General features: G+C 45.6%; 3 protein-coding genes across 8 annotated transcripts in view; 1 reads left to right on the top strand and 2 right to left on the bottom strand.

The window, feature by feature from the left end:
* The window catches only part of CUX2 (cut like homeobox 2), a 313858-nt gene extending 262235 nt beyond the window's left edge, over window positions 1-51623 (bottom strand). For both annotated transcript variants that reach the window (XM_034638633.1, XM_034638637.1), the window contains exon 1: window positions 51309-51623. The gene's annotated coding sequence lies outside the window, so the exon portion shown is untranslated. The remainder of the gene's footprint in view (window positions 1-51308) is intronic.
* A 17410-nt stretch (window positions 51624-69033) lies between these two features.
* CCDC63 (coiled-coil domain containing 63) lies at window positions 69034-130202 on the bottom strand. 5 transcript variants are annotated; one of them, XM_019800410.2, is made up of 12 exons: window positions 130154-130202; window positions 126763-126849; window positions 126191-126360; window positions 123280-123469; window positions 117150-117269; window positions 113584-113765; window positions 112579-112760; window positions 110701-110921; window positions 105354-105428; window positions 101945-102137; window positions 98845-99048; window positions 69034-69528 (listed from the first exon to the last, which is right to left on the bottom strand). In XM_019800410.2, the coding sequence occupies exons 2-12, from the start codon at window positions 126769-126771 to the stop codon at window positions 69218-69220; spliced, it is 1857 nt and encodes a 618-aa protein (XP_019655969.1). In that variant the 5' UTR covers window positions 126772-126849; window positions 130154-130202; the 3' UTR covers window positions 69034-69217. The 5 variants fall into 5 exon arrangements, with proteins under 5 accessions (XP_019655969.1, XP_019655982.1, XP_019655976.1 ...); XM_011225878.3 differs by lacking the exon at window positions 69034-69528 and adding an exon at window positions 96514-96686; XM_019800423.2 differs by lacking the exon at window positions 101945-102137 and having other exon boundaries at window positions 69482-69528.
* MYL2 (myosin light chain 2) lies at window positions 87970-95875 on the top strand. Its single transcript, XM_019800430.1, has 7 exons — window positions 87970-88076; window positions 89567-89656; window positions 91822-91897; window positions 93036-93140; window positions 93736-93814; window positions 93903-93951; window positions 95536-95875. The coding sequence occupies exons 1-7, from the start codon at window positions 88074-88076 to the stop codon at window positions 95632-95634; spliced, it is 501 nt and encodes a 166-aa protein (XP_019655989.1). The 5' UTR covers window positions 87970-88073; the 3' UTR covers window positions 95635-95875.
* Window positions 130203-144179: the final 13977 nt, after the last annotated feature.

Below are 144179 nucleotides of genomic sequence, written 5' to 3'. Positions count from 1 at the left end.
TGGCAGTGTCTGGCTGACACTGCAGGGGTGTACTCCTAGAGGTGGGCCCAGGGTTAAGTCCCAGATCCAGAGGTTGGAGTGACTGACTATAAGGACCAAACCACCAATTCCTTATGTGCAAAACTCCTGACACAATGCTGTCAACCTCTACTATTATTAAGCACCTACTGGTTGTTGGATGCTTATAAATAAATCTTTAGCATAATATATTGTTAGAAGCAAGACTCTGGAGTCAGACTGTCTAGATATGAATTCCAGCTCTGCCACTTAACAAGCTCTGTGATCTCGAGCAAGTGATTTTACCTCTTTGTGCCTCGTTTTGCTCAGGTGTACAATGGTGCTAATAATTGTACAAAATGATAAGGATTAAAGGAGTTAATTTATGTGAAGCACGATGTAAATGTGTCATTATCTAGTACCTATCATTGTTCTTGGTCTCACAATGGATGGGAGAGTGAGATCGGCATTCCCAAATTGCAGGTGAAAAGACTAAGGTCCTGAGAGAGAAATGGTCAAATGATTGTGAAGGAGCAGAAGCAGGCCTGATACCTAGGTTCACTCACATTAGGCCTGGGGCTCTTGAGCTTGCCCTGCATCTTATGGGGAGGAAAAATGGGTGGAAAAGTAGATGACCAGAAAGCAAGAGCTGCAGTCTTAACCATGTGCCAACTCTTATTGACCACACTGGAGAGGAACAACCCAAGAGGGACAGGCTCCCTCTGCCTGACTCCTCTCAGAGATTAGTTAAACAACATAATGTGCTGATTATTCTCCTTTTTGCTCCCCTTCCCCATTCGCTCTCCCCCTGCTCAGTGTCCCAGGAAGCTGGCCTGTGTGGACTCTACCTCCCAGGCTCCCCTTTTCTCTGGAATCCAGTTGGATTTGGCGAAAGGGGGCCTGCTTGGTGGTAAGAAGGTGGGAGGAGAGACAGGTTGGGGTATTTATTTCCCAGCTCCTTCCCTACTTCACTGCAGTTCTGACAGTGATTGGGTCCTTTTACAGACACAGGCCTGGTCAAGTTGTTCTGCTCTCCTCAGGCTTTCTCCCTCCCCACACTCCTTCAGATCTGGGGTGGAAATGGATTTCTCCTCTTGTAAGCATCTGGGTGCCTCAACATTTTCCTGCCCACAGTTCTGTAAATAGTCTCATCTACAAATCTTGGCTGAGTGTACCTTCTGGGACGCTGACCTACCACAGAACACTATTCAATTATTAAGAAATGTAAATGTTGGGGCGCCTGGGTGGCTCAGTCGTTAAGCATCTGCCTTCGGCTCAGGGCATGATCCCAAAGTCCTGGGATCGAGCCCCACATCAGACTCATCTGCTGGGAGCCTGCTTCTTCCTCTCCCCCCCCACCGCCCCCCCCACCTGTGTTCCTTCTCTTGCTGGCTCTTCTCTGTCAAATAAATAAATAAACTCTTAAAAAAAAAGAAATGTAAATGTTATTTATATGTGTTGAAGTGATATCTAGGATATAAGGCAAAGTGAACATAAACAGGCTATAGAATATTACGAAATATTCCCATCTATGCTTAAAATGTGGTACTTAGGAAAAAGTTAAAGAAAACTCAATATCATATAGTTAACAGAATTAGTTCTGGAAAATGTGTTTGGAGGCCACTTAGAATTTCCACATCATTATCTTAATTCTTTTATGATCACCAATTACTTGTCATCAGGAATCTTCATTCTTTCGGGGTGGGAGGGAATTTATTTTCTCCTGGGACCCTGACTGATACACATACCACAGAATGCCACACCCACCTGAGATGTCCATGAAAGAAGATTTGACTAAAGAGAGAGACAGCCCATGTTCTTGGGCTAGAAGATTTAATATGGTGAAGATGTCATTTCTGTCCAAATTAATCAGTAAATTTAAGACCATTCCAATCAAAATCCCAATAAAGTTTTTTGCAGAACAGGACAAGCCCATCTTAAAATTCTCATGGAGATGCAAGGGCCAAGAATAGTCAGGACTTTAAAGAATAATAAGGTGTGGGAACTTTTCCTATCAGATATTAAGGCTAATTATAAAGTTAAATAATAAAGACAGTGAGGCAGAAAGGACATATAGACTCAGGGGACAAAATTAAAAACCTAGAAATAGAGTCACACAAATATAGAATGGACTTACACAAATATGGGGCAGAGCTGGCATTATAAACTAGTGGGTAAAAGACAGACTTCATTTTCAATATGGTGCTGAGCCAACTGACTACCCATATGGGGAAAAAAAGTAGAATTAGATCCCTACCTCACACCATACACAAAAATCAAACCCCAGGTAGAAATGCCTGCATGCTATGGATTTAAAGAAAAAAAAATAATGTTCCTTTTTTACCAACAGCACAAAACATTTTAACTGAATACTATATCCTTATTAAGTTGATTTGACTATGCCATGTCTGGTTGTTTGTTTAAGCATCCTAATAGCTCTGCTCATGTAATAGCCCAGGGTCCCTTTCAGAGCTGTAGCTATAGCCAGAACCAAGACTGAATTTTCTTTGAGCATCCCCGGAATGAAACACCACTTGGCACTTGGCAGCTTCCAGGAGATTTAGAAACATTAGCTAATTAGAGTTTCTAGGACTCTGCTCTGCACTGGCACAGGCTCTCCTTCATGCACACAGTTTTCCTGAGCCCCTGAGAAGCTGGCCCCTGGGCAGGAACCCGCCTTCCAATTCTGCATCCCATTTTAGCAGTGGAGTGTGCAAACGAGACAGTGACCTAAGACCTCCAAAACAACCACCACGGAACTGAGGGAACCCATTTGGCTCTCCATCTCTCCCAGGTCCCGCATCTCTGGCACGAGTGTCCCCATTTGGCTTCATGCCCACTAGGGCACTGATGGAGGCATCAGCTCCCAAGACTGTGAGCTCCCAAGGAAGCCATAGGTCTTTCCTTCGCCCTGAGAAGAATCGAGCACTCCCGCCCCACCCACCCAAATAAAACTCCACAAACTGTACCCCCTAAAGCCTGATAAAGAGTGTAGATTGTTACTACAGGTTTTCTAAAGGGGAAGGGTATGAAGCACTTAACATCTTAACAATCCTTTTTGCTTCTTTCTTTCCCTGAAGTTCCCTTCATTAAAGCAGCCGCTCTAGTCTCTATTTTTAATTTCTCTCCCCTCAAACTGCTCGTCCATCTTCTCTCACTCATCGCTCACTCTTATTTGCTCTCTGTCTTCCCTGGTGCCTTCTCCCTCTTCCTCCATTTCCGCCCCCTCCCTTTCTCATTTCTCTGTCTTCAAATCTGAAGTTCTCAAGTTTCATCTAGTCAGCAAAATAGGTAGCCAAACAAAAAAAAAAAAAAAAGAGAGAGAGAGAGAGAGAGAAAGAGAAAAGAAAAGAAAGAAAGAATTATTTTGCTCCTTTGGTGAGATAGGGAGATGTGAATCGTTACAATTTTCATTTTGTCCCTGTCCTATTGCTGCACTGTCATCATCACTGTCATAGTGGTGCCTACTATGCACCAAGGACCTTTCTAACATTCTCCCTAAATCTCACATCTATCATTGCTGTATCCATTCTGCCAATGAAAACTGAAGGTCAGAAAGACAGAATAGCTTGTCCAAGTTCACTCAACAGGACAAGGGCTGAGCACAGTATAGAAGTGGAGTGAGAAACTGTACACACTTTGTAGTCCTGATACAGAAGCCCTGACCCCAGCTTTAGCTTTTTCTCCTGCCCCTGCTCAGGGCAGGAGGGAAAGGAAGGTAGGCACTTCTAGAAGATGCCATTCAGACAAAGCATAGCCATCAGGGGCTGTTCCTATCACCCCAGGAATCAGTCCCTAAATTACCACTCTCTCAGTCTCCTTAGACCTTCTGATTTCTCAGTTCTTGGGTTCCATGAAACAAAAGATGATCCACTTGTCCCCAAAGGACAGGAAAATAATGATAATGCTGCCATTTATGGCCTGCTTTCCCCAAGCTGGGCTCACTCTGCCCATTATCTAATTTCCTCCTGGTAACAGCACTTGGAGATAAGTATTGCCATTTCCTCCCCTTAATAGCTGAGGAAATAGGGGCTCAGAGATGGTTAAGTGACTTGCCCAAGGTCATCCAGCCTGGGGGTCAAATCCTGTTCTGTTTGATGTCAAGGTTGAAGTTCTTAACCCTGAATACCACCCCCCTTCCATTTCTCAGTTGCCTCTAAATCTCTGTGGGGCTTTGAATTCATTTTGAATTTTTGAATTCACTGCCCAGCTGGTGAGGGTTTCAGTCCAGGCTGAAATCCAGAGCCCTCTCTTCCTTGCGCTCACAGTCTCCAACCTCTCTCCAGAGCTCAGGCGGCCCAGGACGAAGACTCTGGAAGCTCTCGTTTGAAGGTTGGGTCCCCAACCCTTCAATCCCAGAAACCTCTGTGAACCCCTCAGTGCCTGGGGGAGCAAAGCCTCCCCCACACTTCAAATGCTCCATGACCCAGAGAACAAATCTAACCCTCCTGCATGAACCCTCCTGCTCCAAATCCTTGGGGTCCATCAGGGTCTTTGGCAAATGTGCCAGGCATTGGGGGGCCCTGTCCCAGCCTCTGCCTGTGAAAACAGAATAGGAAAGAGACTCTAAAATGATCCTCAGTATGTCAGGCCAAGGTCTAACCTGCCACCCATGTACCACACCCCCTTTTGTGAACATGCGTATATACATATTTACACATATGTGCACACATATATACATACCTGTTTTCACATTGTTTGCATACACCCCTGTGCACACTCTCTGTGTACACATTTACACACGCATGCACATACACCTGCATGCACACCACATTCATTTGTGCACATTTGAGCACAAGCCAGAAACAGAGTCTGGGACACACCTGTGTGCTCACACACAGACTTACACAGCCTTTGTGTGCATGGGAGTGAGCATACCACATAGATACATGCAATTGTGTGTGCCTGGTGGTACCTTCCAGGGTGGGGCAGCAAGGCCTCTGCTGGGGCCTCCTGGATACCGGCCTTTGGCAAAAGCCCCACCTGGTGGACATTTGGTGTATACGCCAGCCCCACCTCCAAGCCCGAGTGCCCCTGGGACCAGTAAGGCTCTGGTCAGTGCCCAGGCTGCCGACAGTAAGAGAGTGAACTCCAAGCTAGACTTCGGGGCACCCCTATCCCTTTAGATTTGCCTTCTCTCCTCCTATTCCCTTCCCTGGGCAACAATTTCCCTGGCCAAAGGCAGGGAAAAGAGCATTGGGTCCAGGGCAAGGAGCTTAAATCACTGCTCAGCCACCTGCTGGCTTCTCTCCCAAGCTTCAGTATGCTCAATTATAAAATGAAGGTCCTCAAACAGGTATTTGGGAGAAATAAATGACATCATGGACACAGAATCAACTACTGTGTATCTCAGGGTTGAACAGCCTAGAATGAGTCTGAAGTCAGACCTGGGTTGTTGTTGTTGTTGTTGTTGTTTTTAAGATTTTATTTGAGAGAAAGAGAGAGTGAGCAAGAGAGTGCGCATGCACAAGCAGAGAAAGGGGCAAAGGGAGAGGGAGAAGCCGATTCCCCACTGAGCAGGGAGTCCCCCCTGGGGCTCGATCCCAGCACCCCAGGATCATGACCCAAATGAAGGCAGACACTTGAGTGAGCCACCCAGGTGCCCCAGACCTGGGTTTATATGGAAATGCAACTCCTGGCTCTCCCCTTCCTGAGTGTGTGCCCTTGGGCAAGTCACTCCACCCCTTGAGTGGATTTCATTAACTGTAAAGTGGGGGAAAGCCCCCAACTAGGAGGTTGGAAGAAGGAAACGTGTAAGCGAAATCCGTTACTCTCTCCATTTATCTCAGATCAAAGATAGGAATAGTTCAGGCGTGATAGAAGCAGGGGTGGAATCAGAGCAATCCTGGTTCAAATTCTGATTCACATCCTGGTTCTGCCATTTTTGAGTGACCTTGAGCAAGTCACTCCCCTGTCCAACCCGTTTCCCCATCTGTACAGTGGGGACCTCTTAGTGTTGCCGTGAGAATTAATGAGATAATGCATGCAAAGAGCCTGACTTCAGTAAATGCTCCATAATTGCAGACTGCCACTGTCAGCAGTGGGGTTTGGGGGAAACAAGTGATACCTGGAGGAGTGGATGACAGATGACCCCCAGGAGCTCCATATAATAGGTATATAATTATAATTAACTATAATTTAATCACCATGCGCCAGGTGCTGTTCTAAGCCTTCTCTAGGAATTAAATGATTTAATGTCACAACAACCAAATGAAGTAGGCATTATTATTCTTCCCATTTTACAGATGAAGACAGTGAGGCACAGAGATGATGTGACTTGCCCAGGGTCACAGAGCCAGAGAGTGGATTATGATCCAGGCAGAGTCCTCTGGATTTCTCCCATTCCCTAATTCTACAGAGATGTCCTATCAGCTCTGACCTCCCAGGCTCTTCTAAGAGAGGGAAACTTCCCCAGGGGCTGAAATCTGACTTTAGAGGGCGAGTGCTCCCCAGAAAGTCCCCCACAGTCCCACTCTTCCTCCCAGTCCCCAGGGAGACAAATGGCCATGTGTATCCTGGAGGGCTATGGAATTAAGATAATCTTAGGGAGGCAATAAGTGCAATGGTAATAAAGGTAATTAAAGAGCATCTGCTAATCATGGGAGCCTGTGTCAGAAAACTTGCATCTGCTGGAGGTTGCTAAGTAGCATGAAGGTGGAGGGAACCTGGCTGGCAAGGCCTCACCCCACTGCTGAAGCATCACCACAGAGTGGAGGGACAGATGGTGGTTCAAACAAGAGACGAATGTAAAAGAGAGATTAGGCACAGGAAATTGTGTGCTCCACATTTTATTTAAAAGTCAGTCGCTGGGAAATGGCTGCCTGATGCCAGTTCAAGGGAGTCACTTTTTGATGTGGCACAGTGTTAGGCTGAAGCCTTGACTCAAGGCTCTTGTGTCTGAATCCTGAATCCGTGGCTCCCTGGCTGCATGGCTTAGATCCAGGAGCTTAACCTCTCTGGAGCTTGAGTTTGGCCAAGCTTTGGCTAACAGAATGAGGTAGAATTGTTGGTGTGCCAGTTTGAGCCTCCATCTCAAGATATGCTATATGTTCCCACTTGCCCTCTTGCATGGTTGCCTTTTATCATGAAAAGAACGTGCCTGGGCTGGCCCACTGGTCCCAGGAGGAAGATGCAAGACTCAACGGTAGGGAGGAGCCTGGCTTCCTGGATGACACACGGAGGATAGCACCCCTCACCCAGGAATACCTGCCAAGGATTATCCCGTACCTACAAAACACACCTCTCATGCTAGGCCTCTGGGGCCTAATTATTACTGCAGCAAGTGGACCTAGTGCTAGCCCACTAATAGGCCAGACCCTGCACCCCTTCCTGAGCCAGGTCTGTGATTTCACCCAACCTGGATGCCATGTGGCTTTGTGCTCTCAGCCTGACCTAAGACTGTGAGCTCCCTGAAATCTGATGAGTTCCCCCATTAGGCCAACCAACTGCCCTGACAGGATCCACCTCAGCCCACAAGTGAGGTTCCCTGGTGCTCTCCCCAAAGTTCTTGGTGGTCTCCACCACTGGTTCTGGGTTCTGGGATCCCTGCAGGTTTTGCACCTCAGCCAGTCAGTCCCAATGCCATGTGGCCTTGGGCAACCCACCTAGCACCTCCCAAACCTCATTTTTCACATATGAGAAAGGGGAGTGCTTCTCCCTTCCTGACTCAAGAGTGGTGGCAAGAAGATCCAAACTGAAAAGTGTGAGTCCCATAGAAATAGCTGGAATGAGGTACATCATTCAATGCTGACACTTAAGGGGCATCACTGAAAGAAACAGAGAAAAATCCCACTTCTTTTTCCTCAGCTTCCCCTTAGCCCTCACCCTATTTCTCTTCTTTGTTAAGGCTTTAAATGTCAACTGCTTTGGCAAGTTGGTGCTTCAAAAGAAACAAAGACTTAACTCCCAAGATGGCTTTGCCTAAAGAGATTTCTTTCTAGAGCCCCATGTGACGCCCCAGACAAGTATTTCACAGAAGAGGATGCTCAAATTGCCAATAAATACCCGGAAAGCTCAGACTCACTAGTTGTTAGGAAAAATTCAAATTAATACCAAAATGTGATACCATTTTGCACTCATCAGATAGACCAAAATTTTAAAGACAGATAATACTGTTAGCAAAAATGTAGAGCAACTGGAACCCTCATGTACTGCTGGTGGGGGTGTAATTGGTACAACTACCTTAGAAAATAATCAGACATAATCTAGCAAAGTAGAAGCCATGTGTGCCGCATGCCACATGCCCCAGCAATCTATTTCTAGGGATAAATTCACCAGGAACTCTTGTCCAAGTGCATCCAACAGGATATAAATGATTTGTATCTTTCCATAAGATTGTTTACAAAAGATTGCTCATAATAGTAAAAGAACAAAACAAATAAACAAAAACAAAGGAAAAAAGTAACAACCCAAATGCCCATCAATAGTAGACTGGATAAAATAAATTGTACTGTATTCACACAATGGAAATCTATAAATGGAGGGAATAATGATTTAGAACCACACTATTCAACGTGGTCAATTCTCACAAATAGTAATGCTTAGTGAAGAAAACAAGTTGCAAAATATAAACAGTACAATACTATTTATGTAAAATTTAAAAGCAGGCAACCCTATACTGAATATTGTTTTAAGGATGTATTGTTTGGCTTCATGACAAAAGCCAGGGCTAAACCTGCTATGTGCCACTTAGCATGTGGCCCTGGGAACATTTCATTTTTCTGAACTTCGGTTTCCTTGCGGGGCCACTGTGAGGGTCTGAAATCATGTAGTGAATACACCTGGTGCACAGTGAGTACCCAGTAATTGTTGAAGATGACGGTTTGATTATTTGGGTAAGTTCCAATTTCCAAGTGTTAGTTTTCTTAAAGCAAGGTGCTTTGGGGTCCCCAAAAATATGAGCGTTGAGAAGGGCAAAAAAGAAGTGGCTATTGTCCTGGTGAGTGCTCAATTTTGCAGTCAGCCCACCTGCAAATGGTAGGACCTGTGCTGAAAAGAGATGCAGTCCCTGCCCACAGCATGCTCTAGACTAAGGCCTTTGATACCCTCTACAATCTTCTCTTCTCCCTTCTTCTTCCACAATAGACTGGGATGGTCAAATCCCAGTTGTTCTTCCTTGAGGGCAGGAAGGGCTTAACTATTAAACCCTTCTAGTGTAGCAAAGAATGAAAGAAACATAAAACAGTTACATTTATTTATTAAAATGGCCTAAACACGCATATTCTTCCACATAAGTTCACCTTTGCTACTGTATCAGTCAGGACTCTCCAGAGACTGAATGAGTAGGAAATACACATAGTAAGAAATTTATTGCAAGGAATTGGTTTATGCAGTTGTGGGGCTGAATAGACAAGTCTGAAATCCTTAGGATTTCCATCAGGAAGAACAGACTGAAAGTCTAGGATGAAGCTGCTGTCCACAGGAAGAAGTTTCTTTCTTCAGGGGAGTCTCAGTTCTGCTCTTTAGGGCCTTTCAACTGATTGAATCGGACCTATCCAGATGATAGAGAATAATCTCCCTTAAAGTCAACTGATTATAAGCTTCAATCACATCTACAAAACACCCTTACAGCAACACCCAGGGTGTGAATAATTGGGCACTCTCACTTACGCAGGCTGACACGTCAAACTAACCGTCCAGCACCTTCCCTGTAAGCTTTTCATGGCACCCTCAAGTTTGGTGCAGCTTGTTGATCAGCACATGTTGTCAACGTGTCAAGGCTTTTTCAGTTAAGGTGCCTCCCGTCTGCTTTTGTCTAGATGTCAGCTTGATTTTGCTCTTTCTAGTCTGTCCACGAGTCTGACACCAAGGCCTCTAGCAGCTCTGGATGCACATCCTTACAGGGTCATGGCCAAAAATGAAAGGGAAGGGGCTGATCAGCCAAGCCTGGGTCATGGACGATAGGGTCTGTCATGCAAGGACTGCAGGTGGATAGCAAATGCATGGACACCATGGGGTGGTTGTGAGCTGGCAGCTGCTCAAGTGTGCATAGCTCTGTGTTTCCCAAAGTGTGGTCTATGACCTTCAGATATTTCTAGAGCATTCATAACCTCAAATCCCATGGGGAAGAAGATGGCTATCTCCCAAGTGTCTCTCAGCTTTTTTTTTTTTTTTTAAGATTTTATTTATTTATGTGACAGAGAGACAGCCAGCGAGAAAGGGAACACAGCAGGGGAGTGGGAGAGGAAGAAGCAGGCTCCCAGCGGAGGAGCCCGATGCGGGACTCAATCCCAGAACGCCGCTGGGATCACGCCCTGAGCCGAAGGCAGACGCTTAACGACTGCGCTACCCAGGCGCCCCTCTCTCAGCTTTTCTGATCACCACAAAACCCAAGGCTCAGCGAGGTGCTAGCACATCTATTACACCTCTGTCTCTGGGGAAAAAAAATCTCCCTTTTAAACAGAGAACAGGTCTCAGGCCCAGCTCTTTTGGCAGGCAAGAATTTAATTCATTACTTTACTCTCAATGTAGCTATCTATTTATGGCATGAGATACCAGATTTCCATTTAGAATGGTGATAGGAAGTTTCCTTTTACAAAGACATTTAAGTAAAAAGTGAGCTAGGTTAGAGAATAATAATAATATATGGCACATAGATACAGGAAAAATTGTGCATGTGGATGTGAAAGATTAAAGGGTTGTGTTGGGTGATGGCATGGGCTTTGACGTTAGACATCCCAAGTTTAAATCTAGACCACATTGACTACGTAAACTTAGGCAAGACACTGAGCTAAGGTGAGTTTCAGTTCCTCATCTGTAAAATGGGAATGATGACATTCATCGTCAAACTTCATAATCCACTTTATCCAAACCCCTTGGGACCAGATGTATTTTGGAATTCAGAATCCCTTAGATTTTCAGAATACTATATACTTTATATCACGTGCGGGGTCTGGGCAGCACTATGTGGCCCAGCACATTAATATTTCTGCAGCAAAATGTGTGACTGTTCACATTAAGTGGGTGGTTGGTTGGTTGTTTTTTTTTTTTTTTTTTAAGTCTACACATTGTACCAGTCCTGGGCAGATTTTTGTGGCCAAATGTTAGCCACAAACTTGAAAATAAAAACTTTCCATATTTCAGAGTTTTGGGGACTTAGGGATTGCACATAAGGACTATGAGCGTGAACCAGCTTCATATGAAGTGCGCAGGGAGTGGCAAGACTACAGAAACTTCAAGTGCCTTAGTCAAGCCCATGCAGTGAGCTGGCAGAAAGATTCAGGAGCAGCCAGGGGCCAGAAGGGAACATTTAGGAAGAGAGGCAATCAGCAAAATGCGCACCAATCTCAGGAGAGATTATAAAGAGAAGATTACACAAGCTCCCCAAGATTTCTTTGATTTCTCCTTCCCCATGACCCACCCCCCTCCATTCCTTCTCCACTTCCTCCTCCTTCTCTTCCTGGTGCTGCTCCACCCATTTCCCTTGCTGGTGTCTGGCCTCAGAGTGGGTGGGTATGTGACTAAGTCATAGTCAACGAGATGTGAGAGGAGATCAGTAGATCTCCTGGAAGTGCTTCCAGGAAAGGTTTCTGTGGACATTTCTGTCCCTAGATGTGATGTCTGGCACGGGGGTAGCCATACTGGGGCTGTGATGGGAAGAGGCTGAGGGTAAAGGCCACACAGAGGATGGCAGGGTAAAGAACTGATGTCATGTAGCCACTGATCACACCAAAATCAAACTCAGCTACCTCTGTACTTCTTGTATAAGATAAAGAATACCTATTATAATTTTAGCCACTTAGAGTTGGAATTATCTGTTACTTACAGTGGAAGGGTATTTTTTCAGTTATTAAGAGAAAATATAAATCTGGAAGATGAGAAAATGTGGGGAGTCTCAAGTTGTAAGATTGCATATAAGCAAGATCAGAATTTTAAAGACTTTAATACCAAATAGATAGCATGATAGGCAGGCAGGAAGGGGGCAGTGAGAAAGCTGGTGTGGGCTGGACTGGTAAGGAGATGGTTTCATTAAGGAGGTTAGAAAACTTCTTCAAACTTCACTAAAAACTTCCTGGTTTCATGTCTGTATTCTCAGTGGAGGGCAAATGATTCAGTTCAAGCCTACGAGCTCTTAAATTCCCTCCCAGGATCATAGATGTTCCTCTACCAGGAAAGAAAGCTGGGCTCTGCGGTTTGGGAAGATTCTGGGTAGACGCACAGCCTTAGCAGTGTTCTGGGCTTGTCTGGCCTTCAACGTGTGATTTTGAGAGTTGGAAACGAGAAGATTATAACTCAGAATGGCACGCGGGTGTGAAGCTGACTGCCTTGCCAGCTATTTGCCTGTATTTAAAACACATATGGGTGATATTTTTAAATATCTTTGCTGTGTGATTGAAAAACATTGCAGTTGCTACTTCGTGGACGTGGGTTTTTATGCAAACCCAGGGATGGAATGATGAGTGTATGTTGTACCTACGTGGGCTTTGCTGGAGAGAACGTAAGGACAGAATGGCACAGCCTGCATAAATGTCGGGCCGAGAATTGGGGCTGGGCCATTCAACATTTAACTTGGGTGTAGGGGCTGCTGGCAAAGCTCCTTGGTTTTCTTTGAGATCCATCCGTCCCCACTCTCTCTCCAAGAGGTCTCAGTGGGAGTATTCACCCCAGTTCTAGGAATAGACATATAATCCAGGGTTGGCCAATGGATCACTCCAGCCCCAGTGGTTGGTTGAGGGGCAAGCTCACATCCCAAGGCAAGCCAGTGAGACTCAACCATGAAACTTTTAGGAACTACTGGGAAACAAGCACTTCCCTCCTGTTCATGTTGTTAAGCTGAGAGGAAGTATACCGGGAACTTCCCAAGGCCATCTCTGTCACCACCTGAGGAGAGCCTACTGGGAATCAAATCAAGGTAGTGGAAAAGAGAGCCTGAGAGATAGAGAGAATCCTGGATCCAGCCATGCCTGAAATCTATCCCTGGGCCCTCTTTATTTTCACTTTTAAAAAAATCCTAGTGATTGTCAGGGGGAGGGAAGAGGGCATAGGAGAAAAAGGTGAAGAGGATTAAGAGAAAAAGGTGAAGAGGATTAAGAGAAACAAACTTTCAGTTATAAAATAAGTAAGTCATGGGGATGTAGAGTACAGCATAAGCAATATAGTCAATAACAACTCTGTGTGGTGAGAGATGGTAACTATACTCGCCATGGTGAGCATTTTGTAATGTATATAATTGTCAAATCACTTTTTGCACACCTGAACCTAATATAATTTTAAGTCAACTATACAGAAAAAAATTGTGGGGGCGCCTGGGTGGCTCAGTCGTTGAGCGTCTGCCTTCGGCTCAGGGCGTGATCCTGGTGTTATGGGATCGAGCCCCACGTCAGGCTCCTCTGCTGGAAGCCTGCTTCTTCCTCTCCCACTCCCCCTGCTTGTGTTCCCTCTCTCACTGGCTCTCTCTCTCTCTGTCAAATGAATAAATAAAATCTTAAAAAAAAAAAAAGAAAAAAATTGTGGTAAAATATATTTAACATAAAATGCCATTTTAGGGGCACCTGGGTGGCTCAGTCAGTTAAGCGTCTGCCTTCAGCTCAGGTCATGATCCCAGGGTCCTGGGATAGAGTCCCGCATAGGGCTCCCTGCTCAACAGGGGAGTCTGCTTTTCCTGCTCCCTTCCCCTGCTTGTGTGAGATCTCTCTCTCTCTCTCTCTTAAATAAATAAATAATCTTAAAAAAAAATCAGAATAACCACAAACCATAAAAAAATGCCATTTTAACCGTTTGTCAGCATACAATCCAGTGGCATTAATTACATTCACAATGTTAAGCAACCATCATCACTATCTATTCCCAAAAACTGTCACCATCCCAAATAGAAACTCTGTACCCATTAAGTAGTAACTCCCCATCCTACCCCAGGACTCTTAATTTAATGTTTTTAGGCTATAATATGCATACAGTAAAATTCTCCCTTTTCACTGTACTTCTGTGAGTACTGACAAACACATACATTTAACCAGCACCACGATCGAGATGTAGAACATTTCTTTCTTTTTTTTTTTTTTAAAGATTTTATTTATTTATTTGACAGAGATAGAGACAGCCAGCGATAGAGGGAACACAAGCAGGGGGAGTGGGAGAGGAAGAAGCAGGCTCACAGCAGAGGAGCCTGACGTGGGGCTCGATCCCATAACGCCGGGATCACGCCCTGAGCCGAAGGCAGACGCTTAACCGCTGTGCCACCCAGGCGCCCCGAGGTGTAGAACATTTCTAACCTCAACTCCCAAATCCTACTTTCTCCTGGTAGTCTGCTCCCTGCTCTCCTCCCACCTCAACCACCTGGCAACCACCGACCTGTTTTCTGGGCATAAAGATTTGTCTTTTTCAGAATGGCATATAAATGAAATCGCATAGAATGTGGCCTTGTGAGTCTGACTTCCTTCACTTAGCATAATGCATTTGAAGTTCATCCACGTCGTTGGTATATCAGTAATCTGTTCCTTTATATTGCTAAGTAATAATAAAACATTGCGTGACTGTACCTCAGTTTACCCTTTCTCCAGTTGCGGGACATTGGTCTACTCCTGTACTCTGAATTTACCTGAGTCTATACATTCCTCTCTCTTAAGCTGTTGGAGCTGGGTGTCTGTCACCTGCAACCAAAATGATCTTGACAATATAACGGGAGAAAGCCACTTCCCCTCTCAGAAATTATCTCTTATCTATAAAGTGGGAGTGCATTACTCACGATGGTTGTGAGTGTAACGGAAATCTTGACTCCAAGTTGGTTGGAAGAGATGACTATTATCTCACATCCTGGGGAATCTCGACATGGAGCCTATCACAAGGTGGCTGACTTGGCGGCTCAACTCTGGAGGCTGGAGCTTTCCACCTCTTTGCTCCGCTGCACCTCAGGGTTTCCTCCTCAGGGAGAAGCAAGGTAGCGGCGGTTCCACCACATTCCCCGGAGGTTTTTTTCGAGGGCTCTGGAGCCATCGCTCAGGAGCCCTGCCCAGCAGGTTTCTCCTCACATCTCATTGGTCAGAATTGGGTCACGTGCCCACCCCCGATTCAGTAGCTAAGGAGGGGTGCGGGACCACGGACTTGCAGGTGGGGTGGGGCACCCACAGCGCCACGACCCCCGGGAACAGCTGCTCCGCTACCTCACAGAGGCGTTGTTAGGGTCAAGGGATCCGTTCCTGACATCTGAGATTCTGGGCACGTTGCAATTCTCTTCGACATTGCAAGATGTGGCGCACATCTTCCCAAACCTGAGACAATCTGGTGACATGGGCACAGGTGAGAAACGCTGAAAATTTATTAGCTTATTTAACTGGAAAGTTTAACAGTGCAGTGGCCTCCTGGCACAGCCGGGAGCTCAATTTCAGACACTGTCATTCTCCTTCTCTGGGCTCTGATTTCTTCTCTGTTGGCTTCATCCTCAGACAGGCTTATTCCCTCAGGTGGCAAAGATAGCTGCCATTAGCCCAGGTTTCCATCCTCCCAGGTTCTTGTCCCCAGGGAAAAGAGAAAGCCTCTTCCCAAAAGTTCCATCACAAATCCTGGGGAAGACTCTCATTAGTCTAGGTCAGATCACACGCCTATGCCTGAGCCAATCACCCTGGCTCTGCTAGACTGAGCCCAGATAACACACCCAATTCCCAAGCTGGGGCAGGGTGGTGGTGGAGGGTAAACCCATAAGGGCATAAGCTGGCCAAAGAAAAACCAAGAGGCTGCTTTCACAAGTAAGGGGAATGGCATGTGGGCATAAGCAGCACTATTTTCTACAGTCCTAATTTTACCCATAGAGGAATTTACAGCCAGAGAGGGTAAGACACTAGGTGTCACAGCCGTGGATCCAGGCCATTAACTCCAGCTCCTGAAGGTCTAGCCATTACACCAACAGTCAGGGCATGCCAGGAGGGTGGGTGGGCCCGCGGTTTCCTAATAACGCCCACTTCAAACTCTCTTTCACTCCCCATCCTCCTTCTCCAATGAGTCTTGCCCACTTTTCTCACTTTGAGGTTTGGTCTACTTTGCAGCTGAACTACAAAATGTTAGGGAATTGCTACAGACTGAATTGTGCCCTCCCCCATTCAATGTTGAAGCCTTAACTCCTAGTATCATGGCATTTGAGATGGTGCCTTTGGGAGATAATTAGGTTTAAATGAAGTCATGAGGGTAGGGCCCCCATGATTAATGCCCTCATAAGAAGAGACACGAGAGTTCTCTTTCTTTCTCTCTTACCCTCTCTGCCATGTGAGGACACAGCAAGAAGGCACCTATCTTTAAGCCAGGAAGAGGGCTTTCACCAGATCCCAACCACGCTGGCACCCTGATCTTGGACATCCAGCCTATGGAACTGTGAGAAAATAAATGCCTGGTTTTAAAGATATGGTATTTTATTATGGCAGCCCAAGTTGATTAATACAGGGATGGATTTAGAGCAACAAGCATTGATTGGGTACCTGGAGTGCCAGGTCCTGTGCAGGATACTAAGGTCATTAGCTGGGTCTTCACCCACAAAGAGTTTGGAATCTAAAAACAATGTTAAAATATTAATAATGGATCCCTTCTATCTTTTCTGTAAACTTTAAGATCACTTTTATTTAAGAAAAGAAATTTCCAACTCAACCAATAACCTCCTTGCACTTTCTTCCTCTCCATCTGTCTGTAGAGACAGAATAGCACGTAGACCACAGAACTTTGCAACCATCTCTCCATACTTATTTCCGTGCATGCCAAGAGGGAAAAAAAAATGACAGCTATAAAGAGATGGCAGATGCTCTTAAGTGCCCTGTGTTCTGAGTTTTCCACGTATAACCTCATTTAATCTTCAAGCTAGTTCATGAGGCGCCATTATTTTCCAAATGAGAAAGCTGAGAGGCTCAGAGAGGCAGTGACCTGCCCAAGATCACATAGCTGGGAAGCAGAGGCAGGATTTGAACCTAGATCTCTCTGATTTTAATGTCCAAATTCTTAACTCCCATTGAATCTCCTTGGCTAATCAGTGCTATGGATGGATTCACAAAAGAGATACTCATCCAAATTTGAGAGATTATGATGACCTAGATTTCTCCATGATAAGGACAGCCACTACTGAGGGAGCTGGCTGTGATATGAATGAATGCATTAAGACTTTTTATTGACTCTCAGAGAGTTAGCAATGATATCACTTTTGCTATTCATATGAGCTTACAGTTATTATTTTTTTAATGTTTTTTTATTACATTATGTTAGTCACCATACAGTACATCCCTGGTTTCTGATGCAAACTGCGATGATTCATTAGTTGTGTATAACACCCAGTGCACCATGCAATATGTGCCCTCCTTACTACCCATCACCAGCCTATCCTATTCCCCCACCCCCCTCCCCTCTGAAGCCCTCAGTTTGTTTCTCATAGTCCATAGTCTCCCATGCTTCACTCCCCCTTCTGATTACCCCCCTTTCTTCCCCTACCAATCTTCCTAGTTCTTATGTTCCACAGATAAGAGAAATCATATAACTGTCTTTCTCTGCTTGACTTACTTCACTTAGCATTATCTCCTCCAGTGCCATCCATGTTGCAGCAAATGTTGAGAACTCGTTCTTTCTGATAGCTGAGTTATATTCCATTGTATATATGGACCACAGCTTCTTAATCCAGTCATCTGTTGAAGGGCATCTCGGTTCCTTCCACGATTTAGCTATTGTGGATAGTGCCGCTATGAACATTGGGGTGCATATGGCCCTTCTCTTCACTACGTCTGTATCTTTGGGGTAAATACCCAGTAGTGCAATGGCTGGATCGTACGGTATGAGCTTACAGTTATTGAGCTTCACTCTGTGCCAGTCATTCCACATGTTTTAACTTTCTTCCCCTCACAGTCCTGTGAGCTAAGTCCTAGCATCACCCCCTGCCTTTTCCAGATGAGAAAACTGAGTCTCTGTGGGGCTAAAGCAATGGGTGAGTGAATGAAATTAGGGACTCTCAATAACCATAAATCTTTGAGGAATTAGTAAATTTTCCAAAGCCAAAGTTTTTTTCCCCAAAAAACTTTTAGGTGCTAGAATATTCTGAGTCTGTATTCAAAGAGAAATGGGCAAGATGGAAATTTAGAACAAAATTCTCTCACAGAAGAAAAATGCTGATTGTCAACTGAGAGTTCTCAGGAAATGTCATGCTCCCGCATGACCCCACGGACTGTCCTGGATCTGAAAATCCTGGAAGTTTCCCTGAACTGAGACCTGATGGAGGTGGGAGAGAGCCAGCTTTTAAGGGACTCCCACAGAAAATGGAACAATAGTAGTGCTATGCCCTGTGAGAGCTACAAATGGGGTCCTCAGCAAGAGGGAATACAGAAATGCATATGCTTGAGCTGTTCTGCCATCTAAATGTGCATAATGAAAAAAAACTTGTATAAAATGTAATAAAATAGGTCTGTGAATTCAGCCTTAAAAAATCATGTGCATCTGGGTTTTGTCCTGAAGAAGACAAAAAAAAAAAAAAAATTCCATGACCAGTCTGGAGAAGCTGGATGAGGGGAGTAATTAAACAGTTATTATTTGGTTTTGTGTTTTTCACAAAGATAATACATATTCATTATTAAAAATTCAAGTAATGTATAAGTAATGGTGTATCCGTTAAGAATGCTTCTAGGACAAGTAACAGTAAATTCAGTAAACTTGGCTTAAAAGACAAGAGTGTATTGTTAATTAGCAGGAAGCCTGAAGGTTAGGTGGTTGTGGGCGTCGTTTAGGGACTCAACAATATTAACAAGAACCCAGATTCCTTTGTTCTTTTTGCCCTGCTGTATTCAGTGTGTTGGTGATGTCTCCCTTCATGGTCACAAGATGGCTGCCACAGACATCAGGTTCTCATGTCACAGTCTCAAGCAGTAAGGAGAGGGGTATGATGGGGCTAAAAAGAACCTTGTCGTCTTCTATTAAATTTTATTTTCTTTCCCAGAAACTGTTCCCTTCATCCACAAAGTTGGGTGGACTTCTGTTCAAACCCTAGCTCTCCCACTCAATCTCTCTGAGCTTCAATTTCTCCAACCCAGAAATGGGAATAATAATACTTTCCGCATAGAGTGTTGTGAGAATTAAATGAGAAAGCATGTCATGTATAATAAACGCTCAGTAGGTATATGGGTATCTTCTTTTTGTCTGTCCAGATTCACACTCCTTTATCTTTCTCCTTCTTATTCTTTGCTGCCACAGGACTGCAACAACAGTTTCCCTTATCCTCTGCCTTCTGGTTGATTTGGTCAGTGGAAAGTATCAACAGGAGATGAGGAGGGAGTAGAGAGAGGTCAGCTATTTATTTTTATAGCTTCCTCTCTGTGGAATTCCAAAGGAGTCTGAGTTTCTCTTCTGAAAACTACAGCTTCTCTCTTTCTGCCAGCTGCTCCCTCCAGGTCCCAGTAATGCCCAAATGGTAACAGCTCCCCAGGTTACTAGCCCCAGGGGGTTGCACCATTGTTTTTCCTAAACGTGCTCTCACCTTAATAGTCTCTTTATTAAACTCTTCTCAAAATACGTTTGAGTGTACCCTCTTTTCCTGCCAGGACCCAGACTGATTCAATACATTAGCTTTTCTTCCAAAGTAAATTGTTTGCAAACTTCAGAATTTTATTAGTAGTGACAAGTGACTTATGTCACACCTCATGATTAAGAATCACCAGGCCACTTGGTCAAAAAGTCGGTCAAGTGCGATGTTCAATTGAGTTGGCGGTTAAAATCCTGAATTAATTTTAAATCCATGGGCCTCTGGCCATGTCCTGAGGCACAATATCTTTTAAGTGATAATGATTTTGAAAAAAAAAAGAAAAGACAAGACGTAATTTCACATTCACATGCCCTGAACTCATGGCTGCGTATTCTTGACATCCTTCAGTTAAATGGAAAACACCGGATTTTGAAACTGTATTGATTTCAGTGGGCATATATTATTTTACTGTAAGTACCAATGTCTGTTGTACTTAATATACAATGGATTAATTTAAAATGCATTAGTTTAATAAAAATGCATAAAATAGAATAGAATTGCATTAGCTTCAATAAAAAATTCAATTTCATAAATATTATCTCGTGTTAAAATGCATTGATTTCCAGGAAAATATATTGGTCAAAGGTAATTTACATTGGTTTGAATGGAAATGCACCAGTCTCCATACATATGTATTAGTTTAGTCAAACGTATCCAATTGTGTAAAATATCGGTTAGGCTGAAATGGATTCTGACCCTGTTGTTGTCGTTGTTGTTGTTGTTTTATTCTCTTTCACTGAATAAATTTCTCCCACGCTGGCTCTACTGTGGCCTAGTTCACTGGAAGGAATGCAGGTGGCTGAACCTGAGGAACATTCTAGTAACTCATGGATTTGCGAATAGATGTGTTGACTTCAGCAGCAGTTAAAACTCCCTTGGTGGCAGGCACTTATCATCCCCACTGAGGCTGGGTGTGGCATATGAGTTGGATACCCAAAGGGTCCAGAAGTAATATGTCCTGTCTTCATAACGGCTGACTGGAGCCACCCTAGACCAGGAAAATGGTTGTTGGCCTTGACTAGAGCAGGACGAGCTACAAAGGAGCCTGTGATCTGGGAGCAAATGGAGCCCAGAACCAGAAGGTGAGCCAGCTCAGGGTCAGCAGGACACAGGATCATAGGGTTCTGGGGTCTACCAGGCCTGGTTTCAAACCCTGAGCCTGATACTTCTTTTGTGTCCTTGGCCAAGTGACTTAACCTCTCTGAGTCTCCATTGCTCTGAGGCATTGTGTCAGACACTGCTCTAAGTGCCGTCCAGGTACATCATGATTCATTTAATCATCACCACAACCCTGTGGTGCAGGTAAGTAACTCGTTCCAGATTACACAACTAGCAAGTAGCAGAGACTTGAATCCAGAGTCCCTGTTCTCAGCCACTAGATTGCGTCCAATGACTATTTTGTGCCTCCCAGAGCAGGAGTATCATGGCAGTTAAGGAAGGTATCCCAATCCCTGCTCTGTGGCTTCCTAGGAACCTTTGGATAAGTGACTTTGCCTCTTTGAGCCACGGTTCCTTCATCTGTAAATGGGCAGAACGAATGAACAGCGTGAATCTCCTAGGGCTGTCGGCATGCCAGGGACATGGTAATGGCTCCACAAACAGTAGCGGGTTACCCCAACAAAAAGCATTCCACACATTTTTGTGGCTGGACTCTTCAGAGCCTTTGATCTGCTAACATGGGCCCTAAATCCCCCAAGCGGAATAAAGGCAGAACCTACTCTAGAGGAAGCTGAGCTTCGAAGTGAAGAGGGACAACAGGGAAAAGAGAATTAGAGATGGAGAAACTGCACCAACTGATTAATGTCTGCCAGAGTGTGCCCCCCCTTGTGATGTGTGAGCTGCTTTTGCTCTCCTCAAGTAGATATTTTTCACAACTTTTTATTTGGAAAAAAAAAATGTAACAGAAGAGTTGCAAAAAGAGTGCAAAGAACTCTTTGAACTTTTCCAGATTTGCCAAAAACTGACATTTTGCCACACATTTATTTCTGTGTGTGTGTGTGTACACTTCCCCCCTGAACCATTTGTGAGTTAACGCAGTCACTATCCAGTCCTTTACACACACAGTCCAGTATGTATCTCCTAAGAACAAGGTCATCCTCTTAAGCAATTACTGTACAATTACCACATTCAGGGAACTTAACATTAATATGGTTCTAGAATCTGAATTTTAGGTTCCATGTTCAAATTTCATGAGTTGACCTAAAATTGAACTGTATTTTGTAGCAATTATTTTTCTAGTCTAGGATCTAATTCAGGATCACACACTGAAATGATTTGTCATGTTTCTTTAATCTCCTTTAATCTAGAACAGTATCTCAGCCTTCCTTTGTCTTTCTTGACCTTGACATTTTTGAAGAGTCCATTTTGGAAGGTGCCCCTCAGTTTGAGTTTGTCTGATGTCTCCTTGTGACTAGATTCAAGTTACGCACTTTTGGCAAGACAGGCATCAAAGTGATGCCATGTTCCTCTGGGCATTGTTTCAGGAGGTACCTGATGGCAATTTGTCCCACTTCTGGTCCTGCAAATCTAACCTCTTGGAATGGGGGGGCTGTCTGCCAGGTTTCCCCACTATAATTTTTTCCTTTTGTAATTAGTATGAAATCTGTGAGGGAGATACTACAGATAACACCGTGCCAAGTTGAACATTAAAACATTTTACAATTTAATATTTATATATTTTCATGTTACCTTCTGTTCCTGCAAAGGAAAATTACTTCATTTACAGTAGCAATATAGTTTCCTTCTCCAAAACATACGGAAAGTGGGGGGCAGGGGGAAGGAAAGCGAGTCAATTTGAAGAAAAGTATAAAATAAGTGACAATAGAGGTGGTTCATGGATATGGCAAAATATGGTGAAGTGTGGTACCCAAATGGCTGTTGTAGGGACACAAGACAAGCGTGGAGATTGCCATTGTAGGGAGCTGAAGCTGAGCTGCAGGGGTGGAGAGGGCTCTTTCCTGGGGTCTTCAGAGCCTCAGGGTGTTTTCTGTGGTGTGTAGTATTGCCCCAGGGCCACAAACCCTTTGCCTGGCCTCTGTTTGGCCCTGCAGGCCTGGGGAGGTAGCCTTGAGTACAGTTACTTCAGTCCCCCAGCTGACACTGCCAGGGAAGCCACCAGCAGGTCTGGAAGGTTCCAGAAACTCAGTCTGTATCCTGGCTCATGGAAACCCACCCAGCAGTCCATAGACTAGGGCCCTGCAGAAAGAGCCCCTGCCAACCCCTCTTAGAATCAGATGCGTGGGCAACACGAAAGCAGCCCAGGTGGGGTGTTGCTCTTCTGCACACAAACTGGATGGTGGAGTCTGGCAGAGAAGGATGAATGCCCGAAGAGGCAGGGCCACCAAGGAGGTGGCTGGTGGCTTGTGCGAGGGGCTGAGGAAGTGGCCTCTTGATCTCAACAAAGACTGTGCCTTCAGGGCCTGGCCCTGACGACGAGGGCTGGAGACTGGTGCCAAAAGTTGCCCACTGGATGCCCCTGTCATGCTGAAATCGACAGCTAGAATCCAGGTGGGTCTGTGCTAAGCCCAAACTTGAGTTAATCCCAAGATTTGGGAAAAAAATCAAGAGTAAACAGATCCACCCTTCGATTCCAGAGAGGGCAGGTGGTAAGTCACCAGCCTCACCTTCAAACCCCGGCTCCATGCTAGCCACGAGACTCAGGCACACTCACCCCCTCCAGAGGCTCAGTCTTCTCATCTGTAAAAGGGGATGCTAATATTGCCTACACCCGGGGTTGTTGTGAGGACCACATCAGGGGAATGAATAAAGAAACTGGCACAATGCTAGACATGTTATAAGCAGGCATTAGATTTGTAGTTGTTATTATTATCATCATTGTTGTTGTTTTTGTTCATCAAACCAGTTACTTGGAATAGCCCGAAGAGAAGTCATTTGGATGAACAGGAGCTCTTTGGAAGGAATAATTTTGTATTCATCTTGGTTCCCCCAGTGCCTACCAGGACCTGGCCTAGAGGAAGTGCATAGTAATGATTGTTCACAAGAATCATCATAATTGCTCCTATTTTTGGAGCACTTACTATGTTTCAAGTCCTGGCTAAGCCCTCCACGTGTATTACCGCATTGAAACCTCAGAGCCACCCTAGGCCTTCATACACAGCTGGAGGGAAATTTAAAATGATGCAGCCACTGTGGAAAACAGTTTGACAGTTCTCAAGGTTAAACATAAAGTTACCCATGTGACCAGCAACTCCATTCCTAAGCGTCTACCCCAGAGAACTGGAAAACAGATATTCAAACAAATACACGTATGTGAACGTTCACAGCAGCACTATTCACAGTAGCCAAAAGGTGGGAACAGCCCAAATGTCCATCAATTGATGAGTGGGTAAACAAAATGTGGTCCAGCCAAACAATGGACTAGTATTCAGCCATAAAAAAAAGTGAAGCTCTGATTCATGCTACAACATGGATCAACCTTGAAAACATGATGCTAAGTCAAAGAAGCCAGACACAAAAGATCACATGTTGTGATTCTATCTATATGAAAATTCCAGAGCAGGCAAATCCATAGACAGAAAGTACATTAGTGGTTGTTAGGGCTGGAGTGAGGGGGAAGGGAGAGTGACTGCTTAATGGGTATAGAATTTCTTTTTGGGGTGATGGAAATGATGAAAATGTGTTAAAGTGGTAAATTTTATATATATTTTACCACAGTAAAAACAAAATTTTCCTAAGTTGAGAGTTTTGCACACACGCACACACACACACAATTAACCATTTAAAAATGAACATCAGTCTCATTTAGCAGATTCACAATGTTATGTGACCACTTCTGTCCAGTTCCAGAACATTTTTACCACCTCAGATGGAAACCCCACACCCATTAGTCACTCCCCATTTCCTCCTCTCTCCAAGTCTCTTACACCCCCCAATCTGATTTCTGTCTCTGTGAATTTATCTATTCCGGGTATCTCATATACAGGGAATCATATATGTGGCCTTCTGTGTCTGGCTTCTGTCACTCAACATAATGTCCAGGTTCATCCACGGTGTAGCCTCTCTTGTTCCTTCTTATGGCTGAATCATATTCTATTGTGTGGACAGACTACAACTGGTTTCTCCAGTCCTATATTGATGGGCATTTGGGTTGTTTCCACCTTTTGGCTAGTGTTCACAATGTGCAAATGCTTGTTTGAGTCCCTGTTTTTCAGTTCTCTTGGGTCTATGTGGCACCACTGGGTTTTAAGCAGAACTCAGGGGTGGCTGCCAGGGGAGAAGGGATTCTGTGTAGAGGGGGTAGGGGAAGAAGGCATTACAGCAGGATGCCTGAGAGGTGCCATCCAGGACTGTGACAGTGTCAGCAAAATGAAAAGCAGAGGATGGACAGCGACGTTGTCTTGGAAGAGGAGGGTGGATAAGGTCAAAGAGCTTTCTTCTCCCAGGTCTGCCAGCTGTGACCACCACATGTGGAGCCCTGAAACTCACTGGAGCCCCAGAGGCTTTGCTGACAGCCGCAGCCACTCCTTGCCTGCATGGAAATGTATTCAGTGCGGGCCATGCACCAGGGAATCAGCTTCAAATGAACAGACAATGGGCTTGAGACCAAAGGGGTGGGCACCAGCAAACAGATGATTTGCAGTGGCTGTAGGGATGGAAGTGCATTCGGAGTTGGAGAACACAGACAGCCCATGGCTGGTGAGGCCAGGGGGAGGCGAGAGGAGAGGAGGGACAGAGAGGCTCTGGACCTAGCTGAGTCCAGTGAAGCTGAGACCTGGGGGCTGGGGTCCATGGTTTGCCGAGGTCTGGAGGCTGCCGGCCTGACAAACTGCAACTGAGGCTTGCTGGAATGAGGGCACTGCAGCCAACCAGCTGTGTGGCCTTAGGCAAACTAATTAGCCTCTCAGCCTCAGTTTCCTTGTCTTTAAAATGAGACTGACAACCCACCAGCTATTTCATAGGCTGTGGTGAGAACAGAACGAGAGTGTGTGCGAGCCAGCTGTGCATTCCAGCACATTTATCAACTTCACGGCTTGTGTGTGCCCGGATCATGAATTGGCCACACAGAGCTGGAGTCAAATCCCAGCGTGGCCACTTGCTAGTTATGCAGCTCAGGCAACTCTCATAGTCACTCTGACCCTCAGTTTCTTCATCTGTAAAATGAAGAAAGTATTCTGATCTGCCCCATGGGGTTGCATGAGGGCTAAGGAAAGGGATGATGCATGGAAACCACTCAGCCCAGTTCCCAGCATGAGGTAATCGCTCCATCAGTCCACTTGAGCCTCAAGGGTTATGAATTTCCTTGCTGTTTGATTTTACTAAACCCTGAGTTGGCAGTAAAGAAGAGAGGCTCAGAATCCAGAGTCAGACCTGGATTCAAATTCTGACCTTGGTTTTAATTTCTCTGTGGCCTTAGAAAGTTATACTTGGGGCACCTGGGTGGCTCAGTTGGTTAAGTGTGGACTCTTGGTTTCAGTTCGGGTCATGATCTCAGGGTCGTGGGACTGAGTCCCGTGTTGGTATTGGGCTCTGTCCTCAGTGGGGAGTCTGCTTGTCCCTCTCCCCACTTGCCCCCACCTCAAATAAATAAAATCTTTTTAAAAAATTAAGTTGTTATACTTCTGAGTCCTAATTTCATTTCTTCATGTCTCCATTTATTCAACACCTACTGAACAATGACTAGATGTTGCCCAGTGTTTTAAGCCCTTTGCTTGTAACAACTGATATGACTTCCACAACAACCGTAAATGGGGTAGGTGCTGTTATTATCTCTCCATTGTGTATATGGGGAACCCCAGGCCCAGGGAGAAGTTGCTGCCCCAAGTGATGCAGCTGGTAAGTGTCAATGTCAGGATTCAGATCTGGGCCACCTGGCTCCAGAGTCCATGCCCTTAACTCTTTAGGACCAGGTTTCCTCTCTGTAAGTTGGAGATCATAACAGCTCTTTTCTCTTACGGTTGCGTGAAGGATTAAATGAGGTCTGGCCTTTATATACCTACCACAGTGTCTGGCCCTTGGGGAGGGCACAAGAAAAGGGAGCTGTTATTTTAATTTGTTATTTCTTTTAGCTTTTTTCTTTTCTTTTTTTAAAGTAAGCTCTATGCCCAATGTGGGGCTTGAACTCATGACTCTGAGATTAAGAGTCGCACACTCTATCAACTGAGTCAGACAGGTGCCCCTAATTTGTTATTTCTTAGTTTATTTTTCTTTTTGATACACCTTTATGCCTTTGCACTTGACTCCATTCTCTGCCTGGCTCACTTCAGATTGTTTTTCAAGCTTCTAATTCAAGCGTCACCTCCCCCAGGAAGCCTTCCCTGACCTTGCAAATGGGCTAAGTGGCCCTCGGCGGAGTTCCCACAGCCCTTGGGGCTACCAAACTGCAATAGTCTTGACCACACCACTCTATAGTTTCTCACTTCCAACTCTAAAAGGACAGAGGCTGTGTTGTCTCCTTTGTATTCCTGGCTTCTAGCATGGTCCTGGACCAGCATGCATGCTCCTTTAGGGAATGGGTGCTCATTCATTCAGCATAATGCTTTGAGCACTGATGCTATGTCAGGCTCCAGGGCAATAGCACATGAGTTTGCTGAATGACTAAAGGGCCCCTCCCCGTGTTTTGTGCTCACTTGGCCATTTCATTGTTACTCCCTGTGTATACCTTTCAAGGTGGCACTTTCTGGAAGACTTTCATACCCTCCTGGGAGTGCACCAGGGAAAGTTCCAGGCCCAGACCCTTTGATTGTGTCCCTTCTCCCCAGTTCCAGATGCCCCCCAGCCTGGCTTCTCTCCTTGTGTCTCCCTGAAGCCGCCAGGCTTCCCCTGAAATAGAGTTTTTTGTGGCTTCACATTTTATCTCCCCAGAGCACAGTCTTGTTTCTCCAATCTGCCACTGGACTTACCAACTCTCCAGGCTAAAAATACCCCTGACATTTTTGAAGGCCTGTTAGGGCTGGAGCTCCTCTCCTGAAGGGAATGAGTTTCGCTAAAAATCAAAGCAGGTGTTGCAGCAGTCACAAGCTGGGGGCAGCCACCAGAGTCACACTTGATCACATCCAGTGGGCCAGGCTGCTGGCTTTCCTGATGCCCCTCCTGGACCCTGAGCTCCTGGAGACTAGGGATCAGGGCTGAATCATCTCTATGCCCTATACAGCCTGGCACATAGTAGGTGTGCAATACGTGTTTGTGGAGTGTTGCATAGTAGTTATGAACACAGACTTGGAGCCAGATTACCTGGGTTCAAATTCTGGTTCTACCACTTACTGAGTGACCTCACCTGTGAAATGGAAGTAACAGAAGTGCCTATCTCCTAGAGTTGTTAGGAGGACCAAATGAGTCACTATAGGTGCAGTTTCCAGAGAAGAGTTCCACAATGGTAAGTACAGTACTAGAGTTAGCCATTATTTGTATTAGGATTATTGTCATCATCTTTATCATCACTAGGAATCTTACTTCCCACCATTCCATTCTGTTTTCCTCTCTGGTCTTTATTCTCAGGCAGGTTCTCCCACATGGTAGCAAAATGGCTGTCAGGCACTCAAGGTTATATCCAACCCCTCAAAAATCCCAGCCTAGGGAGAGTTTGTCTTTTTCTTCCCTAAAGCTCCAGGAGAAATTCTGGAGTGGCTTTGTTCAACCTGGCTTTAAGCTCTGCCCTTTCCTGTACCAATCTCTGGGGCCAGGTATCTGAGCTGTTCTTACTAGCCAGTCCTGGGTCATGTATCTCTCCTGGAGGCAACTGCTATAGCCAGAAGGATAGCAAGTTCTGACGGCCTGGTCTAAGTCATGTGCCCATCCTCGGCACCAGGGGTTGAGGTGGACTTCAACCAAGTGCTGGGATTGTGATGAGGGAGGGGTGAGGGGTGCTGTTCTCAGATGCAGGAATGTATGGAGGACAGGCAGAAACAGCTGCAGCAGACTACAACAACCCCAAAGTGGAACAAAGCCCTTTCCCCCAAAATATCACCCACTGGAGATTGTCCTGGATGGTGTTTTTACTAGACATGACAGCTGCAATGAGGTGTGTGTACATCATGCTGCATAGACAATTAAAAATTAAATATTAGATATCTAATCTTATAAATGCTTGAGTCTTTCCTAGCATTAGAAAATGGCCCCTGTTCCTCTCTTTCTCTGGTTTGTCCAAAGTAATAGTATCCTTAGGGGCAGGTGGTTTGCATTTTCTCTGTCTGGATCCATACCCACACTTGCCTGCATGTGATGCACACAAGATGGATTTACTGGACAAACTTGCTACCATTTTATCCCACTTCGGGTCTCCTCTCCCTCTCTCGTCTCTCCTTCTGTGCATTCATCAACTATTCACTGGCAGGATTTATAAGTCAAGACTCTTTCTCTATGAGGGTCTCTCCAGCACGAAAAAGTCACATCACATCTTGGCAGGGGGTGGGGGGGGGCAGTGAGATTTGGAATAAGAAAGTTCCAAGAGAAATACTCTCATAGACCCCGGGCATGGCCTCTCAGCTTCTCAAATCAGGCAAGCGGTTGTCTTATTTGATTAGGATTAACAGATTTTCCAAAGATAACCTATTTTGGTTTTATGATTTTATCTCTCCAGGCAGTGTTTACAATATGTATTTGCAGAAACAGAGAATGTATGCCAGGAACGAGGCAAGGGCCCTTGCCGGAGCTCACACAGTCTGTCATAAATATAATATTAGGATGACGCCTGAAATTAATGTGAATCATTTCCCAATAAATATAGTCAGTTAGTGAGGTGTTCCAGGACCGCTGATGGGAGATATATTTTGGTAAAATATGGTTTTTTTATCGGTTGGGAACTGGGGGTGGGGGTGCGTGGAGGGCATAAATCTCCATGGAAGAAGTATCTTTTATGATTATTCAATTCCACAGTAGCTCTAAAAGCCTAAAGCAGATTCATATTTACAGTTCCTGGAAGCACCTGGTTTTATATATTGGGGGAAGAATTAGCATCAGGGCCTCCTCATGGAAATCACTGACTTATGTCCCTGGACGCAGAAAGGGGAGAGCACCTCCAGCTGGGCTACTCCGTGGGACTGAATTAATTTCATTTGCATTCGTGTGTAGAGCAAAGGAAACTTCCAGCAGCAGTCACACAAAAGAAGGGGCTGCTGGAAAGGTGGTCCCCGCTGGGCTGGGCACAGGAGGCAGACATGAGGGATATGGGATGCATGGTGTGCTTAGGGCCCCTGGGCTAGAAAAGGTAAAAGTGTGCAAGGGAGAAGACAGAAGTTAGCTCGGTAAAGTTGCCAGTGACAGGGACGTAGGTGCTCCTGTCCCTAAGAGCTCAGGCTAAGTGTAAACATCCGCGTCTCGTCCCACCTGCCCAGATCCTCTCAAAGCCTGCAGATGGAAGAAGAAATCCTGATTGTGTCCCTTGCCATTAATGTCCTTGCATGAGCCTTTATTTATTTAATTTAAAAATAATCTCTACTATTTTTTTCCTGCAAAAAAAAAAGTGATAGAAACAGGTCCACAATCTGTTAGCCAAAATTCTAAAGTCCAAAAAATTCTGAAAACTGTGAGTTTTTATTGCTAACACATTTGGCGGCAAAACCTGAATTGAAAGGATGTGAGGCTATTTATATTCCTTTTTCATCCCACTTTGTGGGAATGTTTATACTTTTCACTGCAGAAATATTAATGTGTTTGAGTATAAGGGGGCTGCCCCAGACTTCCTGGGAGTGTTAGATAAGCCACATGGACCCCGATGCCTTTCCAAGAGCCAAACAGATTCTGAATTCTGAAATACATCTTCCCAAGGGTTTTAGATAAGGGAGTGTAGACTTAAACTTGCTAGTTGTAATAAAAAATCAAATGACAACACATAGAAAGGGAAAGCCTTAAGGAAAGAGAAAAGCCTCCCCCTTAAACAAAAAGTAGGCAAAACATAGAAATATTCACAGGAGAAAAACAACTGGCCAATAAACTTAAAAAGAATTCAATTGCACTCACGATTGAAGATGGCAGATTGAAACCATAATAAGCTTCATCTTTATTAAGTTAAAAAGTGGGAGATTATCTGGTGTTGGTTGGGAATGAGTGGAAAGCTATTTCCCATGCACACTGATGATGGGGGTAAATCAGAACAAACTCTTTTGGAAGACAATTGGGCAATACCTATCCACATTTTGAAAGTGTATGCCCTTTGGAGCAACAATTCTGCTTTTGGGCACTTGTCTTGCAAAAGTTGTACTCCCCTGTGCAAAGATAACTGTTCAAGGATATTCATGACAACATAGTTTATAACAGCATAGAACTGGAAACAACCTAAATGCTAAGTTTACACAATAAAGGACTGATTAAATATACTTGGAGCATATAAGTAATGGAATATTAAGAAGCAGTTGAACAGAATAAAGTAAATCTACGTGAACTGACTTGGAAAGATGCCCACGATACGATGTCCACGGACAGAGGAAGCTGAGTAATTCTACAGTTTGTTTTTCACTTTCTGAAAGTATCTATATGCATATTACATGTTCACATATGCAAAGAAAACCATGTGAAAGAATATACCCCAAACTGTGACTATACTTCTGTAAGATGTATCTGTGGGTCAGGGCTTCCTCTAGATTTTAGATATTTTTGTGCATTTGGTAATCAAATTATTTGCAGTGACGAAAGGGAAGTAAAATCTCCCCATAATTCTATCCTCCTACCTAAAGATTAGTTTCGTTAAAAATGTGGTTTTCTGGGGCGCCTGGGTAGCGCAGTCGTTGAGCGTCTGCCTTCGGCTCAGGGAGTGATCCCGGCGTTCCAGGATCGAGTCCCACATCAGGCTTCTCCGCTGGGAGCCTGCTTCTTCCTCTCCAACTCCCCTCCTATGTTCCCTCTCTCGCTGGCTGTCTCTCTGTCACATAAATAATAAATAAAATCTTTTTTTAAAATGTGGTTTTCTTCTGTTTCTAGCAGCATTAATCACAATAGCTAAAATGCTGAAGCAATGTGGATGCCATTAGTGGCTGGAGGGATAAGAAAAATGTAGCATGTCCATATAATGGAACATTATTCAGCCTTAAAAAAGGAAGAAAGAAAACAAGCTATAACATGGATGAGCCTTGCTGACATTATACTGAATTAAATAAGCTAGATACAAAAAGATATACTGTATGATTCTACTTAGATGAGGTACTCAAGAGTAGTTACAATCATAGAGACAGAAAGTAGAACGGTAGGTGGTAGGGGAGGAAATGAGCAGTTAGTGTGTAATGGGGACAGAGTTTCAGTTTTACAGATGAAAATAGTTTTGAGGATGGATGGTAGAGATGGTTGCACAACGTCGTGAATATATTTAATACCACCGAGCTGCACACTTAAAAATGATCAAGGTGGCAAATTTTATGTGTATTTTACCACAATTAAAAAATGGTGTTCTTGGGGAACCTAGGTGGCTCAGTTCGTTGAGCACCCTACTCTTGGTTTCGGCTCAGATTGTGATCTTGAGGTCATGAGACTGAGCCCCACATCAGGCTTTGTGCTTGGCGGGGAGTCTGCTTGAGATTCTCTCCCCCCTGCTGCCCCTCCTCCCACTCTCACACACGTGCTCTCTGTCTCAAATAAATGAATAAATCTTTTTTAAAAATGTTCTCCTGTAATTGTTTCCATGAATACACCTATATCTACATTCTTACACATGTGTATTTCTCTTCTATGAGAATGAGTCTGTACTGTCCAGATTCTTCTGCAATTTTCTTTTCCCTTCTAACACCACAAACTGGCCATGCTTCCACGTCCCTGCCCATAGCTCTCCCTCCTGGCATGCCACCATGCCATCACCTACCTCACCAGCCACCCGCTGACGGACATCTGGGCAGGCTCCAACTTGGAGGCCTTATGTTTTGAAAGATTTTTGTCAACCAAACTGAATTTATTAAGTAATAATTAATTTGTGTCTCCATTTTTTATTCATCAAAGACACACCAACTGCAGACCAGGGCTTCCGATTAGCAGGAGGCTCCTGAAGCTGAGAGAATCTCAGCCAAAAGCAGAGGAGCTGGGGGTCCGAAGGAGCCTGGGTGGCTTTATGGAAGACGAATGCATGAATTTCCTTTGTGTGTTGGGTTTCTCCTTTTTTAACAAAGGAGCAAACCCAGACCCCAAACAAGCAGGGGAGAGGTGGCAAGAGCATTAGGGGCAGAAAATTCTGGTAGAAGGGTTTTCAAGGCAAGGGGAACAACAGTTGCAAGGACACAGAAGAAAGATAAAAAAATAGTTTTAACTTTGAGCTTCTATTTCCTCATCTGTATGATAGCGGTAATCTTTCCTATGTCCTCATAGAGGTATTCTGAGGATTCACTCAGTGGCACATAGTAGGGCCTCGATAAATTCAATAGATGGCAAAGAACAACCGGAAACTAGCTGAGACTCCCAGCTTGTGTTACCTCAACAAGCATTGTGCTCTGGGCTGATCACTCAGGACACAGAAGTAAGCAAGACCCAGTCACTGTCCTGCAGGAACCCAAGTCCTGGCTGTTTTGTGTGTGAGGAAAGAATGATTTCCCCACAGGAAAAGAAGGCATTGTTCCAGAAAGGGGTACTGGATGCTCGACAGGACAGGCAAAATAACTAGGAGAGTGCAGGTGGGTGGGTGCCAGGGGCGGGGGGGGGAGTAACCACTTAATGGGTACAGGGGTTCCTTTTGGGGTGCTGAGAATGTCCTGGAACTAGACAGAGGTGGAGGTTGCACGACATTGTGAATGTGTTCAATGCCACCAAATCATGCACTTCATAATGGTTGATTTTATATTGTGTGCATTTCACCTCAATAAAAACAAAAATCAACTGGGAATGTTTAGGGGCAAATGCAGGGAATCTGGACCCTGACTTCTTGGGTTCAAATCCCAGTTCCACTCCTGCCTAGCTGTGTGAAGAGGGACATGTTATGTAGCCTCTTGATGCCTCAGTATCCCCAGCTTCCAATTGGGGATCCTAAACTTCCATTAAATCAGGTCATAGCTGTAAAGTTCTTAGCAGAGCCTGGCCCATAGTAGGTGATAAACGTATGGTGGTAGTTGTTATTACTGGTGAGGGGAAAGGTGTTCAAGGCAAGGGGAACAGTGATGGCAAAAGCAGAGAATTAGGTGGAGATAAAGCACAGGCTGTGAACTGAAAAGTGACTGGTTGGGCTAGAGATGCCTGTGGGTGTGGGGAGGGGGAGGAGGGAGAGATAAGCCTCTCTATCCAACTTAACATGCTGGGGGACCTCTGGGAGTCCTCAGATCTCGTTTGACCATAACATTTTTTTTTCTAAAATTTTATTTATTTATTTGAGAGAGAGAGAGAGAGAGAGAACCAGCAGGGGGAAGGGCAGAGGGAGAGGGAGAAGTAGGCTCCCCGCTGAGCAGGGAGTCCGATTCAAGGCTTGATCCCAGTGCCCTGGGATCAGGACCTGAGTTGAAGGCAGACGCTTAACCGACTGAGCCACCCAGGCACTCCTTGACCATAACATATATTGCAAAGAATAAATATGTAGTTTCCATGTCGTATTTCTTACCAGACAAGGAAAACAGCCATTCTGCCAGGAACTCAAACATGTGTGATGTTTTGAAAGGGACTGTGACAAGAGCAAGGTTTCAGGTCACTTGCAAATGTCCCATTGTTCCAAGCAACCTCTGGTAAGTCCCCATGAACTATCTCCATTCTGTCTTTATAGAAAACCAATTATGCCTTGTGGTCTGTACAATAGGTGGAGGATTTTTTTTTAAAATACATATTGATGACTACTCTGTTGTTAAAATAGAAGTCACAGTGCCTTTGGTTTTTCCATTGGTTCCTGGTCTCATGAGAGATGTTGGCAGAGCTTTCTGTAGCAGTGCCCCATGGAGGATATAACAAATGTGCACTTAGCCCCTATCAAATATTCCTAAAGGCAATCAGATTGGTGGTATATTCCTCCAGGGTGGTAGCTACAGGATGGGACTCAGGAATGGTGTGCATCAGGGGCTCAGTTGATAACAGATGTTTCATGAGAAAAGAGTTTCTGGGTTAATTAAGTTTGGGCAACAGGAGGAACGACAAAGTTCCACAGGTTTCTTTCCTGCAGGAATTGTCAGAGCCTTTAAAATCCTAAGGTTCATTTGACTTTTCCTGAAAGAGACAGAGGGGTCAGTGTTTCCCAAATTGATTTGTACAAGGAACTGTTTTCCCCCAGAGCAATCCACAGAACTGGGGCTTCAGGGATCTCACTTTGGGAACTGCTAGGTTACAACTTCCTTTTCAAGTTTATTTTCTTACAATTGAGAGTGCAGTCTGATCACCTTGATTGGCCTTAAATATGTCAATTAAAACCCTGAGTGAACTATTTATCAATGACTTACTTTATTGGCGCTGAGGAGCCAGCCTGGAAAAGACGAAGTCCCTGCCCTCCAGGAGAATACAGCCTAACAGGCAGAACACATGCGATAATAACAATACCAATAATAGCAGGTAACATTTACTGAGCCCTTACTGTATGCCAGATACTGTGCTAAATGGCTTAAACAAGCTCATTTAAACATCTCGGTAGGGACACTAGTGTTATTATTTGCATTTTACAAGTGAAGATGGGAGGTTCAGAGACAGTAAACAACCTGGCTAAGGGCACACAGCAAAGAAGTGGCAAAGCAGTACTTTGAGTCAGATTCTCTGGATCAAAAGCCACAGACTTCACTCTGTGCTTTCTAAGGACTCTCTGGTCAAAGCAGAAAAGCAAAGAAGTTAAGCCACCAAATTGAGAGGGAATAGCAGAGATTTATGGACACCTTCTCTAATTTGTAGAACAGGATGTTTATAGCCTAGCCTGGAAGGTGCTCTAGGGTGAGAAAGACCAGGGACTGGGTGAGAGCTGGGGAGAGCATAGAGCTCCACATCTAAATATCTGTGAGGAAGAAAGAAATGGCTATGGGTTATCCTGGCAGTGGGAAAACTGGGGGGAAAAAAGTTGGGAAAAGAGAAGCCTGGGAGGCACAGTGGCAGGAATGTGGACTGGAGAACCAGGACAACCAGGCTCTTCTCTGGATCTTGCTCTGATTTACTGTGCAGCCTTGCATAGGTCACCAAACCTCTCTGGTTTATACAGGTCTCAGCATCACACACCACTCTGGGACTAACATTGTAATTATGAATCTGCTTCCTCCAAAAGACAGTCCCTTTCAAGAGCAAGGCGAAGCTTCAATTCACCTTCTAGTCCCAGGACATGGCATAGTACCCCATACATTTTAGGCGCTCTATGAACATTTGTTGATTGAATGAGTGAATGAGTGAAAAAGTAAGTTAAACTGTAAAAGGAAGAGGTTGGGTATCGTTGATTTAAGCTGGCACCACAGTAGCAGCCCCTGAGACATATTTTCCCAGCTTTCTACTAAAATACCTAAGAAGACAGCAAGAATTGAAAGCTCACAGTGCTGACACCCAAGACTGACAGGCGCCTGTTGCCAGAATCTGGGAGGAATTTCCATAAATATAAGGCAGATGGAGCTGGGTCGAGATAAACAATCGGGAACCTATTCAAGTTTTATCGTCTGAAACAGGGCACCCCTCCAGGACACAAGGAGGGAGGAAAATACTCAACTCCTTCCCCACTTGCAACCCCAGACTCTGAGAGCCAGAGTCTGTGCCAACCAGAAAATCAGGGTAGTGAGGCGGGGAGGGAGTTTTCTCCACTGTATGGGGGACGATTCTGTAGGCAAAGTACTCTTCTTTCTTGCTGGCCCATGCTGCCACCATTTAGAGACTGAAGTTTCCAGAAGGCAAAAATTCAGGGGGTGTGGGCAGGAATGGAGGGAAGAATGTCAAAAGCATTTTGTATCCTGAGAGGAATAGCTTTCAGGAGCGCTACAGGTGAAGGAGGCATGGAGACAGAGTGCGTCTGGGGGATGCCGTTTTAATGTTCCCCTGTAGTTCATTATGGCAAAGAACGGATTCGATCCATTACTAGACTTCTCACATGGTGGCTAGCTTTTTCCAGAGGGAACATTCTAAAAGGTTCCGAACTAAGCTTCGAGACTTCTTATGACCTAACTTTAGATGTCAAAAGTCTTTTCCACTTTGCTCTATTGGCCATATCAAGGGAGTGGGAAGGAAGATTCCACTTCTCAATCCGGGAAAGACGTGTGTACAAGGAAGGAAGGAAGGAAGGAAGGAAGGAAGGAAGGAAGGAATTGATAGTGCCCATCTTAAAAACAAGCTCCGTACACACTGACATACCCTTGACAATAACTGAAGGAAAAACCTACAAGGATCCAGGATGCAAAATACAGGTTACCTGAGAAAAATAAAAATCAGATTCCTCATATGCAACCCTAACGCTAAAACAACATTCTCAGAATTATGGAGGAAATAATATGTGCATGACCCAGTAATTTTATACTCAAATTATCACTTGTGTGAAAAGGCAACAAAAAGACATTCTAAGAGAATTAAAGGCCCAAAGAATGTAACGCTCATGTGATCTTTTTGAGAAAGCTACTTGAAGATATACTCCAGTCAACCACGAAGTGAATCCCAATCAAAGGACGCCTGAATTGGAATTGTTCTCTGTTTTGGGGCAGTATTTCCAAATAACAAGTAACAAAGCTGCTTGACATTTGCTGATGATCTAATATAAGAATAAATGGGGGCTAAGAAATTTCTGTAGAATCTGTAGGACTACTCCTACTATTTGCATGTGTGTTAAGATATCGTCTGGATTGTCAGCAATCAGATGCATATCTCTATGGGACTCAGAAATAACACCTGGACACTCAGGGGAGAACAAAAACATGACAAAGTCTCTGGATCAGTGGTCCCAGGCCAGAATGCCTTTAGGGGCCAGCAGAATTGTTAGTGGATAAAGTGGGTCAAGTGTAAGACAGGGAGCTGAGGAGAACTGGGGGACTGGGCCCCTCAATGTCCATTTTACAGAAGAGGAAACGAAGGCTCAGAGAGGGGACTAACCTGTCCCAGGTCTCAAAGTAGTTTGGATCAGGGCAGCTTCTTCTTCATTCTAGAAGCTTCCTCAAAGGAAACTGACAGAGCTGTCAGCCCTATGAGGAAGCAGGTCTGTGCTTCTGAGGAGTGGAGGTGGGAGCAGCCATTGGCCTGGGGCTCACAGCACTGTCCCTGGGCTCACTGGTCTGCCGTCACTCACCCCAGGCAAAGAGACCCCCATCCCTCTGTGGGGCCCAGCAGCCTTCTCTGCCTCACTCCTTCCTCGTGTCTGCTGTTCCATATCCTCTCCCTCTTTCATTTCATGTCTCTCTCTCTCCCATCCATGCTCTCTCCTCCAATCAAGAAGCTTGCAGTGAGCGCCTACTGTGTGCACATCACCAGGCTTGGCCCTGAGTGTGACAATTCACTAATCTGGGTGCTGGATCATCCATCTCCCATTGCAGCTTCCAGATCTGCAGAGGATTTTACAGTAAAGAAACACAGTGAGTTTCTGCAAGCCTAATGATAATTACCCTCCAGACACAATCCCACAAAATTAGCTGGAAAACAAACCGAGTCTTTGAACTTTGTCCCTCCTCAGTAATTTTGACTCTGAAATACTGTCATTTACACTTGAGAAAGAGCTGGTGAGCAAGAGACATGGCCTTCCAATGAGCCTGCAAGTCGGTGAGCTCAGGGGAGGTAGGGCTGGCTGTCACTTTGCAAGTCCTGCTCATCTTGGCCCCGGTGCTCATCCCACATCATAGCTCCAAAGGCAGCTTCTCTCCTCCACCAAGGCTCATGAGTTGGGGGCTCAAGTAAAGGAAGTACTCCATTCCAGGACCTTGAGTCAGGCTCGAATTAATGCCTTACATAAGACTACGAACTTCTCTGTGATGGTTAATTTTATGTGTCAACCTGACTGGGCTGAGGGCCACTCCAAGAGCTGGGGAAGCATGATTTCGGGGTAAATCTGTAAGGATGTTTCTTGATGAGATTATCACCTGACTCGGTGAGCTCAGTAAAAGCAGATGGTCCTCCCCCATGTGGGTGAGCACCATCCCATCCTCTGAGGGCCTGAACAGAGTAAAAGGCAGAGGGAGGAGGAATTCGCCCTTTTTTGTTTCCTGCCTGCCTCTAAGAGTTGGGACATCTCGTCCATCTTCTCAGGCGTTCCAACTGGGATTTAAATCATCAGCTCCCTGGGTTCTCAGGCCTTGGGACTTGGGCCAAACGATACCACCAGTTTTCCTGGGGTTTGCAGATGGCAGATAGTGGGACTTCCCAGCCTCCATTATTTTGTGAGCCAATGTGTCATGACGAACCTCCTGTTATGTATCTACTGGTTCTGTTGCTCAGCAGAACCCTGACTAATCCACCTCTCTTCCTCCATCTCCTTTCTTCCCTCTACCCTGTTCCTACCCTTAGCCTCCTTTGGGAAAGTCTTGATGTTTTATTTGCTCTGGGGTTAAATTAGGCCCACGCTTCTGGTTCCTTCCATTACTGCATCTGAATCATGCACTATGGAGAAGGCACTAAGTGCCCCAGCTTGTTTCAGTCATTACTCGGGGATTACAGGCTTTCCTTTCGAGTCCATGCCTCCTGTCCACCTTCTTCACTGGGCCCGGCTGGGGCTGCCACTCCTTCAAATCACCAGTTCAATGTATGCAGCAAAGAGTAGCCACTGTCTGTTACTGAGCGTTAACTGCATGCCAGGACCTTGGCTAAATGCTTTATAAGCAGGTTTTCATGTGACCCTCAAGGCAACCACGTGAGGCAGGTGCTGGTGTGTTCCCATTTTCCTGACGGAGCCGACACTGTCAGGTCTCCACCTGTATACCTTCATAGCCCTTCTCCATTTTTATGCATAAAGTCTCACCATGTGCTTTCTCTCCTGTCAGCCTGCATCAGTTCTCTTGGTCCAAGGACTGCCCTCAGGCTTCCAGAAATCTCTCAGCTTGAGTATATGAAGAGCCTAAAGTGCTTGGGAATTTATTATACGGCCTCTCCTCTCTCCTCCAAGCCCCATCCTGAATCCAACTCTTAACCAAGAACTGATGACATGGGAGTATAAATACTCTGGCTCCACCCTCTGGGGCCATGTGCTAGGGAGGGTGCCGCAAAGGTGGGGGAGAATTTCCACATCTCCAGGAAGCTTGTCAGCATCTTCTCCTGCTCACCTCCCCAGGCTGTCCAGAATGATGGCAGTGGTCAGGAGGCCAATCCTAGATCCCACAAACACCTGGGCAACTTGGTGATTTATACAAGTACTGACCCACCTGGAGCCAGGGAGAAAACCCAGGTCTGTAGTGTTTAAAAGACCCCAAACATGCATGCCTTACACAAAACTACAAACCCCTCCTTCTTCTGTCCCCTTTCTTTCCTCCACCCAGTTCCCACCCTTAATCTCTGGGAGAAAGATTTAATGTAGGAATATGCTCTTTGCCCCAGGATTAAATTAGGGCCAAACTTCTGGTTCCTTCCATCATTGCATCATCTTACTACAGGGGTGGGATTCATTGTCCTAAATCTGTTTAGGTTTTCCATGTCCTTTCTTGGTGAAAACCCTCATTTCAATGTTAACTTTTTCTCTTAAGTTTGTGCAAATCATTTTATGCTTTATGCAGTAATCAAAACTATGAGAGACAGAAATTATGTTGAGTGAAAGAAGCCAGACACTGTATGAATTCATTTATGCAAAGAACAGGCAAAATGAATCAAGGTTAAAATAATGATTCCCTCTGGTGAGGGAGGGATGGGTATTAATGGGCAAGTGAAGTGAGGGAACCTTCTGGGATGCTGGGCACGTTCTGTACATTGAGCTGAGCGGCGGTTATAGAGGGTATACATTTGCCAACATTCATTAAACTGGACACTCAAGATATGTGCTCTACATGAGTATACCTTAACTCAAAAAAATACGTGATGGCTAGTCTCTTTCTAATGCGAGTTAGTGTAAAACTTCTCTATTTTCTGCTGTTTTTTGTCCTGTTGGCTTTGCTTTATTGGTAGAGAAGTGTTTTTCTTTACTTCTGTCCGTTTATTTTTTATGGAACACTATTAAGTTATAGCTTGCCCTCCCCCATCATGATATGATTCCCCATTAGAGTTCAAGATCCAGAAGGGAAGCTGAGATTCATAGTAATGGAATATTTCAGTGGGAATTAGGGAGTGATGGTGGTGAGAGTCTCTAAGAATGACTGTAAGAATGCAAATAATGTTCTCAGCACAATTAATCCAATCTAGTTGGAACAGAAGAAGAACAAACTGGGATTCCACAGGCTGAAGTCAGACATGGAGGGCTTGGATGCCCAGCTATAGCTTGTTTTAGCAGACAGTGGGGAGCCACTAGGGTCTTTGAGCAGAAGAGGAGCATGATCAAACCCATGCTTCCCTAAGAGAAACATGGCAGTGTGACCAAGATGAAACAAAGCCTTCAGACTGAGAAAGCAGGCAAGAGGATACTGCACCAGTCCAGGCAACAAGTACTAGGGCTTGCGACAATAGAGAAATCAGGTGGTAGGGGCTGTAAATAATATGACCAATGGGAATAGACGTCAAGGAGGAGAGAGGAGTTGATGAAAAGGAGGAAGCAAAGGCATGGCAGCTGGAAAGGGGGCTCTGGAGTGAGACTGCCTGGGCTTGAACCCAAACTCTCCCCACATACTAGCTGTTGATTTTATTTTGTTTTTTATTTTTTTATTTGAGAGGGAGAGAGCATGAGCGGGGGGAGGGGCAGAGGGAGAGGGAGAAGCAGACTCCCTGCGGAGCGCAGAGCCCACCAGTGGGGCTCAATCCCAGGACCCTGAAATCATGACCTGAACCAAAATCAAGAGTCAGCTGCTTAACCAATTGAGGCTTCATGTGCTCCACTAGCTGCTAATTTCAGGCAAGTCTCTTAACTTCACAAAGCTTTCCGTCTTCTTTTAATTGCTGATAATAAAAGCACCTGTTGCACAGGATTAAATGAGATGAGGCCCAGAAGGCACTATCATAATGTCTGGGACTCATTAGGTCTTCAGTAAATGAGACTTAATCTAATTATTTTCATTATCATTATAATTATTCAGGATAATATTAACAATGGCTTAAAGACAGCCTATGGAAGGAAAGTGAAAGGATGGGGAGAAGATGAGTTCCCATTTCTTTTCAGCAGAAGCTTTAAGAGTAAACTTGGTTCACCATATTTTTTTCCTCTTCTGCCCCAAACCTGGTGATGTTCTAGATTGAGGCCACTCCATCAGCCTGGATCCCAACAAGGAGATAGGGAACAGAGACACAACTTGCCCATGATCAATACATAACACAAGCTAGAAATAACCTGTGTTGTTGTGTAAGCTGTGAAGACAGGAGATGTTTGTTACCACAGCATATCCAGTCTCCTGTTACAGGGGGCCAATGAATGGCCAATGACCCCGTGCTGTGATAGCAACAAAGTTACACCAGGAAACTCCCACAAGTTCCTCCAGAAAGGCTTACAAATAAGACAGGGCTCCAATCTTTTCCATCATAACAACTATCATAGCATCAGACTGTTAGCACATGCCAAGGGGGATAATTTGGGTGGAGTGGGAAGATGCTCTGTACCCAGTATTTTACTGTTAAGGGCAAATTTGCAGAGATTTGGAAAATTGGGTGGTGTGTGGAGTAAACATACTGAACAAGTTTTCAGCTACAACACAGCTGAGCTCAAGGGAATGGGGTTTGATAGTTAGTGTCAGCATAATGAATTAAAAAAAAAAAACACTCCAGAATGTCTATGAAACACTGTCAAGTTAAAAATTGTGCCTGCAGGGTTTTTTTTTTTTTAAGCAATTTCTCTAACCATTATGGCTAATAATATCTCATTTTGTTAACTTTGAAAGAAGATTTTTTAAAAAGCACTGTGCCATGTCATTTCCCAGCTTAAACTCAGTGACTTCCCATGGCCTTGAAAATCAAGTTGAAACTTTTCAAATGACCTGCAAGGAACCTTCATGCCTGGGCCCTATTTTCCTGTCCAGTTCCACACTGGCTGCTCTCCCTTCCCATGCTATGATCCATCCCACCACTCAAGGACTGAAAATTCCCAGGAAAAGCCCTGCCCACTCTGCCTCTGAGCCTTTGCACTTACTCTCCTCTCCGTCTGGAATATTTTTCTTTCTTTTTTTTTTTTTAAGAGTTTATTTATTTATTTGACAGAGATAGAGACAGCCAGCGAGAGAGGGAACACAAGCAGGGGGAGTGGGAGAGGAAGAAGCAGGCTCACAGCAGAGGAGCCTGATGTGGGGCTCGATCCCGTAACGCCGGGATCACGCCCTGAGCCGAAGGCAGACGCTTAACCGCTGTGCCACCCAGGCGCCCCTGGAATATTTTTCTGATCGTTGTGAAAAGATTCAGTTCATGCATAGGGCACCAGCAAAGCAGATGCTCCAGTGTTTGAAATAATTTAAATGTTTATCTTTCTCTGAAAAAGCATTGAACACAGAGGAAATAACATTTTTTAGAATTCCCTTGTACCTATTTTGCTGTTTAGTATTATTTTTCTTTTGAGCCCTACATAGGGGCCCCCTCATAATCTCTTCCATGTTTAGGTCTGAGGTAAAGGTCTTAACCTGACCTGGTTTCTGGCTCTGTCTATGGTTAGTTTTCTTTATTCTTCAGGTTTTAGAGTAAAAGCAACTTCCCCCAGGAAAACTCCTGGGACTACGCCCTGCATCCATCAAGGTTAGTAACTTTCTTCTAGGTTACCAGAGCTCTTGATACTTCCTCTAAGGCCGAAGTGATTATACAGTGGGTTGGTTTTGTTTGTTTGTTTGTTTGTTTTTTTAAGATTTTATTTATTTGAGAGAGAGAGAACACAAGCAGGGGGAGGGGCAGAGAGAGAGGGAGAAGCAGGCTCTCCAGTGAATAGGGAGCCTGATGCGGGGTTCGATCCCAGACTCCAGGATCATGACCTGAGCTGAAGGCAGACACTTAACTGACTGAGCCACCCAGGCACCCCTATGCAGTAGTTTTTACCTAGTACATAAATTCTAGGAGGACAGAAAGGGTGTGAGTCACCACATTTCCACCAATTGGCTCAGTGGTTGGCACACAGTAGATGTTGAACAAACATTTCATTGAACAGACTGAAACATGCATTTCTATCCCATTCCAGTCCTGGGCAGGGCCCTAGGGCCTGATCTGGGGATAAATTAATGTGGCTGATTGCATTTGGGAACCTATGTTGATTTGGTCACCAAATGGGATGTTGAATTCAAAGAGAAGATGTGAGTTGTCTGAAGCAGGCATCTAGCAATTAGAACTCACCCTCACCCCACGTATTTTGATAAATATTTTATTTTGAGGGTGCCTGCATGTCTCAGTAGGTTGGGTGTCAGACTCTTGATTTCAGTCCAGGTAGTGATCTCAGGGTTGTGAGATCGAGCCCCACATGGAGCTCCCTGCTCACTGGGAGTCTGCTGGAGATTCTTTCCTGCTCCTTCTGCATGCCCCCCACTCACACTCCCTTTTTATTAAAATAAATAAATAAATAAATCTTAAAAAAATAAAAAGAAAGGAATATATTTCATTGTGGTAAAATATATATAACATGAAATTTGCCATTTTAGTCATTTTTAAGGATACAAACTTCAGTGACAGTAAGTATATTTACAATGTGATACAACTATCACCACCTTCAATTTCCAAAATTTTTCATCACCCTAAATAAAAACTCTGTACCTATGAAGCCATAATTCCTCCCTCACCCCAACCCCTGATCACCTCTAACCTACTTTCTGTCTCTATAGGTTTGCCTATTTTGGACATTGCATACAAGTGGAATCATACAGTATGTGGCCTTTTGTGTCTGGCTTATTTTATGGAGCATGATGTTTTCAGGGTTTAGCCAGTTTGTAGCAGGTGTTAGTGCTTTCAGTCCTTTTTACGACTCAAGATTATTCCGTTGTATGGCTATGCCACGTGTTGTTTATCTGCTCATCAGTTTATGGACATCTGACTTGTTTCAGCCCCTTGGCTACAGTGAATAATGCTGCAACGAACATACTTGTTGGCATTCAAGTATCTATTTGAGTGTCCGTTTTCAATTCTTTCAGGTATGTTTCTAGGAATTGCAGATCATCCAGAAATTCTAGTTTCCCATCTCCCGATTTTCAAGTGACAGGAGTATTGCTGTGGAGCCCTGGCTCTGGGCTGGGACCTTTATCTGCATCACCTCATCAGAGCCTTTGGCAACTTTCCGCTATGTATATGTATATGCATTTTCCAGGTGGGGAAACTGGGGTCTAGGTAGGTTTTGCAACTTGCCCCAAATTACATACCCACTAAATAGTGGAGCAAGGGTTTGAACTCCAGAGTCTCTGCTCTTGACCACCACAGGCAGCCTTCCTCCCAAATCACACAGTGTGGTGGTGGGAAGGGGAGATGGGAGGCAGCTGGGTGAGACCCCCTTTCTGAGAGTGCTGTTCACCCACTGATTATCAAGATTAAGTACAAATCTGTGTTTGGTAGTCTCAGGACTTAAATTCATTTGAAGGTTTAATACTGTTTTGAGAGAAACATCACCATTTGACTACTTTATATAAGAGAGAAAGCTGGTATCGTGCAATAAGCGCAATACTCATCAAAAATCAAAATGAAAATGAAGCAAACAAGCAAGAATACATTAGAAAGAACGACGACAACAAAAACTACAGTTGCACCTACTCAGAAGCTATTACTATTCACACCTTGGTGCTAATGATTCTTCCAAACCCTCTTCTATGCATATGCAAACATATGGTGATTTTCTTTTTTAATGAGATCATACAGAGTATATGTATCACTTCTTAACATTTTTTCATTTACTATATCACAACTATATTCCATGTTAAGTGGTCCCTCTCTCCAACAGAAATTTATGGTTACCTAGTATTTCATTCATTCCATCAGCAAGTATTTATTGAGTTCCTAAAATAGTGTCTCAGAAAGTATTTAGCTGAGCCTCTCTTATTGTAAATAGGTTGTTCCCAGCTTCTTGCTAGGATAAAGAGGATAAATATCCTCACAGCTAAATCTTTGGACATACACTTTGGCTCCTTCTGGAAATAAATTCCTAGAAGTGGAATCGCTTGGTCCAAATACAACACCTTTCAAGTTTTTCATATGCTCTTAACCAGGCATATTTGGTTGTTGGGAAACCTGCTTTAACTAGCTCAAATTTAAGGTGGATTATGAAAAGGACACATCCCTCAGGCACAGGGGAGAACAGTTCCCAAAGGCTTCCAGCAGCCAAAGGGTGAAGTATGTGGCCATCCAGTCTAGTACTCCCATTGACATGGCCCCACCACCAACTCAGTCAGTCTTCATTTCAACTTTATCCAAATTCTTTTTTTTTTTAAGATTTTTATTTATTTATTTGACAGAGAGACAGCCAGTGAGAGAGGGAACACAAGCAGGGGGAGGGGAGGAAGAAGCAGGCTCCCAGTGGAGGAGCCTGATGCGGGGCTCGATCCCAGAACCCTGGGATCACGCCCTGAGCCGAAGGCAGACGCTTAACAACTGAGCCACCCACGCGCCCCTCAACTTTATCCAAATTCTTAACAAAGAGGGAATCTGGTTGGTGTCGCCTCAGCCTGAGGAACTGGCTCGCCTGGGTCAGGGAGCTTCATGATCGAGCTAGGGCCCACCTGAAACCAGGTAGGTGCAAGGAGACTCATCTGGAACAAATACACTCCTCTCACATGATCTTAATAATAACTTGAGACTAGAAATGTGTCAGTAGAGAAAAAAAATAGCCTCCTTTTCCTTTGTAAGTGAATCGCATTCTCTGATCATAGATTAGCCAGAATTCTTTTGGTTGTGAGTGACAGAAATCCAGTTAAAACAGCCCGAAGCACAAGGATGTGGAAGAGGGTTTGGAAGAATCAGTAGCACCAAGGTATTAATAGTGATAGCTTCATGTGACTGGGGAGTTCATGGCTAGATCTGTTACCAAATACAGCTGGATCCAAAAGGTCTACAGGTGTCACCAAGACACTCTCTTTCCCTGTCTTTCTCTGCTGTCTTCTTCTGCAGGGGAGTCACTTGTGGGCTGACTCTCCAGGATAAGGTTTGAGGGCCCCCTCAATCCCTGGCTTATATCCCACCACCTTGGCAACCCCAACAGGAAGAGAGCACCCCTTCCCACTGATTCCAGCCAAAGTCTCAGAGTTTACTTACTCTTAACAGGCCAATATGATTAAACGGATCACCAAGGACAAGGGAAAGGAATATTCCAATTGTTCAGGCTTATGTCCTGGGCCTTCCTGAAGCTAGGCAGGGAGGTCAGCCCCTCCTGAACCACACAAGAGCAGGTGAGTAGCAGGTAGGAGAGGGGTGTCTCTCAGAAGAAAAATCAGGGTGCTTTTGCCAAGAGAAGAGGAATAGTGCTGGGCAGGAAGAACCAACAACTGTCACTACAGAAATATAGAAGGGTCTTGTCTTTTTCCAGGAGAGGAGACGGCTCATATTGAGCCATCCTGACATTCTTTTCTTATTGCTCCCAAATGATGAATAGGAGGTTTTGTGAGCTCATTGAAAGAAGTGGTGCTGTCCGATGAGCTTTCTGTAATGATGGGGATATTCTCTATCTGTCCAGTATAGGCACCACTAGCCACAACGTTGCTATTGAGCACTTGAAATGAGAGATTTTAAATTTTAATTAATTTTAAATAGCCACATGAGGCTAGTGGTTACCATAAAAGCCTGCTACATTTTTCTGTGAGCACTGTATAGAAATGTGAGGTCTTCAATGCTTCCTGACTTCAGGAAAAGAAACTCTTGTCCTTGTCTGCTGTCAGGGAAACTTTCTGAGTCTCAAGGAGTGTTTCCAGGAGAGCCATGGAGGCCTGCACTGTGTCCATGGGGCTGGCAGTGAATGAAACGTCTTGTAATGAAATAACTAAAACGTCATTGTGACTGTAGAATCAAGGGTCTTCCCTCCTTATCTCCAAAGTGCCCGTGTTTTACATGAAAAAGCGTTTCTAATTAATAGGCCAGCCCCTCTTGAGTTTGATAAAAACAGAGGAGAAAAGGATTTGATTAACCCACAATCTTTTCAATTTGGCGTGTTCTGCATGAGTGAAGTGTGTTTTCTGCAACGGAGCCAAGCCGGGCCTGTCCTGGTTTACCGTGATAACATTCTTCCCTTTGTGCAGCCCTGATTTACCCCCAGCCTGCCAGGAGAGGTTGGCATGAAGAGATTCTCAGAGGTAATCGCCAGCGCAGCCTGCAAGGGTAATCTGGATTCTCATACAGATGGTGGGCCACCCGAGGAAGGGAAGGATGACGAAGGCTTCCATTGTTCCCAAGTAAGAGAGTTAGTGCAGACTGGAGACTGAGGGTGAGAGGTTTGCATGGAGCAGGGAGGGGAGGAAACGCATGGAAGGGTGGGTAGTGCCCTCAAAGTCAAAAGGTCGGGGACTGAGATGGGGTAGAAGGGGGAAAAATCAGTAGTCACAAATGTCCAGCGCTGCGACCTGGTGTCTGCTGGCTTTCTCAGCTGCGGTTTGCCCAAAGGAAGCCCTCACTGCCTGAGTAAAAGCAAGTCACAGAGCAATGTGTTTACTGAGTAACGGCCCAATTTCATTTTTTCTTTGCAGAGACGGGAAACTTCTTTCTCCTCTCTCCTCCTGAGAGAAACAGGCTAGGTGGCAGATAATGTCTCTCTAGATGGGTGGTGGTTTTAATTCGTAACCTCGAATTTTTAGATGGTTCTCCCAGTGAGATGTGGTGTCTCTCTGACCCTTCCCCTGAAATCTGGATGGGCTTGTGACTGCTTTGCCCAATGGAGTCTGGAGGAAGTGACACACTCTGTGACTTCTGAGGCTGGGTCATAAAAGGTCATCACCTTATTCCCTGGAATCCTCACGCTTGGAAGCCTGAGCTACCTCATAAGAACGCCCCCAGTCTGGGGTACCTTGTTAGGGCAGCCCTAACAAACTAATACAGCACCCTGCCTCAATCTTATTTTGGTGTTGTGAGGGGGTTTTTTTGGCCTTTTTTCCCCAGTATTTTATTTTGAAAAACTCCAAACATACAGAAAAATCTTATTTTGGTGTTGTGAGGGGGTTTTTTTGGCCTTTTTTCCCCAGTATTTTATTTTGAAAAACTCCAAACTTCTACTTTTCTGTAGAAGGACTTATGAACACCCAGGTACCCACCTCCCACGTTCTACAATTAACATTACGTTATGTTAGTCTCATTACAGGGCTATCAGCTTCTCCATCCTTCTATCCATCCAGCCATTCATCCTTTTTTCTCCCTCTCTTCAAAGTAAGTTGCAGGCATCATACGCCTCATTCTTCAACACTTCAACTTGTGTATCATTAACTAGAGCTTAACATTTGTTTTCCCTTGTTTAGGTGGAATTGAAATACAGTGAAATGTAGAAATCTTTTGTATGTCATTTTATGAGTTTTGGGAAATGTCTAAACCATATAACCCTAACCCCTATAAGGTACAGATCATCACCAAGCCAGAAAGTTCCCTCCGGTTCTTACCAGTCAAAACCTACACCTGCTTACCCAAGAGGACACTGCTGTTCTGATTTTTCTCAATATAAGTTAGTTTAGCCTGTTCTAGAACTTCAGATATACAGAATCATACGGTATATACTCTTTTGTATAAGGCTTCTTAAAGTCGATGTAATATTTTTTATTGATTTTTAAGAAAGCCATAAGACTTGGTTCAAAGTGTTTCAGCACCCTGCTGACAACAACGGAATAATAAATAACAAATACATGAAACAATGACTAGGAATATGTGCTGCACCTCCTCCACGCCAGGCAATGTGCTGGGTGCTTGGGATACAATGTTGAATAAAACCCAAACCTGACCTCAAGAAGTCCACAAGTACCACAGCCGGAAGGAGAGGAAAGAGCCTAAACAAAGTATAATTCTGAGTAATAAAGATAAGTACAGATGAATGGAGCAAAGGGAGTGGATGTTTCTCAAACTTGGTTCTAGCAGTATTACTGTCTATTTAATATTTGTCTTTAAACCTACTCCTTTTATTCTACTAAGGTATTTCTGAAGTCTTACCAATTTTGTCAGGAAAGCAATATGCCCGGTTAAAAATGCCTTCAGACTCCCTTGTAGCTAGGAGTGGTCAGAGAACTTAACTCTAGCCAATAAAATGTAGGCAGAAGTCCATTGGGTGGAGTTCTTAGAAAACCCTTTGCTTTCCTAATTAAAAAACTGATGATGAAATGGCTGCCTGAGTGGCTCAGTTGGTTAAGCATCTGCCTTTGGCTCAGATCATGATCCCAGGGTCCTGGGACATAGCCCAACATTGGGGTCCCTGCTCAGCAGAGAGCCTGCTTCTCCCTCTCCCTTCTACTCATGCTCTCTCTCTCAAATAAATAAATAAAATCTTTAAAAAAAAAAACTGATGATGATAATGATGGTGGTGGTCGTGGTAGACAGGCTCAGCTGGTACAGCCTTTTCCCCTCCCCCTTTCTCTTCTTTCTGCCTGGAATGAGGCTGCAATGCCTGGAGGACAGCAACCATCTTGAGGCCATGAGAGTAAAATCATCATGCCAAGGATAAAAGCAGGAAATTAGAAGGAGCCTGGATCTTCCACAACATCCTTGGATAGCTGTACCAGTCTTGGACTGTTGATGTCCAAAAATTCTAGTAATTGAAAAAAATTTAACTCTTTACTTGTTTAAGCCACTGTTGGTTGAGTTTTCAGTTATTTGAAGCCAAATGCATCCCGATTAATACATTTAAGTTTGATGGGCTCCATATGTCTTTTTCTAATTTAACTCAAGTAAATATGCAATTATTCAAATAAAACTGCTTTTGAGTACCATCTGAAACTGACCCATATAAACCAGGTACACTTTTAGAAATTGAGACCTGGTAGGATCATTACTTTGATTGAGCATTTCAGAATTTACTGTGATTCCTCCACGATCCTTTAATCTTCACTAAAACTCCACGAAGCAGATGAGACAGATATTATTGTCCACTTGTTACAAATGAGGGACTGGATGGGGCCGAGAGGTGTTAAGTGATTTGCTAAAGAGCTCATAGCTGGTGAGTAGGGAGGCCAGGAGCATTTCACAGTGTTAATGTCACAGAGGTTTATTAAGCACCTACTAGGTTCCAGGTGCTGTGAATACAGTGGAGAATAAGATACAGAAACAGTCTCTGCTCCTCTGGAGTAGGAGGGAGGACAGACATTTAACCAGGTGTTGGCAACCAAATATGAACAATAGGATGATAGAGGAAATCTAGAAGTCTGAGGAAACATGAAGAGGGTCTCTGTCTTAATTTCGGTTCCCCCAGAGCATACCTGGAGGCGAGAATTTGAGAGCAAATAGATTTGAAGGAGGTGATTCCAGGAAGTGCAGGTAGAGAAGCGAAGTTAAAGCAGGAACAGGATATGTGCTAACAAAGGCATGGTAATAAGCAAGTTTTACACAGTGGGCAACCGGGACTCACCTTCCCCCTCCACTCGGGCCTGGGGCCTCTGGAGGACCGTGCAGAACACAGCTCAGAGTTGCCTCACCGGGCTGAGAAGCTGGAATATTTATTCACCACCTCTTCTCCCTTGTGGGTTGTGAGCAACTCCTGTGGGGCTTTACCTCCCCCCACACTCTGGCCTGTCCTACTCACTGGCCAAGCATCGGGCATCTAAAACAAAGTCCCCAGACAAGAAACCCTTGTCCTGCACCAAATCTGGGTGCAGATGACCCCAGCGTGGGGTGGAGGAGTTACGCACCAGCAATGACTGCCACAAGGACCTCATCTAGCGAAGGAGGGTTTAAGAGGCTTCCAAAGGAAGTGATGCAAAATCAATCCTCCTTTTACCACATAATGCTGCAATCTGACAACACGAGGCAGTGTGTAAGAAAGGCTGACTTGATGTAATAAAACACCTCCGTATCCTGACATTTGACCTGCTGGCTCATCCACAAGGCCAATCCAGGTTGAACCAAAATCCCACAGTGATGCCCCAGGAGAGAGACAAGATCAAAAACATACCTCCTTCCAGAAATCTCCTCAGGAACCTGGCCTCCTGTGAGGGACCAGGAAACCAGCAGCCGGTTTCCAACTTCGCCTGGGCTTCCTGCGGTGCGTGCTTCTGTCCTCGCTGACACGCCGAATGTTCTCCCCCAAATTATTTCTGAGTTCTCCTGGCAGCGGCTCTGCCTCCCCCGCCTCCCCTCCCCACTCCCTTTGGCAGATCTGTGTTATAAAATAAGAGGCTCGGGATTATGTCTGTCTGACAACTGAAGAATGAGCAACGGAGCAGATGCAGAGTCTTACAAATCCCGTGAATTATACATGGCCATCTGCAGCCTCGAGCCGTCCAGGATTTCCACCCCACACCACGGCGTTCCATATGGAGTCATATGTTTTTAGTATCGGAGCCATGCTGTCAACGTCCAGCAATCCGTCATGTGGCACATGTGTGATGCAAGCGCCCAAATAAATGTTATCTCAGGCCCAGGAGTGCTGCGCAGAGGAGCGCGGTGGCTCCCGCAGGGTTGTCTTCGCAGAAGGGTGGTTGCCGGTAGCGTTTTTTTTTTCTTTGAAATTTTGACAATGTTCTTAAATCTTTTTTCTGTCACCAGCAAGGCAAACCTCACACCCTCCACCTCACGAATACCCTAAGAAAGGCTTGCTTTTAAAATAAAACGTAAAAAGTCACTAGATTTAAGTCTCAGGCTGGTGGATTTTAATGGATTCTTTGGGGACAGCTTCCCGGTTGCCACCACCTTGTTTAAGAGCCCGGGCCTTCTCTCCCACGCGCATGCGCGTGCGGCAGGGCCTGAGATCACATGACCTGACCCCGCCGAAGCTGATTGGCTCAGGCTGGGGCTTCCTGGCTGCGGCTGGGCCAATCAGATTCTCTCGTCCAAAAGTCAGAATTAGGGAGCTGCTCGCGCTGCGCTAAGACTTTTAAAAGAGGAAACTTAGGGTAGTGGGGAACCCGTGTAGGGCCATGTACATGGAGAGAGAAAGAATCGGGGTGCAGAGAGATTGAGATGGAGAAGAGCAAAGAAGAGGAGGGGAGAGAAGAGGGGAAGGGATATCTGAGTCTTGCTGCTGTTTTGCCAACACCGACTTCATGTCCAGAGGGGATATCCGTTGTCTAGCCTCCCGGACATTTCCTTGCCCTCCTCTGGTAAAAGCACCGTGATTTTCCCCTGGGAGACCACCCCCGCCTACTCTTAGTGCATGTGGTTTAGTTAGATTGGTGATCTTTTCGTCTTGACTCAGGCCCAGCCAATTAGAGTTACAGTAATGATTTCAGGGAGGGGCCTTTAATCTAATGGGCCACTGAGATTTGGCCTGGGACTTTTCCTGGAGCTATTAGGAAAAAAGTGCTCTTTCTACAGGAGTCATTAAGCTGATAAATTGTAGGTGTGGAGCTGCTGATGACAACTTTTGCCATTGCAAGAGAATAAGCCAATATAGAAGAAAGGAAGGAGGAGAACTGAGAAGCTGTTGGAGAGAGGGGTGAATGACAGCAGGGAAGCCAGTGGAGAGAGGGGTGAATGACAGCAGGAGGGACAGTCCAGCTGACATAGTGTAAAGCCTGGATCCAGCTATGCCTGAAGTCCTTCACACAGGGACCTCTCAGTTACAGGAGTCAATAAATCCTCTTATGTATGTAAGCCATTGAATGTTAGGGTTCTGTCACTTGCAATCAAAGGAGTCATGGATGATGCAACATTCTATACACCCCAAACCAGTACCACCTCCTTGAAGCTAAAGAGGAGGAGGCTTTTGGAATAATCACAGCATAGAGGATTCTCTGGAGAGACCAGTGCAATTGGTGGTTGGGGGGAATCGGTGGAGAACCAGGCTGGGTCATGTGACATGAGAGTGAACCTTTAGGGCTCTCCCACATCATCAGGAAGCTCTCTCAGTGACCTCTGCCTCTTCCATGTAAGCAGAAATGCCTGAAGGGTATAAAAGTAGATTTCATGGCTCTGAGGAAGTTTGGTTTCTACAACAGGGACAGCCAAGAAAACAGAAACAGACTCATGTAGGCATCTCAAGAACTGGAACTGGGCCTTGGACCCCACCAAGCCTTATGGTTGAGACCTGGATTTGAATTTCAGCCCTACCACTTCCCGGCCCTCCTTCCTAGAAAAGTCCCTCACCTCTGTGAGCCTCAATTCCACCTCTGTAGAACAGTGATGATGATGAAACCTACTCCATGGGGCATGGTGAGGTATAAAGGAGATAAAATCCTATCCTGGCTATATACATGATTGGCAGGTATTAGAGGTAATTATAAGTTGGACAGACATTGACAGTTCTTATTTTATGTTTTAAAAATTTTATTTATTTCTATTTTAGAGAGAGAGTGAGCATGAGTGGGAGGGGCAGAGGGGGAGAGAATCTCAAGCAGACTCTGCGCTGAGCGTGGAGCCTGACATGAGGCTCAATCTCAGGACCCCGAGATTGTGACCTGAGCTGAAACCAAGGGTCAGACGCTCAACCAATGGTACCACCCAGGCACCCCGACAGTTTTTATTTGAATAGTTGTTTTTATTTTTTATTTTTTTTAAAGATTTATTTATTTATTTATTTGACAGAGATAGAGACAGCCAGCGAGAGAGGGAACACAAGCAGGGGGAGTGGGAGAGGAAGAAGCAGGCTCACAGCAGAGGAGCCTGATGTGGGGCTCGATCCCATAACGCCGGGATCACGCCCTGAGCCCAAGGCAGACACTTAACCACTGTGCCACCCAGGCGTCCCAGGGGGCCAATTTAAAGAAAAATACTAAGTCGAAAATAGTACAGATGGAACTTCGAAAAATTTTAAGGGGAATTTCAATGACTGTAGTTGGAGAAACACGAAGATAATGCCTGTTGTAGCACATAGCAGGGGCTCACTAAAGGTGTATAGATTGAAATGAGATGGCATTTGGTCCTGGCCGAAGGAGCAGGGCCTTAACTGGATGGAAACACATGAGAGGGAAGATGCCAGAGGCACATGACCTTGTGGGGTAGATACTTTGATGCCTGACAACACGTCAGATGCATGGTTGGTGACCCAAGTGGTTCTTAAAGGGAAGCATGAATCTCAAAGTAAATGATTACAAGAGAAGGCAGCCCCAAGCAAGCCCTGAACTTCCAGCCACCAAGTACTAATCCCCTCTTTGGGTCTGGAAAACTTCCCACTTCAAATGCCTGACCCCTCTTGACAGCTGTCATCACACCCAGCATGCAGGAGGGAAAAAGAGCTGAGTGCAGAGTCCCACAAAATGAGTGACTGCTTTCACTGCTGCAGGAGGCCACAGAGATTGAAGCCAGGTCACCTCTCCCTTGGAATATGGAGACAGTATCTTACCTAGAATGGGGAGTCTATGGGGTCCCAAATTTAGATGGCTTCTAGGAGGCCACACAGGGAAGTAAATCAATAAAGTTAGCAGATGTGAAACAAGAATCCTGGAGGTAGTGTCTCACTGGAGAGGGCATGTGTCCCACCCAAGATAACAAATTGACTGACTTGCTTTACAGATCACATTAGATCCTGTATGTAAATGCTTGGCACAGTGCCAAGTATCCCAACCGTGATCAACAAATGGTGGCTATGATTATTGTTGTTGTTCCTCGGTCTAAAGGGGAGTTCTGGGAGCACCTGGCTGGCTCAGTCCGTACAGCATGTGACTCTTAATCTCGGGGTTATGAGTTCGAGCCTCATGTTGGGTGTAGAGATTACTTAAAAAATAAATAAAATTTTTAAAAAATAAAATAGAAAATAAAGGGGAGTCCTGAACGAAAGACTGCCAAGTCCCAAGGAAGTCCAATGCCCTATCAATTTCCTGACTTCAGCCACAAAGGAACCTACAGAGAAGAGCCAAATGTTGGAAAGAAAGGACTGCCCAGTAGTTAGAGGTGAGTCCAATTTCTTTTCCTTCTCTATGAGTCATTGTTCAGCAGCAAAATAGAGCTTAAAAAATAAAAAACCCTGCTACCTTCTGAGTGAGGGAGGATTAAAAAGACAATTGAGTACTGCTTGGAGCTAAAAAATAACTGATGAATTACTTGAAGTGCTTGATTGTATTGAGAGATTTACACTAATAGTAGAGGGGCGCCTGGGTGGCGCAGTCGTTGAGTCTGCCTTCGGCTCAGGGCGTGATCCCGGCGTTACGGGATCGAGTCCCACATCAGGCTCCTGCGCTGGGAGCCTGCTTCTTCCTCTCCCACTCCCCTGCTGTGTTCCCTCTCTCGCTGGCTGTCTATCTCTGTCACATAAATAAATAAAATCTTTAAAAAAAAAATACACTAATAGTAGAGTCTGTGGTAAGTTATTGATAAGAACACAAAAAGACCCCCTCCCCCCCAAAAAAAGATTAAAAAAAAAAAAGAGAGAGAGAGGTAATTACTAACTCTAGGGAAAACAAAATGTTGTAGTCTTAGTACATAAGGACTAGTTGTGAACAATATAAGCAATCATCATAATATAAACACTGAATTTTAATTCAATATTATTTTAATAGACTTCTTTTTAGAAAAGTCTTAGATTCACAGGAAAATTGATAGTATAGAGAGTTTAAAGAGTCCCTATATACCCCATACTCAGTTGCCCCTATCACTAGCACCTTATATTGGTCTGGTAAATTTGTTACAATTAACAGATTATTAATCTATTATCAATCTGTTACAATTAATAGGTTATTATTAACTAAAATCTATACTTTATTTAGATCTCCTTAATTTTACCTAATGTCCTTTTCTGTTCTAGGAAATCAACATTGCATTAGGCTGTTGTATCTCCTTAGGCTCCTCCTGACTGTGATTTCTCAGACAGTCCTTGTTCTTGATGACTTTGACTGTTTTGAGCAGTATAATCAAGTATATTGTAAAATGTCCATCAGCTGGGGTTTGTCTGATACTTCCCTCATTAATACACTGGGTTATAGGTGTTGGAAGGAAGACCATGGGGGTAAGGTGCTATTTTCATCATATCATGTCAAGGGTACATACCACCGTCATGATTTATCACTGTTCATATTGACCTTGATCATATGATAAAAATAATGTCTGTTGATTATTTTAAAAATATTAAATAAAAAATAAAAATAAAATATAATTTCAAAAATTAAGTATGCCATAACTATACTTAGCATATCAAGCGGGAAAGTCTGTATGTGTCTGTGGCATGTGGAGTAGGTGGGGGTAGGGCTGAAGAAAAATAAATCTTTACCTTCTAGAGCTGAGAGTCAATAAGTGTCTGATTGGAAAAAAAAAATCAAGAAATAACAGAGTAACTATTGTATTTAGGAAAATACAGATAAAACATGGAGGAAGAAGAGACCATTAGGAGAGCTGAAAATAATTGCTTCAGGGAGATGAGAGTTCAGGGTGAGGAGGCGTGGGACAAGGACTATTGCAGAAGACACTGAGGGTTGACTCACCCAACATCCATCCCAACCTCCTTTTCCTTGTCTTTCTTCTATAGAGGCTAAAACACTAAAGAAGAAAAACTCTTATCTCCCAAACTCCTCTGCAGCGGAAGGATGAAAATACACAGTATTGGCCAATGACATAATCAGAAACCTGCTGGGGATTTCTGGGAAAGGCTTTGCCACCTTCCTCCTGCCTGGAACACAGATGTGATTGATGATTTCAGGAGCTGCCACAGCCATCTTGGGGTCATGAAGAAAGACGAAGAATTGAAAGAAACATCTGACCTAATGCTGTTGAGCACCTTAACCAACTGCTCACCTCCGGGCCTCTATCTGTGAACAACTAAAACATCTAAATCAACTCTTCCAGTTTATGTTACCAGAATTTGGCTTTTCTGTTATTTGCAGTCTTGTGCAATCCATAGCAGATATAAGGCCTATTCACCAACATATTTGCAATATTTTGATAAACATTAAAGTTAAATTTAAAAATAGGTAGAGTGTTTGGAACTGGCTGTGGGGATTGCCTGGCACACACGTGGTTCCTATCACTTTTCCATCCCCTTCTAGTTCCCCACAGGTCCTGGGCCAAGTCCTCCCAGAGTCTTTAGTCAAGCACCTCTCTGATGGATAGCGGGGAATACTGCAAATGTAGTGGCCTCTCTGACAATCCCCACTACATTCCTGTGCTGCACAACTTGACATTTATAGATTTTACCTAATGTTGTAAATTAAGATAACTTGCTGATGTCCAATTAATTCAGTTAACTTGCCAGGACAAACACAAGCCAAAACTTGATTATAGAGCAGAATCCTGAGCTCCTTTCCATTGCTTGTTTCTTTCTTTCTGATAAAGCCATTGCATAAAGGTCTCAAAAACACTTTTCTGAATTCCCCTCTGCCCTATCACTACTTCCTTAGAGGTGAAACCAAATAGTCAAGAATCAAAGCCCTGCCTGTCACCTTTGATGCCTCCCTCATCTACTCTCTCAAGTCCCACCTTCTCCTCCGATCTCTCAAGGCCATCTCCTTTCCAGCTCCCCTGCTACCTCCCTGATTTAAGCTGCCATCAATGAGTTGATGTCCTTCTGTATTCAAAAGCCTCCAGGAGCTCCACTGCACTCAGTATTAAAGCAGGTAGCCTGCAGGCCCATATGATCTGGCCCCACCTGACCTCTCTAGGCTCTTCTCTTCCACTCTTTCCTTTACTCTCCCCATTCCAGCCATGTGTGTGCCAGGTCTCCTCTACCCTAGGACTTTTGCCTGGAATGTTCTTCTACCTACTCAACCCCACATGCTCTCTTTGCCTTTCACCTTTTCAACTCCTACTCATCCTTTGGAGCTAATTTAGCACTTCCACCAGGAAGCCTTTCTGGATTTCCTTTGTTATATAATGAGAGCTCCCTAAGGGCAGGATCCAACATTCCCTATTGTAGCCCTAGCATTTGAACAGTTTCTGATACATAGCAAGTGCTTAACAGATGTTTGTGGAAGGAAGGAAGAAAGGAAGGAAGGAAGGAAGGAAGGAAGGAAGGAAGGAAGAAGGAAGGAAAGAAGGAAGGAATGAATATTGGTAGAAGAAAATTAACTGATATACTAATGAGTTTATTAGAAACTTGTAAGTACTAATGGCAATGAGGGCCTCTGAACACAGCTGCATTTGCAGGTAAGAGACTGCCCTCCAAGGCAGCCCATATATTAGAAATGCTTTGGGTTCAAGGAACAGTAAATTCAGGAAACATGGCCAAAAATAAGGGTTGGCTTCACAGGGCAAATTTGTGGTCCCCATGAAATTTTGAAAATAAAGTTTTATTGGAATACAATCACATCCCTTTGTTAACATATTGTCTATGGCTGATTTCATGATTCAACAGACTTGAATCATTGCAATAGAGTCCATATGGCCCACAAATTCATACTTAAAATATCTACTATGATTGGGGTGCCTGGGTGGCTTAGTAGACTAAGTGTCTGACTCTTGATCTCAGCTCAGGTCTTGATCTCACGGTTAATGAGTTTGAGCCCTGTGTTGGGCTCCACACTGGGCATGAGCCTACTTAAAAAAAAGAACTACTACTATGTGGTCCTTTATAGAAAACATTTGCCAAACCTTGGCCTAAATGAACAGGGGTGATTTTTCTCATATAACAAGAAATCAGGAGGAGAAGGCTCCCAGGGTTGGTTTGAAGAATGGCAAATACTCAGGGCCCTGGGCTAGTGTCTGTGTTATTTTCTTGGTCTTCCTCTCATGGTCACAAAATAGCTGCCATAGCTCCAGGCATCACATCCGTACACAACTGCATTCAGAGGAGGAAATAACCAAAGTCTTAGAGCAGAGAGATTCTTCTATAACATACTTTCCCCTTATTAGGGAAGATAAACTTCCCAGAACCCCCCGAGGTTGCTTCTTGCAAGGATGAAAAGGCATGTGCTGCCAGTGGGCAGCCACAGTATCTGCCATAACTCTCCTTCCCACTACATTTCTCTTATTAGTGGCATCTGATACTACCACCACCACCACCACCACCACCACCACCACCCACTGGCATTTGGGTCAAATGTGGAATACGTGGTAAACTGAGGCATCTTTCTTCTCCTTCTCAGCACCAAGACCCCCATCCTTTATTAATACATAATAACTATCAGTTGTTGAATGCTTACTATGCATCTGGCATCATTTCAAGCACTTAATCCTTATTGCAACCTATGAGGAAGGTACTATTATTACCATTTCACGGGGGAAGTATTGAGGCACAGAGAGGTCAACTCACTCACTTGAGGTTACACAGCAGGTACTAGCACAGTCAAGATTGGAACCAGCAGTGTGTCTCCAGAGCAGCCCCCCATGACCACTCCACATGGCCAAGGCTGGTCCCTGGAATCCGGGGAGGGAGTTCTTTCGATTATGAGCCAGGACGGGGCACATCCCACTTTGCCTTGGAGGCGATGGACCGAGGTACTATTCTCTTCGGGGCAACCTGAACTGCCACCAGAAAAGTGACCCATAAATTCAAGACGGAGTGCTGGCTTCCTCTGTGGATTCCGTCCTACTTTACATCCCTCCCTTAATTAATTAATAAAGCCCCGCGCCTCTCTCTGCCTCGCTGCTTCCAGACCTCCCCACCTCCGCTGAGATTCGCCTTTCCTCCCTGTGGCCCAGCCCTGCTGTTTTCTCTCTGCTTCCGTAGTTGCTCCTTGCACAGGGCACTTGGAGACAGAGACAGTGGACAGAATGGCCCAGCTGGATTTGTGCAGCCCTTAAAATGAGGGCTCTGTGTCGCTGAATCTCAGTCTGTGAAGTCCTGTGCCAAGCCGGGCCTCTGCTCCAGGTTAACCCCAACAGGCAGGCGTTCCAGAAAGTGCAGTCCCAGAATGGAATCGAGGTTGAAATGGGGTTCTGAGCTCTCTCTGAGGACCCGTTTCCTCCAGCTTCCCTTTTGGGGGTGTATCATTTTTGGACAGCCTGAGTCCTGGCTAAGAATGTGGTAAAGAGCCCAGGCCCTAAATTCAGACAGACCCAGGGTTCCAGTCCCAGCCCACCAGTTCCTGGTCAAGTGACGTTAATCTCTGTCTCAGTATCCTCCCTTATAAAATGGGGATGACAGCAGAAATCGGATGATGCTTGGGAATTACATGCCAAGACATGGAAATCACTTAGCATAGAGCCTGGCACAAAGTAAGTATTTGATTTTGTAAAAGTCAACTGTTGTTATTGTCAATGAATCATTACAATTATTTGACGACTCTCCAGGACACTTAGCACTCTGCCCCTGGAGAAGCAGCAAAGAACTGGAACTAAGAACGTAAGTTCTGGATCCAGTCTCCATGGCTTTATGCCCTGGCTCTGTCATTTCTCAGCTGTGTGACCTTGGGCAAGTCACTCTACCTCTCTCTGCCTTAGTTGTTTGATCGTGAAAATTGTACCCACCTGACAGGGGGATTGTGAGGAAGAAATGAAAGAAGACGCGTGAAGGACTTAGACCAGCCCCTGGCATGGAGCTAGCACTCAACGAACATTAGCTACTACGATTTCTGACACCCACTAACTCCTCCGTTACTGCAAGTTAGCCTTTCAGTGTTAGGATTTGATCAGTGGTGGACGGTAAAAACAGGCTCTCCTAAAAAAATAATGTATGCCCGCATGTATGTCCATGCATTTTTTAATCATAAATTTTAGGAATATAAAGGATGTATAGCACCAAAGTTACTGATAATATTTGTAATACATACTAAATTTTGTCATAATGATAATGTTTCATTGATTGTTGCCAAACTCCATATCCATTGTCCACCTGAGGCTACAAGCCCGTCATAATATGACAAATGGAGTGGGATTACTCCAGCCATGAGTGTAGTTCTGAGATGAACGTTCCTTGATTTTCCATTTACATTAATGAAGAAGATGACAGTGGAACGAGGAACACAAGTGTTGGAACTTCACTCATCCATCGATTACTTGACTGACTACATTAGGTAATAGTTTTTGAATACAGGGAGAATATTTCCCCAGTGTTTGGTGCATATAACACAACACACTCTAAAGTTTCATCTGCATTATTAACATGTTCTCTGTCTCTTTCTTAGGGCTAGGCAAGCAGCCGTACAAAGCCCTGATTTGTAGCAACTGCAAATTTCCGTGGTGGAAATGCTCCCACTGTGGCCAGAGGCAAGCTACCAGTGCAGAGTCACCAAACGTGGGCTCAGGAAGGGGCGTGCGGTGGCGTACCATTGAACAGTGCTTCCGCCATACAGGCACAACAGACTTCTTCACCTCAAGAGCATAGGTAATAGCAAAATTTATAAAATAATTAGAAAGTAATGAGTGTTGCATATTTTTTTACCTGTTTTTAATTTAATCTATTCCAGTGTGAGATTATATAATGTAATTTAAAATAATTGCTGTATTTAACAACCAGCATGCAGAATTCCTGAAAATTTTACAATCATCTTTCAGGAGCCAGTGTGAGCTACTTCTAACATCCCACTGGTTTTGATACCTAAATCCCCAGAGGAAGTCTCAAGAAAGACAAAATGAGGAAATGCATTAAATAATTATCAGATACGGGAGGTGTTTTTTTTTTAAACTTGGCATATAGAAATTTTCATAAATGAGGGGTTTACTTACTATGTCAGATTGTATTTTGCAAAGATGGACACAAAAATCTCTCTAATTGCCAAATGCTCGTCTAGAAGCTTGCCACTGCCCCATCAAGAGGTGGAGTCAATGTCCTCTCCCCTGGAACTTGGGTGAGCTTGTGATTGTTTGGATCCATATAGCATAGGGGAAGTGGCTTCTATCTGCGTATCATTTCTAAGGTCATAAAAGATGGTGCATCTCCTTCCTTGTGAGCTAGAACACTCACGCCTAAGTGTTCAACTCCCAGCCAGGCAGTCTGGCTGCTCTGAGACAGGCAAGCTGTGAGGAAGTCCCACCTAGTCTACGTGGAGAGACCACATGGAGGGGCCCTGCGACTCCATGATGAGGGAGAGAGATGTCCCCTGCCAGTCTAGCTCCAGCTCTGTTTGACTTCAACCGCACAAGAGACCCAGAGCCCAAACACACATCTGAGATCTTCCCAGGGCCTTGAAGATACTAAAAGCCTATAAAGCTTTGCAGAGGATGTCAGTGAAGACTTAAGGAAAATGTTGTTTGAAACTGAAAGAAAGGGAAACCTTGCAGTTGGCAGATTGTCACCTGCAGTAATGTGGAAAAGAGAAAACATTCATAATGAACTCCATGATACAGCAGAATATTGAAAGTGTCATCTGGCTTTTTCTTGCTACCTATGGTAAATGTAAAAGGAGAAAGATGTCCAAAGAACAATCTGTTAAATATAAAGGAGCCAGGGCCTGCTGGGCCCCCAAACAAAAGCCTTTCTCATTCCCAGCCTCTCCAGAAGGCAAAAAAAAAAAAAAAAATTCCAACTGAGAAAAGACCTCAGGCTTTTATTACCTGATTTCAAGACTTACTATAAAGCTATAGTAATCAAGACAGTGTGGTACTGGTGAAAGGACAGACACATAGATCAATGGAGCAGAATAGAGAGCCCAGAAATAGACCCACTCATATGCGGTCAATTGATTTTCAACCAATGTGCAAAGGCAATTCAATAGAGAAAGGATAGTCTTTTCAACAAATAGTGCTAGAACAACTGGACATCCATACGCAAAGGGAAAAAAGCACATCTCTGTACAAAAATTAACTTGAAACAGATCATAGACCTAAATGTAAAACCTTAAGGTATAAAACTTCGAGGAGAGGGCATCAGAGAAAATCTTTGTGACTTAAGATTTCTTGTATAGGACACAAATCGTAAAGAGAAAACTGGTAAACTAGACTTCATCAAAATTTAAAACTTCCTGCTCTTTCAAGGGCACTGTTAGGAAAATGAAAAGCCAAGGAGCTACACACAGGGAGAAAGCATTCACAGAACCCATAACTTAAGAAGGACTGGTAACCAGGATAAGTAGATTAAAAAAATTCTCAAAACTCAATTTAAAAAAAATTCAATTTTATTATAAAACAAACAACCCGATTTAGAATAGGCGAAAGACTATCTGTTCTCTACTGAATTGCTTTTGCACCTTTGTTAAAAATCATTTGTCCATTTATATGTGGGTCTATTTCTGACTCTATTCTGTTTCATTGATCTATGTGTCTATCTTCGTACCAATACCACACTGCCTTCAATACCGTAGTTTTATAAGTCTTGAAATCAGGTAATGTTAGTTCTCCAACTTTTCAAACTAAGGTTGAAAAGAGTTAGTTTGGCTATACTAGGTCCTTTGCATTTCCATATGAACTTTAGAATCAACTTGCCAGTTTCTACAAAAAGTCTGCTAGGATTTTTGATCAGGATTATATTAAATTTATAGCTCAATTTGAGGAGAATTGACATCTCAACAATGTTGAGTCTTCTGACCCATGAACAAGCTGTATCTCTCTGTTTATTTAGGTCTCTTAAAATTTTTCTTGGCAGTATTTTGCTGTTTTCAGTCTGAGTCTTGTGCATCTTTTGTCAGACTTAGCCATAAATATTTCTTACTTTTGATGTTATTGTAAATGCATTGTTTTTTTAAATTCCAATTTCCAACTGTTCATTGCTTGTGTAAAGAAATGCAATTGATTTTTGTATAATGATCTTGTATCCTGCAACCTTGCTAAACTTACTATTTCTAGTAGCTTTTTTGGTAGCTTCCATCAGATTTTTCTATGGTGATCATGTCGTCTGCAGATTTTACTTCATCTCCAGTATTATGTCTTTTATTTCTCATCTTTGCCTTATCAAAGTATAACCTCCAGTACAAAGTTGAATAGAAATGGTGAGGTGATAGAAAACATTCTACATTACATATATATGGTGACCTTTGTGACCTTGGATTAAGGAAAGATTACTTAAATATAACACCAAAAGCGTGAACCATTAAAAACTTGGTAAATTAGACTTCATGAAAATTTTAAATTTCTTCTCTTTGAGTAACACTATTCAAAGAATGAAAACACAAGTCATAGACTAGGAGAAAAATATTTGGGAGTCACACATCTGAAAAAGAACCTGTATACACAATATATAAAGAACTTTCAAAATTAAATAATAAGAAAATAAGCCACACAATTTTGTAACTGGGCAAAAGATTTGAACAGACATTTCACCAAAGAAATGTACAGATGGCAAATAAGCACATGAACAGATGCTCAGCGCCACTAGTTATTAGGGAAATGCAGATTAAAAACACAGTGAGACACAACTACACACCTATTAGAATGGCTGCATTCGAAAGACTGACTACAGTGGGTTGAATGATGTCCCTCAAAAATTCATGTCCACTGAAACCTCAGAATGTGACCTTACTTGGGAATAGGGTCTTTGCAGATATTATTAGTTATAGCAAGGTCATACTGAATTAGGGTAGTCCCTAAATCCCATGACTGGTGTCTTTAAGAAGGCCATGTGAAGACACCTTGATTCCAGACTTCTAGCTTCCAGGTCTGTGAGAGAATACATTTCCATTGTTTTAAGCTACCCAGTTTGTGGCAATTTGTTACAGCAGCCCTTGGAATCTAATCTATTGACCATTCCAAATGGTGGCAAGGATGTGGAGGGAACCAGAGCTCTCACATAGTGCTGATGGGAATTGAAAATAGTACAACCACTTTGGAAAACAGTTGGACACTTTATTAAAAAGTTAAATATACACCTGCCATATGATCCAGCCATTCTGCTCCTAGGTATTTACCCAAGAGAAAAAAAAAAAAAAGAGCTGTGGGAGGCAGAATAATGCCCCTCCCAAAGATGTCCATGCCCAAGTCCCCAGAACCTATAAACATGTTACATTACACATTGAAAGGGACTTTGCAGGTATGGTTAAGTGAAGGATCTTGAGACAGGGAGATGGGTGTGGATTATCCAGGTGGGCCCAATGTCATCACAAGGGTCACTGTAAGTGAAAGAGCAAGGCAGAAGAGTAGTGTCAAAGTGATGCCAGGTGAGAAAACTTGACTGACCGTTACTGCCTCCGAAGATGGAAGAAGGAGCCAATGAACTTAAAAAAAAAATTTCCAGCTTCTAGAGGCTGGAAAAAAGCAAGGGAAGATTCTCCCCTACAGCCTCCAGAAGGAATGCAGGCTGGCTGACACCATGATTTTAACCTAGTGAAACCCATTTTGGACTTCTGACCCCCAGAACTATAAAATAATAAATGTGTGTTGTTTTAGGCCACTACATTTGTGGTAATTTGTTATAGCAACAATAGGAAACCAACCTGAAAACACGGATCCATGCAAAACCTTGTATAGCAATGCTGTAGCAGCTTTATTTGTAATAGGCAACTATCCATCAGCAGGTGCATGAATCAAGGAATCATGGAATACCCATGCAGTGGAATCCTGCTCACCCACATACCATACGATGCTCTTCATATGGCATTCTGGAAAAGGCAGAACTACAGGGACAGAAAACAAAAGAGGGATGGGGTGTCTGGCTGGCTCAGTTGGTGGAGCATGTGACTCCTGAGCTCAAGGTCATAAGTTTGAGGCCCACATTGGGTGTAGAGATTACCTAAAAATAAAAATCTGTAAAAAAAAAAAAAAATGAAAAGAAAAGAAAAGAAAAGAGGGATTTCAGGGCTGGGGTGGGTAATGGAAGTGACTCCAGGGGTATAACAGAACTTTTTAGGGTGATAGAAATGCCCTACACTTAAATTGTAATGGTAGTTACACACTTTTATGCATTTATTAGAACTTATAGAACTGTACCCCTAAAAAAGGGTGGATTTTACTATATTACATATAGTATGCCTCGATAAATTTGATTTAGTAAAAGGAGAGGGAAGAGATATAATAAAGAAAAAAAAGAAATAAAAGGAAGGAAGGAGGGAAGATGGAAAGAAGTACCTCAGACCAAATGTCAAATCCTTGTAAGTTCCTTGGTTAAGACACCAGAAACCTACAGAGCAGTGCCTTATAGAACCTTTCAAGTAGACAAAAGCCCCTTCAAGGATAAAGGCCATGCCTCACAGATACTTTCCTCTGTACAATCAGGCTTCTAAGAATCTTAAAGGCAGTGGCCTCAATGGAAGCCCGAGGTAGAGAAGGGTTTATCTTGAGGTGATTTGTTATTTTGACTTTTCTTTAATGGTGTGAGCCTCAATAAGATTTGCAGAAACCCCACAAAACAATAATATTGTTCTGGTGGAAGCAGTGCTAGCTAAAAGGGACAGAAACAGTGCAAAATGAAATGAGGTCTTTGGATTCCAAACCTTCTATGAGTAGGAAGCAAGTTTAGAAAACCACTCAGCAGCAAACATGGGCTATATTTTATGAGGGAAAAAAAAGATGGCTCAGAATCATATCCAGGAAGCAATAATGGGTCCTAATCAAGAAATTGGTAACATCTGCCCAGCTGGATTCAGAATTGCTATGACCATGACTGCTGTATACCTCCCATTTCCTCCCTCTTTGAACAGCTATGTCCACATCAATCACCCTATGCAAGTCTCCCCATTGTATGTTGGGTGTGGGAGGCAGACGACTTGATCTTTAGTTCACAGGTCTTCAGGTCAAAAGGAAAGGTACTCAAAGAGCTATACCCAAGGCATTCTATTTGGGAGTTTTCATCTGTACATGGTCCTTTGATTAAGATAACAAGATCCCGCGTCTTGGTACTGAGCCTAATCCTGTAATGGGATAAAAGTTTTGGGAAATCTTGAAGGGGTGTATTTTGCATATGAGAGGGATGTGAATTATTGTGGCCAGAGAGCAAACTTGGAAGACTCTGGCTGCAACACTATATCTCATTCCATGTGCTCTTCTTGCAGCATGTTGCAACTCCTCCATCAACAGGTGGAATCTATGTCCTATCCCCTTGAACTTGGGTTGGCCTTTATGACTGCCTGGACAAATGAAGTACAGCAAAAGTGACACTGTGGAACTTCTGAAGCTAAGTCCCAAAAATACCATACACTTTCAACTTGATCTCTTGGGATGTTCCCTCTTGAAACTCATCCGCCATGATGTGAGGAAGTCCAAGTGGCCCTTGAAGAGGTTCACATGGAGAGGAACTGCCATCCTCAGTCTAGTGCCCTGGCTGAGGGCCTAGCTAATGGCACCAAGATGCCAGCCATATAAGTGAGCTGTCTTAGAAGTGACTCTCCCCCCCCCCCCCCGCCCCGAGTTGCCTCTGCTGAAGCCCCTTGGAGCAAACTTAAGCTAACCCCACTGGGTCCTGTCCAAATTGCTGACTCATAAGCAACAGAAATGATGATTGTTTTTTTCAAGTGCCTCAATTATGGGGTAGTTTGTTACACAGGAATGAATAAAGAGAGTCCTTACCTAGAGGTATTTAAAAATAGTATAGAGCCAAAGCAATAAGAGAAGATTAATAGATGAATACTTCAAAACTTCTGCATATGAAAAAAAAGTCATTAGGTTAAGAGGCAAAGTTACAAGTTAAGGACATTCACTTCCAGACATATACCCAAAAGAACTGAAAGCAGGGATTCAGACAGATGTTTCTACATTATGTTCATATGAGCATTACTGACAACAAAGTTCACGGATGCCTGAATGGATAAACAAAACGTGGTCTGTCCATACAGGTGAATATTATCCAGCCATAATAAAGAAGGGCATTCTAACCCATGCTACAGCATGGATAAGCCCTGAAGACATTATGCTAAGTGAAATAATCCAGTCACAAAAGGACAAATATTGTATGATTCCACTTATATGAGGTTTCTACAGTACTCAAAGTCAGAGAGACAGAAAGAATAGAAATTACCAGGGGCTGAAGGATGGGAGGAATGGGGAGTTGGTGTGTAATGGGTACCAAGTTTCAATTTGGGAGGATGAAAAAGTTCTGGAGATGGATGGCGGCGGTGGCTGCACAGCCCTCTGCATGCACATAACGCCCCTGAACCGTCCTCTTAGAAATGGTTACCATGATATATTTTATACATGAGTATTTTACAATAAAAGTGAAATAAAATAAAGACACAGAAAACTGGAAAAATATTTGCAATGTATTTGCAAAAAAATAAAAAACTGTAATATATTGCTTTTTTTTTTTTAATGTGGGAAAGTGACAGAAACCTGCAATGCAATACAAGAAGAATGAGGATGAAGAGGAGGGGAAATCAAAATGGCTAAAAAGCACTTTGGAAATATATTCAAGCTCTCAAGTAAGCGGTTTTAGTGAGGGTGTGGGATAATGTACAGCTGGTGAGTGTGTAAATTAGCATCTTTCTGGAAGGCAGTTTGGTTCCATGCATCAAATCTCTTTAGAAAGTGCCATTACCGCCACAATCGCACTACTAGGAATTAATTCCAAAGAAGTAGTCAGATAAGATACAAGGATAGTGATAGAGAATGGCTTATAATCAAGCAAAAATTTGAATCAACCTAGAGGTCCACGCAGAGGGGGTTTGCAGAGAAATGCCGGCACATCTGTGGACCACAGTGCAACCTTTAAAAAGGATACATTCTGCTATATTTATTGACATGCAGAGGTGTTCATGACATATTTTAAGTGTAAAAAAATGCAGACTAAGAAGCAATATGTACAGTATGGGGGCGGGAGAGTGCATGCGTCTGAATACATTAAAAGTCTAGAAGAAATGTTACCCATGCTCATTTCTGGTTGGGGGAGCTTGAGACCATTTTTTTTTTCCTTCTTCTTTAGACTCATCTGCGTTTTCTAACCTTTATTTGGCTACGAGCATATATGACTTCTATCAGAAAATTTTAGGCAGACCTTTTTTCTTTTTATTTCTTTCTTTTTTTTTTTTTTATAACTACAGAAAGGCACAGATGTGGTTCTGGCTGGAAACTGAAAACACTCCTATGAATCCCACGGCTGTTCTCATCTGTGGATCTCAAAACACATCATGAAACATCTGCTGAAGTCTTGGCAGACCCTAAAGTTGTCTTGGGCAAAGTCGTCTTGCCTGAGAGTGTCCTTGGAGGAGAGCCTCGGATCACAGGTCTGTCCCCGCAGCTCACTTACTGACCCTCCTCAAGTCTTCAAGCATCTGGGGCCAGTGAAGTCAGGTTCCTGAGGACCCCCAGTCTCATTTGCTGCCCCTTCCCTTGCCTGTCCAAGGCACTGGGCTCCTGATGGAGCACGTGCGTCACTGCTTTCCGTGCCTCTGCCTGCCTCAAGTTGGTGGCACACAACTGCCCTAAGTAGAGATGGCCAAACCATGCCTCCAGATGCCAGCCTTCTCTGAGCAGCCTGATTCTTTGTTCTCTGGATACCGGATGTTGGCTCCCTAGGAAAGCTTGGAGTTCCCATCCCGGACATCTGGGGCAGCTCATCAAGGTGAGGAAGGATGCTGTGGGAAAAGCGGAGAGAGGCTGGGAACGTGGTGCATCCCTGAACGAGTTCTTTGCCACGTGTGCATTATGGACTATGTGACCCGGCTGGTGGCCTTTTCTTTCAACTTCCTTACCTGTAAAATGGGCACACTGGCCTTCTCTCTAGACACTCATTGAGGAGGTAAAATAGCAACGATGCTAGAAATAACACCAACACGGATATTAGCCACTACTTCCTGAAAACCTAGTACTTGCGCAGCCCTGTACCATACACTTGCAGAAATTGCTCACTTAATCCTCACAATGCCATGAGGTGGGGACTGTGATTGTACCTGTTTGACAGATGGGGACACTGAGGCTCCAAGAGGCTAGGTATGCTGCCCATGGTCTCACAAGCAGAAGGCAGTACAGAGTGGGCTCAAGCCCAGGCTGCCTGTCTCCCACGCCCACGCTGGGACCACGTTCTTCTCTCTCCTTCCTCCTCACCCCCCCATCTCCCATCTCACATCTTCCTCTGTCTTGTTTCTTCCTTTTGTTCCTCCTTCCTGAACAAGCTCTAAAGTGAAGCCCTGTGCTAGGCACGCAGAGAGGGGGTGCTGCTGAAGTCTGTCTCCCCTCCCAGCCCTGCTCAGTCTGATCCTGCCCTCGAGGAAATGCTCCGTGCATCATTGTTTATAATGGCCAAACACCCGGCTGTCCATCCACAAGGGATCAAATAAATAACTCGAGACTTCTGCACAATGGAAATCTCTGCAGCCATTACAAAGACCAAAGTAGCCCCTTAGAGAACAATATCTAAGATATATTAAGTGAAGAAAGTGAGAACAGAAGACATGTTTTAAATGAGCCCATGTGATTTTTTTAATGTAACATGATCTTAATTTGATTGATTATTGTTATGACAGTATTCTTCTTTTTTTAGTGAGGTAAAATTCACAAAACGTAAAATTAACTGTTTTAAAGTGAAAAACTCAGTAGCATTCAGTACATTCACGATGATGTGCCTCTAATTCCAAAACATTTTCATCATCCCAACCCATCCCATACCCAGTAAAGAGTCCCCTCCCCCAGCCCCTGGCAACCACCAATCTGCCTTCTGTCCCTGTGGCTTTTCCTATTCTGGACATTTCATATAAAGAGAATCGTACAGTATGTGACCTTTTGTGTCTGGCTTCTCTCACGGGGAATCATGTTTTCAAGGTTCACCCATGTTGTAGCAGCTGTCAGCACTCTCTTCTTCTTTAAAGCTGAACAATATTCCGTTGTCTGGGTATAGCACATTTTGTCCATTTCTCAGTTGCTGGACATTTTGGTTGTTTCCACCTTTTGGCTTTTGCGAATAGTACTCCTACGAATGTTTGTGTACGAGATTTGGTTCGAGTATCTGTTTTCAGTTCTTTTGGGTCTACATCTAGGAATGGGACTGCTGAGTCATATAATAATTCTGTTTAACTTTTTGAGGACATGCCAAACTGTTTTCCACAGCAATTGTACCATTTTACATCCCCACTAGCAATTTGCAAGGGTTTCAAGTTCTCCACATCCTTGTCAACACTTTTTCTTTTCTGGGTTCTTTTTTTTTAATAGCCATCCTAATGGGTGTAAAGTGGTATTTCATTATGGTTTTGATTGCATTTCCCTAATGACTAATGATGTTGAGTATCTTTTCATGTGCTTCTTGGCCATGTGTATTCAAGTCTTTGGCCCATTTTTAAATTGGGTTATTTATCATTTTGTTGTTGAGTTCTAAGAGTTCTCCATTTAGTTTTCAAGCATAAGCATGTTTATGTATGCCCATTCATGCAACAGCATTCATAAATGTTTAATGAGAACCTTCTACATGCCAGCCACTGGACAGTGGTAGACAAGACAGACAAAAATCCTTGCCTATAGGGAACTTCAAGTCTAACAGGGGAGACAGAAAATAAGGAAGCAAATAAATAAAACAAGATCCGTTCAGATTGCCGTATGTGCTAAAAAGGAAGTAAGCAAGACAATGTGGTGAGTCAGAGGAGGACTTCTTTACTCTGGGGGCTGGGGGGGGGCCCTTTCTCTCAGAAGGGGTCATTTGGGCTCAGACACATAGAGGACAAAGATCCAACCACGTGAAGATCTGAGAGAAGGACTCCAGGCAGCAAGAACAGCTGATGCAAAGGCCCTGAGGCCAAATAGCTTGGTGTGCTTGAGGACGAGCAAGAAGGCCAGTGTGGCTAGAGCAGAGTGAGCACAGGGGAGACAGATGTGTCAGTAAAAGCAGAAATGTGGACAGGGACTGGACCCTGTCTAAAAGCTGGACACACACAATCAATTGTGGCAACTTCTGTGGAGATAGGACCCTTCCCTTTCTACTTTCCACACTTCCCTTGTGTTTGGTTTTTATAAGAAGCAAATATTGCTTTTGTGAGAAAAATTAATATAAAAAGCAATCCATGCCCAATATAGAAAAAATTAATATAGAAATGTGTAAAGATGAAAGTTAAAATAAAAATTACCCATATGGCCAGCCCCTGGAGATAAACCCTCCTGCAGGATATTTATGTTTCTTCAAAAAAGCCAATTTCATACCAAGGAGTATGTCTTCAGGCCACCATAAGGTCCCCCTGAAGCCCTCCCAAATGCCCTCTTGACAAACATATAGATCTCACATATAAAAGCTTTCAAAGGGTGCACAAACTTCAGGCCAGCAGTTTGTGAAAGTGCTTCCTAAAGAAATAATTAGATACTTGGACAATGTAAAAATGTTACAAGAATGGTGGCTGCATCACCATTTTTAAAGAAAGACCGAAAAGAGTCTAAATGCCCATTACAGGGGGAAATGAATGAATAAAATATGGGGCATCCATACAATGGGACATTCTGCAGCTGATATGTGGATCAATATTTATTGACATGGAATGATCTTCTGGTTACCTTATTAAGCAAACAAGTGACTATGAAACAAACTGTATGAATGGAATGTCCCCCATTTTGTTAAAAAAAAAAAAGAACAAATATGTGTATTTGTACGTGCGTGTGCTTAAAAATAGACCACAAAAATATACACCAACAAGTTATTTATGAGAAAAGGGATAATTTTCTTTTTCAACATCTAATTTTCCCACAGTAGGTAGATATCACTTTGCACTTTTTAAAACTATAAACTAACACCAGCATGGCCTTGGCCCCAGCAGTTCCCTCTGCCTGGAATATTCTCTGTCACCTATCCTCCACTTCCTCCAAGTCTTTGCTCAAATGTCATTTTCTCCAGGACCCTTCCTGACCACTTGATTTAAAATCACACAGACACACCTCTCTCTCACTTCGCTCTTACTACATGGTATTTCCTTCTTTTATTCCACAGAAGAACATAACAATTTCTAGCCTAATATGTAATTTTATTATTTATTATGTTCATCACCTATGATCTCTTCCCCCCCCCTTTCTTCCTATCCAGGTCAGGTCCAGGACCGCAGGTATTTTTGTCTATTTTGTTCCCTGTTGATTCTGAGAGCCTAAAACAGGGCTTGGAGCATAGTAGGAGTTCAATAAATACTGGAGGAACAAACGAATGAATGCACAAATGAATGAAATACAAACAACCAAATGGTTTTCCTTTAGGAAAACTTTCATCCTCGCCCTTCTGATTTTCAGAAGTGGTGTGGATGAGATGGATCTGGGAAGCCAGCGAGGGACAGGTGGGAGAAAAGATGTCGCTCTCACCTTTCCAGATTCCTTCTCCCTGAATTTGCCCGTGAGCCGACTCAGCTGGGCTGAGCCCTAAAGTCGCACCGCCCCCTGCTGAGAAACATGAAGAACTGCAGGGCTCAGCTGATGGTCTAGATGCATTTCTAATAATTAAACCTGGGAATCTGGAGAGGAACCAGGTGGAGGAGGCCCCTGGGTTTCTCCTCTGGGCCACCAGATAAGTCTGTGGGGGACTTTCCAGGCTGGAAGAGGGGTTGAGAAGGAATTGGGGCCCACTCCCTCGGCTCTGAGTCCTAATTCAGGTCTAGTTCATCTCTCACAGTGGATGGATTTCTCCTGTTGAAAAATTTGGCCTGGCCTGACCTTGATGGAAATCAGCTGTAATTCTAAGCCACCCCTCCAGTGATCTTTTTTTAAACTTCTGGTTTCTCTATAGTCAGTTCAAGTACAGAGTTTTTCTCCAGTTTTGGTGTTTAGCATGTATTCTTTTATCCAAGNACCTTGATGGAAATCAGCTGTAATTCTAAGCCACCCCTCCAGTGATCTTTTTTTAAACTTCTGGTTTCTCTAGAGTCAGTTCAAGTACAGAGTTTTTCTCCAGTTTTGTGTTTAGCATGTATTCTTTTATCCAAGCCACCCCACAAAACGAGAATTTCAAACCCAGTTTTTACCCAGACTTATAAATGAATGTGCAAGTTCAGTTATGGAAGAGGAAATGGATTGGCCAGATTTGTTCACTGACTTGGCATTTTTACGGGGCAGTCACTGTGGGCCTGACATGGTGCCAGGTGCTGGGACTAGAGCAGAGAAAAAGACAAACATCTCAGCCTCCATGGCGTTGATATTCTAGGGGGAAACAGATGCTTATCCCATAAATAAGTCACAGTGTCTAATTTAACACTGTAGTAAGGGGTCTGCAAGGGAAGAACAGGATGTGGTGAAAAAGAGAAGCAGAGGTGGACTGGTTTGGGGAGGTCCGCAGGAGAACAGGATATTTAAATCTGAATTCTTCTCCTAGTAGCCAGAGGCAGTCTTGGTGGAGAAAATTTCCAGGCTTTCAGCCTTGGCAAAGCATCCCCCATGCCTGTTTTAGTAAATGTTTGCCCTGCGGGATATAGTTTAGCATTTAGAATCAGAATCCTGGGTTCGAGTGCTGGCTCCGCCCTCTTCTTTAGTTTCCACATCCTTTGTCCTATAGACTTATTATTAAGGATTTAATGAGATAATAGAAATAAGGCAACTAATACAGTGCCTGACAAGTAGTCAACTAGACTCTTTGGCTAGAGAAACTTCTGGTTACAAAACATCTTATATTCCACTACATATTTCTGGGAAAAATTACTTCAGCTATTTTGTAGGCATTAGGGTGAGCGGTGCCTACCCCAAATCTATCTGTTACCTTTTTTCTGGCTAACAGAACTCCATCTATGTTCAGGATTTGACCAAAGTGCCTTTGATCTCAAAGAAAGCAGGCCAGGCTTGGTGTAGACATGGGCACCTCACCTTGTTTTGGCCAATGAAATATATGGAGAGTGTCCTGGGAGCTTCTGGAAAAGATATTTCCCTCCTTGAAATAGGCTACTTGGATCTGTGGCCGCTATCTTGGTAGTGTGAAGGGAAAGTCAATAGAATCACAGAAACACCACCAGGATCTCTGACGGTGTCCAGCTACCACAACCATGGAACTCCCTATTCCCAAACTCCTTTTTATAAGAGAAAAATAACCCCCATTGGTTTAAGCGGCTGCTAATGGTCTTCTGTCACCTGCAGCCCAAAGTATTCCTCACTGATCCAGGGGTCCCAGCTCTACGTTCAGAATTAAGATCAGAGCTGTTTCTCCCCATTTGGATTAATACTCACTTGTTCACCCTGAGGACAGTCTCTGGGCAATCTACCAGGCAGAAATTTTCCCTTCCCTGGGGCCTGTTCCCCTTGTAAGACCATGACTCACCTCAGAGGCCCTAGTTGGCCTCACACCTTCATTCCACAGCAGATTCTGTGATCTGTCCCTCTTTGTCTTTCTCGTCTCTCCTGTCTATTTTTGTCCTTTGTAAAATGCACTGGACCCTGGCTGGGATACAGAAATATTAGCATGTACTCCCCCTTAATCCCTCAGGCTCCTGTTCCCTTGTCCAAAGTCACCTAGAAGAACAGGGCAAACCTAGCTTTTCTGTCTGGCTTTTCCTGGGGAAATACAATGGCTCCACTACGAGTCCCAACCCCAAATTATCTCCTGTTCTCCTCAACACACATAGCCCTAGAATTTTCTTTTTCTGTCTCGGGTCTCAGAGGATACCTACAAAAGAGGAATAGCAAACACATGGCACGTGGCATGCGCCACCACCCTCTCATCCAGCATCCATGGCAGACATTGCTAATCAATCACAGCACTCTCTCTTACTGAGCCAGGATGGCCATGCTAAATTGGAGTTGGCAGGGGAGATGAGCTGACATCTTTGATGGTCTAGTTAATTTATTCGTTCTTACCCATTTCCCCAGATAAAAGTCTCTAGCACCAGGCACCTTTCTCCCTCACCTAGCACAGTTGCATTTCACATTTATTTGTCTGATTATTTGATGAGCATCTGACTCTCTGCTTGGACTGTGACTCCACAGGGCAGACACTGCGCTTATCTGGCTCACCATTTTCCCCCAGCGCCCAACACAGTGCCTGGCACCATGTCAGTAGTCACTCATTGCAGTATTCACAGCATGCTGCCTTATCGTTTTGCTAGTCTGTCTCTTTCTCTAGAACCTTCCAGAACAGAGGCCAGGATTCATTCATCTTCCCAGGGCCCTTCATCCTGGCATATCATAGGTGATTGTTACACACTTGTTCCATGAAACCGAATTAAAAAGGGACTGAGGATGGTTTCAGAGTGAGTCCAGAACTTGCATGGGAAAGGCCTGAGCACTCTCTTACCTAAGAGCGAGCAGAAAAGCCACGAGAAGACCTATGGTTCTCTAATGGGGGCAATTTTGCCCCCCAGGGGACAGGTGGCAATGTCTGAAGACATCTTGGACTGTCATAACTGGGTGGCATCTAGTGGGAAAAGGCCAGAGATGCTACTCAACATCTTCCAATGCACAAGTCAGCTCCCTACAACAAAGAATTACCTGGCCCAAATGTCAATAGTGCTGAGGACCTCACTCTTTATCCCCTGCCTCCAACCATGATGGAGAGGTCAAAGATGTCAGCTCATCTCGCCTGCCAACTCCAATTTAGCATGACCATCCTGGCTCAATCAGAGAGAGTGCTGTGATTGGCTAGCAATGTCTGCCATGGACACTGAATGAGGCAGTGGTGATGCATTTGCTATTCCTCCTTTGTAGGGACCCTCAGAGACCTGAAAGAAAGTTCTAGGGCCATGCATGGTGACATTGAGAAACCGTGATCTAGATAAAGAGAGGAGGGAAGAAGGGTCCAGATGGATGGAAGAGTCTTTATCTTAAGAGCGTGGGTGGTCACTTGAAAGTATGGGTGGTGACAACCAGCTTTGAATAGGTCCCTCTGGCTGCCATGCGGCAACAGTCTGCAGAGGGTCAAAAGCTGAAAGCAGGGAGATACTTGGGGAAGGTTTTGGAGTCATCCAGATGGGTGGTTGCAGAGATTTGATCAGGACAGCTGTGCACTCTCTGCAGGCCTGAGCTGAGGGAGGACAGGAGACTGGACATGAAATCAAGGGAGAAATTTTGAGCTGGACTCCCATTTGGGGCTGAACCTTCTAAATACTGAAGTAAGACTGTGCTAGGGATTAAATGACCATAGGGCAGTCCTTCACCTAAGAGTGAGCAGAAAAGCCATGAGCAGAAAAGTCTTGCCTTTTCACCTAAGGGCAGGCTAGATTACTCTGGGAAATAGGAAGGCAAAAACAAAGTTGCATTTTGTTCACCATGATCTCAATGCAGCCTCACAGCACCCCCACGGGGTCAGTATTCTTACCCAACCCATTTCACAGATGAGAAAAGAGAGGTTCTACGAGGAAAAGCCACTTGTCCTCCCTCACCCAGCTAACAAGTGGCAAAGGGAGCNGGCAGAGGGAGCATTCTATCCCAGACCTGACTCCAAATTTCCCTTCTCCCTATGGTTAGACCAGGAGACACCAGGAGGAAAGGAAAAGGATGGTCAGTGGACATCAGCACCCCTAAACCGCCCTCAAACTCTCTACTGGCAGGGAACCCCTCTCATCATCCTAGTAATAATTCTCTAGGTCAGTGGTTCTCAACCCAGGATAATTTCCCCTCTAAGGCAACAGTGGCCGGTGTCTGGAGATACTTGGTTGTCCCAAGGTGGGGGTGTGTGTTGCTCCCGGCGTACTAGCCTCTACTGGGTGAAGGTCAGGGATACTGTTTTGTGTTCTACGATGCCCAGGACAGCCTCCTTGCCCGTAATAAAGAATGATCTGGCCCCAAATGTCACTAGAGCTGAGGCTGAGAATCCTTCTCCAGAACCAAAGCCCTGTGAATACCCATGTCTGTGCTGGGAAGGGACAGGGGCCCTGGCCCTGCAAAGCTGTGTGTTAACTGAAGCATGCTGAAAGGTCCTTCACCTGAGCACCTCAGGTCGGATGACTAATGAGCCAGGAGCACGACCTTTATATAGCTCCAGAGCAGGGCAACGGTGACAGGTTTGGCTGTCACGATGCCACGGCCTCAGCAAAGGGGCTCTGACAGGCAGGCAGAGAAGGGTGCGGAAAAGCTGGTGGGGGAAGGCTGGGGCAGCAGCTGCTGCTGGAATCTGGGCCTCACCAAGAGGAACAATGGCCCTGGAACGCCAGGCACGCCACTAAGACAGCTGAGCCCGTGGGGCGGGTGGGTGTGGGCAGGCGGGCATCTGAAGGGCACCAGTAAAAATGGAATTGTCTGGGTGCCTCTGTCCCCCACACAGGCAAGGCAGATGACCAAGAGCTAAAAATACCAGGAGAGAAAAAGCCACCAAGGGGTTGTCTGGCTGCCTGGGGCGGGATCCAACCTCTGGGCTCCTTGTGAGCAGTGAGAGCTGGGGCCTGGATTCCCAAGCCCTAAAATCAGAACATCAGGGTGGGAAAAGGCTCAGGGGTAGAGTCTGATGTTCTGGGTTAACATCCAGCAGGCACTGGCAGTGGGGCCCTCCAGACTCACGGCTCTTCTCTGCGCCTGTTTCCTCATCTGGAAAATGAGTCTAGTATTAGTAGCTCACAGTGTTGTTTGAAGATGAACTAAGATGATGGGTAGAGCACCGAGCATGATGCCTGTCACACAGGAAGCTCTAGATAAGTGAGAGTCCGGTTTCACTGGGGACCTCAGATTGGCAAGCTCAAGGGGCAATGGTTGGGTGGCAGCTATGGTGGGGGCAGGCCTACCATCCCCAGTCTTTACTGCCTACCCCTAAGGATCCACCACCAGACTTAATATCCCCTCCAGGAGCCAACACACGCCTGCTGTACTCAGCCAGCTCAGCTGTGTCCTTTCTCCGCCACGAATCTATCAAGAAAGGAGGAGCAACTCAAAAATGAGCATATTCTCCAGGTGCCTGGAGCATCTTCCCACAAGAGCTCTGCATTTGGGGCCTAGTGGGGGGAGGGTGCTGGAGTAGGAAGTGAGTCTGGAAAGGTGAACCATAATAACCACATACACACAGGCGCATGTGTATGTGCACACAGGATGCATGTACTCTGTGCCCAGCATTATGCAAAGCTGCTCACACACACGGCAGGAGCTGCCATGTGGACGGCACTTGGAACAGAGCCCGGCACAGAGTAAGCACATAATAAATGCTAGCTGCTATCATTAGTATCACAATTTTCTAGTTTTACTTTAAAAACAATCTTCTGAGGTCAGCACCACTGTTTCCCCTGTTTATCAAGTAAGGAATCTGAGGTTTAGGGTGGTTAAGTCATTTGTTCAGGGCCCCCAGAGTTAAGGAAGTGGAGGAGCTGGACTGGAACTCAGATTTGATCATTGCACCATTCTCATAGGTCAGGGTCAAGTGGTAAAAGAGCTTAACTATTGAGCCAAGGAGGGGAGATTTCTTCCCGACATAGTGGGGAGCCATTGAGGGTTGTGGAACATGTGTGGGTCATCATCAGAGTGAGGCATGAAGGAAAGTATTTAGAGTGGGGGTATGTGAAAGATAGGGGTAGAAAGTCATAAGAGGACAGGCCCCAAACCAACTGAGATCTGTTACCGTAGGCCAGACCTGGGACAGGACTGGGGGAAGTGGATTTGCAAGACATTCTAGAGGTGGGGTACCTGGGTGGCTCAGCGGGAGTCTGCGTCTCTCTCTCTCCCTCTGCCCCTCCCCCTGCTCATGCACACAAGCTCTAAAATAAATAAATCTCAAAAAAAAAAAAAGGCATTCTAGAAGCCAAATAGATGGATTTTGTCACCAACGGGGCAGAATCAAGATGGCTGAGGATTTTGGTCTGAGTGCCTAAAAGAGCAGTAAAGTCGTTAATAGAAAAAGGGTTTGGGAGAGGAAAAGGAGAAAAAATGAAGTCGTATTTGACCATGTTATTTCTTTGACTCCCATCTCCCTGGACCCACATGACAGGCAAGAATAAGAGTTGACAGTTCCTGAACACTCCCTGTGTGCCCAGCAGTGTCCCAGCACTTTCCAAGTATCAGCAAACTACACTCATACTCATTCAAACCTCCTAAGATTGTTAATGTAAGGAGCATTATTATCCCCACTTCACAGATGAGGAAACCGAGGCAGGCAGAGCTGATGATGCTTGCCCAAACTGCACTCTGCACACAGCGAGGGTCCCATTAACGTGGCTGACCCGTCTCTACTGGGCACAAGGCCTGGTCCACCCACGTCTGACTTGCTGGAGAAGCTGCCTTCCCCACTTGGTGGCTCCCACTGACGCCTGGGGGCCCTGACATAGGGAGATAGGCGCTATCACTTGATGACAGAGTCTATCAGCCACCAGGCTTTGGGCTGGCAGGGCCTGGTATGCCTTTGTTCTATCAGGAGATGACTGACTTCACCACCCCCCTTAAAGGGGCATGACGTCCCAAGGCAAGTTGACCTGCTAAGCCAGTTACTTCCAGTGGTATCATAGCGAGTGCATATCTGGCATTTTTCTGTGCCAGGCTCTGTCCTAAATTTCAATGTGTTACTAGATTAACTCCTTAAGTCACTGATACTAATATATGAACTCATTTGATTTGCCAAAGAATTTTATAAAACAACCATATGGAGAAGGCTTTCCTGTTTACCTTACAAGGTGGGGCATAATGGCTCGGATCTGAAATCCAGGAGCTAGAGAGGGAAAAGCACCCTACGAAAGAAATTAATTTTAAAATGCCCCCAGCTGGGGCTGGATTAAAACTTCTAAAATACCTAAAAACAGAAAAGACGCTGACTCCCACGGCCTCATATAAAATGAAAGATAAAAACAGTGTGTAATGGTCAAACTAGCTAAGAACATCCCACAATGTTCTGATTTTCCCCCACGATGACTATTTTAATCCTTTTTAAAAATATATCTAATCCCTTCCAAAAAAAGTTTGTAGAGTTTTTCTTTGTTTTGTTCTTGGCACACCTGCTCAGCTGTTGTTCTAAAGAGCATGTATTAAGTATGCCGGGTGCATGGCCTGGCTCTGCCACCAGCCTCTCGATGGGCCACAGAGGGGAAGATATGCATCCCATCTCCTTAGTGAGGTGAGGGCCGGGACTCCTTTTAAGGTCTCCAAGGTGTGTCCTGGAGTGGAAAGGCCCAGGTGGCGTGTGTGTGTGTGTGTGTGTGTGTGTGTGTGTTACCTTTTGTGTGAAAAAGTGTATTTGTACGTTATGTATATGTGTGGTATGATATCAATGTAAAAAAATGTATATTTGTATATGCAAATGAGAGAGAAAGAGTTGGGAAATGCAATACGGTATCCTGGGACGGAAACAAGGACAGCGGTGGAAAAAATCAGAGAAATCCGGATAAACTCTGAAGTTCGGTTAATAGTAATGTACCAATGTCCCAGGGTAACGTAAGATATTAACATTAGGAGAAACTGAGTGAGGGGTATATGGGAACGTGGCAACTTTTCTGCGAATTCTAAAGTGAAAATTTTATTTCAAGCAAGTCTAGAAGGGATTTTATGAAGTTCTACAATGGCAAAACAAATCTACGGTGCTAGAGGTTAACAAAAAAAAAAAGAAAAGGTTACTTTGGGGGGCTTGTTGATGGGCCCCAGGGAAAGTTTTGGGAGCTGGAATGTTCTGTCTTGACTTGGGTGGTAACACAGTGTGGACACAGGCACAAACTCATTGCCCTGGGCACTTAAGAGATGTGCACTTTCCCACAGGTGCTGCTCAAGTTAAAAAAGCAAACAATTAAAAATATAGTCTGGAAAACGTAACAAACAAGGTGAGGCTGTGGAAAAAAAGGAACCCTCATGCAGTGTGGGTGGGAATGCAAACTGGTCCAACCACTGTGGAGGACAGTATGGAGGTGCCTCAAAAAATTAAAAATAGACCTGCCCTGTGATCTAGTAATCAACTGCACTACTGGGTATTTACCCAAAGAATACAAAAACGCTAATTTGAAGGGATACATGCACCCTTAAGTTTTATTGCAGCATTATGAACAAGAGCCAAATTATGGAAGCAACCTAAGTGTGCACTGATAAATGAATAGATAAGGAAGATGTGGTATACATATATGTGTATATACATATATGCACTGGAATATTATGCAGCCATAAAAAAGAACGAAATCTTGCCATTTGTAGCAACACAGATGGATCTAGAGAGTATTATGCTAAGCGAAATAAACCAGTCAGAGAAAGGCAAATCCCACATGATTTCACTCATATGTGGAATTTAAGAAACAAAACAAATGAACAAAGGGGGGGAAAAAGAGACAAACCAAAAAAGACTCTTAACTATGTATAGAGAGCAAACTGGTGGTTACCAGAGGGGAGGTGCACTATCAGGATGAACACTGAGTAATACACGGAAGCGTTAAATCACCATATTCTACTCCTGAAACTAATAGAACACTGTATGTTAACTACACTGGAATTAAAATAAAATAAAAACTTATAAAACCACAAAACGAAAACAGAAACATATAGTCTGCAAGACTTTACACCAAACACACAAAGACACTCCCTCCTGGGAGGATTTGCTGCAACTACAGAAAGGAAGCTTTTTAGTCAATATATTTCTGTAGTATTTCAACTTGTTTTATATTAAGAATGCACTCATTCACATAGCATTGATTTACCTTTTGATGGACATGTAACACGGACACAGAGGAGGGCACCGACATAGAAGTCCAGCTACAGAAATCTTCCCAGACTTAGTACATCTGTGGAACCAGCACCCAGGTCAAGATACAGAACATCCCCAGCACCCCTCGAGCCCCCAATTACTTGTTGTTTATCCCAAATTCTGATTTAACGGGGCATTCTATATGTTTTTGCTAAACCTAGGAACTCCACAGATGCATTTTGCCTATTTGACTGTGCATCGTTTCGAAATTTAAAATGTTAATGTTTACTTTAGAAGACCATCAGGAGAGCCCCGCTTCAGCTCCCTGCTCAGCAGAGGTCTGCTTGCTTCTCCTTCTGCCCCTCTGCATCTCCCTCTGTCCCTCCCCCTGCTCGTGCTCTCTCTCTCTCTCTCAAATAAATAAAAAAAATAAAACCCTAAAAAAAAAAAAAGAAGTAGATCAGGAGCAGTGATTAGCAAAGTGGGAATCAAAGCCTTAGAGGAATTCAAGTGTTCCTTACCTGTCTCCCTCATTCCAAGCCTCCCTTCTACCCACTGAAAACACAGTCAACCAGGCAAAGGCATTAAATCCAAGCTCAAATGGAGACATTGACCCTGAGACCCTCCATGATGCGCCATGGCGTGGCTTCAAATGGTGAATGGAAAAAAAGACTGTCTCCCTTTCAAAGATTCCTGTCCCCTAGGCCTGGGAAAAGGTTGGAAACTAACTTCCTGGCCCCAATGGGGGGTCTAACAGTCAAGCACCCCAAAACAATCACAGCAGCTAACATTTATGGAGTGTTCACAATGGGCTATCTGATTTAAGCCTCATGAAAACCCTATGAGGTCAGTGTTATAATTATTCCCATTTTACAGATGGGGAAACTGAGACTCAGAAGAAACTTCAGAAGATCAAACAGGCAAGCCGGCCTGGACTCAAACCTTGGTTTATCCAATTCCAAAACCCGGAGCCACCACACCAGGCCACCTTGAGGAAAATCAAAGGCAAATATTCTTCCTGTCCTCAATCGGATCGATGACCAAGACCCTGTGGGACCTGGGGTCCACAGGCTGTCTGCTCTCTGATGTCCTGCTTCCAGCATTGCCAAGGAAAAAGTCTGATGCCAGTCAGACTTAGTCAGATTTTCTCTTAATCTTGAGAGTTTGTGCATTTCACCAGGATATACCTTGGTGTGTGTTTTTTTCCACATCATTCACCATGGAGCCTGGGGGTCCTTTCAAGCTACCGATTTGGCTCTCTCCTCAGTGGGAGAAAATTTTCTTGTCTCAGTTACATACTTTCAGCCTCTCCTCCTGGAATGCTGATTTTTTGTACCTTAGTTATTTTGGCCCAAGATGCTCCCTGCACATCATTTCTAGGCCAGTATTTGGATCGCAGTAGGGACCATCCATTTTTTGCAATTCATCGACTTAATGTTTAGCTTAGAAATCAGATCTTAAAGCTCCAGGGAAGTCACCTTAGAGATTCACCTGAATTTCCCTAGGTGTTTTGTTTTGTCTTAGTTTTATGGAGTAAACCACATACTCGGTTTTTTAAAAAATAATCAAATTAATCCACTGCTCCATTTTTAAAAGAGAATATTGTGCCATATTACAGTTGAACATAACTACCCACTCTTCTCAGATTTATTACGTATGTGTCTCTGCTTACTTGAACGAAGCTTGACTGATATACATCAGGCCTTACAGGGCCCGGCACACAGTAAGGCTTCAATAAATATTTATGTAATCGATATTGAATTCGGGATCAAAATCATTCTTGCTTAAAACAGAGTACATCTATAACCACTACGTACATTTTCCCCCCCTCCTCACCTCTTCTTTTAAAATTGTCAATGGGTAATTTTTTTTTAAATTACCATTCAATAAAATTGACCTTTTTCTGGTGTATAGTTCCATGAATTTTAACTTAAGTTTTATTGTTGTAATTAATATTACTCAGTGGCTGATCTGTTTTCTCCAGCTGCTCTGTTTCTCTAGATGTGGGACGTAGGCAGCCTTCAAGTTCCCCAAAGATGTCCACATTCCAATCTTCGGAACCCTTGAATACGTTAGCTTACATGGCTTTTGCAGATGTGGTTATGGATCTGGCAATCAGGGAAGTATCTTGGATTATCCAGGTGGACCCAATATAGTCACGGGGGATCCTTAGAATACGGGAGACAGGCAGGAGGATCAGAGACAGGAGTGATGAAGCCACCGAATGAGCCACGCAATGTGGACAGGCTCCAGAAAAGGCAAGGAAAGGATTTTCCACTGGAACCTCCAGGAGGATGCAGCCAAAAACTGCCAACCCAGTTTCCATGTCTGACCTTCAGAACGGTGAGGCAGTAAACTGGTGCTATTTCAAGCCACCAGATTTATGATAATATTTTTTTATAGCAGCGATAGGAAACTAACACACTGGGTTTGTTTTCCGGTTGTTTTAGAAGTTGCGGTTATTTTTCTTTTTGGCTCCAAGGGATTTGTGTCGTCGGGGGACACTTCTCAGCAGTAGGAATCCCACAGGCAGTAGAAAGGTGGAGGGTCTCGAGGAGGGTCTTGGGTCGTGTAAGCCTACGGCTCGTAGGTAAGATACAGCCACCCCAGCCTTGAGGACAGAGAGGCTCCAGCCCACCCACTCTCTCTAATGCACTCTTGAGGTTGATGCTAAAACCCATGAAAGTCTACATGGACCCAAACCCCAAGTCTTCCCGGATTCTCCACTCCTAGGACCTTGTCCCAGGGCTCTAGGGGGCTCCTCAGTGGTGACCCAACCCACTGGCAAAGGGAGTACCCCAGAGTCTCCAGTTCTCTCAACTGACACACATCCTATGGGCCCTAAGTCCCAGCAGCCATGGGGCTCCATGCTATTCAGGCCGCCATGTTCCCAGAATCCGCCTGACACACATAATCTCACTCACTCCCCCCCAGTAGCCTTATGGGATTATGCACTATTATGGTCTCCATTTTCCAGATGAGGAAACTGAGGCCCCAGAAGGTTTAGTGCCCTGTTTGAGACCCTGCACCTCTAGCTACTGAGCCAGAACTCTCCCCCAGTAACCCGTCCCAAAGATCCAGGTGAATAAAATAGTCCTCAGGGGGACTAGCTGTATGGGTGCTCTTCAGGGGCACACTTATACACCCACCTGCCCCTGGAGGGCCTGAGCTCATCCGAACCCCTGACCCAGGGGCTCCCCATCCCCCACCACGCATTCTGCACATCCACTGCGGCTGCAACAACCATGCTGCTTGGCCATTTATAGCTACTGACTGCTCACACAAGTGTTTTAACGAAAATCCATTAGCTAGGGAAACATTTATTGTGGTGTTGTCAGAGAACCTGGGACAGAAAAGCTCTTCTTGACTGATCTGTGTGCACATGCATGGGCGTGTGAGTGTGCATGGGTGCTTGCACTACTGTGCGTGTGAGTGTGCGTGCATATTATGTGCTCCGTGTATGCGCACAAATACGTGGATATGTCTTTGTGCATGTGTGTGTCTGTGCATGTGTGCGTGTGTGCGTGTNCGTGTGAGTGTGCATGGGTGCTTGCACTACTGTGCGTGTGAGTGTGCGTGCATATTATGTGCTCCGTGTATGTGCACAAATACGTGGATATGTCTTTGTGCATGTGTGTGTCTGTGCATGTGTGCGTGTGTGCGTGCGTGTGTGCCCCCACACCTGTGCACACACAGAAAAACAAACCTTTTGTTACTAAAGATTCTGTCGGAAGATGCTCCTGGATAACTCTGACCCATGTGTGACTGGAAAGAGGAGAAAAATTTACATCTTTTTTGTCACGGCAATAAATGGTTCCTGGGTTTGTGCTCTCAAAATTGAATTTTGTCTTCACCTGAGAGGGGAAGTGAGTGATGCCTGCCTGGGCCTCATCTCCTTTCACCCTGCCAAAAGCCTCATAAGGAAGGTCTTTTTATCATTCCCACTTTATGTGCTGAGAGAGGTGAAGCCACTTCGCCAAGGTCACACAGAGCTCAGGTTCAAGTGCAATTTTATCTGACTTCCCAGCCTGAGGGCTAAATCACTCCACTCTCCTGCCTCAAACCTTCTCAGGTCTAAAGGAGACATTCTAACAACCCCCTCTCAGGCCAGGAGGGCAAAGTCTGCCTTTCTCCTTTATTAACTAGTTTGTTCATTCCTGGGAGCCAGGGATCTTGTTGGTTTTCTCCCGGCAACATCCATGTAAGGTTCCAGAACATCAGAGCAACTGAGAACATATTTGTGGATTGATTTGCTTGATAGGATCTCCTTCCACCATGGTACTTGATGGTCTTGCTCCCAAATCAGTATGTTCTGGGGCACTAGCAGCCCCCAGGACTGGTTAGAAAAAGGGTCTCCTGCTCTGAACTCCCCTATGACTCCCCTTGTGTCTGGAATGAAATCCCAAGACTGTGATCTGCCCCACCTGCCTTGCTAGCTTCAACTTGTACCCGGGACTCCCTCCCTCACTCAGCTCCAGCCACACAGGTCCTTCTGCCCTTCAAAGAAGCCAATTCACCCTCTGAGGCTTTTGCTGTCCCTGATGCTAGGAGCGTTCTCTCCCAGTCTCTGCTCAGAGAGGACCCCTGAGCCCACAGGAGGCAGCTCCCGCCCGTGACTTCCACAACTCTCTCATTCCTGTGTAAGATGTGTTACTACCTGAAATTATCTGGGTTATGCATTTCTTTATCTTTGTCCATCTACTCCTTACTCATAGTGTCATGACAGGGGGTTTGTCACCGGGCAGCAGTCCCCCACACACTAGCACAGTGCCTGGCACACGGTTGGGGGGAGGATGAATGCTGGGGACACAGAGATTGAGGTGGCCTCTACCCCACAGGGTGTCTGGAAAATTAACTATGAGCATGAGACACGTGTACATGGTGCCTGGCACATAGCAAGTGCTCAGTAAGTGAAAGATGTTATTTCTTCAATCAACAAGTATTCATTGAGCAGCTGGTGTGTGCCTGTCATGAGCTAGGAGCCAGGGAGAGAGTAGTGAGGAAAACTGAAAAGGACCCTGCTTTCCTGAGCTGACTGTTCACTGACACTGAACAAAATAAATAAGTGAATTACACAGTATGTCAGGAAGTGAGAAGTGCTCTGCAGAAAAACAAAGCGGAGAAGGGGTTCTGGAGGGCAGAGGGTGAGTGGCTATTTTAAACAGGGTGGTAGGGAGGTCTTACTGAGGAGATGATATTTGAGCAAAGATCGGAGGAAGGTGAGGGATGGAGACTTGCAAATGTCTGATGGAAAAACACTCCAGGGAGAGGGAAGTGCAGGTGCAAATGCCCTGGGGTGGGACCCTGATCACGTTAGAGAATTGTGACAGTCTCCTCTCTGCCGTTTTCTTTCTCAAAATTGACAAGCACAAGTGCCTAACGCCCAAGTGTTGCCGAAAGCGTGCAGCATCTCTCCCTATGACCCAGCTGCCTGTCTCTTTAACCTTGAATGCCTTTTTGGGTCTCATGTGTCACTGGGTGACGAGTGAGCTCCCCTTACTTCAGAAGAACGGCATGGGGTGGGGGGGCCTTAGGTGGTGTCTGCCTCACCTATGACTGCCAAAAGTGGTCATGGGGTTATTTTTAAACATAGGGAGGAAGTATTTATTGTTCCCCAGCCGAGGAGAGGAGAGCGGGGCAGCCTGAGGGATTCTTCTGGGGAAGCAGTGCTGTGTCCTTTCCACCATGGTGAGTAGCGAGGGCTCCGTGAGGTGTGATGCCGCGGAGGGGGGGAAGAGGGAAAGGAAACAGCACCTACAAGCAGAGGACCAGAGGGGAGGGGGGAAAAGGTGGCTTTTGAGGGCCCCAGACCCTGGTGAAAAAAGCCGTGCTTGCTGTGTGTGCACAGAGGAACCCCAATCAATGCCCCGATAAGCCACAAATAACAGCAGCTCCCAGGGACTCGCAAAAACAAAATAAGAGAGTTGGCTTTTTTATGGCTTGTCTACTGACCTCTCGAGGAATCAATAACTCCCAGGGCTTGCAAAATGGGATTGAACGCTTTTAAGGATCAAATTGTAATTCTTTTCTCTTGTTCAGGCAGCTGGGGAAAAGAATCTTTTTGTTTTCACCTTTTGAACTTGCAAATTTAAAACCTTTCTCTCTGTGTTGTTTGGTTAGGCGTCCCCCTCCCAAGGCGGGAAGCCACCAAATCAGGGCCAGTCTGGGGGAAGAATTAGGGGCACAGACTCTGGAGTCAGACTGCCCAAGTGTAACTCCGGTTCTGTCTTTCTGTGACTGTGTGACCTTGGGCAAGTGACCCAACCTCTCTGAGCCCAGGCTGACTCTCCAGTAAAATGGCTATGGTAGTAACAGCATCTACTGTGGGGCTCCTGAGTGGCTCAGTCGGTTCAGCGTCTGCCTTCGGCTCAAGTCATGATCCTGGGGTCCTTGGATACAGCCCCGCGTAGGGCTCCCTGCTCAGTGGAGAGCCTGCTTCTCCCTCTCTTCCCCATTCATGCTCTATCTTGGTCTCTCTCTCAAATAAATAAATAAAATCTTTACAAAAAAAAAAAAGACAGCATCTACTTGACTGGGGGATTAAATGAAATCATGTATGTACGGTGTTCAAGCGTTTGCTCTGTTTCAAGTCAGAGAGAAGTGGGGTCGGGACAAAGGTTAACTTGCTCTTCTCTGCACTGTTTGCCTATGCAAGGACGGCACATTTAGAGAGATTTCACTGCCATCTGGATCAAAGGAGAATTGGGGAGGGGGAAGAGTGGGTTTTAACACCCTGAAAAAGTATCATTTTGTAAGGGTATTCCTCATGGTTTAGTGAGCCTGACGTCCCCCCCGCCACCCGCAATCAATTCTCTTTCTGTGCATTACTGAAATTTTGTGAAATGCATTGAAACAGAGGCGGCTGGATCCTGCTGGGGCTGATCTCAAAGTGTTGCCTCCTTCCCCAGAGACGCATCTCCACCTCCCCTAGTTTGCAAAGGAGGTGCTGCAAGACCCAAGATCTCTGACGATCCACCAGAACCAGCATGCTTTTGAGACACGCTACTCTGTTTCCCTCTGACCCCTCCGGTGTCACTGTTTGGAGATGAGTGTGGGCTTCATGCCCCCATTTCACAGATGAGCAGCTGAGGCTCACTCAGAGACGGGACAACCTGACCTAGTTCTCTAACTCCCAGCTTCTGACTCTTTTCATCGATGCTCCCCCCCCGCCCCTCCAGGCACCGAAGAAAGCCAAGAAGAGAGCAGAAGGCGCCAATTCCAACGTGTTCTCTATGTTTGAACAGACCCAGATCCAGGAATTTAAGGAGGTGGGTGCAGCTGTTGAACCATCCGCCCAGATGGAGATTCCCACCTGTTAGAGAGAACGCTCCCTCCGTCCACATTCCCTGCAGGGACCTCTGGGCTAGATGTTTTTATCCTCCAAATAACCCCAGATCCAGTCTCAACGTGTGCGTGAACCACTTAAAGAAATTATTTCTAATTTTTTTTGCTGATCATCAAAGTAAAGCACATTTCTTGTTGAAAATGTTTGGGGGGGGGGAATTCAGAAAAGCACAAAGAAGAACAGAAAAACAACCTACAATTCTACCACCCAGAGATAATCCGTTAACATTCTGATATCCATCCTTCAAGTCATTTTTGCATTACGTGTATATACTTTTAAACTATTTTAAACTATTTTGCTATTTTTCTTTGAGCAATTCCTCATCAACTTTTTCTATCGTTCATTGAAACCACTCCCTATGGTTGGAGGTTACCTTTGTTTAGACTGTTCTATGATTATGAATAACACATCTTTGCTTGTTTCCTTGGGGCAAATTCCTAAAAGCAAAACTGCTGGGTCAAAGGCGCTTTGAAAAAGGAACTAAAAACCAGGACTTCTGGCCCTCCAAAAACTCTGTACTAATCAGCCTCAAAAGGAAAAAGTGCCTTTTCCCCCTATATCTCCATCAACATTGGATATTAATAGCCTAAAATATTATTTCTGCCAAACGGAGACGAGAAAGAATATCTCTTAGATTTTAAATTATATAGTCCTCCATTGTTGAATACTAGCCAGGTGGAAACCCCATCGCATTCTATGGGAGTGCGCCTTATTAAGTAAACCTAAGTACCAATTAGGCCAAATTAAGCCACTGCCCGCAGGCTTAGAAGGATAGACTCTGAATTAATTTTCCAGCAGTCGTGATGGCTCACACTGAATCATCCACACTCCCACCTGGGCCTTTAGAGGAAAACATGCTGCAGAGGCCGGTGTGCTCTGTATCAAAGGGGAAACCATTTGGGGCTTCCAAGTGGGACGCGATCACTTACACTTTTTTGTCCTCACTAATGTTGAGATCACAGGAATGCTGTGTCCCATAGGCCACCAGGGAAAGAATTCCCAGGACGAAATATTCGTATCTGAACTTGAAATTGTCACCTTGCTGGGAGAAGACGCCGCTGCCCCTTCCCCCTCACTCTGTCCCAATCCCTGGAATGAGATCAGCTGCTGGGGGCATGGGGAAGGGGGTGCAAATGCCTTCAGGAACCAGCTGCAAAGAACTCAAAAAAACGTGGCGATAATAAGTCATCTGTGCAATGACCTGGGCATTTACAAAGCTCTTGGGAGCCTTCATGGGAGCTACCCGGGAAAGAGTACCCGCCCCATTTTATAGATAACTGGGCTTCCTTTGGTGGTAGCAGGGGAGATGAGACCCCACGTATTAACTTGATTTTTTTAAATAAAAACTTCTTGAGATGTAAGTCACACAACCCTAAATGCACCTTTGTAAGCTACACGTGCAATTCGGTGGTTATTTACTGAAGTCACGGAGTTGTGCAGGCATCACCACTAACTTCCAAACATTTTCCTCACCCCAGAAAGAAACCGCATAGCCATTAGCAGTCATTCCCCGTTCGTTCCCTTCCTTCCCCAGCCTCTGGCCACCGCCCATCTATTTTCTGTCCCCATGGATTTGCCTGTTCTGGGGATTTTGTAGAAATGCATCATACACCATGTGGCCTTTTGCCCTAGCTTCTTTCACTCAGTGTCCTGGGTCAGGGCTCATCCATGTTGTAGCTGGTGTCAGGATCTCCTTCCTTCTTCTTGCTCAGTAATAGCCCATTACGTGGCAAGACCACATTTGGTGGATCCATCCATCAGTTGATGGACATGTGGGCGGTTTCCAGGTTGGGGCTATTGTAAATAAAGCTGCTATGGGCCCTCAGGCACAGGATTCCGTGGGCACAGATGTTTTCAACTCTCTTGGGTAGATGCCTAGCAATGGAATTGCTGGATCCCATGGTAACTCTAAGCATAACATTTTGAGGAACGTCCAATTTCCAATTTTTGACTCTTGATCTCATGTCCTTCAGTGCTCCCTGAATCCCTGAGTCCCAGAATCCCATTTTCCCTAGTCCATAGCCCAATCTCTTGGGCTCCTCCACCCAACTTCTCCTGGGCTGACCAGCCAAATGCCCCCTTCCACAGGCCTTCACCATCATGGACCAGAACAGGGATGGCTTCATCGACAAGAATGATTTGAGGGACACCTTTGCTGCTCTTGGTATGCCCCCCTCCCCCGCTAGACCTGCAGGAGGGTCTCCTTATCCCACCTTCCTGAGGGGTGGAAGGTATGACCACTGAAAAGGTCAAGAGCTTGTCATTTTTCAAAGAAACGGCTCAATCATGGTTGGACTTTAAGACAAACGTCGGAAGATAGCTAAGTGTTTTGGCTTAAAGTGTCTTCACATATCTTTCATTTTTCTTTTAAAAACTTTTTTCCGTGATTTTGAATGCAATGCCAGCCCACAATAGAAAATTCACAAAATTCATAAAAGTATAAAGAAAACTTAAACATTAGGTCACATTCCACTGTAACATTTCAGCCTTTAAGACTTTTCTAGGTACATCTGGGTTTTTTGTGGGTTTTTTGTTGTGGTGGTTGTTTTAAGATTGGAATCATTCTATTTTGGATTCACCTTTTTAAATCTAACATCTCAATAGTGTGAACACAAGTGTATGGAGCTTTTCAAAATACGTGTGTCCAAACTGCCACCACAACTCACCCCCTCCACTTCCACTCCCAGAACTCAGGGCCACCATGAACAGCTGCGCAGGTTGTGCACTATACCATTCTATAGATTACTATTCATGTCTGTAGCCACTGTAGATTTTTATATTTAAAACTTAAATTTTCTTAAGAAGCAGTGGCTTTAAAAAATTTACACAAAGGTGCGATATGGGCTTATGGCAGAGGCTAGCATAGGTAAATCAGAATCTCCGAGGCTGTGTGGGTTACAGCAGGTATAATCTGAAAAAGTTCCCTCAGGAGATTCTGATCTGTCTCTTCCACCTCCAACTGAGAGAGATAACTTATAACATGAGCATTTCCCATTTAAGCAAAAAGTTTAAAAATCTGTTTAAAATGTTCCAGGTTCTGAAGGCACTATTATAAAAATAGCTAGTCCCTCCCCCATTAGATGTTTGAATTGTTTCCAGCTGCCTGGCTATTATAAATAACACTGTGGAGAACATCTTTTCCAGTGAATCTGGGCCCGCCCTCAACTCCATTTCTAATTGTCCCTAGACTAGATTCCCTTAAGTGGAATTACGAGGGCAAATGCCAGGGTCCTGACAGCTGTTTCTGCCCCTCCCTGGGGAGGGGGGGCGGGCAGTGGCTGACTGTGTGTTTCCTGCCCTAGGGCGTGTGAATGTGAAAAATGAGGAAATTGACGAAATGCTCAAGGAAGCTCCAGGTCCAATTAACTTTACTGTGTTCCTACAGATGTTTGGGGAGAAACTTAAGGGTAAGTTCATGTGTAGGTCCATACGTGTGTATTTGTGTATGTGTGTCTGCATTTGTGCACGTGTGTGTGTGTGTGTGTATCTTTACATGTCTTCATCTTTGGGCATGAATGAAAGCACCGGGAGGGCAGACAAGGGTTGTTGGCACTGGGGGAAAAAATAAAATAAAATAAAAAGCGGCAGTTCCCATTGCTCGAAGGCTTACCCTGAGCCAGACCTCATCCTCTGCACTTCGGATGCGTTACCTCATTTAGCACCTAGGAGGTAAGTTCTATTCTTATCCCTGGTCTAAGGCTCAGAGATGGAAAGCCACTTGTCTATGGCCACACAGCTAGCAAATGCTGGAGTCAGGATACACATCCCAGTCTTTCTAAATCTAGATCTATGTTTGAGCTTGGGTGTGCTCAGAAATGACTGGATTCTCAGCCCACTCTTTCCAAATACCAAGTTCAGTGCTCAGAGGAAGCAGAGCCTTTCCTCCAAGCAAACAGCCTGGCTCTGGCCCCTCCATCTTTGGAGAGAGTTGGGCCCTGCCTCCTGGGGTACCATGGGTTCCCAGCCACCCATGGCATGATGCAACCCTGTTTTCTCTTTCAGGGGCAGACCCAGAGGAAACCATTCTCAACGCATTCAAAGTGTTTGACCCCGAAGGCAAAGGAGTGCTCAAGGCTGATTAGTGAGTGGGATGTGTGGGGGAGGACAGGGGAGTTCCCTGCTTCGCATACACACTCCCGGTGCCAACACCTGCTGTTCTTTCTCGGCAGTGTTCGGGACATGCTGACCACGCAAGCGGAGAGATTCTCCAAAGAGGAGGTAATGGCCCCTTGGACACACACTGCACCCCAGCTCCTGTGTGACCCTCTTTCCTAAAACACCCCTGGCCCCACACTGACAGAGAACCTGCTACTGAGCCCTCTAACTCATTTCATTCTCTCAACCACCTATGAGGTAGGGACTAGTATTACTGTCATTTTATAGGTGAGGAAACTGAGGCCCAGGGAAGTTAGTCACTTGCCTGAAAGGACACCACCAATGCTTAATTCCGGGGCCTGGATTCAAACCTAGATTCTGTCTGACTCTAGGTCTACCTTCCTCACAGTGCATGGACCCCTGGTTAGAGCACCATTTCCTGATGGAGTGAGGGTGGCTTGCAGGGTGCCACATACTGTCATGTAGTTTCTGCACTGCGCAATTCTTCTGGATGCTGTACTCATACAATAATATTGTAGAATATCTAGTTGTTGCAACTGTTTTCCAGCAGATGGTAGTAAAGTGTCCTGTTGTAATTTTATTATTTTTTTAAAGCTGTATATATGACTTTTTCTGGCAGGTGGCAGTAATGTGCCTGGAAAAAAAAGGCACTTCTGCTAATTTGCCCAAAGTCCTGTATCAATAAACAACAGTCCTGTCGACATTATTAATGAAATATTTAAAATAGCCCCTTCTCAGGCCTGATGCCATCAAGTGTCACATTTCACTAAAAATTGTATTTAGATTTTCCCCTAAAACTCCAGCAATTAAAAGAGCCTGCCTTCACCTCCTACTAGCTTGGTGACTTGGGACAAGCTCTTTAACCTCACTGTGCCTCAGTTTCCTCATCTGTAAAGTGGGGATGGTAATAAAACTTTCCTGGTAGTACGCTGTGAGGGTTAAACAAGTTAACATACACAAAGTGTTGAAGCGTGTGGTAAGGACAATGTAAGTATTAGCTATTATTGGCCAATATGTATTTTTTAAAATAACTAGTCAATACTTTGTAAATGTGGAAACTGCATGTTGAAAAAAAAAAAATCTAGGTTTCTCGTTTCCTCCAAAAAGTCTGGCCTCCTAGCCCACGTGGCCGCATTCGGCTGGCTCTGCCTAGTTGCCGCCCCTGTAGATGGGTTGTGTGTCTGCTTTTAGCCACAGGCCCCCCTTGCTCCCATACACAACTTACACATATGCAATTCCTGCTTTACCTGCTACAGGCTGGGTACCCAGGAACATCCCATAGGGTGGCCCATGGGGTCAGCACCTGCAGCAGAGCAAGGAAGGGCAGGAACCAGGGAGGCACGGAGGGAGATGTGGAACCTCAGTTCAGGCCCAAAGAGGGTCTTGGCTGCCCCCCACCTCCCAGGGAGCCCTGGAGCTAGAATAACCTTCTAAGAAGCCCCAAGTTGGGCCCCACACTGATCAGTTGGGCTGTGGGCTACCCCAGAAAGGCCATGACCTTGGGCCTGGCAGCTTTCTGCAGCAGCTGGATGACAAGGCCTTCCTGGAGGGGGACCCGAGTGTCGTGTCTCCACATACACCATAGCCCTGCTGCCTGTGCCTCTGCACAGGGACCCAGCCCACACACAGTGGTCCCTCTCACTTCCCCTCCTGTCATGCTCAGCACATGTTGCTGGTTCATTGCAGATTGAGCAGATGTTCGCCGCCTTCCCCCCTGATGTGACTGGCCACTTGGACTATAAGAACCTGGTGCACATCATCACGCACGGGGAAGAAAAGGACTAGAGGGGCTCACCACCCAACCCTGGGCTTGTCTTTGGTGGGGAGGTGGTCTCTGCCCTCCTCTCACTTTGCCCGGTAATGCTGCCATCCCTCCTACTGGCCTGTTAAGCTGTGTGGCTGCCTCATTACCCACCTTTATCTTCTTTGCAGCCTCAGTGGCATATAGATACCTTGTGGCCACACATCCTGCAGATGGAAATCCATCTAGAAGCTGTGTTGAAATAAACAGGACGTTGTATATTTGTTCATGGTGTTTCTCTGACAAAAATCCCTTGAATAAGGAAGATCCTTTGCTAGTTCCCATGAAGGCAGAGTATGAGCTAGTGATGTCCCTGTTGTCATTATTATTGAATCCTAGTAACTCTTTATTTGAGATAGACCTTTACAGCCACTCAGAACTATTTCTATCAAGGACCACAATTTACTGGAATGTTAACTAGAGGACTACAGCCCTTTTCTTCAAAGAGCTCAAGCATCCGTAGAGCCTAGCTTTCATGACATCCTTTCCTTTAGGATGCCATTGGAATGTTTCTCCCATTGATGTGCTTGGACAGCACATGAAAATTTCTCCCATGAGAAATGAAGAGGAACAGGTCTCACATTCATTCTAAGAATATGGCTCATTTGGCAAAAAATCACATCCATTTACTATAAGAGGTTAATTTCTAATTTCAGAAGTACTAGTTATTTGTTCTGGTCACGATCACAGGGGGTTCTGAGGAGCCATGGTGACCTCATACAACTCTTGCCTCCTGTCTCAGCTCTTCTGTCCTAATTCCTCTACCCCATCCCAGAGTGGCTCCCAGAACCCTAGTCTAGTCTCTTTGTAATAAGTGTGAGGAGGCACTGGGGTTACAGAACAAAACATTTATTCTCTCTGGTTAAGGTACAAACGTAGCCCCATCCACGTCAGACCGCTAACTTCTTCTTGAGCCTCAGATCATCCCCCCTTTCTGGTAGGCTGTCTGAGTGTATGTCCCTGCTTCGAAACTCTCGTGCAGTGTAGCTGCTGAGCACCAGCTGCCGAAGGCTGCTGTGGTCCAGGGGCTGCTCCACTGTGTCAAAGACAGGACTTGTGTGAGGGGCTTGGAAATCAAACCCAGCATGGGGTGGGCATAGGCAGCCTCCTTTCCAGGGACGGTGCCTCTCTGCCCCATTCATGGATCCTCAAGGCAAGGATGTCCAAACCTAGTTTGGGGTTCCTCCATCATGCTGGGAGTGGAGTGTGAGCATTCTTGAGGCTCAGGGAGGAAGAGCATCAGTAGAGATGTACCGCACAGGGATGCCCAGACAATAATTATTTTTTCTCCCAAGAGGATGTGAAGGTGAGTTTAGTTTAATGTCAAAGAAACAGGGCCACCATGCGCAGTCGTTCAGGATGTAGACTGCACAGTCATCTGGTGGAGACAGGTGAATAAATGGGCTGAAATCCAACCCCCATTTGATTGCCAAAACATGTCCACACAGAAGGGACCCCTTTTCTCAATTAATCTGTCCAGAGGGGGTGCCTCTTTGAATTCACACATAGGGGCCACAGAGACTAGCGCTAAGAGAACCCAATGATTACCAACATTCCCTTGAGCAGAAGTGAGGGCATCATCTGCAAGTTCCTGACCTTGTGAGGGCAGCATTACCAACAGCTGGGCCCTGCCCTCCTCCTTTTAGGAATGCAAAGGGCCAAGGGAAGAGGTGCTAAGGTGGCTTCGCCAGACCAAGCTCTTACTCCTGCTAAGTTTCAGCTGCCTTGACTAAATCAAACAAGAGGTGTGTGTGTGTTGGCACTCTTCCCCCAGTCTCCTCCCTTCACCTTTGACACACCTGCACACGTGAAGTGTTGCCTAGAGAAGTGGGACAGGTTTTGTTTTTTTTAAATCCAGTTTTCTCTGATTACTAAAGTTGCCCAAGATTATTGTAAAATTTAAACAATACAGAACTGTTAGAAATGCAAAGTTCTCTATAAATCACCACCAGTACCCACTGTAAGTCAGGCTATAACTCCTTTGTTTATACATGCATAATCGAGATACTTTACTCCTTCCCTCCCTCTCAACTACCCTCCCTACCCCCCTCCTCCATCCTCTCTCTCTCTCTCTCTCTCTCTCTCTCACTCTCTCATTACATATATCTCTTCCCCTATTACACATCAGGGTTGTCAAGGGCTGTCTTGGACACTGTAGGATTTTTAACAACATCCCTGGCCCCTAGACGCCAACAGCACCCCTGACCTCCCAGTTGTAACAACCAAAAATATCTCCAGACATTGCCAAAAGTCCCCTGAGGGGTAGATCACCCCTGGTTGAGAGCTACTGAAAAAATATATATGTATATTTCTACAATCCATATATATTACAATTATATACATAATTTATATACCCTGTGTGTGTGAGAAAGAGTTCACATTGTCCCATTGCATTCTTTTCCGTGTCTGCAAAGTATTATTATTGCATGGATGGGTGAACTGTAATTCCCATAACCAGTTTCTAATGGGTGGGCATTTCAGTCACTTCCAGTTCGGGCCTGCAGTGAACATCGTCCTACTTTCATCTTGGACCCCTGAACAAATGTTTCTTGAAGGACCAGTTTGCACAGGCAAGACTATGGGCTTAACAGGTGTATTCACGTCTCAGCCTCGCCACACGTGTGGCCACTCTGTCCTCCAAAACCCAGGTGGGGCCAGTTTTCTCCCCACCTCCAGAGAGAAGAGCTGCTTCCCACAGTGAGGGGAGTGTCATGAGCTTGTGCCCCGGAAAGGAGGGAAGGTCCACATTGGGGTCGCAGGGGCCACAGTTAGGCATCTGGCTTCTGTCATTAGCCAAGCTGCCGCTCCTTCAGCCATGAGGTGGGGGACATGGTTGGGGGGGGGGCCAAGGTGGTCATGGGTGGAGTAAGACTCAGGGGCATAGGGTGAGGGTGACAGATGGGATCAGGGAATCTTGTGTACCTACAGTTTTCCAGTTTGTTAACTGGGGACATTTAAAGGTTCATTTTAAATGGTCACAAAGTAGTGATTTAAAAAATATATACCCAGGATCACTAAACTCCGGGATCTTCATTGCACTGTAGGGAAAAGCATCCCCCCTACGAAACAAGTCAAGGGCCACAGCCACAGTGGAACCCAATGGAATGCATGCGCCCACGAGTCTCATAAAGGGAAACTGAGGCTCTACAGGTCTCCTAGCAACCTGCACAGGTCGCGGGAGGATGAGAACTCACCTTCATCCAACTTGTCACTAAAGGGGTCAGGCCCGAACACTGGGGGGATGACCTTGATGGGTTCTGCAGGCTTGAGGAGGGCGGAACCGCCCCAGAAAGGGTTGATGAAGGGCGGTGGGGTCTCGGTCTCTGCCCATTCCATCTCCAGCATCCGCTTGTAGGACTCCAGCAGCAGCAGGTCGTTGGTCTTCTTCTCAATGATGGCTGTAAAAAAAAAAAAAAAAAATTGATCAGACCCAAGATGGCAGCGGAGAGACCTGGTTGGGGGTTGGGTGATGTGGGGATTCGGAGTGACGTCCCCTGCTGGAGAGGAAGGGAAGGAACAGGATGAGGTTTTTCTCGTGGGTTATACCATGCATTCTCCAGGGGGCAGTATCACCCCAAGAGGGCAAAATTTGGTTGTTGAGAGGCAAAAAAAAAAAAAAAAAAAAAAAAAAAAAAACCCGAAAAAACCAAACAAACCCAAGAAAACCCACCCTGACTTTATAACAGATATACACACAGAACATAAACAACCATATAGTGTATAAAGAGAGTTAAAATTGCCTGAGGATGAAAATTAGGAAAAGAATGTCTAAAAAGACTCCTCAGGAGGCAAAAATAATGAAAAGGAGGTTGAGAAACACTGGGTTACACCAAAAACTGGGAGCCCTGGGCAGCCCCTTAAACTGCTGATTTTTCCCCTGTGCACTCTCTTTCTCAGGTTTTCACGCCTTTGCTCATGCTGTTCCTTCTGTCTCGAATGCCTTTCCCTACACTCCTCCCTGAATAATGCCTGCTGGTGTTTTAAGACTTGGATCAGGGCTCCGTTCCCTGCAGGAACGTTTCTTTGCCTACTCTGGGGGACCTGCCCTTCCTCTGTGTTTTACAGCCCCGTGCAGTCAGAGTCTTGTGTTCATTCACTTACTCAACAAATGATTACCGGATGCCTGCTATGCCAGGTGCAGGGCTGTATGTTCCAGATGCATGGAGGAAAAACAAAATGACTGTAACAGTAACAATAAGGACGCAGTCCCTGACCTGATGAAGCTCACAAGCTTCAGTTTATGTGAGGAAGATGGAGAGAAAGACAAATTCAACAAGGAGACATATCCCTTGCTATCCAGAGGCTCATTATCTAGATTCGGTAACTACTGGATTTGGATACAATGTGTTAAATAAACCTTATACTACCTATACTGTGGCTATTCTTTCTGAAAATCGGGAACCAAAAATATTTGCATCTGAAACTTGCTATCAGATCTCGAAAACCTCATAGATTCAGAGAGTGAGAGCCACTGTACATGGAGACAAACTGGGTGACTGCTACATAAAGGGGCTGCCATGAGAGGGAATGATAGCGTGTGGGGAGGGGAGACCAGCTTCAGGTGGGACAGTGGAGGGAAGTGTTGCTAGAGAAAGGACATTTAAACTGAGATCTGAGAATGAGGAAGAACTGGGACAAGGACTCCAGGAACAGCTTGTGCAAAGGCCCTGAGGTGAGAATGTGTTGAGGCGACGGTTCCAAGACTACACTGGAGAGTGACTTGAGGTGGTAAGCAAGGACTGACAGCAGGGTGAGAGGAGTTGAGAAATGGAAGCAGGGGCCAGGCTGTGCAGAACCTGATAGGCTGTGGGCAGGAAAGAGTTAACACAGCAGTCCTGACCACTATCCTTTGAAGGGCCTGCTTCCCAGGTTAGCCTCAGGCTGGCATCAGGGACCGTGGGTTTCAGGAAGGTTCCTATCATCATTAACTGATAATAGCAGCTCAGTGTGCCTAAACTAGGTATACAAAATATGTTTCCACTAAACACCTGTTTTTTTCCACACCCTTGGCACAGTCTCTCTAGTAAGCTTCCCTGGTTGACATTGTCACAACTCAATGCTGGGGGAATTAAGCACATCCTGTGTGACCCCACTGGGAGAGGACCCTTGGAAGCTTGGTCCTGGCTTCCTCCAGACTTCACCCCAGGCCCTTTTGCTGATGTTGCTTTTTATCCTTTTGCTGTAACAAATCATAGCCACGAGTACCACCATATGCTGAGTCTGTGAGCTCTCCTAGCAAATCACTGAACCGGGCAGGAGGGGGCATCATAGGAAACTCCCAAACACAGACTGTATCAAGCACTGGAGATGTTATTCTAAGAGCAGTGTAAGCTGTTCATTCCAAACTGTCATGATCTGTGGAGGGGTATCCCTCCTTCTCTATCCTGAGCTCAGGCCTATGGCTAGAAATGTGTATTCTAGTTCATAGGCATTTGCTATGTGCCAGGCACTGCTCTGGGCACTTAATTTCTTCCTTTCCAATCTGTATGCTTTTTGTTTCTTTTTCTTGCCTTATTGCATTGCTTAGGACCACTAGTATGATATTGAATAGGAGCAGTGAAAGCAGACATTCTTGCCTTGCTCCTGATCTTAGAGGGAAAACATTCAGTTTGTCACCCTTAAGGGTGAGGTTAGCTGTAGGGTTTTTTTGTTTGTTTGGTTGGTTGAGGTTGGGTTTTTTGGGGTTTTTTTGGTTTGTTTGTTTGTTTAGAGACAGAGAGAGCACAAGCAGAAGGGAGGGGCAGAGGGAGAGGAGATAGCTGACTCCTGCTGAGCATGGAGCCCTATGTGGGGCTCGGTCCTAAAACCCTGGGCTCATGACCTTAGCTGAAGGCAGACACTTAACCGCCTGAGCCACCAAGGCGCCCCTAACTATAGGTGTATTGTAGACACCTTCAAGGTTAAGAAATTTCCTTCCAGTTCTAGTTTGTCAAGAGTCTTTATCATGAATAGATGCTGAATTTGCCATGCTTCTTCTGTCTCTATTGATATGCTCATATAGTTTTACTAAAATTAAATTTTATTTATTCTTCCCAACAGCCTTATGAAGTATTGGGTTTACTCCTCATATTTTTTTAGACGAGAAAAACGAAAGCACGGAGAGGTTCAGAAAGTTGTCCAATGGCACACAGCTAGTAAGAGTAGAACCAGGATTTGAACCCAGACAGGCCGGCATTAGTGCCCACATGCTTCACCACCAGGCTCACTGCCACCCAAAGCGCAAGTCCTCGTGCCTGCTCATAGAAAGCTCTGGAAATGGTTCCTAGTGGTCCAACGGGCCCCAGCTTGACTCACCAAAGTACTGTGGAAGGTTGTCGTTGGTGATTTTCCCCATCTCCCCTAAGTGCCCCAGAATTGTGGTGGCATCACAGTTAATCTTTTTAAACAGCTTCTCCACCGAGTTCTTGAGATACTCTAAGGTCTTGCTGATTTCCTTGTAGTTGTTCTCATACATATCTGCCTCCTTCGTGGTCTTCTTCAGTTTCTCCTGGTGACAGACCCCAATTCCCACCCCACATCAGCCAGACTGCCATCTGGGCTCAGCCCCCCGCCCATGAGGACTTTCAGTGTGGATGGGAGTTTGGGACCCTCTGGAAACAAGGTCTCTGAACTATAGATTTTCAACCTCTGAGGGGGTACAAAATCAATTTATTAAGCCTCAATCAGCATTTTAAAGAAAGAAAGTAAATAGAACTGAAAACACTAGTATGCATTGTAGGTAAAGATGGGAAATATTGTTAAATGTACATTTTGTTTCACTTACATATACGTATGTGTGCACAACACCCAGCATGGAAGCCAAAGTGGGGCTTAAACTCACAACCCTGAGATCAAGACCTGAGCTGAGACCAAGAGTCAGATGCTCAACTGACTGAGCCAGGCACCCCAGGATTACAGTATCTTTTAGAAAGTGTTTCATGTTTTTAACATTGTGGCCCACAGGAAGGAATACATTTTAAATTGCAGCCTAATGTATGCATACATACATACGTACATATGTTTGCATATGGGTGTGTGCTTATATGTATTATCTAATCAAATGAAGTGAAAGTTTCACAAATCAATGCTCTCTTATTGTGTGTTTTAATATTTTCTGTTCTATTTTACTACTTTTAAATGCTGGTTTGAGCCAACAAACTGATTTCACCACTGCAGTTTAAAAACACATCGCTCTAGCCCAGTAGTTCTCAAAGTGGGGTCCCAGGACCAGGAGCATCTGCTCTCCCAGGGAACTTGTTAGAAATGAAAATTCTTGGGCTCATCTGGCAACGTGTGTTTTAACGAACCTCCAGTGACTCCGAGGCACGGTAAAGTTTGAGAAACCCTGCAAGTCCGTCAGACTGCAATCTTTGTTCCCATTGGTATCACCTGGGAGCTTCAAAACACCTGCTGCCCCGACCCCAGCCTCAGAGATTCCGATGCTTTGGTCTGAGGTGCAGCCTGGGCTCAGGAATTTTAAAGCCTCCGACGTGAATATGATTTGCAGCCTGGGGCTGAGAATCCCTGCTCTGGGGCGAGAGCTTCTGGTCACTTCCTGTCTCTTCCTCTGAGTTCTCAGCTTGCTGAGGTGAACTGGGCCCTGTGAGGACCGCCCCATTCCCTGTGGCTCCATATGCATCATCCCAAATAACAGTCCCAAAGGGTCAGTCCTATCCGCACCCACCCCCCATTTCCCAAGTAAGGAAATGGAGGCTCCAAAGCACACAACCAGGAGAGGGAAGCCAGGATCTGAACTGTCACTCAACCACCATACCAGGCAGTCTCCTCTGTCCCCAATTCCCGGGGCTGTGTGTCCTCTGGTGACAGCGAGAGCTGCCCTCTCATTCTGAAGGTGCATTAAGGGATCCCATGGTTAAATGACGGTGACAGCACCTCACACACGGCACCTCAACACCTCCTCACAGTTTCCAGATGAGGAATATTGAGGTCAGAGAAGAAAAGAGAACTCGGGTTTAGCTTCCTTCTACTAAGTGGTCTAAGCCCCTGACCTGGCCTTTATCTCTTGAGCAATTATTTAGGAAGAGGTGATGGTGGTTTTGAGGTTTCACTGACTTACAGGACAACCACAATGATAGCTACGTTCAGAATTCTCTGCCGTGCAGCATGCCTAGCATGTACTCGCATGACTTGATGCAAACTTCGCAGTCACTGCAGTGAGGATGATCATTATTCCCATTTTACAGGTGAGAAAACAGAGGCTCTGAGAGATGAAATCACTTTCTCAAAGTCGCACAGCTAGGAATCGTATTCTCTGAGAGTAATACCCAAGCATTTGTTCCCAGAGCCTGGTTGCAGAATAGCACCAGTCCCAACCCCAAGGAAAAGGTGGACACTGGGTGGTCCTGAACCAAGGACATGGGACCCCAAGCACGTACTCAGCTTGAGGAGGGTCTCCCTGGACTTGGGCCCTGCCTGGAAGTTTGATGCCCTTTATCTAGGTTCCTGGGAGTGGCCTCTCTGAGCCAGGGCTGCAAAATGGGTGCCTTGTGCTTTGCTGCCCCCCAGTGGCCCATCAGAGAATGGCACTGCCATCCCTGTAACCAGGTGCAAGCCAACAAAGAACAAAATACGTCACAGAGAAGGAAAGGAAAATGACCCAGGAGTGCAGTTCCTGGGCTGGGAACTACTGGATTAAAACAGGGCTGTGCGGTCACACTCTCTGGGTTCATATCTTTGTCAGACATTTGCTCTCCATTCTCCCCTTACACCTTAATAACAAACTCCTGATTGTATTTGGGGTGGCAATGTGCCCAGCTGAAGTTCTTCTTCCAATCCTCCCCTGCAGTCGAGATGGCCAGTGAGATGTAAACACAGAAGGCACTGACTGAGTCTTCACGGAAAGAAACTTTTAAGCTGCCTATCAGTCAGCAAAGTTCTTTGTTTGTTTTTGCCTCCCCCACTTTCTTCCTGCCTGGAACATATATGTGATGGCTGGATCGTTGGTGGTGACAATACAACCATGAGGCATCCTTGGGAATGTAAGCCACACACTAAAGATGGCAACCAGGAGGAGCCTGGGTCACTGATGACATCATGACCAGCCCTGAAGGACCTATCTCCAAACTTATTTCTTAACAGAGTAAATAATTCTACCTTGCTTAGGCCATTGTTACTTTAGTTCCTTGTGATTAGCATCTAAATGCAATGCAAAAGCTCTTATCCAATACCCCAGCTCCACGACGTTGGTCAAGTGACTTTACCTCTCGGAACCTCAGTTTCCTCATCTGTATAATGTGGAGATCATAGCGCCTGCCTCATAGGGCTGTTATGAGGATTAAATGAGACAGTACTAGCAAAGCGCTAAGCTTAGTGTCTGGTATGTCATAATTGCTCAAGAAATGTTCATGACTGTTACTGATTGAGAGCAGACCACAGCCAGGACCAAGGGGAAAGAAAAAAATACTGAGGCAGAGGTCTGTCTGGGATTTGCCAGTCCAGGATGAAATTATAGGCACAAGTGCCTGGGCTAGGCATCCTGAATCAGGGAATCTTTAAAACAGACAAAGAGACTATAGGGACAAAATTCTGCAGCAATATCTGTAGAGGTGGCAGCCAGAGACAAAGGCTCAGGACACATGAAGACACGAGCCAGGCCGGTAGAGTCTCGTACTGCAAATATCGTATTCCTCCTGAGAACCACCACACAGACTGCCTGACAGACAAACAGAGGCTCCCACGTCCCTCCTCCCCACCCTGGTCTTACCTCCATCTCTCTCAGGACGGAGTGGTTGTCATCATGGGATGATTTCTGCTGGGATCGCAAGAAGATGATCTCATCCTGCTCAGGAGAGAACCAGACCATAAGGAAAAGTGTGTGCTCCGCTCCACATCACATCTAAAACTAAGCCTGGACCTCGAGGAGAGATGAGGATTTAAATTACCTGTTTTGCAGAGCCTCCAAACCCCTGGGCCCCTCTTACGCCCACAGAAGTTCTTTCTGATGTTTCTTTTTTTCTTTTTATTTATTTTTATTTTATAAAGAGGGAGAGAGAGAGAGAATCTCAAGCAGACTCCCCCGAGTGCAGAGTCCATCATAATGCGGGTCTCAATCCCAGGACCCTGAGTTCATGACCTGAGCCGAAATCAAGAGCCAGACGCTTAACCAACTGTGCCACCCAGGTGCGCCTGATGTTTCTTAATTAAAAGGAGGATGAGGGCATGGGTGGGTGGGTGGTTCATCCTTTTTGGAGAATTGTCTAGAACAGCACAGTCAATAGAACTGTAATGGTGGCCATGTTCTCTCAGCACCACCCAGTCCTGCGGCCACAAGCCACTCGTAGGTACTGAGCCCTTGAAGTGTGGCTAGTGCCACTGAGGAGCTAATTATTAAATTTACTTAATTTAAATGAATTTAAACTTCAGTAGCCACACGTGGCTAGTGCTACTATAATGGACGTAAGTCAACTCCAGAGCAGGGGTTGTCAAACTCTAGCATGAATCAGAATCATCTGGAGGTTTGTGAAAACACAGACTGCTAGGCCCCTCTCCCAGAGGTTCTGGGCCAGTAGGTCTGGGTGGGGCCCAAGAATGTGCATTTCTCAAAAGTTCCCAGGAGTTGCTGCGACTGTTGATCCAGGGACCAGATTCGAGAACCCAGGCTAGAACCTTTTGAGTAATTTCATCTCTAGGAATCTGTCTCATGGAAATTGTAGGACATGTGGGCAAAGTGGCTGCTCAAAGCTGTCATGTTATTACTTATAATGGCCCCCAGTTAGAGGCAAGCTAAATGTCTACTGAGAGTAGATCAGCTAAATCAATGATGGTACATTCATGTCATGAGGGAAATGGGTCTAAAATAAAAATATGGTTAAAAATGCAGATTATTAGCAGATTCTCAGAGAATCTAGGTTTGTAAGTACGGGATAGAACTTGGGGAATCTGCATTTTTAAGAAGTAGCTTATGATTCTCCCACAGAGCATCCAGCGTCTCCAGAAGCCACTAAAAAGAACATTGAAGATGTTGGGAGGTATCTCTGATGAATTTTGGGGGGAAAAAGTTTCAAAACAGCATGAACAGTCTAGAATGATCCCAGTACTATAAATGGTCACCTTTCCTGCCTCAGGACATTTGCACTTGCTATTTCTTCTGCCTGGAACATTCCTCCCCCAGAGATCTGGATAGCTTATTCCCTCACCTACAACTCTGCTCAAATCTTAACTTCTCAACTTCCTGTGCCCTCGCTTGGCTCCAGAACCCCTCCTTACCTGCTGTACTTTATCTTTATATCCACTTCTTACTTTCTAATATATGCTATAATTTATTATTATTTCTCTCTAACAGAACAGAAGCTCCATGAGGGCAGAACTTTTTGTCATTTTGTTCACTGTGCCATAATCAGTGTCTAGAATATTGCCTGGCACATAGTAGGTGCTCAATAAATACTTGCTGGATAAACAAAACCAAAAGAACATATTTTTGCAACTGGAATATGTAACTCTTGGGGCACCTGGGTGGATCAGTTGGTTAAGCGTTTGCCTTTGGCTTAGGTCATGATCCCAGAGTCCCGGGACTGAGCCCCACAATGGGCTCCCTGCTCGGCAGGGAGCCTGCTTCTCTCTCTGCCTCTGCCTTTCCCCCCTGGTTTGTGCTCTCTCTCTTTCTCTCACTTTCTCAAATAAATAAAATATTTAAAAAAGAATACGTAACTCTCCATATACTATATGATAATCACTATGTTAAGTTTTAAAAGCATCACCCCCCCAAAAAAAAGAAGTCAGAAGGAAATAGATCAAAATATCAACAATGATTATCTCTACAGAATGGGATAATGGATGATTTAAAAAATTCAATCCTTAGTTTCCAAATTTTCTATAATGAGCATATCTTTTTCTTATAAGATTTTTAAAACATTAAGCATTTTCATTAGAAATGAGTGTTTTCAGGAATTATTCAGCAGGTAGTAGCAGCTCTATTAAGTTCCAAAAGGCACACAGCTCTGTAACTTCAAAGAAAAGCTCAGAAGCTACTGTTCTGTCCAAACATCACTCTACAAATAGGAAGCCTGAAGCCCAGGGACATCATGGACTTGCCTATTCTTCATTAGACACACTTGTGTTAAGGCCAGAGACAGGCTGTGTAGCCTAGAGAGGGGGTATCATCTTGGCGAATGGGAAAGATCAAGGTCAATTTTGTTTAGTAACCATTTCTTGATTGGGTCAGTTTCCGACTAGCGTCCTCACATCCCTCTGCTATGGTATGTCTCTGTCATCCTACTGGACTAGTAAGGTACTATCTCCTAGAAAATGAGAACCAGGATCCTGCCCACTTTCCAGGTTCCAAATGGACTATCATTCATCCTTCCATCCTTCAGATCTCAGCGCCCAAAGACTTTCCATGCAATACTGCAGATGGCCACCTGAGGGCAGTGGCGAAGCGCCTATGCCGGAGGCAGAAGCTTCAAAGGCCCTCAGGGTCCAGCGGGCCTGGGACACAGGAGCACATCGCACCCAGCTGGTGTCAGTGGATGTGAGGCAACAGCCTTCGAGTGGGGGGCTGTGGGGCCGGAGTTGTCAGATCGGATTTTCCAAGAGAAACCAGAAATCCAGGTTTTCATGTAGAATATCCTGATTTTTAAATGTTGGCAACTAATAAGGTAGGGGAGACCAAGCGTAAGAAGAATGAGAGCAGGATTCAACCAGTTATGACCTCTGACCCGGCTCTCTCTCCGGAAGGGGTGACGTCAGTTGTTAGAATCCTCATTGTTTTGGATTTATATATTTTTCTTACCTGAATGCTAGTTCGAGCAGAGGTGCCGCAAGAAGACAAGACTGTAAGGGTCCAGGCAACCCCTCCAGCCACCCCTCCCCCAACCCACCCCCTTCATCCAAAACTGTTCCATTTTACCTGTTTTCTATACCGTGTTTCCTCATAACCTGGCTTTAAATAAAAAATTTTTGCAGCTTTATTATTATTATTATTCTTATTTTTTGTACAGAAGTTTGGAAAGTACTGCTCTAGTCCAAGTAGCTCATTCTACAGATGTGGAGAGTGAGGCCCCGACAGGGCAGGAGTAGCCATCTGTCATCAGACACACTGGTCCTGACAGAGACAGTCTGTGTGGCTGAAGGAGAAAAGGACACTATCCTCATGGTGAATGGCAAGGTCAAGGTCAATTACTGTTTTCAGCCATTTCCTGGTTCCTCCCACTTGGTGCAGGGCCATCCTAGGCATCCAGAAAGCAGAGGGAATATACGATTATGCCTGTCCCCTGGAAGATCACCTTCCAGAAGGGAGACAGAGGGCCGTTCAAGCTCATCTCCCCCACCCCTACCCTCTCTACACACCCTGAGCTGAACATGCTCCATTTTTCCCCAAATCCACCTGCCTCTTCCCCGCCCTCTGCCACAGACCCCAGGGGCTATGGCTCTGGGCTCCCTTGTCCCCTGGCTTGGGTTGCACCCAGCCAGTGGGAGGCACCAGCCAGAGATTAGTGGGTGGAAAGAAGCTGGGGGTACTTGCCCTCCCTACCCCCTGACCTTGGCAGGTCACTAGCTTGGCCATAATTCCTCCAGGAGACACACAGAGACACCTTCCACCACACACCTCATTCCTGATTCCAGAAACAGCTCCTTCCTCTCACCTGTTCTGGAACCCTCTCTTGCTGGTCCTGCACTTTCCCCTTGTAATGTCCTTAAACCTTTATAAATAGTCCCTTTTTTAAAAACCCACCTAAAGCCAAATTTTGAAGGGCCCACCTGCATGCCATCTGTTTCCCATGACCACCCTGATACCACCACCTTCATCCCCGTCATGTTTGAGTGCCACCTGTATGATTATTACCTATCACTATCTATTATTGTCTACTAATAGTTTTCTTTCAATCAGCCAAATTGTGTTCATTTTATTATGTTTATCATTATTTCTTTACTGTTGTTACTACTTATCATCCCAAATAACCATTAAATCACAAGTTTGCAAGCTATATTTGTCCTAATCCTCATAAAAATTAACTCATCAGTAATAAATTAAACTGTTTTCACCTACATTTGGGCTACTAGCTATTTGCACGTGGCCAGTACACCTGCTCCATGTTCAGGAAACAGTGACATTGCAAAAGGAAGTGGCTCCCTTCAGCATATGAACAGCACAAGGACCTCAAAGGGAGGAGAAATGAATTCGCAGTGGTGGTAACATTTGTGCAGGGTCAGGACTAATGAGCAGTATTTCATCAGATGAAAAGCAGGACATGGGGGAGAAAATGGCACGAGGAAAGCTTCAGAGGAGGGAAATGCACAGGACAGCTAAGACTGGAGGCTGTGGAGGGTGCCTTTGGGGTCATGATGGGAGCTGAAACTGGCCGGTTGAAGCCAAATTTTGAAGGGGCTAGAGTGTCACACTAAGGATTTTAGATTCTATGCTAGTCAGACAGTTCCAAAGGCTGTTTATGTGTGTTCTGGGGAGTAAGTTGCCCAAGGAGTCAATTAAGTTTAGGAAATTATGGGCTCAACAAAGGTAAATCAGTATCTTTACTGCAGGACTTGTCAGAGCCTTTATTATGCTCGAGTAAATCAGTTCTCTTCAAGATGGATTAACCATCTCTCCTCAATTCTGTAAAGCTATTAATTAACAGGGGTCAGCAAGTTCTTAAGGCAAAGGGCCAGATAGTAGATAATATTAGGCATTGCAGGCCACATATGATCTCTCTTGTGTATATCCTCTTTTTTTTTTTTCCCCTTTTACCCCTTGAAAAATGTAAAAACCATTCTTAGCTCATGGCCTATGCAAAAACCAACCACAGGCTGTCTCCAGCCATGGCTATAGTTTACTGAACCCTGGATTATAGAACATGCCATGGACTATAAATGTCACTATTGGGGATGTGGGGGCAGGACCACATTATGTGTTTGTGTCAATTGGAAAACAAATACCAGTTCCAGAAAGGTTAAAATGTAGGGGGGATCCCTGGAGGAATATAGTATTTCCCAAACCGATTAGACCTCGAGGCCCTCTTTATAGAGCATCTCAAAGAGTGTTTCGAGGAACCCACTTTGAGAAAGCCTGCGGTGAGAGTGTGAGGGTCCCAGAACTAGGAAAGAAGAGCTGCCCCAACCTGGATTCTCTGGGTCTTCTTGTGCATCATCTCCATGTCATTGTTGAGCTCCGTGACATACGTGAACCGAGCAAAGTTCTTCTCCTCCTTGGCCAGAAAGTCCTCGATGAGCTGATTTAGGTTCCCGTCCTCGGTCAGCTTCAGCAGCCGGAGGTGGGCCACCTCATAGCTCTCGAAACTCTCACCCTTGCTCTTCTTCCTGTGCTTCGTTGCCTTGAGAGCTAGAAAGGAAAAGCAGCAACCGTGAATCTGGAAGGAAGCTGCTCAGAGCAGTGCCTGGCGGGGAGACGTGCTCCGTAAGGTTGTCCTTGTGCCCTGGGGAGGAGGCTAGACTTTTCCAGGATAGGGGGTAAGCGCTTTACTCCTTAGTCACTTCACAGATATTTAATTGAGCATCTACTATGTGCCAGACACTGTGCTGGGCTCTGCAGACACAAAATCCCTGCCTCATGGAGCGTTTAGTGGAGGAATCAGACAAAAGGAGAAATGGAAAGCCAATACTCGCGTAAACAGAAGAAATACATCACCACACAGTGGCTCAGGTCACGGATGAGCAGCATGAGGTGCTGTGATGGGGGAGCTGGGTGGCCAGGGTAGGCCTCTCCAAGGAAGTGACATTTGAGCAGAGTGAAGGTCAAGGGAATCCTGCTGGCAGGCTCAGACCTTGGCAAATTCAAGGAATTAGAACCAAGAAAGTTCTCCAAGCTTTGTTCTCTCCAGTCTGATGCCTGCCACAGCCCCACCTTTCCTAATCTCAGTCTTGTCTCTGATTTAGCCTCCAAGGGGCCATCACAAAGATCTTTCTAGATCTTCCTAGGCACGTCTGGCCATGTGACTCCTTTACATGTTGTCATTTTAGAGAGTGAGAGGTGGGGTTTCTCAGAAACACACTTCTTGCAACACAGTCCCAGATGAAAAGGCAGGAGGAGACGGAGATGCCCAAAGAACAAAGTACAAATACTGACCCCCAGGCAGGGTGGGGGCGCTTCTCCGAAGAGCTCAGATTTTTCAGTCTGTTCAGAAGAGAGTAAAAATAACAGCAATGAGACTGTTCTCCTCAGAAAGGGCTCTTCCTGCAAGGTTGGCCTGTGGCCGTACCTGGGCACTTAAATGGTAAACAGTTCCCTACACGGATATCAGACTTGCCCTAAATGCTAGGAGCGCTCACTGTGCCTAGGCTGTGCAGATGGTGTGTGTGTGGTTCATGCTGAACACCTGCTTTCCTTCTGGGAGGCTGGGACTGGGGTACGCAAGGGAAAGGACACCGACGTGACCAGCCCCCAGTGAGATCTTGGGCACCGAGGCTCTAATGAGCTCCCCTAGTGGATAACTCTTCATGCACGTCACAGGGAGATGCTGGGGGAATTAAGCATGTCCTGTGTGACTGCCCTGGGGGAAGACTCTGGAAGCTTGCGTCTGGTTTCCTCCAGACTGTGCCCCATGTGCCTTTCCTCTTTGCTTGCTTGTGCTTTGTGTCCCTACTGCCTATAGCCATGCACGTGACTACACAGTGAGTCTTGTGAATCCTCCTAGCAGATCACCAAACCCCACAACCAAGTCTCCTCCCCCAAACAGTGGAAGGAGAACCTCAGAGTAAGGACACAGCCTGGGGGTTAGGGTTGACAGATAAAATACAGGACACCCAGGTAAAGTGGAATTTCAGACAAACAATACATTTTTTTCAAGTATAATTACGACCTCATTGTAAATAACCAACAAATAACTTTTTATTTCATTATAAAAATGTATTCACTGTTTGTCTAAAATTTAAATTTAACTAGACATCTTGCAATGTTATTCACTAAATTTGGCAACCCTACTCCAGAAGGACTTGGGTCCCCTCAGTTGAGAGGGAGAAAGAATGCCTGGAGAGTGTACCTTCTTCCTTTTTGGCCTGCTCCTCGAACTCCAGACGGTCATTCAGCTTGACAAGCAAGAAGGACTTGAGCTTGGTCTCATGGGCATAGACACGCTCCAGCTCTCGGATCTCCAGGTTGTACTGACAAATGTCCTTCTGCTGGCGGTCCTTCATGGCAGCCATCCGAGCCATGGCTTCCAGCCTGAGCGAGGCGGTGCAGGGTCTGAGTGTCGGAGGCTCTTCCCTTGTCCTCCCCTCTCCCTCCCAGACCAGAGGGACTTGCTGCCAATGACCATCACCTGTTTTACTCATGGAGGCTCCGGGAGCGGAGGAACAGCCCTCCTTACCTGAATGATGGGAGCTCCCAGCCCTAGACCATCCCCAGGAAATGATCGTTCTGTCATCATCATCACCACCATCACCACCACCACCACCACGACCACAGCACCGCCGTCACCACCTCATCATTATCAGCACTCGTGAAGTACTGTGGCCCCACCAGTCCTTATATACATATACTATTTAATCCTCACAAACCTCCAAAACAGTCCTACAATAATATAGTAGTGATGGAACCAGGATTCAAACCCAGATCTCTCCAACTCCAAAACCGGGGCTCCTCACAGCCCAACTATATGCCTCTTGCCCCTACGAGCGTGAGGCCAGGAGATAACCCAGACTGAGACACCCCAGGACTAGAGGCAGGGGCACCCGGAGGAGACGGCACAGCAGAGAGGTTTGAATCTCAGCCCCACCACATCCACCGTTTACCTAGCTCTTAGGTTAAGTATTTCGGCAGCTCTAAGCCTTCGTATCCTGATCTGTTACAAAATAGGGATATAACCCCTGGGGCAGTTGTGAGGGTTGAAATAATACCCAGAGCACCTAGCGTCATGCCTGGCACACAGTCAGTGCTCAGAGTTATGATGATGATTTAAGATCCCTCAGTACATAAGCCCGGGGGCAGGGGTGCTCAGCAGGGGCCTAAGAGACGTCTCTGCCCCTAGGGTCTCCCCTCAGCCCACCTCTGCTTGTAGGCCTGCGCAGACTGCTCGATGGCCACGTTCATGGTTTTCTTTTGCATCAACAGGCGTCGCTGGAGTTGCTGGTACACGTTGTCGTAAGCGGCCTTCTCGTACCGTAGGTCCTCAATCTCCTTCCGGAGCTTAGCATTGGTGGTCAGTATCTTGTCGAAGTGCACGGTGACCTGTGGGCAGGGCTGTGCTTCAAAACTGAGCTCACTCCTGGGGCACGAGATAGGCTTCCAGAAGGCAGCCAGAGGGTGGGAAGGTCTCCCCCACCTCCCGCTGCAGGTCCACAGCACAGCGGCTGGAGCGCTGGGTGAGAGGCTTGAGTTGGCCACCAAATGGCTAAGTGGTCTTGGGCAAGTTTCTTTCCCCCCCCCCAACCCCTGGATTTTAAATTTCTCCACTTCTTTTATACCTAACTTCCAGTTTTTAGCAATGGCAGGGGATACAGGAAAAGGTAAATGACACCATGAGGAAACAATCAGCCGAGCCCAGAAGGTCCAACTCTCTATAGCACAGCTGACCCAGACTCTTCAACGGGTTGATGGCTGGGAAAAGTTGTAGAGCACTGTTTTGGACTGGTGATTCTTTGTGGTGCAGAGTTATCCTGTGCTTTGGGGTGTTAAAGAAGCAATCCCTGCTCTCTACCCACTGAATGCCAACAGCACAGCCCCCAACCCAGCTGTGACAACAAAAAGTGTCTCTTTTTGGAGACAATGTCTCTTTGGGGGCAAAATCATCTCTGCTTGAGAACCACTGCTGTCGACTAAAGAAATTTAAAAGACCTAACGAGTAGGTGAAACTTGATTGGCTCCAACTTTAAAAGACATTTTGGGGCCAGCCAGAGAAATTTTAATGTGGGCAATATTCAGGAAATAGTATTAATTTTTAAGGTGTGATATGGTTTCGTGGCTATGAAAGAAAACGTTTGATCTTTAGAGATGCAAATAGAAGTATTTAGGGGTGAAATATCATGATCTCTGTAATTTACCTTAAAATACTTCAGGGGAAAGAAGGGTGAAACAAATATAGTAAAATGTTACCAATTATTAAATCTAAGTGATAGGTACGTGGGTGTTCATTATTTTATTCCCTCCACTTTTCTGCACATCTTCATAAACTTATCTTAATAAAAAGTTCTCCCATAGACACTGAAAAGAAACAATGACAGAAAATATTCCTAATGGATATAAAGTAGATTTGATCAGAGGTTTTCAAAGCATGTTCTGAGAAACTTTAGATTTCTGCAAGACTGAGAAGGGGGAAGGCAAGGTAGGCCACCAGGATGCAAACTTTAAGAAGGTACTCACTCTCCCAGGGTCAGCCCTGCATTTCCATGAGCCTAAGAGTGAGTGCCTCCTTAAATTTAGCATCCTGGGCTTTTTACTTGCCTCACCCTAGTCCTGGCCCTAGGTTCCTCCGTAGGATGTATCTGTGGTCACCACACAAGGGAAGGGAATCCAGGAACAGAATCATTCTTATTCTTTCTGTATCTTCCATGTACTGTTAAGAAGATATTGGTTATCAGTCCTTTGCACTTTAGTGTGAACTGAACTCCAGGACTGTTGATGTGCTACCCATCCTGATTGTGCGATAAAAATGGGAGGACTCTCAGGCCCCACTGAGTAAGTTGACGAGGCTTTAGGGTCATGGGGTATCCTGGGACCCTGAAAAATAACCTTTAGCGATGGCTACCTAATCTACTAAAAGGCACAGCCAGACCTGGTCAGGGAAGAAGGGAAAAGGGGACCTGTTTGAGAAGCAAGGGAGCACTCCTCTCAGAAATGAAAGGGGACATTACTATAGACCTTACAGAAATAAAACGAATTATAAGGCAATGTACTAAGAATAACTGTAAAACAACAAATTAGAATAACTTAGATGAAATGGACAAATTCATAGAAAGAAATAAACTGCTTAATTGACTCAGGAAGAAATAGAAACTTCAAATAGATCTATTACAAAAAAGCAGACCCCTATAGACAAGTCATCATTAAATCATTCATTCATTCATTCATTCATTCATTCATTCATTCATTCAACAGATGTTTTTGCTAAGTACCTACTCCAAGCCTCACACTGTGCTGGGCATTACTGATTCTTAATCAAGGGAACCTTCAGTTTCACTGGAGTTGTTAATAGTGCAGATGCCTGGGTCTAAGACTTACAGGTTCTAATTCAAAACCAGTGAACCTGGAGAATTACAGATTCTGATTCAAAACCAGGAATCTGCATTTTAACACACATCCTAGGCCTTCTGAGGCATGGGAGCAAATCACTATGCATGGATATTAAAAAGACACTGCCCTGCCCTTGGTCCACTTCCAGGTTACTCGGAAGACAGAGATCAGATCCAATTAACTTCAAACATGCCTGGTTAAAGCCTTGTGATCAGAGTTTGGGGGAAGCTAAGAGCTTTGTATAGTGAGGCACTGACAGGCTTCCCTCCAAATCAATTTGCTTGCTCTCCCTCCTGGCTTATGTTGTGGGAACTGTAATTTCACAAGTCAGACTGGAACGTGTTGTACGTGCTCAGCATTCTTTCCTCCTTTCTTTTTGCTTTTTACCACTTCTTCTCAGCTCTCAGTCCACATTGTTGGATAGGGCTGTCCTCTCTTGACTTGGGGGATGGGGGAGTGACCCAAGGATAGTCATGTGACTCAAGTCCATGTATTCCATTCTTCTGACCACAGTGATTGGTTGAGGGATGGGTACTTGACCCAAGACCCAATGGGAACCCTCCCTGGGACTTGCGATTGAACTCTTAGGAAAGAGACGGTCCTTTTCTGCTGATGTTTGTTCACATTGGGGGCTGCCCAAGAACGAAGTCATCTCCACCCAAAGGAGAGATGGACAGAGGAAGTGTCCCCAAGACATGTTTGGAGTACCTGGATCCAGCTATGCCTGAAGGCCCCACTTTTGCCCCTGAATTTTTCAGTTCTATGGCCAATCCATTCTCTCTTTTTGTGTAAGCCCGTTTGCAATGTAGAGAATCCTGCTTAATGCAAAAGTCAGTATAAATCGAAAGTGATCAGGAAACATCACTTTTCTCTTTATCAAGTTATACATGTCTATGCCCAATATTTCCTAGAGACAATATCGACAACAACCAGAAAGCACTAGGTCTAATAGAGGCATGAGCATATTGCAATGGGGGAAGAAGGTCTCACTAATTCTGCTTGCTGAAGGATAGTATTTGAACTGCCTCTTAAAAATGAGAGAGTTTTTAAGTCAAGGCACTAAAAATAGTCATCCCCGGAGGGGTGGGGGATTGGGATAGAAGGGGTGGGGGCAACAGCATGGTGCATAAGTGCAGAGAACAAGAAGGAGAAAGGCACCTTGGGTAACAATGGGCTGAGTGGGTGGAACAGAGTGGGTGGAGCGGGGCGGGGGTGGTAAGTCTAAAAGGCTGCTTGGCTTGTGTGAACACCATTAGTTCACCTTCTCCTGAGTCAACCAACAAGATGGGTAGGTTCTGCTAATGGCTCCACAGACATCATTCTCTACTCTGAGCAAGGGAAGGCAGAGCTGTTTGCAAAGCTGCAGAGACACCCCTTACGTACGAGATTCAAACGGGTTTCCAGAACGTGGATCTGCTTCTGCAATTTCCGGGGGTCATTGGCTTCCTGTATCTTTGCGCAGAGCTGTTTTTGGTTTATAATTTTTTTTTCCATCTGAACAATCTGGGGGGAAAAAAAAGGAGAAAGAGAGAAAGAAACCCCCCAGCTGTGTTAAATTAACATCTGTATGGGTACAAATGCTACAGCTCACTAATGTAAGCGTGCTAAAATAAAAACTGCAACTTTCTTCCTTTTCCTACAAGTAGAATTTTAATTTCCTTTTTGAATGCATGCTCAACTCAACTTCATCTTAGCCAGTTTGGGACATAATGAGGCAATTTAAAGGTTTTGCTTTTACCTGTGCACATGAATTTCGCTCACCTTTGGGTCCAAGCTTCTTTAGTATGGGTATCACATCACCTGTGGCCAAAGGCATTCCTAATACACTGTGCACTTGGGATTGATTCTGGCTTCAAATAAGTGAAATACACTCTTACCATGGTTGGCAGGAAAGAATTTGGGTGTTTCTTCCTACCCTTGTAGCTCCAGACAAGTTCTCCAGACCCAAACACCCCTGCCATCACCTTCCCACAGAGCTCACTCTTTAGTTTTTCATACAAGTACCAGTGAGTCATGTCGTTTCCTCACACCACCAACAGTGTGCATAACCAACCCGCCATAAGACTTCAGCCCACACCCAGGTAGATATCCGTATTACCTGCCCCATGGTTAGCCCCATCTAGAAACAGCTGGCTAATGGTAAATCCTAGCAGGTTCTAGAGAAGTTTCTAGAACTATTACCTGAAGACAAGTGCCTGTAAAGACTGGTGAGTGCCAGGTCCTAATGTGTCACAGGTACTTTATCTTCTTAGGGTTTGGGCTGAGATTAGCTCTGAGGCTTTTTTTTTTTTTTTTTTTTTTTTTTTTGGAACCCTGGTGGGTGAAGGGTCAGGGCACTCTCACTGTATATATCCCTGTTTGTCTGGAGGGAGTAGCTTGAATTCACAGTCTGAAGCCCAGCTCCTGTTCTGGAATGGAGACGTTCTACATGAGGCAGGTTAAGTGCTGGGTGTAATGAAATATAAAGTTTGTCAGTTACGTGGAGGTTGGCCTCCAGCTGGGAGCAAGGCACCCCTGTCCAGCATGGTGGAGAGTGTAGGAAACTAGAGCACACACACCCTGCCTTAAGGGGCAGCAGCTTGTATGATGCAACTACAAATTATAGAAAGTGCAACTAAACAGTGGCTCTTTAAAAAAGATTTATTTATTTTAGAGAGAGTGCATGTGAGCGGGGGAGAGGGAGAATTCTCAAGCAGACTCCCCACTGAGCACAGAGCCCCCTGAGGGGCTCAATCTCACAATCCGGAGATCATGACCTGAACCGAAATCGAGAGTCAGATGCTTAGCCGACTGAGCCACCCAGGAGCCCCATGGCTTAAACAAATTATGACTTGTTTTTCTGTCCATAAACATTGCTGGCTTAAAGTTCAGTAACTCGGGGAAATAAACACAAGATCTCTGTAATCCTCCAGGCTTTTCCCTGATGGCCAAAAAACGGCTGCCACAGCTCCAGCCTTCACAGTCATGTTCCAGGAAGGAAGGAAGAAGCAGCAATATGGGTAAAGGGGTGGTGGAACATATATCTAGAAAGCAAAACTTTCCCAGACACCCCCAAGAGACTTCCCCCTAAATTTTATTGTCCACCCTCAGCTGCAAGGGAGGATAGGAAACAGTTCTTTAGGAGTCTCTTAGAGAGGAAGAAGTCAAGAGTGGGTAAACAGCTATAGTGTCACCACAACACCCTTTAGATGCAGTTGCCCCATGGAAATTCAGGCCCAATGTTGCCAGATCTTTCAGTCTTTTTTTTTTTTTAAGAGAAGCCAGATATCCACATTTCTATATGAAATCTCTCCATTTTTAACATGTTAATAATTAAAACAAATTCTGAACACTGAATGAGCCAAAGCCTTCATGTTGTCAGGCTTAATCTGTCCTGAAGATCACCAAGCTGGTATACACCCACATTTTAAGGTCTTGAAGGAACCACAGTAGACTGATGAAAGATGGTTTTAGGCAGCAAGAGATGCCAAGCAGAAGACAGAAGAGTGGGGGCTCCTGGGTGGCTCAGTCGTTAAGCGTCTGCCTTTGGCTCAGGGCGTGATCCCAGAGTCCTGGGATCACGCCCCACATCAGGCTCATCCACTGGGAGCCTGCTTCTTCCTCTCCCGCTCCCCCTGCCTGTGTTCCCTCTCTCACTGTCTGTCTCTTTGTCAAATAAATAAATAAAATCTTAAAAAAAAAAAAAGAAGAAGAAGAAGAAGAAGAAGACAGAAGAGTGGTCCAGAGCCAGGCAGCTGAAAGAGGTGACAACAAACCAGAACCGTGGGGGACATGGTGGGTGGTTGACCCCCAACACCTGTCCCACCCCAGAAGACTGATCCAAGCCAACCATGGTAACTCTATCCCCTCTGCCTATGATTTATTCATTCAGGGATGGGCTGGACTAAACTACTTATGGCCTCTGAATTCAGAAGGTGTGATTTCTAGGGAAGCTTCTGGAAAAAAGCTTCCTCATTTCCTAAAAAAGTGTCATCATAAGAGATAGTCTGTCTTCCCTGTAAGAATCATTCTTTGCTGACGGGCCATCAACAGACCAGATTTGGCCCTTACACTATATTTTGCTGCCCCTGGTCTACCCCAAACAAATGATAAGAATTTCATTTCCCTTTGCCAGTGACTGACCTAGAAGTAAGTATATACCCCTGCCCTGGACAATGAGGGAAAATCAGCTAGAGAGATTTTGTGAAACTCTCCCCCATAAAAGAGGATATCATGTAAGAAAGAACCAGCCCTCCATCCTTTCTTCACATCACTGAATGTGATGAAGTGAGAAGCTACACCAGCGAAGCCTTGGCAGCCATCTTGAGACCATGAGGGGAGGGCCAACCAAGAGGATCAGAAAGAAAAAGACCAACCCACCATTGTAGAGCTACTAAAAATATCCCTGGGACAACCTTTTTCCAGATAGACATCTTATTATGTGAGAAAAACAAACTTCTATCCTTCCAGCCACTTCTAGTCAAGAACTGCTTTAGTTTACAGCCCAACCTATTCTCACTTGTACATCAAGAAAAGATGGCAGCTCGGATGATCAGGCGTCAAGGGAACCGCTGGGTCTCACACAATCTCATAAAGCACGTGGAGGCTGTTCAGGAGTGATATTAGCAGCCAGGCTTTGGTTCAACTCAAGTCAGGTCCCTGTTCTGCTTGGTTCTCCTCTCCTGTGCTCTGCACAGGCAGCACCCCCAACACCACCTCGTTTCAATCCCCGGGAGGGCAGCCTCTCCAGACTACAGCTGCCTGTGCTGAAGGCATGACCGCCCCTGCTGGAGTTGACCCAGAGACCCCGGGCTCCAGCTCCTGGTCAAAGGAAGGTGTGTGTCAGCGCCTCCCCCTGGCTCCCGTGATTAAACTCAGCCTCCTAGTCCCTTTGGCACCTTTATGTCAGACGTTGCTCTGTGAGTAATTAGGCCTCTGTGTCTGGAGACACAGCCAAGGCCGTACCGACAGAGGAATGTATTGCCTACGGGAGGTGCTCTCTTCAGCATAAAGGCACAGGCACAGGCTTATTTGCTGTTTGAGGCCAGGCAGGGCCTGGTGAGGTCCCTGCCTCCAGCGACCTCTTGCAAGGAAGCAGCTCTGGACATCGTGTGGTGGGCACCGCAGCAGGGGATTCTGGGACCCGCCCACCGTGGGATAGAACTGGGCAAAGAGGGTTTTTGTACAGGGCACTGAGTGCCATATCCTTTTGAGGATCCCAAAGTAGTTGGGATGCCTGGGTGGCTCAGTCAGTGAAGCGTCTGCCTTGGTTGGCTCAGGTCATGATCCCAGGGTCCTGGGATCAAGCCCTGCACCAGGCTCCTTGTTCAGCGGGGAGCCTGCTTCTCCCTCTGCCTGCCGCTCCCCCTGCTTGCGTGGTCTCTCTCTGACAAATAAATAAATAAATAAAATCTTTTTTTAGAAAGTGGCTTGCCTTTTCCTACTGTTTCTGAGGACCCACACCCACATCTTTTCTTCAATTTTCAGCTTTCTTCACTGTTACTGCCTTTCTCACTCATTCATATATTCATTCATCAATGATTATGAAACACTTGCTCTGTGCCAGACAACTAAGGGTATGATGGCAATCAAGACAGTATGATGGTCCCCGCCCTCAACACAAACTTATAATCTAGGGCTGGAAACGAGCTACGGAGCAGAGTTAATCCTAGGCAAAGGGAGATAGAAGGTATTTTGGACACGGACAGCAGGGGCATCTGGAGAGGAAATGAAGGGACAACCACCCAGCAGAAATAGCATTTGGGCTAAGACATGAAGGATGAATAGGAGCTCCCCAAGCAGAGAAGACAGGGAAGGACAATCCAGGCAGAGGGAACAGCAGGTGTAAAGGCCTGCAAGTGAGAGACAGCACTATGGGTTTATGAAAGTGGCCAGTGTTGACAGAACACATAGAAGGGGGACGTAGGAGGGAAGGTGGGAGGGGCAGGAGGGACATAAGGCAGCAGAGCCAACAAACCACACTGGGGCATTTGGCCCTTATCTCAAGAACAACAGGAAATTACTGAAGGGTTTGAAGCAGAGGAAAGATGGAATGAGATTTCCAGATTCTTTCAGCCAGTAAATACCTGCTATGTGCCAGGCACTGAGATAGGCACAGGATGGGTAGAGAGGGGGACAAAACAGACATGGTCCCTGCCCTCCTAGGGGTGACAGGTTATAGACAGATGACACCTATGTTAAAGTATACTTACCACTAGGAGAAGGGCTATGAGGGAGGTGCCATGGGGTGTCATGAAAGAAGTTAAGGGAGTGTGCTGAGATCTTCTGTTTGCCCCCTGAGGTTCACTCTCCACTCTGTTCCACCCACCCTGCTCTGGCCCCAAGGGACTGACCCAGAGGAACCTACGATGACTCCCTTGCACTGGAGGTCACTGGGTGAGAAGAGAGAGGTTGGGGTATTTATTCCCCCTGGCTTGTTCTCTGTCTTCAGGTTCCAGAGTGTCTGCCCTGCCCACTGTGGCTAACCTTACAGTGCTTCAATGTCCCTACTCTGTGCTCACACCCTTGTAAATAGAGCCTCATAAGACTCTTCTCAAAGTACCTTACTGAGCGTACTATTTGTTTTTGGCCAGGAACCTATTTAATGCAAGGGGGATACACTTAAAATAGGAGAAAGGGTATAGAAAAGGCCTCCCTGAGAAAGTCACATTTAGGCTGAGACATAAAGGACAAGAAGCAGGGATCAGGGTAACATGTGCAAAGGCCCTGAGGTAGGAACAGTTTTCACATATTTGGAAAAAAAAAAAACCAGAAGTCTTCTGCAGCTGAGTGAGATGAGCTGAGGAAGGAATGACATGGGATGAGAACAGAAGGGCAGGCAGGCGCTGCATCATGCAGGGCCTTTCAAGCCACAGTAAGGGATAGGACCATTAACACTGTCCAGCAAATGTCTCTAGCTCTTTGCCTTCTGGATACAGGTACTTCCTAGAACCTTTTGTGGATGGGTAGAGTTGACTATTTGGGGGATGGGCAGTAGGGGTATATATGGACTTGGTCGACAATTTTGAGCCTGTAGGTCATGAGCAAAAGTGAAGCACTTCCAGGCTGCACCATTCAATTGCCAGTGTGAGACTTTTCAGAACTCTCTTTATCTCTGTCACAACACCTGGCAATATTCAAGATGGTGGATATCCCATCAGCCTGGTCTCAGGATGAGAAGCTGTAAGAGCCCATAGCCAATCCATGAGAGACACAGTATGAACGGGGAAGGAACCTTCATTGTTTTAAACCACTGAGTTGAGACCAAGGGTGTTACTGCAGCATAACCTAATCTCTCCTGACTGGCATGGTAAGGGTTTGGGAATTTACTCTAAGTGGAGTGGGAAGGTGCTGAGAAACACAGTGGAGGAATGGACTGGGAGAGTAGGGGTCACAAGGTGGCGTTGTAAGCACAGTCTCCTTTAGAATATGGGGTGTCCGATCTGGCCTAAGGCATCATGGGTATTCCCCCCCATTCCACCCCCTCCTCCCCTTGCTCTACACTCCAGTTAACCCTCTAAGGGAAAGACCACACCTTCTCATCCAGTTCTGTCAACAGCACTTTCATTGACTTAATCAGGGCATCGTAGTCATCCTTGGTCTGCAGCAGGAAACGCAGCTCCATGTGGTTTTTCTCATTCAGATTCAAGTTCTTCGAGGACTTGATGAGACCCAAAAGCAGAGCTATCTCTTCCTGCTCTCCCTGAAGGGCCTTGATTTCCTTGCTGTTGGGAAAGCAGCACGTGATTAACCCTGAACCCGAGTTGACCTTGCTCTGCCGCTCCAGGCTCCTTAGCACTGCGAGGAGACGCAGAGAGGTACCTCCCACCCTGGCAAGCCCCCGCGGGTCCAGGTCTAGAACTCTGACCGCCTGCAACTCCAGGGCTCCACTCCCTCGCTAGGGGGCCTTGATCTTCTAGGGAACAATTTGCAGCTGTGCCTGTCAAAACCCATTACCTAGACAGCGCGTGGGGGGAGGGGGGCAGGTTCTCTCTTTTGCCAGCAGCTCAGGGGCATCTGTCTGATTTCGCTGACTTTCTTTCCAGACTTTACAGCCAATTATTTCTGGTAATGAGAGGCAAGCCCATCAGGCAGGCATTTTCAATTTCGCATTAACACAGAGACACGCAGTAACCTCCAACCTTCCCCAGTTTCTCTACGCAGGGTGCTAATGATTTATTAAATTGGCTGACATGAGTCTCCTCCTCTCTCTCCCTCTCCCTACTCTGGAGAGGAGAGGGGTAGGAGTGTGGACAAACAGGGATTTTGAAAAGAAAAAAGGCTGAACAACAGGAAATGGCGCAGCGGCCCATGTTTCTGGCAAAGTCTGGGCACCCAACTATGCAGACAGTGCAGACTGCAGACCAGCTGCTTCGATAACCTTTGGAAGCTTGGAGAAATGCAGAAGCTCAGGCCCCAACCCAGGGCCTATTGAATCAGAATCTGCTTTGTAACAAGATCCTCAAGTCATGCAGATGCACATTTTTAAAAGATTTTATTTATTTGAAAGAGAGCACAGAAGGAGAAGGAGAAGCAGACTCCCTGCTGAAAAGGGAGCCCATTGCGGGGCTCCACCCCAGGACCCTGGGATCATGATCTGAGCCGAAGGCAGATGCTTAACCGGCTGAGCCACCTAGGCGCCCATGTCCAGTAGAATTTCTGTAATGACAGGAATGTTCTCTATCTGCGCTGTCCGATAGCACCCACCAGGCACCAAGGCTGCTGAGCACTTGAAAGGCAGCTAGTGCAACTGAAGAACTAAAGTTGTAATGTTCTTTCATCAACTACAAATGTAAATAGCCACATATGGGAGTGTACCCCTACTTCTAGAGCCACTTGTCATCTAAACCTGGCAGCTGGGACCTTTCTCCCCCTCTTAAGCCCCTCTTGGGAGGGGGTCTTTGTTAAGGTGGAGAGAAAAAAAGAGCACAAGAGTCCACCAGAGTTGGGAGTTCAGAGGGCTCAGTAAAAGCAAAAGGAAGGTTTGTCTCCTCGGCAGGGCTGGGACTGGGAGTGAGGTGCCTCCAAATTTAAGGAGGCCTTCCCTCTCAGAGGGTACAGGTGCAGGACGAGCACTGAGGAAAAAGTGCCTCCTTAAATACTGCACCCTAGGCACCTCGCTCAGCTCCTCTCAGTCCTGGCCCCTGTTTATAGGTGTTTCACTTCAAGAACCTAAGATCTCCACTTTTCCACCCGGTCCCCTTCAGGTCCATCACAGTGAAACCAGATCAGACAGGCTGCAGTAAAAGTAGTATGAAGGGTAAGATTCAAGAAAAACTGTCAGAGACCCACTAGGAAGGAGGCTTTTTCTGATGCCCACCAGGGGCAGGCTGTGAATCTGGGCTGCCAGGCACAGATGTGCAGGTTGTGGACTGCACAGCCCAAGGGAGCTCTCCCTGCTTGAAAAACAATCACTGATTTCTTGACTTATTATATTTTACTGGGAGGCGTTTCATCTTGGTCTAACGAAATCCCTACGTAATGACAGTGTTTCCGACAGATGGCAGTAAAGTGTCTTGAGAGAGGGTGCCTTTTCCTAATTCACATGAAGATCCCATATGGACTAGCTCTGTGTGAGTTAAATCCATAGAAAATCTGAACCACCCCGCTTCCCCTATCCGCTGAATGTCCCACATCATCAAACAGTAAGATCTTCTTTCTAATAATGGGCAGTTTCTGCCTGTATAAACGTTATGGATGTAGCTAAGGACTTGTATTTCTTCGGAGGGACTCTAGGATATTTGTTTTTTCAACCCCAGGGAACACTTTTCTATTGTCTAAAAAAGCTATCCACATCATAATGTTTAGGACAACCCAATTTCAAATATCTTATCTTACAGATCCCATAAGGACGCACAGCAGGAAACATCTTTCGGGATAGCCGCAGCCTGGTGATTTCCCCTCCTCTGGGAGCTCTCCCACCACAAATGCTAGAACCGTGGGAGCAACGCTCAAGAGCCATTTTGTAGCCGAAGGCCCAGTCCCCGCCCGCTGGCCACAGATGATTGGACCAGGAGTAGACACCTGACCCAAGCTAAGCCAATCAGATTCCCCCTTTCCTGAGCGTTTGGGATTGGAATTGATGCACCTTGGCCTCTCAGCTTGGTCCGTGGTAGCTCAGGAGTTGGGGCAGCCATCTCCCACCAGCCCCCGCTGAGATGCAGACACGGAAGAACAAAACCCATGTGTAGAAAGAACCAGGAACCAGAAATTTTCATTTGGGTCCTTCCCTGAGACATGGGCGTCCTGCTCCCCCTTGGAGTCCTGGTGACAGCTGGCTTCTGAGAATCAATACGTCCTGCTGCTGAAGCTATCCCACCGAGGTACCTAGATTGGGTTCAGAATCGGGTCCCTGCCCAGAAGCCACATGAGAAGGCAAACCGCATGAAACCAAATCCAAAGTCTTCTCCAAGTTCACTCAGTACAAAACTCTGACCATCACTTACTGCTGGTTGGAGATCTTCTGCTGGGAGCGGAAGTTAAAGGACTTGCGACTTTCCACCATCTTCCTGAACTGCTGCCTCAGCTTCCGAAGCTCGGCCTCAGCCAGCTGCTCTTTGACCTTCTCCGAAGGTTCCTGGATGGTTTCGGAGCTTTTTCTCCTGTGCTTCTTTGACTGGGTGAGATGGAGAAAGGCACTGAGCAACGGGTTAGGTGACCAGAGAAGCCTACATTTCAGCCCAAGGGCAGAGAGCAGGAGGGTATCTGGGGGCAGGACTAAAGGTGGAAGACCACCCTTGGATGATGTCAACTGCCTATCTGTTACATGGAAAACCTGCTCTGGGTTGCCAGGTAGAGAGGAGGCTGGGCCTCATTATTGCATACTGAAGAGGTGGCCTTGCTGTGTGACCTTGGGTGAATCACTTAACATCTCTGAGCCTCCAGTCTCTCATCTATAAAATGGGTGCATATAGATTTATAGATGTGTTGTCAGGATTAGATGGGCTAATATGTGTATAGCGGCCAGCACAGTGCCTGACCCACAGGAAGCACTCCATACACAGGAGCTAATACCTACCACCGGCATCTTGAAGGAATTGTGCTTTCGCTGTGCTCAGACACCAGGGAGGTCAAAGACAGTGAGTGCTCCTCTCTCTGCAATGTCCTGTGCACAGCAGCAAAAGAGAGACAATGTGTGAGCCACCCGGCTGGCAGTGTGGGACCCAGTGGCACCTTCTCCCTTCCCCACCCCCTGCACTCCCTTCCTCCTCCCACCACTTTGGCACATGTGGAGGACACGGCAGATGGCTGCCCGGGTGTGAGAAGAGCCTTCTCTCTCTCTGTCTCTCTTTTTTTAATAAGCAATGTTTGCCTGAAACCTGTTCCTCTCACAATTTATTATTAGGAGCCGGGCAGATGGTTCTGGCATGTTGGTTACCCTTCTGCTCCCTGTGTTCCCAAAGAAGAGGGGGCAAATGGCATCAGGGCGATATGTCCTCTAATGGGGTTAAACTGCAATTAATCCAACTTCAGCTTCAGCTAAGGACAGAACACACACGTACAGCTGCCTTTTAAAGCAGGAGCCAATGGTACCAAGAGGCACTTTTATCAAGTAATAACTTGAACTTCATCTGGCCCATGTATTCAGAGGAGGGGATGACAATGTTAACCCTACAAGCCCCAGAGGGCTCAGAGAGCTGTGAGATCCACTGCACCCCGACTCCCAGACCTCAAGGGCTAGATTTCTAAAGCAGAAACTTCAAGCTTTGCCATGCACTGAGGGGTCCTGCAGTCCAGTGGTTTAAAGTATTGGTTGTATCTATCATCAGATCTCAGCAAAAATTCCTCCTCCTCCACATATTAATCTTGGGCAAGTCATTTCCATTCTCTGGGCCTCATTTCCTCCTCTGGAAAATAAGAGAAGTTCTAGAAGGCACCTCACAGGTTGGGAAGCCTTAAGGCACCTCACTGAGCCTGGCACATAGTAAGTGCTCAGTAAACGGGCTGGAATGATATGGTATTGTATGGATTGTTTCATCTGGTAAAGGTCCAGTGTAATAACTGTTCATGAGGGCTTGAGGAGTGTGCAGCATTCCTCTAGCTCCTGGTAACAACACCCGGATTTGTTTTGGGTAACGGCCTGTGCCTTCAATTCCCGTCATTTTTTCTCCTTGGGACTGACCTCACCCCTCCCTTTCGGATTGGAGCATGTGGCTCTGGAAGGGCCAATCACAGTGCCAGATCCTAGCTGATCTGTATAATCCTCCCCCCACCCTCCCTGGCCAGTGTGATCATTTTGGGGATGGGAACATGACCCTAACTCGTCCCAGCAGAGTGGGGTTTAAGCTTGAACACTTAGAAGAGAGGGTCTTTGGTTCCTGCTGCCCAAGAGCCTACTGAATGAGGTAGGGAGTGGCTGGCAACCTTCTTGTCTCTGAGGGGAGTCACTCTCCTGGCTGCAGGGAGAATAAAGCTAACGTGCAGAAGATTAAATGGTGAGAGATTGAAACTTGGGGACATCATCCAAACCCCTGGACTTAACCAAGCCTGAAGATACCTCTGGGTCATGTCCAGTTACATGAATCAACATATTCTCTTAATCTGAGAGGAGTTTTCTACCACTAGTAACCAAACCAAATCTCATGCCCAAAATGCTTACATCCATTTAGCACACAGATTAAACCCCTACTGTGTGCTAAACATTTTAGGGAATTCAGTGGTAAGTCAGCCTTCAAGATGGTATGAATTCTGTCCAGGGTAAAATTGTAGAAAAGGCTCCACAAAGGAGGTAAATTTTAATTTGGGTTTTGAAGGATGAATAGGAGTTCAACAAGCAGAGAAGAAAAGTGGGGAAGGAATTCTGAGTAGAGAGAACTTCCTGGGCAAAGTTTGAGAGGCAAGTGGATGAGAGAATGGTGTGTGATCTAGGATAGGTGGCAGTATCCAGTGGGAAATGACTAGCAAAGAAGCCTGGAAAAGTCTGGATGTTCCTTAAAAGCAAGAATGTAATAAGATCAGTGTGTAAAAGAGCTCAAGATGGGGGTAGAGACTGTAGCAGGATTTACTTGACTGATACAATTTAGGCAAAGGATACTCACTTTGGGACATCTTTCTACTCGAGAGTTTTATGCAGCTCTAATTTCATATTGCCCAGGAGCTTTTCTATGTTCAAGGGCTTTTCTGGACCTCAGTGGATCTGTGATATACCTTTGTAAAAGCAGGACTCAAGTAAACCTGACATTCACTGACAGTGTGATCTACCTCTCTGAGCCTCAGTCTCCTCATCTGTAGAGTGGGGATACTCATACCCACTTCCTAGCATAAACTAGTGTTTATAAAGCTCTTTAACACAGTGCCTAGCACATAACAGGTATGTGATCAATGTACCTTGTTTGTGTATCAGGATTGTCAAGTATCAATTTATCTTGCTTTACCTTGATTTATTTGGTTGTGTTGTGTGGTTTTCCCCCAGGAGCTGGAGGCACCATCAACTTCCCACCTTTTTGCTGATACCTACTCACCTGCACAGAGCCGGGCTCCCCCTGGGCTCTCTCCAGCTTCCAGACACCAACATAGGCCTTTCCCTGTCTGTGCCCACTGGGCTTGGGCCCACTCTGTTCCCTACAGAGAGATTCACCCCCATTCTCACAGCTGGGCTTTCAGAGCCCCACCAGCATCCTGGCCCCTGGCTCACCACGCTCTCAAACTTGAGGCCCATGGGCAGGTTCAACCTACCTTCCATCCTTTTTAGTAATCACTGTTTTAAAATGTGAATGTGGGTTATGTACTCACTCTCCTGGCTGCAGACTTCACTGCCCTCTGGCGCCTACCTAAACTCCTCTCTCCAATTTTCACATTCCCTGAAACTGCCTAGAGCTAGCAGGAATTTGAGTTTGCAATTCCAGAAAGGAAACTCAAAGCCTACCCTCAGGCACATGCCCTCCAGTTCCCTGGACCTCAGTCCACCCACTACAGTATCCGTAGTCCGGGGCACACCATAAGCTCTTAGCAAATAGTGTTTGAATGAATGAAGAGATCAGCTTTACCAACTAACATTTAATTAGCTGGGGTTGGGGAGGCAGGCTCCTTTTCTGCTGCTGCATGTTTACAATCTGCCATTAAAGGAAAAGCCAGACCCATGACTACATGGGTTCTAAAATGCCAGGTCTGAGAGTGGAATCCATAAAACCTGAACCAAGGCTGCCTAACCTGGTTGTATATGCTGGGGCACTAGCCAAGTCGGGGTACAAAACCCCAAAAAAATTTTTTAAAGGGATCTTTATAGGGTGAAATGGAAGTTTGTTGGACTTTCTTGAAGTTATTTTACACATTGTAATTTATTTATGTTTAATTGAGGGGGCTTATGATATTTTCCAGGTTTAGGGTAGCTTAAAGGAATGGGCTGGGGCAGCCACCAGCAGGGGGAGCTGTGGAGCAGCAAGCGCGGCCGCCAGGGCGGTGAAACTTACCCGGGGCCGCCAGCTGCGGCTGCGGGTCCGACCGTACCAAGACGAGCGCTTGCTGCGTGGCTCCGCTGCACACCCCCCCACCCCCGCGTCTGGGAGTCTCGGACCCCTGGAACGGGCGCCTTTGTGACCCGCACAGACGGGCGTTCTCCCCTGGAATGCGCTGGAAGAGAACCCAGGTGAATGGCGAGAAGGTGGAGGGTGGGGGAGCGACACACCTCTCAGCGACCCCTTTCCGGAGTAGATACCCTCACGATGCTCGGTAACAGCCGCTCACACCGCCACTCACTTGCCATCTCAGGTTCTCCCTCATCGCTGGCATCTGCATTCACGGTGTCCTCACTCGGGCTCTCACAGTCCCGCATCCTTACCGCAGCCACACCGGGTACAACCTCGACACGCTCTAAAAGGGACCCATTTCTTCCTGCTCTGCAAAACAAGGGAGAAACAATTTAAGAGAAAAAGAACTTCGCCAGTGCGGGGGAATTTGCCCACCATTTTTCTTCAGGAGCACCCACACCCACTCTCGTGAGCGTGACACAGGGAACCCTGGTCTGACCCAGGTCACCTGTGACTCCTGGCATGAGGATTTTTCACAGGCCAAATGAAGTCTGGTAGTTTAAAGATAAACATTTTTCATACAAATGGCCCCGAAACACAAACTGACTACTTCTTGCGGGGCTAAATTCAGGAAGCAGCCGCATTACTCAAGGCAAATGATTGGGGGTACTGGTTTCCTAGGGTAATCTTGATTCCATGTGATTTCCACCATACCACCTAGACCCTGGAATAACTGTAGCTCAGTCATACTAAGATCTCCATTCTCTTACCCCTAAACTCTTGGGACAGGTTGTGTTTTAGAACTTACCATATTTTTGGTTTCAGAAAGTTAGTATGGTACACAAGGAGACATGTTGCCCCTGATGTTACTGGCAGCCACATTGTAACCATGAGGGAAGTTAGTGTAATGGTGTATCATGTATGGGGTTTGGGCAACATGTCATAACCAGACCCATTAACATTTCTGCAATGAAACAGATGAATATTCATGCCAAGTAGAATAAAGATTTTGAGCAGCCTCATGTCAGGCCTTGATGATTCACATGAAGTGTTTTAGGGTTAGTGTTCTCATCCTCATTTTACAGATGAGGAAACAAGCTTGAAGAAACAGAGTGAGTTGCAGTAAGTGGAGAAGCCAGAATTGGATTCCAGGGTTGCCTATCTTGGGGGCAACCCTGAGTGAAACCACAGCCCCAGACCCTAGCAGCTCTTCTGGAAGCTGACAGCTACCATCTCTTTGATATTTAAAGGGACACCGTAGCCTCAGCTCCGTACATAGCCTAGTGACTCACACATCTCAAGTGTCAACGACTGAAAAATGATTAAGTTCAATTAGGTTCAGGACTTGTTAAAAATAGGCTCTCCTCAGAAGAATTTACTCTCCCTGCCTTTATGGGCACAGATCTCAGCAGCCCCCATGCAGAGAAGTGTGAGGCTTTTTAAATTAGAACCTGCCAGAATTGATTCTGCTAAAGGGATCTTCAGCTCCATCAGCAGGGCTGGGAGCAGAGCGAGATGCCAGCTTGCCAAAGCAATGAGCCAGCGGTGAGAAATGTTGGCGATAGCAGAGTCCACAGAATGGAGGAGGAAATTAGAATCAAGCTGCAGAGGAGCTGGGCAAAGGCATTTGGCTACAGACCAGGAAGCTGATTGTCCAAATGACTCTTTGGCTACAAGGATCAGAAAACCACTCAAAATAGTTCAAAATGATTTTTTTCCCCTTCTCCAGCATCTGTTCCCCCTTCTTCCTTCCTAGCAGATCCTAATTCGTTCAAGTAACCAGGCTTCTCCCACCCAGCTGACCGAAGCTGATTTGTACATGTATCTCCAGGGTAGATCTCAATTACCCTTAGCCAATCCTTTCCATCTTCCTTGCCAGTGATTCGACCAGGAATATAAATGCAAGCCAATCAGTGCATAGCATTCTCCTGGAGACTGCAACACATTCAAGAATAAGTACATAACTGACAATGGCCTAATCAGACAGAAAGGAAGTATTTATAGTCCAGGGTTGGAGGGGACATGCTTTTTCTAGCTCCATGGATGGGAACAGGAGGCGTGTTGCCCCCGTTGTTGATGGCCCCTCTTGTAACCATGAGAGAAGCCAGTGTGAGATCAAAGCCAACACATGATGGAGGGAAGAGCCTAGAAACAGTTGCAGAGCAATATAGCTGGAACTCTGATTATACCATGCCTGAAATCCACCTTGACTCTGTACTTCCTGTTATAAGAATTCATAAATTTTCTTGCTGCAGCCAAATTCATGCTAAATTATATGAATATCAGGGTTACCGTGTGTAAACCAGAGGCACATCCCCATGAAGAACAAGATCTAAGAACTAGAAAGCTATCAGAAACCAAATCAGCTTTTCTTTCAACTCTGTCTTTCAAACTACCTGGTCTTGCAACCTGACCTCTTGTTTTTATTTTTATTTTTATTTATTTATTTTTTAAAAGTAAACTTTACCCCCAACCTGGGGCTTGAACTCACAACCCTGAGATCAAGAGTTGCATGCTCTACTGACTGAGCCAGTCAGGTACCCCTGACCTCTTATTTTTAAAGACTATTTTCTTTGCTCTCCTCTTCTCCCAGCTCTCTTCTTATGAGTTCTCACTTTGGAGTCCAGTTTAACAACAAAACAAAACAACAACAACAAAAACACACTGAAGTTCTAATTTCAACTTCTTAGGAAAGAGAATTCCAATTGGCCCAGTCTAGATTTGATGTCCACAGTCGGCCCAGTCACATGGGGTCTGGGAACCATGATGAGGGAACACAATAGCCCCTTCGTAGGAACTGTAAATGTAATCTCACAAACGGGGGAACAGGCAGGGAGGGCACAGTGTTATAGTGGAGAGGACACTGGACAAATTGTTAAGATACCCAGTTCTAGTCCTGGCTCTGCCACTGATTTGCTGTGTGCCCTTACGAAAGTCAGCTGACCTCTCTGAGCCTTAATTTCTTGAGATTGCCAGGGCCGAACTGAGAACTTGAAAGCCTAAAAAGATTGTAAAATATTTCACTCCACCTATGGGCTCAAAATAAAAACAGCAGTAATCCATAAGATAAGGGTCAGTCTGATGGGATTCTGACTTCTGCCATAATGGTTTTTTTGGGTTTTTTTTTAAAGATTTTATTTATTTATTTATTTGACAGAGACAGCCAGCAAGAGAGAGAGAGAGAGAGAACACAAGCAGGGGGAGTGGGAGAGGAAGAAGCAGGCTCCCAGCGGAGAAGCCCGATGTGGGGCTCGATCCTGGAACGCCGGGATCATGCCCTGAGCCGAAGGCAGATGCCCAACGACTGCGCCACCCAGGCGCCCCCATAATGTTTTTTTTAAAACAAAATAACAAATAATTTTTGGAAAAGTACATATGGTTTGGGTGTCCCTAATTCATATTTGCACCTTCAGAGTCCTCCCCAGCAAGATTCAAAACTGACTCCCTCTTGCACCTTCCTTCTACTAAAGCCCAAATCAGTGATTGTAATCTCAGTGGCAGGCTTCTAACGTAAGGAGTGATGAGAACCGCACATCCTTCAGAAAGTAATGTGGACTCCCACAGCAAGAGCTCTAAAAATGTTTACACCCTTCAACCCAGGAAACCTAAATCTGGGGATTCTTCCTAAGAAACTAAGTCAAAGGTGGCGTGCCTGCGTGACTCGGTTGAGGGTCTGGCTCTTGATTTCGGCTCAGGGCACGGTCTCAGGGTCCTGGGATTGAGCCCTGCAACAGGCATCCTGCTCAGACGGGAGTCTTCTTGTCTCCCTCTCCCTCTGCCCCTCCCCCTGCTTGCATTCTCTCTCTCTCTCAAATAGATAAATAATCTTAAAAAAAAAAGTCAAAGGCAAAAAAAAAAATCCATAGACACAAAGATGCCCCTTGTAATAATATCTCTATAGGGGAAAGTGGAAATAAGTAGAGAAACAAAAAAAGCCATGTGGAGTGAAAGAAGCCAGACCCCAAATTGCTTATACTGAAGGATGCCATTTATGTAAAGTACAAAACTGGGGAGGGTGAACCTGTGCAATTAGAAGTCAGAATACAGGTTATCTGCTGGAGGGGAGTTGAAGCAGATATACCAGCGGGGAGTCAGGGGGCTTCGGATGCTCTATTTCTTGATCTGGTTACATGGATAAGCTCACTTGTAAAAACTCATCAAACCACTTCTGATATGTACCCTCTATATATGTATATTGTGCTTCAATTAAAAAGTTTTCTACAAAGATGAACTAGAGAGAGATTGTTTTTTAATTTTAATTTTGTACATGGTGGCATATCTATTAATGGGACATTCTGGAATATTAAAAAATAATTACAAAAATAATCACCTCTCTTGGGCATATGCCTAACACCCCTGTATCGTTTTGCCCACCCTACCCCAGTTCTTTCTCTACCCTTCTCTGCCTGCCCTGAGTCCACATCACCCATGGGCTCCGTTGTCTTCCAGCCGCTGGTTGGGTATAGCCAATGGGAGGGACCAGCAGGAGATGAGAAGGCTGGGGGGAGACAGGGGTGGGGCATTTCTTTCAAACTCCTTTCTTTGAGCATCTTGTCTCTGGTGGTAGCCACCGTGTACCTCCAGCTACAGCTTCTGTCTGGTTGGCTATCTCCTAGCCCCAGCCCTCTCTGCGCATGGATCACTCTGGTTCCTTCCTAACTTCCTGTCAAATGCTGAGCTGACAAACTAGAGCTGGGATCTTCCACCTCGAGACTTCCTGTTAGGTCAGATTGAATTAAGATTCGTATTTCTTAAGCCTTTATTAAGGGTAGTAATGACTTCCTTCCGTTGCCACTCTTCCTGTGCATCAACCTCCCTTCTCTTACCCTGTCTCTTCTTTAAAGTCCCTTGACCCACCTGAGTGGGATTCAGTTTTCTTCTGGGGCCCTGACCGTCATGGCCCCTCCCCCACCTCCCCCTGTGGCAAGCAAGTGACCTTCCTGGACTCAGAGCTGCNCCTCCCCCTGTGGCAAGCAAGTGACCTTCCCGGACTCAGAGCTGCAGAGAGTCTGCCCTCAGGAGGGGATGGGAACCAGCCTGGGAGTGAAGCCAGCATTAATTTCAATTTGGCACCAGGAGCAGTGCCAAATGCTTCCATCTTTTTTAAAGAACTGGGCCCTCCCCCCTCCCCATATGTGTTCTCATCCTATCCCCCCTCATGGTCCTACCTACCCCAGACAAGGCTATGAACAGGTAGAGCACACTGAGCTAGAAAGAGAGGGAAAGAGAAGACTCTGGATGCGCTAGGTTAGCCTGGTGTTCCGAGAAGTATGAATACCCACCATGCCGCTGGGCTGCTTTAACGGAAGACTGCCTCCGTCTGGCCTCCACTTCATGGGACATGGAAGCTTGAGTGTGGCAGATAGTACCAATTGTCTCACCAAATCCACTCTCTCCTTCCTTCTTTTTCTTACTTTTACTAGAAGTGGCAGGTGCCCAACTCTAAAAACTCCCCTCGACTTGGAGCTGGCCTTGTGACTTGCTTTGACTAAAAGAATGCAGTAGAAGTGAGGCCTTAAAGAAGGCCTGGCACCTTCCCTTTTGCCCCAGAAGCCAGCCACTGGGAGGGTCGTCTGATCTCTCTGAGACCACCATATTGTGTGGAAGCCCAAGCTAGCCATGGGACCAGAACACCCAGAGGAGCACCAAAGCCCTAGACATGTGAACAAAGCTTTCTTGGACCTTCCAGGCTAGCCCAGCTGCCAGCTGAAAGCAGTTCAGTAAATGGCCCCACTGCCATCCCGTCCCTACACCACGTGGGACAGAAACACCACCCAGCTGTGGTCATGTCCACCTGCCAAGTGTAAGAAATAACTGCCTTATTTTACACGATGAAGTTCTGGCATGCTTCCAATGCAACAGTCACTGAACACTCTTCCCTTCTTGAGACCACAGGGAGAGACATCACCAACATGCTGGGCAGGAAAAAAGGCAAAGGAGAGAAACGGTGTGTATCCTGGATGATACTGTTGAGTTGACAAGCTAAAGCTGGAAGCTTCCACTGCAGGCCCTCTTGTTATGTCAGATTGAATTAAGCATCTTATTTCTTAAGCCTCTCTTAATCAGTTCTTCTGGTATTAACTGCAGAAGTCACTCCAACAGGTACAGAAGGTTGGTTACAGATACGGAGTGAGCTGATGCTTGTAGGCGCTGCGGTAAGCGGTAAGCGTGTCTTTTTATTCTGCTGCTTCAGCCCCCCCCCCCCCGCTTGTGGCCAAGGGAAAGGCCCACCTCTCCCAAGGTTAGCTCCTCCCAGAGAGAGCCAACAACCCACTTGTACCTGCCAGAGCACCTTTCACATGCAAACCAGCCAATTCCAATGCCTACTTTATCAAGCTCTTAGCTCCCAGCTACTATCCCTGCTGCCCTAATCACCCCAGCGCCAGGTAGTAACAACTGGTTACAGAGCCTGCAACCCCAGGCCTACTGTCATTATTCAAATGAGCCCATCTTCAACCTTCTCAGCTTGCTTACCCTGGCTTCCCATTCCTTCCTGCAGAAATCACAATAAAGTCTCTGGCACGTGTTTCCCTCTCACTCCCTCCACCTCCTGCCTGACCCTGGTGCTTCCCCATGTGGCCCCCTGTGAGATAATAGAAAATATACATACAGTGGAGCCTTGGACAACACGAGTTTGAACTGCATGGGTCCACATATGCGTGGATTTTTTCTCAATAAATAACAGTACAGTACTATAAATGTGTTTTCTCTTCCTTATGATTTTCTTAACATTTTTTCCCTCTAGCTTACTTTATTGTAAGAATACAGTATATAATACATATAACATACAAAATTGTATTAATCAACTGTTTATATTATCAGCAAGGCTTCTGGTCAACAGTAGGCTATTAGTAGTTAAGTTTTGGGGAAGTCAAAAGTTATACGGGGATTTTTGACTGTGTGGGGGGGGGTCAGTGCCCCAACCCCTACATTGTTCAGTAGTCAACTGTATTGTTCTCAGCCCCCAGTTTCTGGCACAGAACTCCTAAAACCCTTGGAATTTCCTAAGTGACAAGAGCACCAAAAGCATTTTTTGGTCTTTGAAGTCCTGGGTCCTGGGGCACCTGGGTGGTTCAGTCATTAAGCGTCTGCCTTTGGCTCAGGGTGTGATCCCAGAGTCCTGGGATCAAGCCCTGCATGGGGCTCCCTGCTCCGTGGGGAGGCCTGCTTCTTCCTCTCCCACTCCCTCTGCTTGTGCTCTCTCTGTTGATGTCTCTCTCTCTGTCAAATAAATAAATAAAATCTTAAAAGAAAAAAAAAATCCTGGGTCCTGATACAGTTCCTAAAGCCTTTTGAATTTACATATTTACATTTATATATAGTGCTTTTCCCACATGCCAGACACTGTGCTAGGCATTTGCAAACATTCATTCAAACATCTCTATGAGGTGGGTACTATTATTACTCAGTTTTAAGATGAGGAATCTGAGGTCCAGGGGAGGGGAAATGACCTGTCCAACATCACACAGTGAAGAAGCAGAGGCAGGACCCAAATCCAGCCTGTCTGGCTCTATTCAGTGACAATCAGCTAGCGCTGGTCTTAACTGACCCCTTGAGAAAGGCACGAACTCCCAGCTCATTCCAGCTGCACCCCCCCCCAGCAATTTTCTATTTCCCTTCCTCTCAGAACCCTTTGAGCTCTGTGTTTTCTGCCCCCCACATCCTGGGGTGTCTCCACCGCAATGCCAGCTTCTCTAAATGACCGCAGTAAGCAAGCCTCAGGCCACTATGTCCAACTTTCATTTTCTGGGTCCCAGGCTTTCTCGAACATCATCCTCTGCTCTGAGAGGTTTAGATTAATCCCCTTATTCAGTGGCCCAGGACCAGGCGGACAGGTCACCTGCTTCAGTCTAGCCAGACCGGATTACCTGCCATGACCCCAAAATTCACTCAGGCACATCTGCTCCTGAGACATTGGCTGATTAATAACAGCAGGGAGTTTGGCGAGGGTGTGTTTTTCACCTTCTGGGAACCTCTATGGCTTGAACACAGAGGCCACCTGATGTAGGGCTCTAGTTAAACACGCATCTCTTCACCCCTCATCTCCAGCCCCTTAGCTACCCGCCCTGAATTGGCATCATTTGGAAATCCCACCAAATTCCATGTCATTTAAAGACCCAGAAAATAAAAGTTGATCGAGTCAACAGGTATCAAACTAAAAAATTTGAGAGTGACCAGAATGTTCTCAAATAATCCATGTGATGAACATATTTGAGCTTTCCCTGCCTTCTTCTGGTAAGAGCATCCCGAGTTCTCTTTTCCCACTCTGAGTCTGCAAGGTTTGAGGGGGCTGCCCCATGATGTCTGGATGCAGGTGGCTTGGTTCATGGGGCTGCCTTCTTCCACCTCCAGCCCAGCTCCTGCCCCCTGTGAAACCCTAATTGCTTCCTACACCTGGCGATGGTACACCAGTGGCCCTTTTGAGATCTGAGCCCCCCTCTCATCCTCAAATCTGTTTTCTCTGCTTCCTTTACCTCTTTGCCTCAAGCCCAAGGACTGCTTCCCTTTCATTGAAAATGCTGCTCCCACCCTCTTCCTTTCCGGTTGCCCTCGGATACTTAGCTGCAAGGGGGGGGGGATTCAATTTCCCAGCAAGCCTCTTGTTCACCACTCTGAGTTACTTTTCCCTTCTTCTTCTTCTTTTTTTTTTTTTTTTGTTAAGTAGGCTCCAGGGGCGCCTGGGTGGCACAGCGGTTAAACGTCTGCCTTCGGCTCAGGGCGTGATCCCGGTGTCATGGGATCGAGCCCCACATCAGGCTCCTCCACTATGAGCTTGCTTCTTCCTCTCCCACTCCCCCTGCTTGTGTTCCCTCTCTCGCTGGCTGTCTCTATCTCTCTCGAATAAATTTTAAAAAAAAATCTTAAAAAATAAATATATAAATAAAAATTAAAAGTAGGCNCTTCCTCTCCCACTCCCCCTGCTTGTGTTCCCTCTCTCGCTGGCTGTCTCTATCTCTCTCGAATAAATTTTTAAAAAAAAATCTTAAAAAATAAATATATAAATAAAAATTAAAAGTAGGTTCCGTGCCCAATGCAGGGCTTGAACTCATGACCCTGAGATCAAGAGTTGGACACTCCACCGACTGAGCCACCCAGGCGCCCTCACTGCGTTTCTTTTCACTGCCCACCAGACACCGTGCTCGGGATTTTTGCAGGCATGAGCTCATTTGCTATGTGAGAAAATCACGTGGGGAAGGTACACAGCTCAGGCAATTTCCCAAAGTTCAAACAGTCATGGACACTGAACTGTTTTCCAGATTTGACAAACCAGCGGTGGGCAGGAGGGCATGGTGGTTATACGCTTCGGCTGTGGAGTTAGACTTGAGCTCAAATCCCACCACTGCCAGGTGCTAGCTGTGTGACTTGGGCAAGTGACATAACCTCTCTGGGCCTGTTTCCTGATCCAGGCTGCCGTGCCGCATAACTCCAGGAGATATCATTCACGTTGGTGCACCAGGGGGCGCCATTTACACAGACAACAGAATGAAAGTCACCCCTGGAGTCCTGCAGGGAGTGGCGCTCACACCACCACCTCTCTGGATCCTTGTCCGGTTCACCCAGCAAGAATGAGCCCTCAACAATCATCCCAATAACCTACCTCCCCTCATCCCCCCCGCCCGATTTACAGAACAAGAAACTGAGGTTCAGAGAAGTTGGATGATACGTCGCCGGTCACATATTAAACAAGTCACTGAGCCAGGATTTGAATTCAGGCTTTCTTTTCGTCCAGAGCCTGTGAGCTCTCTTAGGCTGCTGTCCTGTCTCTCCGAAGATCTCCAGTTCGGAAAACTGCTACACCACGCGTCTTCACGGCCACGTCTTTCCCTTCATCTGGCATCCTCTCCAGAGGTGTTTTTGTTTTTTAAAAGTTTTCCCTGAAGTGCAAACTCCCTCTTCTCCCCCCGCAACCCCCCCGCCCCCCACAGAGCTTCGTACAGACCCTCACTTGGTTTTTAGTAATCCCATTCCAAATTCTACCTGGGCTGTCTCCAACTCCAGACCAGCCAGAGACTCCGTTCCTCACTGTGGGCCCCCTGGCAGACATTACTAATCAATCCTGGCACGCTGTCCCTGCAGATCCCCCAGGCAGCGGTCCAGGTAGGCAGGCATTAGGGATTCAGGCAATCTGTCAAGGGAAAAAACCCACACTGGCTATTCCTTCTCAAGACTGTAACCTCATTGAGAGCAGAAGTGGAGTCTTAATCAGTTCTGCTGACTCTGTGCCCCAAAATAGTAGTAAGTTTTCACATATCAGCAATTTTTGGTGGATGGAGAAGTCTGGCTTTCCTTTTTACTAGCAAGTGACTTTGAATGAGTGCCTTTATTTTGCTAATGTCAAACAGAAATGGAAGCTCTGGGAAAATGAAGGGACTTGCCCAAGGTCACACAGCTCATAAGAAAGGGAACAAAACTATGTCAAATAGGAACAGTAAGTTCTTCACTATATGCTATTGGAGGCGGGGATCCACGCAAAATTCTTAGCACACTGCTTGACACATGGTCCAAACTCAGTAACATCAGACTTCTTTTGTATAAGCAGGGATTGGCTCTGCTCCCTGGCCCCAGCCTTGTATAAAACTGTTGTCTGTCTCTCTGGCCAGAATCCTTCCTTAGTATGAGAACATAGAAGGCCCCAGAAAGCCCAGGTTCTTGACTCATAGATGTTGAGAAGGCACCCTCTGGAAAACTGGGGCAGAGTAACTGAGTACTTTCTAGAACCTGGGCTGGATTCAGGAGCTGTGAGATTGTACTCTTGAGACCCCGGTTTGATCAGCTAAGAAGCAGAGGTTGGAATGCAGATCCCGAAATGTTCTTTTGACATTCAAAGCTGTCGTCTACTGCTCCCTCCCTGTGGCCCAAAGCAAGCTGGTGGGTGGTAAGTTATATAAGGAGCTTCCCAGTCTGTTGTGCAACTCTGAGGTGCCACACAGCTGCTGGGAGAGCTGGGACCCAGGACGCTGGGCCTGGCTCTGGAACAGATCACTTCCTGCAGGGTCTGGCAGGCCACTGAATGCATGACCACTGATGAGGTCTTTCTTCCTTTCTATCTGCCTACCTTTTCCCTCCCTTCCTCCCCATCTCCCTTCCCTCCCTCCCTTCTGTTCCTTCCTTTCCTTCCTTCCCTTCCTTCCTTCCTTCCTTCCTTCCTCTCTCTTGTCTCTCCCTCTCTTTCTTTCTCATAGCCTGATAGAAAACATGGACCCTGCAGCCATTGGTTTACATCCCAGCTCCACCAGCTATGGGACTTTGGGCATGTTGCTTAAACTCTCTGTGCCTTATTTTCCTCATCTATAAAAAGGGGATAATAATAATACCGATACTCACAATACAGCCTCACAGTCCCTGGCCTCATTGAACCTACAGCCTAGGAAGAGACCAGCATTAAATAATTCTACAAGTAACTGATAACTAATGATTATTGTCAAAGGTCTGAGGATTCAGGGACTGTTTCCCATGCAACTGTGACTTGTCCTTTAATTGTCTCTTCTACTAGCTTAAAAGCTCCAAGAGGGCTGGGATCATGTATGCTTTATTTGCTAATGTTTACCTGGCATCAGGAGGCACTCAATAACTATGTTTGGATCAATGGACGAATGAATGATGTCCCACTGGAGACCAGACAGATGGGTAGGTGTAAACCAAATGAAGAGAGTAGATGGAAGAGCATCCCGGGCACAAGGAATGGCAAGTGCAAAGGCCCTGTGGCTGGACAGAGGTTGGAGTGTTTGAGGAAATGAAGCAAGGATGATATGTCTGAAACAAGCAGAGTGACAGGGAGAGTGGAGCAGGCCACACAGGGTCTTGGGAACCATATGGTGGATTTTCTCCACCAAGGTCTCAGCCAGGGCTGTAATCAGAGCTGAGCTGGGTGTAAGCGAGGCCTGGGTGCAGATCCCAGCTTCCCCACTGTCTGGCTGTATGACAAGTCAATTAGCCTCTGTGGGCCCCAGATCCTCATTTGCAAAGAGGACGTAAGAATAGTAACCTATTGCATGGTGTTGGGGGAGTATTGTGGATAGTGCCTGGCACACAGGTAGCACTCAAGAAATGGAGCTGTGGTTATAATAATATTGTTATGATTGACTCAAGTCTCCTGCTTCTCTTTCACTGTCTGCAGAAGCTTGATCTTCCAAGGACTATCTCCTTTTCTAGGTCCTCCCAGGGACATAGCTGTCCTTGCCCTCCCCACTCATTCCTGGCTCCCTCAGGCCCTTCTGGGGCTATCCTCCCTGAAGTTCCCACAGCCAAGACCAAGGAGATGGTTCCCTTGGCTCAGGGCAGAAACTGCATCCATGTTGCTAAGCAACCAAACCTCATCTAGATGCCAGCTGCAGCATGGGCAGAGGGATGAGGAGAAGAGAGACTCATCGGCCCTCCAGGGAGGGCCTCCTGGGGTGCCCCCAAGACCTCAGGCTCCAACCAAGGCTGTGGCGGGAGAGAGACAAAGCAGATGACCCACATGCCACCCCTGGGTCACTGTCCTAACAGTCAGCACACGGGAGTGGAAAGCCCCTGGGGTCAAGGGCAAATCCAAATGCATTCAGGCCCCAGCTCTGCAGTTTACCAGCAGTGCAGTCTCAGTCAAGTCAGTGAACCTCTCTGAGCCTCAACTTCTCAACTCTGCAATGGGATGCAGATGTAACTACAAACTCATGAGTATTACAGAGGATGATGTACATGAAAATGCCCACACAGAGTAGGTGCTCAAAGAATCCTGAAATACGGATGTGTATTCAGGGATGAGTCCACTAATCTTGTCACCCATCTGTCGTAATAAAGTTCAAACTCTTTAGCCTGCCTTTCATGGCCCCCTCACTTGATCCACAACTTTCTCTGTCAACCTAATTACCTACAAGTTTAGGGTCTGTCAATCTTGGCACTACCGACTTAAAAAAGCCCAGCTCTATTGGTATATAATTCTCATATTTTACCATTCACCCATTTAAGTGTACAGTTTAATGCTAATTGGTATATGTGGAGTTGTGTAACTATGACCACAATTTTAGAACATTTTCATCACCCAGAAAGAAACCCCATGCCCCTTAGCAGTCACTTCCCATCCCCCCTTCCCTCAGCTGCTGGCAACCACTATCCACTTTTGGTCCCTGTGGGCTTGCCTATTCTGGATACTTCACATCAATGGAATCATATAGCCTGTGGTTTTTGTATCTGGCTTCTTTCACTTAACATAATGTCTTCAAGGATCATTCATTTTGTAGCACGGATCAATACCTCATTCTTTTTTATGGCTGAACCACAGTCCATTGAAAAGATAGACCACATTCTGTTTGTCCATTCATTGGTTGATGGACATTTGGGTTGTTTCTATGTTTTGAATAATGAATAATGCTGCCATGAACAGTCATTCAATAGTGTGGACTATTGACATTTTGAACCCGATAATTCTTTGTTTGGCAGGGGAAGGGTGGGCGGTTGTTCTGTGCATGGAAGATGTTCAGCAGCATCCCCGCCACCCCCCACAACTCCTCCCTCTAATGTCTGGAGACGACCCAGAATGTCTCCAGACATTGCCCACTGTCCCATGGGGGGGCACCATCACCCTGGTGGAGAACCACCACACTCACTGGCCCCTAGCAGTTCCCAAAGCTTGTTCCCTGAGCGGAAGTACAGAAGATGCTCTGAGGGGAAAAAACCTTCTGTGGACAAATCAGTTTAGGGAAGACGTACAGTCCACTTCCTTCACTCCTGTCCCTGGAAGTTCGTGGTACCTATTAGCATTTTCAAGGCTCCCAGAGGGCCTGCAACAGTGACAGCAACACAAACGGTGGGTTGTGCAACTCAATCTTTCTTAAACTCACCTGACCAAAGAACCCCATTTTAAGTCATTATGCGACACCCATGACAGTGACTCTGGGAAATGTTTTCCAGGTCCCGCTTCTCCTCTCCTCTGACCACACTGGTCTGCTTGCCACTTTCTTGGATACGTGTTGCACATTTTAACCACAGA

The sequence above is a fragment of the Ailuropoda melanoleuca genome, chromosome 12 (assembly GCF_002007445.2).
Source record: "Ailuropoda melanoleuca isolate Jingjing chromosome 12, ASM200744v2, whole genome shotgun sequence".
Lineage (NCBI taxonomy): Eukaryota > Metazoa > Chordata > Mammalia > Carnivora > Ursidae > Ailuropoda > Ailuropoda melanoleuca.
Note: the sequence above shows the minus strand (reverse complement) of the source record. Positions and strands in the feature narration are given on the sequence as shown.

Coding starts and splice junctions, on each gene's coding strand:
- MYL2 (XM_019800430.1), top strand. Junction 91,898..93,035: donor GGACACCTTTGCTGCTCTTG/GTATGCCCCCCT, acceptor TTCCTGCCCTAG/GGCGTGTGAATGTGAAAAAT. Junction 93,141..93,735: donor GTTTGGGGAGAAACTTAAGG/GTAAGTTCATGT, acceptor TTTCTCTTTCAG/GGGCAGACCCAGAGGAAACC.
- CCDC63 (XM_019800410.2), bottom strand. Junction 112,761..113,583: donor GCGCAGGCCTACAAGCAGAG/GTGGGCTGAGGG, acceptor CGCCTCGCTCAG/GCTGGAAGCCATGGCTCGGA. Junction 102,138..105,353: donor CCGTCCTGAGAGAGATGGAG/GTAAGACCAGGG, acceptor GTCTGTCACCAG/GAGAAACTGAAGAAGACCAC.